Source organism: Ceratotherium simum, chromosome 25, assembly GCF_057802395.1.
Source record: "Ceratotherium simum simum isolate JZ-2026a chromosome 25, ASM5780239v1, whole genome shotgun sequence".
NCBI lineage: Eukaryota > Metazoa > Chordata > Mammalia > Perissodactyla > Rhinocerotidae > Ceratotherium > Ceratotherium simum.
The window spans coordinates 14,304,059-14,447,311 of NC_141924.1; the positions used below are offsets into that span (position 1 = coordinate 14,304,059).

At 47.5% G+C, this 143,253-nt stretch overlaps 2 protein-coding genes and 1 long non-coding RNA gene across 6 annotated transcripts; 1 reads left to right on the forward strand and 2 right to left on the reverse strand.

The window, feature by feature from the left end:
* Positions 1–1,580: 1,580 nt before the first annotated feature.
* On the reverse strand, positions 1,581–41,886 carry TOM1 (target of myb1 membrane trafficking protein). 2 transcript variants are annotated; one of them, XM_014780710.2, is made up of 16 exons: positions 41,727–41,886; positions 25,949–26,033; positions 22,572–22,650; positions 21,149–21,298; positions 20,691–20,825; positions 20,410–20,556; positions 17,749–17,865; positions 15,250–15,383; positions 13,377–13,410; positions 12,891–12,984; positions 12,071–12,191; positions 8,032–8,107; positions 5,282–5,335; positions 3,709–3,768; positions 2,594–2,633; positions 1,581–2,505 (listed from the first exon to the last, which is right to left on the reverse strand). In XM_014780710.2, the coding sequence occupies exons 1-16, from the start codon at positions 41,776–41,778 to the stop codon at positions 2,351–2,353; spliced, it is 1,533 nt and encodes a 510-aa protein (XP_014636196.2). In that variant the 5' UTR covers positions 41,779–41,886; the 3' UTR covers positions 1,581–2,350. The 2 variants fall into 2 exon arrangements, with proteins under 2 accessions (XP_014636196.2, XP_004418139.2); XM_004418082.3 differs by lacking the exon at positions 5,282–5,335 and having other exon boundaries at positions 41,727–41,884.
* A 3,310-nt stretch (positions 41,887–45,196) lies between these two features.
* HMGXB4 (HMG-box containing 4) lies at positions 45,197–76,845 on the reverse strand. Of its 3 annotated transcripts, none has more exons than XM_014780700.2 (11): positions 76,761–76,845; positions 71,349–71,497; positions 71,025–71,103; positions 70,803–70,917; positions 69,287–70,242; positions 55,752–55,833; positions 54,697–54,761; positions 53,349–53,454; positions 52,715–52,884; positions 47,810–47,932; positions 45,197–47,319 (listed from the first exon to the last, which is right to left on the reverse strand). In XM_014780700.2, the coding sequence occupies exons 5-11, from the start codon at positions 70,172–70,174 to the stop codon at positions 47,275–47,277; spliced, it is 1,479 nt and encodes a 492-aa protein (XP_014636186.1). In that variant the 5' UTR covers positions 70,175–70,242; positions 70,803–70,917; positions 71,025–71,103; positions 71,349–71,497; positions 76,761–76,845; the 3' UTR covers positions 45,197–47,274. The 3 variants fall into 3 exon arrangements, with proteins under 3 accessions (XP_014636186.1, XP_004418137.1, XP_014636190.1); XM_004418080.3 differs by lacking the exon at positions 70,803–70,917 and adding an exon at positions 72,131–72,229 and having other exon boundaries at positions 76,761–76,809; XM_014780704.2 differs by lacking the exon at positions 70,803–70,917.
* Positions 76,776–119,270, forward strand: LOC147913737 (uncharacterized). The gene is made up of 3 exons (XR_015556362.1): positions 76,776–77,063; positions 82,328–82,397; positions 119,079–119,270. It is a non-coding gene; the product is annotated as an uncharacterized LOC147913737 (long non-coding RNA).
* The last annotated feature ends 23,983 nt before the right edge of the window (positions 119,271–143,253 follow it).

The following is a 143,253-nucleotide window of genomic DNA, read 5'->3' on the forward strand; positions in this document are numbered from 1 at the left end:
TACCCAGGCGCTTAGGGGTCTTCATCCACACGTGGAATCAAGCACAAAATGCGGCTTGCTGCTCCACACACGGGTGGGCTGGTGTGTTGTTGCCGGCAGCCAGCCACAAGTAGCCCAGGAAGGGGCCTCTGGAGGCAATCTGCTGTCACCAGTGCTACCTGGAGGAGGCAGCGGGGCTGCACAGAGTAGGGCCACAGTCCAGCCCCTGGCCACTTCTGGGTGATCTAAAGCAGGGTAGGATGGAGGGGGTGCTTGCCCTAGTGGACGCAGGGGGCGGACATGGCCAGATGAACGCATGGTACGTGAACTGTGCTTCTTCCCAATTTTGGGTAAGAGCAGCCTCTGGGCAGGGCTGGCAAGGCTCCACCACCTCAGCACAGCAGGCGGGGTCACCTGCCGAGTAACCAGGCAAGGCTGGCTCATGTCTGAGAGAGGCTTGACACCTTGGTAAAGCCAGAGCCTTCCCGTTACCTGGGCTAACACAAAGCTAAGTGATGCAGGACGTACGAGGGAACCTCGTTTGGACAGCTGAGCCTGGTATGACTGGAGGGCGAGGGCCATGGCACCTCCATCTCCCAAGCAGCCGGCTCACCAGGCTGTTGGCCGGCTGCCTGGGAGACAGTGGGATAGCTGCTCCCCAGCGCCCCGCCTCCCCCCCCACAAAATAGAAGAGGTGGTTTAGGTTGGGGAAATGGGTCAGACGGAAGGTTCAGGCGCCACCCTCCTCGGGGCCTGGCCCATCTGTAGCTCCAAAGTTTGGCCTAGACACTCCACTCCCTCCCCTGCTTAGAGGTGTACAAACCCAGGGTCCCAGCTACCTGCCCCCGAGCTGCTTTCCTCACACCACCCACCCCTGGAGGGCTGGCGGGGCCTGGTCTCCTGTGCCCCCAGCTCCAGGCCACACTTCAAACACAGGTGCTGCCCACCTGCTGCGGGGGGCCACACTGCAGCCACCCAGGGCCCCTGGACGCAGGCATTCCGACTGCCTCTCCTCCACGGACTGACCTCACAAGCAGGTCAATCGCTCCAGCCCCACACCAGCCCTTCCCTTCCACCACCGAGGGCTGGGTAGCTCACACGACCCACTGAGTTACGGACTGTCTGTAAAACGAGACGGTAACTTGACTTCACCCAGGGTTGTTGTGACGATGCCATGAGCCCGTGGGAAGTCTAGTACAGCGTCTGCACCTGGGCCTCAGACCGGACGGCCGGTCTCCTCCCAACACGCCGACACCGTCCACACGTGCTCCCTCCTGGTGACGACTGCGCTACTGTTGGAGGGCAGGAGCTGGCCTGAGGGGGACAGCAGTGTGAAGGTGCCCTGAGGATGGAGGGACATCACTCAGATGGAGAGCCATGGGCCTCGTGGCAGGGGAATCGTGGCTGGAGCCTGTGCGGAGGTGTGAGGGCCGCACCTGCCTGTGCCTGGTGACAGGCGTTGCCGGGGCCCAGTCCTGCTGCTCCACCTGTACCATCTGCAGATACCTGTCTCCTGGACGGCCCCCAGCCCAGCCCAAGTAGTCCCTGCCCCTGGTGAGCCAAGAAGTCTCTTCCCACCTGGAGACGGAACAACGCTGCTAGCAGGGTGGTTTTCCACCTTTATTTGGGGATACAAACGGCACCTCTCCCAGCACAAGATCACCAGCAGGTGGGTGGGCTCAGTGCTCGGAGGGAGCCCTGCCTGGGAGGAACAGAGGAAGGACGGAGGTGAAGGCAGTGGAGGAGGTGGTGGGGCCACAGGTGCTCCAGGCATCCCGGGAGCCTCCCCTGGCAGCCTGGGGCTGCTGCGGTCTCGCCCCAACCATGTGCAGCTTCGTACCCGGACAACGTGCAGCTCAGCAGAGGGCCACACACCCTGCCCCCAACAGCTGCCCAAAGCCTGCGAGCCCTGGGAGGCAGCAGCAGCAGAGGAATGGACCAGAGGCTGTGACAGAGCTTTTGCTGCCTCCAGCCAGGCCTCGACTGGCAGCATGGGCTCTGCAGAGGGTTCCTCTGGGGATGGGTCCAGGGAGGGGATCACCCAGGGCAGGGAGAGTCACCTGGGGCAACTAAGCAGCTGGCCTGTCTGTCCTGGGGCCTCTCAGTCTCAGCAAAGTCGTAGTGGTCGGTTGGGGTGGGGAAAGAGGCAGGAGCAGCCAGGATCTCAATGTAGAACTGACCTGTTCCCCCAATGCATCTGGCTGCCTCCCCACTGGCCCAGCTGCAGCTGGGTCGGCCCCATTCTCGAGGAGGAGAGAAGGGGAAACAAGCCACCCTCAAAGCAGCCTGAACACCGAAGGAGGGAGAGGGGCCCCAGCCAAGGGTTGTGGGAGCAGCGGGGGCTTGGGCTGCAGGGTGCCAGACTCCACACTCATAAGGCAAACAGCGTGTCATCATCTTTCTCCTGGGTCTTCTTCCGAGGGGCAGGGCCAGGAGGGGGACCCGGGGGCCCCTCGGCTGAGGGGCTGGAGAGGTCGGGCAACCGATCGGCCACCTTGGCCCGTTCTTCCAGGAACTTGTCAAACTCTAGAGTAAGGAGAGAGAAGTTGGGGGTGGGCTCCAAGCCAGAGCAGCGGGCGTGCGGTGGGGGATGGGCAGGGCCAGGGCCTCCTACCTTCACTGGTGACGCCCTTGGGCTCTTCCACGTCATTCCCCTGAGAAAGCAGGAGGCAGAAGTCAGCTGCAGGAGAATGGCCAGTCCTTCTGGCACAGCGGGGCGGGCAGGGTGGGGGTCAAGCTGCTGAACCTCAGACTCAGGCTCTGAGTGGGCCCAGGACTTGAACCTCGGCCCCTACCCCTTCCTGAGCCCATGCCTTGGGTATCACCTAACTTCTCTGAGCCTCGGTTTTCAGCTCGGTAAACTCACCGGGTTGCGGGGAAGCTATGAGGGAATACCACACGCAGGGCGCTAAGCACAGGGTGTGGTGCCCAGAGGGTCCTCCAAGAACACTAGTGCCTTTCATGGCTAGAGCAGTGGACAGGCCAACACCCAGAGACTGAGGCCGTGCACGCTGAAATTGTGGGCTGGGGAGGGGGTAGGCCTTCTGCCGCCCAACAGAAACAGATAGACCCTCGCCTGACCTGGGGCAGAAACACGGTCTTGGCCACCCGCAGCAGGCAGCCTCTGGGCCTGCAGAGCGCAGGCACTGGGTCTTTGGCACCCAGAGAGGGGGACTGCGGCGCTGGGGAGGGAGCCCTGGATGGGGGGCTGAGGGTGACTCTGCCCTTCCGCTCACTGGGGGGCGCCAGGGCTCTGGAGACCGTCTGGGCCCTGCCTGCCTCCTCCGGGCCCGGCACCCCTCGACACAGCTGCCCGTCAGTCTCCTGATCTGTAAGATGGGGCTGCCGTGGCATTTCCCTCTGAGTGGCGGGAGGTCACCTGAGCCACTGCAGGAGCAGAGCTAGCGCTATCGTGGCTCCTTGGGTACCCTCAGCCCACCCCTTCTTCCCTACAGTGGGCTCACACCCTGGGACCCGACATGCGAGCAAGTTCCAGCAGCTGCGAGGGGTGTGGTCCTTCTCTGAAGGGAAGTGCCCAGAAGGAGGTCGGCGGGTGGCAGGAGGTGGGACACTTCCAGCTGCTGAGGTGTCCCACATTAACGCTCCCCTCCTCACAGCTGTTCACCCTGCCCCATGCCACTTCCTCATGAGAAAAACGGGAGCCCCCTGTCGGGTGGGTGAGGAGGGGGCCTTTGCCTTCGCCTCTGGGCTGGGTGGGCCCCGACTTACCACATCAGTAGACAGCCACTGCTCGATGTCCTCCATGAGGCAGGCCTGGGTGACAGGGATCTGGAAGGAAGGGCAGAGGGTGAGGCAGGGAGGGGCAGTGCACTGGCTGACAAGGTGGAAGGCCCTGCCAGCTCGGGGTCCACCGGCCGGGTGGCCTGGGGCAGTCACCCATCCCTGAGCCTCCTTCCTTATAAAATGGGGCCTGTCAGACCTGCCCTGCCCCCTTTGGCGGGGTGAGATCCTGGCATCCCCTCCAGGATGGCTCCTGCCCAGGGGCCTGGGACCCACAATTCTGCCCACTGTGCCAGGCTTGCCCACCGTGGGCAAGGGGGGTGCAGGGCCAGCAGGCTCAGCAGGGGACAGGGAGGGGGCTCTGAACAGTTGGAGCAGGGTCACGAGGAGAGAATGGACCCCCGGCTCCCACACACCAAGGCGGGGGAGCTCCAGGCTGGAGGGAATTGCTGTGTGCTCAGGCCCAGGTGCTGAGGAGCCCCTGACAGATGAACATGCAAAGCCCAGGCAGGGCCGGCCATCAAGGTCCAGGAGGGGCACCATTGTGGGCCAGGGACCACCGGGTCTCCCGCACCTCCTCAGACCCAGGGTTCACGGTGGAGAGGGCCACAGAAGGGCTGGAGTGGAGGAAGTGCCCAGATGACCAGACAAGGCCAGGCTGGTGGACTCGGACTGTGGCCATGCACGGGGACACTTCACTCTGGGCCACAAAGACATGGGCTCTACCACAAAGGCTCCCGCACAGGGGCTGGGTTCTGGGGCTTCCTTCTCTAACAGCATCTTCAGAGGGAGAATCCAGTGGAGGTAATGGGCACAGACTTTGGTGTCAGAGAAAGTGAATTCTGGCTCGGCCCCCTTAATACAGTGTGACCCTGGGCAGGTTAACTTCTCTGAACCTCACTGGGCTCATCTTTAGGGAGGATAACAATAGTACCTACCGTCCGGATTGCTGTGAGGATTAACTGAGATGATGGCTATAAAGAGCTTAGCACAGTGCCGGGCACAGAGTAGACGCTCAGGAAATGCTAGTTACCACTGAGTTACTTTGGGAAAGAGAGCGAGAGACAGTCTTTTTCCAACCAAGCCAGTTCAGTCCCCAAGCTCTGTCCCCAGCAGCTGAGGAGGCCAGTGGGCAGCAGGAGAGCCCAGAGAAGAGCAGGAGCCGCTTCCCAGCAGCACCAGCAGCACCAGCAACAGCAGCAGCAAGTGCCCTGGGCCGTCCACACCAGCTCCCTCTCCCGCTCGGCTCTCTGCTGGTGCTCGCCCCAGAACCAGGCGAGCCCCGGCCACCTCTCAGCTGCCCGAGGGGCTGTCTGGGCCTTGCTTCCAAGTCAGGAGCCAGAAGTGGGCACCGGGGGGCCGTGGAAGCAAGAGCAGAGGGAGTGGGACCGTGCTGAACGCTGGGCTGGGCCCAGCAGGCCCTCGGCTGCCCGGGCATGCACAGCGCCCCTCCTTCTCCTCTGGGTCTAACGGTCCCCCTCCCTCCGACAGCACCCCCCGGGCGGGACCCCTGCGAGCGGCAGCCCCAGCTCTCCGGGTGGCCGGCCTGGCCCCTCCTCACCATGCCTTGTCTCACCATCCAGTCACTGAGGCTCTTCTCGCTGCTGCCTCCCATCTGGGTGAGAAAGGGTCTCGCTGAGGGTGGCGGGAAGGGCCGGGCCAGAGCCACTGGTGCGCTGGCAGCCTTTTCCGACAGGGACGCTCCTTTTGGGTCAGCAGGCCTGCTACCACCTTAGGAGGCCCAGGTGTGTGTGCGCGCGTGTAGGTATGTGGTGGGTGTGGTGGCAGGTGAGCAGGGACAGGAAGCAGCAGAGGGTGTCTCACTATGGAGTGAACACACCAGCCCTGGGACTCCAGAGTCCTGAATGGGCTGGGCAAGGCTCCTTCTCCCTTTCCAAAAAGATCTCCGAGGGTGGGCCTGAGCCATGGCGGAGCAGGCAGCCCTCAGCCAGGCCACTGGCTCTCATGGGATTCTGATGGGCATCCCAGGAACGTTGGTCCCCTCATGTTTATCGATGGGCAAACAGATTGGTGGAAGAGGGAGACTCGAGTTCTGCCTCCCCCACCCAGGACAGAGCCGGCACGGGGCCTGGTACTCGCTGTTCAGCATCCCCACAGCACAGGACTGTGAACCCCAGGGCACACACCGGCTGCCCACAGAGTTGGCGCTTGATTCCATTCCGTATTTGGCTGCTTGGAATCATGTTCTGATGGTTTCGTGGGAGAGAGCCTTACATCCTGCCAGACTTAAGCACCCTGGAAGCAGGTGTTCACTGACACGGTTTTGAGAAAGTCGTACCCTGATCTGGTGGAGGTCACTTACATCTCTCAAGTTATCAGGGATGAGTGAGCGATAATTTATCAGCTTCTGCTTTCCTGCAGTAGATGTGCATGTGTTTCCTCCCTGCAGCTAACTGCAAGGTGGTGTAGGAGCCAGGAGGCCTGGGTTCTAGTTCTAGTCGTGCCCCTGAGTTGCTGTGTGCCCCTGGGTAAGTGACACCCGTCTCTGGGCTGCAGCTCCCTCAACTGCAACAGGAAGGGTTGGCTGGGCATGCTGCCCGCTGGGCTGTGGAGCCAGCTCTGCCACGTGAGGCCAGGCGGCCCGAGAGGGCAGTGCTTTCAGCAGGCTTCCTGAGCGTCCGCATCATCCGGATCCCTGGAGCCAGAATGATGGCCCTTGGAAAAGGCAGGCCGAGCAGGGAGCGTTCACCTCTGCTCCTTAGCTCTGCAGGCCCTTGGGGTTCTTGTTACAGCACTGGCTTCGGAGCTGGGCAGACCAAGAGCCGTGAGACCTCGGGCAACCCGCCTGCCAGTTCTCAGCCTGGGTGTGCTCCCGTGTCAGTGGGGACGCCCCCATGGCAGTGCTGTGCAGATTCACTACTCCACCAGGCTGTGTCCAGGCCCGCGCTGAGGACGTCACAACTGGGGTCTCCCTCCACCCCTCTCTGGGACTCAGCTTTCTCACTGGTAAGAGGGGACAACAACATGCCATAGGGGCTGTGTGATAACTCGGCAAAGGGGGGACGTGGAGTGCTCAGCACAGGGCCTGGCACACAGCACGGACTCGACAAACGACTGCTTACAAAGAAAAACGACGGGAAGCTCAAGGCACAGTGCGGGAACGTGCTCTGCTCAGTGGCAGGTCACGCCACACATCAAGGAGGTCCTGCCTCCACAGCATTCCTCGTCTTGCCCTGTTGTGACCTGGGGCTGACTCCTGAGATGGGAGTCGCTGGGACTTTCCACCTGGTAGACTGGGCGGCTTCCACAGCTTCCTAACTGCTCTCCCAGCTCCCACTCTGGATCCTTCTAAAACGCAAGTCAGAGAAATGTGCCCCCTGCTCAAGACTGTCCATGGCTTCCACCTCGCACAGGATAAAACCCACAGTCCTCCCAGGGGCCCCTGAGGCCCTTTGGTCCCTGCTGCCCCTCAGGCTTTGTCTCACACCACCCAGTCCCACCCTGGCCTCAGAAGCCCTGTGCTGTCGCCAGCCCTCTCCTCTGCCACCCTCTTCATGGCCCCTCCTGTCCAACTCCCAGGTCCGGCTGTTCCTAACCGCCTCCCGAGGAGCTGCTCTGTCCACCTGCTGGGACAGCGAGTCTCACCGCCCGAAAGGCATCCAGAATCAATTCAAAGGCACGAGAACTGTACTTGGAGTTCTTGCCAAGGGGGAGGGTCACCCACAGTGGGCTCAGTGCCGGGCACGTGGCTGTCACTCAGTACACAGTCAAGCAAGTAAAGGGAACTAAAATGATGCCGTAAGATGCCTCCCTGTGGTTTTAGGGTCTGTTCTCTTGTCCTGCTCTGTCCACACTCCTGCAAATAACGGGTCTCCAGAGAGGCACTGAGGTAGCATATTGACTGAGCTCTACTCTGTGTCAAGCACCCTCTCACGCATCCTACTATAAACCACTGCAGGCACTCCTATAAGCCCCAATGTACAGAGGGAGAGACTGAGGGTCAGAAAAGTAGTAACCTCCCTAAGGACATACAGCTGGTAAGAGTGGGCGGCGGGGGTGGAACCCAGGCTGCTGGACTCCAGCTCCCTGTCCCTGACTCAGGTCTGAGTCCTTGCTCTGACCCTTTCTTGCTGTGTGAACTTGTGCAGATGACTCGACTTCTCTGAGGAAGTTTCCTCAGCTGTGAAATGGGAATAATCACATTAGCTACAAAAGGCCAACTAGAGAACCATGTGAGGAGAGGGCTGTGGATGTGCCAACCACTGCCCGGCACACAGGGGCCGGTGGGCAAGCACTCCCGTGCCCCCTTCCGGATAGGCCCCAGGGTGGCAGCAGGGCCCCTCTGCTCACCGCTCCAGTGTTCTGCTGCCGGGCGTCTAGGGCTCCAGCCAGCCCATCCGTTGCTTGCGGGTCTTCATATTTCACCCTGAAACACAGAGGCCACCATGCCCATTAGATGCTGCCCTTGCTGTACCAAGCATCCAGCTGACACGAGAATGGGGGGGTGGGCGGGGCGAGCGGGACTCACATCCCGTGTGGACGTGGGTCATGCCCGGGCAGGGGTGGCTCAGGCCCCAGGAGGGGCTCCTACCCTGCAGGCCTGCCTGGGAATGGTGGAGAGGGCCTCAGTTCCTGCCTCTGGGAACTGGGATCAGACATGTGACCTGCATGACAGACAGCAGCAACACTGGAGAAGGGAGGGATGGAGTTGCCAGCCAAAGACCAAGACCAGGATCACCAACGGCTATCACCAAACTCCAAGGATGAGAAATAGTGCCAGGGACACCATGCTCATGGAGAATTCATAGCCACAGACTCTTTTTTTTGAGCAGCTCCCATTTCACAGTTTTATAAACCGTGGTTCTATATAAGGTTGCATTTGAACAGTGAATTCTATTCTGCTGCGAAAACAAACGTAAGACTTCTGGGTGAGTCGCCGTCTAGCACTGACTCCCCAGCAGGAGATTTCCCCACCCCTCCCCTGCCAGCAGCATGCAGGAGGATGATTCTAAATGTCCTCTGGGGGACACTAGCCAGCAGGCAGGGTAGGAGGACCAGCAGCTGGGAGGAAATGCAAGCAAGGCCATTGCGCTGGGAGGGGCAGGAGGGGCAGACGAGGACAGGGAAGGCAGTGTTTGCTGTGTTTGGGGTGAAGTCTTGGGAGCAAGAGAATAAACCAGGAGTGGGAGGAAAAACTGCGCTAACGAGGGACTGGGGTGTCTCTCCTGGCTGCTGCAGGGGGCTGTGCAGGGGAGGCATCGGGCACACAGCCCTGATGCTTGGAAAGCTCTGTTATTCTCACTCTGAACTCCCAGCGGAGAGGGTGAGACCTAGCACCAGGTCAGTTCAGCTTTGGGTGAAGAAGTGAGCCACAGAATTCCAGCCTCAAAGGGAAAGCCCTGCACACTTAGGGCTGAGGGCTCTCCCTCCAGGTGTGGCCGGGAGCACCTCATGCTCTGCTGAAGCCAGGGGTGATCCAGCTCGAGACTTCAGGAACTGGGACCATATCACTTTTAACTCTTGCCATGCCAAGGTGCCTTCCTGGGAATGGGGTGGACTGGCACTTAAAGGAGCCTCTTGAATGAGACTCCCAAATTCCCAGGGAGCCATTTTGAAGAGCACTGCCGTCTGCTCCTCCCACAGGATGTGGACTTAGCCAAAAGACTGCAGTCATTAACTAGTTCATCCACAGCAAGTGGCTAGGGACAGTGTGCAAGGCCTTGCTGGAGACAGCCTGAGGCCTGGGTGGGGTGGGCTCACGCCCTTCTGGAGAGCAGCTTAGCGGCCCTGGTTAACCTGGGCAATGGGAGCTGGTGAGGAGGGAGTGACGCCAAGACTGAGCAGCACGTCCTGACCCAGGGAAGGCCTGCTCGCCCAGGTATGGAAGCAGCCACGCTGCTGTCCCGTATCTAAGACATGGCAGGTGCGTGTAGAAAAGGCAGAATAAGGCGTGTCCAGCCTAGGAACATACAGAAACCGATGCTTCCCCTCACTCAGAAGAACTATGTGTTCTTCCCTAATTACTCCCCACCCCCCCTGCTTTTGTCTCTCTCACGCCCACACAGCCCCGAAGGCCCAGCTCAGCGTCCCCTGGGCCCTGCCTGCCGCAGTGGAGGGCGAGCACACCCCGATGGAGGAGGCCCACGCGGCCCACAAGGGGCTGCAGAGCCTGGGTCAGTGTCTGCTGCCCCACGCCCAGCGCAGGAGGGAGGAGGGCCGCTCCTCAGACGGTCCTGGCGAGGCTGGTGGGCAGGGCGGGACCTGGGGCCAGTTGGGGTGACACTTAGTGCTTCTTGGAGAAGACAGTGGAGTATGTCCCTGGGCTGATGATGTGGCAGAAGCCGAGGAAGAGCACCCTCACTTCCAGCCAAGCCTGGCTAAGCCACCCCTGACTCTTGCTGGTCCAGATGCCCCCATCACTCCCCTTGGCGTCCCAAGTGGAAGAGCCGGCTCAGCTGGAGGGACAGTGATTCTCTGAGCTGCGGTCAGGGCTGGGGCAGAAACAGGGGGGCTGACAAGGAGCTGGCTTCCTGGCGAGCAGAGGCAGAGGCGGCGCAGGTCGGAGGGAGGCGTGGGCCAGACACCAGGTGGGCAGAAAAGGCCTCGGAGAATTCAAGAACCCCAGAGGACAGGGCAAGGTGGGCAGTCCAAAGGTCAGCCAGGCGACCAGGGCTAGAAGATCCAGCTGAAGCGTAAAGGAGGGACTGCCAGGCAGGAGAACAAAGGAAAGAGGAACTCCATGCTAGGGGACACTGCCCGCGCTTTCTGCTGGGGTGGAGACCAACACCCCGGGAGGGCCTGCAGGAGAGCCCAGGACCTGAGAAGGTACCTGTTGTCGTTACAGCACATCTGCCCTGTCCCCGACGTCTCAGGCTCTCCCCTGCCTCTGAGCCTCTGCACACGCTGTTCCCATGGCCTGAAATGCCATCTTCACTCCCCCACCCCGGTGCCCAGCCCTGAGCGCTTTCTGCAGAGTTGCACGCTACCTCCTCTGTCGGCAGGGTCTGGTACCCACTCCAGGATAGCACTCAGAGCCACACGGCAGTGGTCCATACGCACGTTCCTCTCCCCGCGAGACCGCAGGCCTGGAGAGCACATGCGGGGGTGCTTTCCTCCGCCCCTCAAGGCCCCACTCCCCAAAGGAGTGACAGTGCAACAGTAAGTCTCAGCTGGGCTGGCGAGGGGGCCAGGTGCTGCCTGCCGGGGCCGATATGGGTGGGGCGCCCTCCTGGCTGCAAGTCCCTTCGGACTCATTAGCCTCTACCGGCACAGCAGCCTCACAGAGCCCCTAACTCTATGGCAACCGTGAGCCAGTGCTCCCAGAGCACCTGGGCTGGGGCGTACACAGCTGCCTAGACTAAAGACGTGGCTCACAGTGGGGCTGGCTATGGCCAAGGGGCAGGGCTCTGAGCAACCCATGGCCCCGGATGGCGGCAGCCTGTCAGATTTGACCTGGATTTACCAGAGTGGAGAGGGTATCCCTGGGCCCTTTGGAGGCCCATGGACATTCCCAAAGACACCAGAATGACCATGAGGAGCCAGGGGGTCTGCTGGGAAGGTCTCTTAATCCAGAGCTTTCCTTGGTTGTACAGCCTGGCTGCCCAGAGCTCAGCCCCGAGATCATAAGCAAGGGGTTGACAACAACCCCAAGCAAACTGCTTCCCTGACAGGCCTGTATGGAGCCAGTCTTGGGACGTCGAGGCAAGAGGCCATCCCTGGCGAACACCTGGCCACGAGCCTCGGCTGCTGAAAGCATCTCCCTGAAAATGGGCAGTCCCCAGGGAAGGACAGAATTCCAGCTCTAGTGCAGAGCGGGGAGACCCAAGTTGGGCAACAAGGACTTCTCTGGAAATTATGGATGGCTATGGAACATCAGAAATGACTGGACAAGCCGCTGAGAATTTATCAGGAACCATCCCCACCTGCCCCGAAGGGCGTGGTACACGGTGGACAGGGCAGTGGGGAGCTAGGCCCTGCTGGAGACACTGTGTTTTGGAACCGGACAGCCCTGGGTTCCCACCCCAGCACTGGCAAACATTAGCTGCCTGAGCAGGGGCAGCAGACCCAGCCTCTCAGTGCCTCAGTTTCCTCATCTGATCAGACTGTAACATTCTGGCACACAGCTGCTCATCAACCGACAGGCATCCCTTCCCCCACCCAGCCTGCCTGTGGGACACACAGTCCGCCACTTGGCCACAGGGCTCTCCAGGCCGTGCGGGACTGACTTAGGGGATAGGAACTCTGCCATCCTGAGAAGGTGCAGGCAGGGGGCTGTGCCTTTCCACACGGTGTGCCCACCAACAAGCGGGGTTCAGGGGCTGGAGAGAGGCTCTCCCCTGATAGGAAGCAGCCCAGCTGCAGGGGAGCAGGGTGCGGCCCAGCCACTCACTCTTTCCGTTGGTCAGCCAGCGAGCTGCCCCGTGTCAGCGCAAACATGTCAAACTCGTCTTCCAGGTGGCCAGAGGCCTCCAGGGACTGCAGGCCAGCCCTCACGCTGCTGGAGCCCAGGTCTGCAGGAACAGAGAGGCCACGTGAAGGGTCCGCCCGGCTGTCCTTGTACACTGAGCTGTAGTCGAGCTGCTCCCTGCCAGGCCCAGGGTGGGCTCTGGAGAAGCGGCATGGAGGGGGGTGGACAGAGTGGGCGTGTGGATGGGGCAGGCCACCTGCTGGCTGAGGGACCGTGGGCATGTCACCTCCTCTCTCTCCATTATTTCCTAAGGCTCGGCATGAAGCAGGCAGTTGACAACGCTAAAACCACTCATACTGATGATAAAATTGCTAACATGTATCAGGAGTGCGCTGGGCCTGGGACTCATCTCAGCCTGTTTCCTGTATGAGCTTCTTCAGTCCTGCCCCTGTTACAAAGGAAAGAGAGGCACAGGACGCACAAGTGACTTGCCCAAGCTCACCCAGCTGATTCAGGCCATGGAGAATTCAGTGTGGAGAGGCAGTCACAGAACAGCGGGATTTCTGAGATCTGAGGGGGCTCAGGAGTTGTGGGGCTGTGAGGGAGAGTCCCATATGTTTGGTCCTGGGTGTTCAATCTTGCAGCAAGATTCAGCTTGGGACCCTGGTGAGGTAGGGTCTGGGCCAACATTCTGCTGTTGGTGCCCCAGCTCCAACTGCACAATAGGAGGGCACCCCAGAACTGCAGGGGTGCGCACAGTAGCACAGCGTACCCTTGGCCAGAGCCCCCACACGGCACTTACTCATTCCCGCCAGCTGGGATGAGAGGCTGCTGGGGGCTGCTGGGTCAGTGCCCATGTCCATCAGGTCAGCTGTCGCCTCGGCCTCACTTGGGGCCTGGGGGAAAGGGAGATGCCACCATCATCCTCCCTGCCTGCAGCCTCACTCCCTTCTGCCCCAAAGCACTGGCACTTGCATTCTTTGCCTGAGGATCTGTCACCAGGGCCCCTAGCAGCTACGATTGGGAGTCATGGAGTTTTTCTTCCTGCCCTGGGCCTCTGCCTCAGCTGCACCCCCTGGGAGGGTGAGAAGACCCTTGGGCATCAGCTGGTGGCAGAGCCTTATTTACTTTAAAGGGACAATGACATAAAAAGTGAGAAGGGGACTTGTCTGTGAGCCTGGATCAGAAGGCATATCCTGTCCAGAATATGTGGGGAAGGAGGTGGCCACAGCCCTCCTTCTTCCCACGCACAAGGGCATGATCTAGTTACCAAGGAGAAGCCTTTTACCTTGGCGGTCTGGCCTGTTCGGAACCGTTCAAACCTACGAGACAGAAAAGACCTGAGTCAGGGAGACGGACTGAGAGCGGCCCCTCAGCACAGCCGGCAGAGCTCTTGCATGGCGGGGCTCCACACCAACGTGGGGGTCACGTTCAGTGACGAGATGTCCTTGTCGGCCCTGCCCGGATCCAGTTCACGTCTGCTGCCTCCAGAGAATGACTAACGGTGCCCCTCTTTCACTTGCAAGAGTGACCCAATTTGATTATAAATTATCTGGCCACGTTAGTCACAACCGGCATGAAGCATACACACAGGAACAGGCTACAACAGAAAAGAAAGTGGGACTGCCCTGCACATAGTCAAGGGAAGTGCCGTTTTATGAAACGTGGGTTATATACTTGCGTATTTGTGTGTGTCAGTGGCTCTCTAAAGCGGCGTAAGGAGGACACACACCTCTCACACTGCTGTATGGAGCCCCTGCGACTACCCCAGACAGCCAAGGGGCTGGTGGGTGGACCAAGAAGACCTTGGTCTGGGATCTGTCCGAGTTCTGGCCCTGACACTTACTGTGTGACCGTGGGTCAATTACATGACTTCTGAACTTCTGTCTCCTGGTCTATTAAAAAGGGAGTGACGGGGAACCTGCCTCTCAGATGTGAGGATCAGCAAAGACACTGAGTATGAGTGACTGGGAACTGGAAAGCACCAGGCAAATGCCAGGCCTGATGAGTGAGGGTGTCAGAGAGGTCCCGGTCACTCCCAGATTGGGCCCTTGGGCCACCTCACAGCCCACGTCCCGGAATGGCAGGGAAGGGACTCTTAATTCCACTGAGCCGACCAGCAGGAGAGGCCGGGCAGACGTGGTCGGCAGCAGCCCCACCCCACTCGCAACTAATTTAGAATCACGCAGCAAGTGGATAAGGACACGAAATTAACGAGGGGCTGGATGAGGCTAGAATAACTGGTATCCTGTACCAGACACCCCAATGGCTAAGTGCTTGACGGGCATTACCGCGTGGACTCTGTTACCTGCAAGAACCACGAGCTTCGTTTTACAGATACAGAGAGAGTGTGCGGACGTGTCACTGCAGGCCCAGCACCCCTACTCCCTTCTTCTGAAACAGATCGAAGTGCTCCTCTGGGAAGTGCTCTTTCCCCATTTCCCATGATCCTGGTGGGACTGCCATCGAGGGACCTCTTCCCACCCCCAACTGGTGGGCGCAACAAAGCTGAGCCGATCAGAGTTCTCTTGGGAGCTGACTCTTGGGTAGACGGATCTGAGGGGGGCAGGCGTTTGAAGTCCACTTATTGATGGCGACACCCTGGGGTCATGGTCCAGGAGTTTCTGCCTCAGGGACCCCTGAGCTGCCTTGGAATCAGTCCTTCCTGCTCTGTCGGGAGGCCTCACTGTTTCACTCTTCTGTGGATTCTGAAAGTTACCCATTTAATGGAGGCTATTCTCCCAATAAATTCTTTTTCTGCTTAAGTTAGCCAGAAATGCTGTGTGTGGCTTGCAATCAAAGAGCCCTAATTAAGCCAATAACTCGTCCAAGGCCCCAGAGCCAGACAGAGGTGCAGTGAGCAAGCACAGAACCAGGACTGTCTGGCTGCAGGCCCGTGCCCTCAGCCACCACTGCTGCTGTCTCCAGGGGGCTGGACGCAGGGACACAGGCGGCAGGGCTAACTCTGGAAGGAGACCAGAGGTGGGTGAAAGGCTGGGCGTTCACACCCATGTGGGGAGAAGACACTGAGGGCACATGCACTGGATGGCAGGCCTGCTGTCTGGGAGGGGAGAAGAGAGGATCAGGTGGTGTGGATGGGGAAGAATGGAAGCTACAAGGTGGGCCGGTGGACAGAGGCTGAGCGGGGGAGGGAGTCCTACCGTTCGTGGCGCAGGAACACATTGTTGAGATTGTCGTTGACGACAAGCAGCTCCTCTGTCAGCTGCTCGTCGGCGATCCGGGGGATGAGCTCCAGGACCCGCTGCTGCATGGCTCGGCACGTCCGGTCAAGCTCCTGCGGAGGAAAGACGTGAGCTGACCGCAGCCCCTGCACCAGCGGTGCGGCCATCTCCAACGGAGGGGCTCCGGCCACTGGGCGTGCCTAGGGGGAGGGAGAGGTTTCCAAACTGGACTTCAAGTTGCACAGAACAGCTTTTGGGGTTCTACAAAGGAGCATCTGAATCGCATGTCTACGTGTTCTACACTAACATGCAGCACACAGGGGACAACACGTCAAACGGTGCTGCTGGTTTCCTGCGGCTCTGTGCAGACTTCAGAATAAAGTTCCTGCGACCACCTTTGCTCAGCAGGAAACCTGAGACTGCAGGGTGGCTGGCTGGACAGGCTGCAGCTTCTCTGGGTGTGCTGGGGTTTTCTGCAACCAAAATAAAGATGCAGTAGGTGACTCCAGCTACCATCCACAAACCCTGACTCTTGAATGTTTGTCTCCTTATTCTCACTGACTCATTTCTTTTTTATTTTGGAATAGCTTTAGATTTGCAGAAAAGTTGCCAAGATAGTACAGAGTTCCCGTAGACCCTTCACCCAGCTTCTCCTGAGTTTGGCATCTGTCAACACTGAGACGTGAACACTGGTAGAGTGCTGCTAACTAAACTGCAGACTTCATTCGGGTTTCACCAGTTTTTCCACTAATTTTTTTTTTCTGTTCCAGGAACCCATCCAGGATCCCACACTGCATTTAGGCACCCTGTTACTGAGGGACTTTTAATCAGTAAGGGTTATATATTTAAACTCGTTTGGGAAAAATAAAAAAATTAAGAGCCACAACACTACAGGCTTTTCATTCGTAAGACTGAGTGTTTCTTTCTTCAGGCACCTCTGCTGGGGGATAGGTGGCTGGGTCCCGGTGCTGAGGTCCGGACGGTCGTCAGGCATTGTCGACCGTGGCCACACGCCAGCATTTTTCTGCTGGAGGCCTCATCAAGACGAGGTACTTCCTCAGTATCGATTTTGGTTCCTTTTCGGACCCTGTTACCCACCCTCTCCCAGGTCACCACTCTTCTCCAGGGATTCCCTCATCCACCTTCAGCGTGGGGCCGGGCAGGCCTGAGGGACTTGCAACACCCAGTGGGCCTCCGTCTCTTCCTCCCCTGACCAAGCATACTGTGGCTTTGTTCCCACTTCCTTGCCTGCCCCTCTCAAGAGCAGTAGGCCCTGCGTTCAGACCCTGGGTCTGCTGCTTACCAGTCTTATGACCCTGGCACACTACATGACCTCTCTTTGCCTCAGCTTGCTGACCTGGAAATGGGGATAATAAGAGTCCTAACCTCCCGGGGAGGGTGAGGATTAAATGAGTGAATGTCTGTCAAGTGTCCACATCAGAGCCTGGCTCATGGGAGGTGCTCGATGCATGTAAAATGCCATCATGTCAACCTTGCCCACCAGCCCCAGCCTTCTCCGTCCCCGAAATCGCTCACACCTGCATGGCCTTGGTTTGCGACATAGGAAATGAACCGCCCTACAGCACACCTGCTGCTGCCCAACTCGCTTGAGCTTCTCTCAGAAGACCTCATTTATTCTTCACGTTTGTGTGTTCGTTCCACTCTGAGACTCTGACTGAACTGTCCGCCACAGGGTAAGGACCCCTGACCAAGTACACTGCATCAGCTCGGTTACGCACGGGGACACTGAGATGAGCACGACACAGACCTGCCTGCAAGGAGTTTGAGGCCCAGTGGGAGACCAATATGAAATGGGACAATTATACCAAACATTCTGTCCCCTCATGAGTTCAGGTGACTCCTGGGCCTTGGGGGTCTCTGGCGTCTCTACGAACTGACCTCCACAGGGAGGGTGCCTTTCCCCAAATATAGTCCCTTCTGCTCCAGTGCCCCCACAGCTGGGGATGGGACCGTGGCAATATCGTGTGACACACAGGAGCAAAACCCCACAGCTCCCACCTGCCTCAGCTCCCAGAGACCAGTGCTCCCTCATCTGAAAGCCGGCTCTGCTCTCTCACGCCTGCCTGCTAAGCTGCATATTCTGAAAGGTGGAAACCTCACCTTCCAGCTTTTTCTCAATACCATTTATTGGGAGCTATTCTGAACCAGGCACATGCAAAACCTTATTTAATTCTCATGTCAAACTTGTACCATAAAGGCTATTATCAGAGCAATTGTACAGATGAGGAAACCGAGGCTAGAGGGGCTATTTTGTTCAAACCAGAAAGTCAGAGAGCCCCGAATTCCAATCTGATGGAGCCCAAGTCCCTGGTTGTAGCATCTCCCACTGTGACCAAGGAGTTCAGAGGAAGCCACAAAACTGTAGTGTGGGCTGGGGAGAAATGTGTGTGGGCAAATGAGCAAGAAGTCACCTGGGGGGCAGGGCACACTGAACCAGGGGGGTGGACGCTTGCTCACCTGTAGCAGCTCCAGGTCTGTGGGCTCTGCCTGGGTGGGCACCAGCTCCGTCAGCATCTCTGACATCACCCTCACGTTCCCACTCACCATCTCAAGCTCGCTGCGCAGCTTCCCAATCTGAAACACACCACGGACCCGGTGAGAGAGGCCAGGGTCCTGAGCTGTTGCTGTTCAGAGAGACAGAGCCGAGCACCACCAGCCGCGGGTGTCGTGCCAGAGGATCCAACTTGCCACCACCTTCTCGAAGCTCCCGGGGCACAGCCCTGCACTAACAGGCGGGCTTGCCCCCGCCCCACACAGGCCCCCCCCGACAGAGGTGCTACCAACCGTTACCATCTCCAAACTGCGGAGCCTGCTGCAGGGAGAAGCCGAAAGGAAAGAAGCTGAGGGTGAACGCACCACAGAGTACAGCTGGAGGGCTCCAGCCCCTCCTGGGCTCAGTGCAGCAGCTAACGAGGCCCTGGAGGGCGGTTCCCCCAAGGGGAGACAGGGAAGCTGAAGGCCCGCCTCCCTCCTAGGACGACAGGATTGCCCCCTGGCTCCTCCTAGGAGGATGGGATTTTGTATTGCTCCTGGTCTGCTTTGGTGTCCCAGGCTCTTCCAAGGATGAGCCCCAGCACCGCCCCCCACCTCGACTATGAAACTCAGATTTAGTACGTGTTAAAGGGATGTTAGCAGGTTTTCAATGATCAAAGGGTTCTAAAGTCTTGGCTTGGGGAATCACTATCAAGTTGCACAGTCTCTTCACACGGGTGAGGTGGTGAAAGGCGACTGGTCAGTGTCTCAGGCCGTGGGCTCTGCGGGGTGTTTAGTCTCCTCATGAACACTGTGTACGCTGTAGATGTCCAGCAAGGGATCAGCACAGAAGTTCCCAAAATTGATCTGGCTGAAGAAACCTCCGATCATGGACTATCTCATGGGTTTAGTATATAGCAGCCTACATCTTGAGAAATGCCGGTACATTATAAAGTGTGTGACCTAGCTGATTTCAGAGTATGAGTGTCACCATGTAAATTCATGATGCCTGTGACAGCAGCTACCATTTGTCGACCACCTACTAAGTGCCAAGCACTTAACATACACTGCTAGTTAACCTTTACCACAGCCTTCTGAGGCAGATATCACTACCCCAGCCTTACAGACAAAGAGGTGGGAGCACAGACACAGGTAGTACGTCGACTCCGGTTCACTGACACCTTCCCAGCCTGTAAAACGTTGGTACCTTTGGCTATTTAATAAACTCTCTTGGTATAAGCGAGTGGAAAAACTACGGGTCATAAACATGGTGTGTCCAGGTCAGATGGGACTTAATTACAGCGGAGTCTGGGAGTTACATCACCGCATGCCTGACAGTCTTAACATGTCCCAGGAGACAAAAGGGGACTCTGAGATGCAACAAAGACCGCTGAGTTTTGTTTAGCAAGAATCTTCTTGCACTAGAAGTAATCAGAATTTTCATCCACAGATGCTAGACTTCAGGCAAATTGGTCACAATCATAACCAGATTAGATAAATTGTGGATCACAGGGAGATTTTACAATTTTTATGCACCTTTAATTATTTGTCCAGTTAGGAAACCTTTTCTAGTAATATTTTTAACTCTGAGGGGTGACTTCATAACTTGCTATAAAATATCCAAGTACAGAAGTTTCCCTTAATAGGTTAGGGTGTGAAAGGCTGTTGCTAAGCTTATGTGTTTATAACTCCAAACTTTACTGTAGAAGACATCAGTGGGTGCACCGTGAAGTCAAGTTTCACTTTTATTTCCATCATTTATCTGTATCTTTCTCACTGGCACTTCTAAACTCAGCTGATGTGATGGGTCTGAAGTTTGTAAACCCCTCAGAAGTGGACGCCCCCACAGTGTGCAGGCCTTGACCCACACCCCAAGAGCCGAGTCTAAAATGACTGAGCGCCCAGGTGACTCCGGTCACAGCTGTGGATGCCCCCCGCAGGGGGAGTAGCTTTGGCATGCCACAAACTGCTCATGGCCAATGGGCAGGTCGCCTCCAGCTTTGGGAGGAAGAAACAGAGGGACAGAGGCTAAGTCTGCGTGCCGCCCAGTCTGAGGAGGGTAATCCTTCAAAGCCACTCACAGGGCCCTGGGAAAACCTGCCCCAGGCCCCGAGTGTTACACTTCACCTAAAGCTTTCTTCCTGGGGCTTTGCAAGAAGCATCGTGGTGCAACACAAGGGTTTTAAAAAAATTTTTGTGTAAACGTTTTAAAACTGTTTTTAGTCAGCACCTCTGTTCAAATGGAATCTTACGTGAGCACACAGGCAAACCGCACAAAGAAAGTGGAGCTGTGGTGGCTGCAGGGCCGCCTGCGGGGTGTTTCCTCTCCCTGGTGCTGGCTGAAAGGCTCTACAGAGAACACAGCTTGGAGAACAAGACAGCCAGCCTGAAGTCAGACAGATTTGAACTTGAATCCCGGCACTGTCTCCGATGAGCTGTGTGGCTCTGGGCCAGTGAATTTATCTCTCTGAGCCTCATCTCCCAACAGGAGGGCTGCTGCGCACCCTGTGGAACTGCTGTGAGGACTGAGCAGAGCTCCACGACAGTCATTTCTGTACTGACAGGGGCCCCTCTCTGACGTGTGTGGAGAGGGGCCAAGCCCACCGTCCTGACCCGTGTGGCCGTGACCCAGGCTGGTCTGTTTACCTGCTCAGGGGTTGGCGTTATGGGTGTGTCGCTGGGGAGCACGGTCGGGGCGGAGAGAGGGGTAGTGTGCTGGCTGGAGTCCCCTCGATGATTGGTATCAGTGCCCACAGAATTCTGTCCTGATGGTGTCTCCGAGCTGAACACAGTCTAGAAGGTAAAAAACAGGATCAGGAGGCCGGAGCCCCAGGAAGTCAGGAGCCGACAGGATGTAGCTGCAGAAACCCTCTCTGGTCACTACTCTGCCTCCCCTCCCACTGCGCCCACGTTGGGGGTCTCCTCACCCTCTGGGGCGTGTGGATGGGCGACAGCATGTCCAGGTCGGTCATCGGGAACTCCAGGCCCTTCCTCCGCAGGTCCTCGTAGACAGTGACCACACCTGTCAAATCGGGCGAGCTGCGGAACGCGTCAGCCCAGGACTGAGAGGGGACAAGGGGACATGGCCGGTAACCACTGCTCACCGTCTCCCCCGTGAGCCCGCCCCCCAGCCCCCTCCGACTCGCGGGTTCTCTGACTACATCACCCAGACAGCCCACTCCACAGCAAGGCCTTCAGTCGACAAGTCTCCCCGCCCCCAGAACGTCCAGTCAGCAAACAAGATGACCCCAAACGAGAAACAGACTGAAGCCAAGAGAAAAAGAGCAGCACTGGGGGGCCCCTTTCTCCCCAGCCCTGGAACCTTCCATGGAGAAGGGAGCTGGCACTGAGCTCTCCTCAGCCCACCCGCCCCGCCCGTGCTCACCTGGATGAGGGTGAGCACCTTGTCGTGCACGATGGTGGGCGGGTTGTTCTTGGGCAGGATGGTCCTCACCAGAACACTCTCCACGAAGTCCTGGCTGGCCACCAGCACGTGGAAGCGGTGCCCGCAGTTCTTGACGCAGGTTTCCAGGACCTGGAGGCCGTGAGGCGCCTGTGAGCACCCGCCAGAGGAGGGGAGCGCCCAGGACCCCCCCACTGAGCACCCGCCAGAGGAGGGGGAGCACCCAGGACCCCCCACTGAGCACCTGCCAGAGGAGCAGGAGACCCAGGACCCCCCACTGAGCACCCGTTAGAAGAGCGGGAGGGCCCAGGACCCCCCCTCCACTGAGCACCTGCTAGAGAACAGGGAGCGCCCAGGACGCCCCCCACTGAGCACCTGCCAGAGGAGCAGGAGCACCCAGGACCCCCCACTGAGCACCCGTCAGAAAAGCGGAAGCGCCCAGGAGCCCCCTCCACTGAGCACCTGCTAGAGAACGGGGAGCGCCCAGGACGCCCCCACACTCCACTGATATCCCAGAGGGGAGGCTGAGCAGAGGATGGGGCTTCCTGAAGTGAGACCCCAGAACGTGGAGAAGCAGGGACAATGCCGCTGGGGGCTGGTTTACTGGGGCTGGGGTGGGGGTGGGCAGAGGGCAGGGTGCTGGTTAGAGGCCCCTCACTGAGAGGCCTCAGTGCCCACAGACTCCCGTCCCGATGCTGTTTCTGAGCTGAACACAGTCTAGATGGGAAGTGGCTCTCCAAGTGGAAACCAGAGAGAACTTGCAATCAAATGGTGACCCTGCGGCCTGGGAAAAGGCCCTACTTAACCTCCCTCCCCACCCCTTGTTCCCGCTGCCACGCAGGAGCTGCCTTTCCTGTGCAGGTTAGTGGACTCCCCTGGATACAAGTGCTGCTGTGAGAAGCCGAGACAGAGTGCCCTCGGTCCTGCTCCCCAGCACACCCACCCCAACAGCCAGGATGCCCACTCGCGCTTGGCCCCTCCTGTTTAGCAAGGATTGCCCTCGGTCACTGGCGTTTGTTTTATGTTCCTTTTTTGGGGTGCCCAAGTGACAATCAGGACCCAACTTGGCCTCCAGGCTCCCTGTCCCCCTGAGACCTGAGTTCGCTGAGTTTCTATGTCACCTGGCAGGTCCCTTGGCCCAGGCTCTCCATGACTGCTTCTGGAGGGATGTGGGCCTTGGTATGTCTGTTCCCCAAGCCAGTAGGTTGGGAGAACATTTCCAAATGTCCTCTCTTGCCACTCGGTGTCTGCCGGCAGTGTAGACAGGGCAGCGCTTTGCCCACGGACCTTTCCTTTCCAGCCCTTAGAAGAGAAACCCAGGGTGGCTAGGAGTCCTGCTGGGCCTGGGGGAGGCCACCCCTGGTGGATGTGGTCCTGCCATGGACGGATGGACAGGTGCACTCACCGTGAGAGCCAGCATCACCTCGTGGAAGTTCTTATTCCCCACGATTCTCTTCTTCACTGCTCGGAAGGCATCTCTGGGACTGGGCAGAAGGACAAAAGGAACGATGAGCTGAGGCATGGAACCTCCTTACCCAGCACAGAGGCTGCCTGCCTACGATCAGGAGGCGCTGGAGAACGGGAATGGCTCTTATCGACCCACCCTCACAGTGCCCTGTCTCTGTTTTCTGTGTATCCAGGTTCTAATCACATCAGCATCTTCCTGTCCCACCACAGTCCTCTCAGGAGATCACGACTGCTTAGCCCGCATTCTCACTGTGTGCTCCCTGAATCTTCTGAACCAGAATCTCTTTGCAGGGAGGTGTGAGTGTTGGTTAAAAATGCAGAATCCCGGGCTCCACCCTAGACCCCTGAACCAGACTCTCGGGGAATCTGCGTGCTTACCATGCCCCAGGGGCTTCTTATGCATACAAAGTCTAAGAACCAATAACCTGCAGGCATGGAGTCCTCATGCCCCATTCTGGCCAGTTCCTCTAGCCATCCAGCCTTCCACTCAGTCTTATTAAGTCCCCACATGTGCCGGCACCACGCTGGGTGCTGGGGATACACCGGTGAACAAGACCATGTGGCCTTGCTTTTAAGGATCACACATTCCAGGGAGACCCACAAAAGTGAGGGAAATAAGCAGACGCTGTGGTAAGAGTGAGTGGGTGTGGGCAGGCGGTCAGGGAGGTCTTCTCGAGGAGGCGGCATCACAGCTGAGTGTGAAGGAAGAGATGGGGCCAGCCGCGGGGAGCGGGGGAAGAGTGGCTTCCGTAGAGGCAACAGCCTGGACCGGGGCCCTGGGGTGAGGAGGAACTGAGAGGAGGCCACGCCAAGTGTGGGGGCAGGTGGAGGGCGGGGCTGAAGAGGCGCAGGGTCACAGCAGGGAGGAGCAGGGAGGGTGGATGCACCTCAGTGCAGGGGAGCCCTGAAGGCCCTGGTGGCAGCCTGCTCTCCTTGTCCCACCTGTTACTCCACTGCCCTCCTCTGTACCTCACCCCTGCATCCTGCCCTCAGCCCTGTGCAGGTGTGAACAGTGTTGCCCCCCCCCCTCTGGCCTAGAAGCCTCTGTGGCCCCGTCTTCCACATCTACCTGGTGAAGGCCCAGCTAAAACCACTTCACCCACAGCACTTGCCCAGCCCTCCATCTCCCCAGGGTACACTGCCACACAGCACTGACTCGAGGTCTGCCAGCCAAGGATGACGCCTCCTAGTGGACAGGGACGTGTCCTATTTGACACTTGGCCTCCCCAGAGCCCAGCACGTCGCAGGAGCCCGTGTAACATTTCCTAGGCTGCGAGTGGCTGCAGGGACCTGTCCTGCTGTCTGGGTGTCTGTCTGCCTGTCAGTGCTGACCCCGTCAAGGGCAAGTCAGGAGAGTTGGGGCCCCTAACACGAGTGAAGGCGGCAGGCAAGGCTTCCTGGGAACAGACCCTGCGTGGGGGTGGAGCCGGGGAGGCCTGTCAGGGCTGCAATGGAGAGGACACGCGGGGCGAGAAACCATGGCCCCTGACGGGGTGGGACAGACGAGCGAGGGCAGTTTTCCACCCAACGCCCTGGGCAGCTCCTCACCCTCGGGCCCTTCTCGGGGGAAGCTGGTTTCTGTTCCTGGTTTAGCTGCCCACCTGCGGCCACTTCAGCTCTCTAAAGGGACTGGTTTCCACTTCTTACAGAGGGGCCCAGAGAATGGCCACAGCACTGGGACTCAGCAGTTCTGGCTTGTGTGCCATTGCGGTGGGCCTACTGCGTGTCTAGTACTCTGCTAGGAGCATCAAATGGATGACAAGGAGGCCACAACCCAACGGAGGAGTAGACGAGACTCAAGTTTAGATAACGAGCTCAGCAAGGCCAAGGGGCACGTCTGCTTCGTCACTGCTGGGTCCCCAGTGCCTCGTCAGTGCCTGGAACCCAGGAGTGCCCACATCAATAGCACGCACATGAATAAGCTGAGCCCCAATTCTTCAGACGTTTACGAGGGAGATGGGGACTTCCTTCTCTAAAGACAGTGCAGTGACTTTCAGCCCCGACATTCACGAAGCCCCCAGGCCTTTTTGGAGGCCCCATGAGGTTTCTGCCTCTTGTCTTTTCTCTTGGCGGCCCTGCATCTGCTCACCACTCTCACCCCCATTCCTCTGCGTCCAGACGCAGGTGCGAGTTTCCCCTCCCAGCTCCTCGCCCACAGAGCACTGCTGGGGACAGCGGGAGGTGCCCGGCAGCCACTGCCCTCTCCTGATTGGCCTTGACTGTGTGATGCAGAAGCCCACAGCCTCCCCTGGGCTCTGAGCTGCCTGCTTCCAGCCTGCCTCTCTACACATGGAGCACGACGTGGCTGAGAGGAAGCCTAGCAGGCCAGCTGGATTATCCCAGTGAAAAACGGAGAGAGAAACGAGAGCCTGCTCCAACTGTTGGTCCTGATTTTCCAGAATAGAGGCCTCGTCTGGCAGCACTTCCTGCTGGCCGTGGTCGCCACACCCCTTGACCCTTCCCTGGTTTTTCCTGAGGAGGAGAGTGACCCCATGCCCTCTCTGCTCCCCTCAGGGACTTGGGCTTATTATAGATGATTGAAAAGAACCTTGTCTTTGAAGACAAAGCCCTAGAGAGGTAAAGCGACTTGCCCAAGGTCACACAGCTGGTCAGTGATGGGGCTTCAGAGGTCAGGAGCCAGGACTGTGACACCTCCCCCACACCACGGATGTCCTTGGCAGGCTCCTTGGCACCGAGCAGGACATGGTGACCTGCGCCCCAGAAATGCTCAGCAAAGGCTGCCCCTGATTAGCCTCTCAGTTCCTCTTCACTTTCACTGCCCTCCCCATGATCCCTGACCCTCCCTGCTGGTTTTCAGTCTCAAGGAAATGAAAGTCTGTTCTTGTTCATTGAGAAAGCTAGGAGTCCCTAATGCCCATCCTAGCCCACAGAGTGCAGAATGGTGCTTGGGGCCGCCTCCTAATTCTCAGAGTTGCCGGCTGGCCTTGTCCTAGGAAGATCCGGTTGGCTGGGCTGCTGCCGAGAGCGGCTGTGTGGGCTGGCAGCGCCCAGAGGCCTGCTGCACACCTGCTGTGACTCTGAACTTTACATCTCTGGGCCTCTCATCCATCTGATGAGAGGGTTGGACTGATCTTGGTTCCAAAATGTTTAAAATGCTGTATTCCTGCTTTGGGTGGGGCTCAGATGACCTCTGCAGCCCCTCCTGGCACTGAGGGCCACAAGTGGGGTCTGCCTTTGCGGCTACAGAAGTGGTGGGCCTGGGGGGCTCTCTGGCAGGAGGCAGGGTGCGGAGTCAACGGTGCACTGTAGTTGGCTGTCCCCACTGCGCCCCCAACCTCTCCTCGAGGTCCTCACCCTTCCTCGGTCTCGTTGATGATGTCGCAGATCTCCATGTTGAGGGCCCAGTCCTCACTCTGCAGGGAGCCATCTGTAGCTTTCTCTGAGAAGAAGAGACCACAAGTCACAAAGGTGTGTGGGGGTCCCAGAGGGACAAACTCAAATAGTGGGGTGGGGGTGTGTGGTGAGCAGGGGCAGGGCGGGAAGAGATGGAGAAGAGGAAGGACGATGGATGCTTTCTGGGCACCCGAGATGGGCCAGGCAGTGTGTACACTGTGTTACCTACATTGTCCCACTTTGTCACTTAATTCTTAGAGTAGCCATGTGAGGAGGGAGTACTACTGTCCTTTGCTGAGGAAGCCATGGCTCAGAGTACCAAATGGGTCAGTGGGGACGGGAAGCCAGCAGGCCTGGCCCCAGAGTGATTGTTTCTGACATGACAACATAAAGACGGTGTTTTGTTTTATTTTTGTAAGTAAAACGTTCCTTCTTGACTTTCTATTATCTTTTGGCTTGGTAATCATTCACGTGGTTCAAAATGCAAAAAAGTTCCAAGGTGGTACGCGATGGAGAGTAAATCCATCTGCCTCCCCTGCCCCCAGCCCCCACTTCCTAGAGGCCCCCACTGTAACCAGTCTCCTCTCAGGTCTCCCAGAGACATTCTCTCCCTATGCAGGAAACGGCATGGTGCAGTTTAATCCAGACTCTGCCACCAACAGGTGGCCTGGCCATCGACTTCCCCTCTGAGCCAGTTTCTGTCTGCGGGTAGGTGGACACCGAGCTACCCTGCAGAACTGCCCCGAGGAGTGGTGATGACACAAACAAGGCGTCCACACAGCACTTGGCCCTAAACAGGTGCTCAGTGAGTGGTGGTGGTTCTTTTTTTTTAAAGTGGGGAGAAGGGCACATAACATAAAATTAACCATTTTCAAGTGTACAATTCAGTAGCAACTAGTACATTCGCAATGCTGTGCAACCATCTTCTCAATCTAGTTCCACCACATTTTCAGGGACAGCTGAGGCTCAGGAAGGCTGAGTGACCCCTCACTCGTCGCACAGCTACTGAAGTGTCAGGCCTGCTGCAGGCACTGGGGATGCAACGGTGGACCAGATGGACATGGTCCCTGCCCTACAGCACCGAAAGAGGCTGAGGCATGCTCTGAGCCCAGGCCTGTCAGGACAGAGGGGGCAGTCTCCGCATGACTGGGTAGGGCCCTCTTCTAGCCAGGCAGGCAGGCCCATCCTGTAGGACAATGCCTGGGCTGGGCTGGCACAGTCAGCTGCAAAAACTGTGGCTTCTGTGACCTTGGTTTTGAAACTGGCCTGGCTTCAGTTCTGCCCTGGGTCCAACCTTGGGTTCTGCGGTCAGAGAGATACCAGGGTGGCCCAGGAGGCCCAAGGCCTCCAGGTAGGGACCCAGCAGCAGGGCAGGTTGCTTTGATCCCTAGATTATGGCTGGGAGTGGGGATGAGGAAGGGCTCCCCTTTTTTTTAAAAAAAAATTTTTTTTTTTTAATTTATTTTTTTCCCCCAAAGCCCCAGTAGATAGTTGTATGTCACAGCTGCACATCCTTCTAGTTGCTGTATGTGGGACGCAGCCTCAGCATGGCCAGAGAAGCGGTGCGTCGGTGCGCGCCCAGGATCTGAACCCGGGCCGCCAGCAGCGGAGCGCGTGAACTCAACTGCTAAGCCACGGGGCCGGCCCAGGGCTCCCCTTATAAGGGCTGAAAGGTGGACTTGTTTATCCTACAATCACATCCTGAGTGTGGCTTCTTTGTGCTACACTCCCCATTCTTGGGGACTCACACACTTACTGAGCCACATGGGAAAAACCAAAGAGAGGTGGACGGGCGCCCCTCTGAGCAGAGGGGACCAGGCCCTACTTTGGAGGGTTTTGGGGGGGCAGCGGCTAATCAAACATGCAGAGCCTGCTCCTCCTCCAAAAACCACATCTCGGTGACTCCAGTCACATGGGCCAGAGGATTAGTCACCCTGACTCCAGGCCTACATCTAATGGCCACAAAGTCCTGCCAGTTCCAGCTCCTGACTCTCTCCACCCTACCTATTCCCTTCCACCTTGCTCTCTGCCACGGCCCCAGCCAGGCCCCCACCCTCTCCCTCGCCGACCACCGCCTCAGCTCCTCCTGCCTCGCGCCATTCTCCGGGCTGCCCCAGAATGAACTTTCTGAATCTTGAAAGTGACTGTCCCTCCCGTGCCCCAAATCCTTTCAAGGCTCCCTGGTGCTCAGCCTGGCCTGCATGCCCTTCCACAATTGTATTTTAACTTCTCAAGTTATATACTACGTAATACCCAGCACTGTTAGCTGTTTCTATAAAGAATGTGAGTTAATCCTCACAGCCCTCAGGTGTACATCATTGCCCTCACCTGACTAATGAGGAGACTGAGGCACAGGAAGGGCACACAGTGGCAAGGGAGGAGTGGCCATTGATGCCACTGCCCCGTCTTTCATCAGGGGTCAGGCAGCTCTGCTTTCCCAGAAGGGTCCTCTGGACCACAAGGGCCATCTGCCCCTCCTCCCGGACCCCTGGCTCCACTGGCAGGTCTCTGGGCAGCTCCTCAATCGGATTCCCTTGTGACCCCCCAGCGACCCCTGATAATGATGGGCACCTCTCTTCTTCTAGGGGAGAGAAGGGATTAAGGTCATTTTGGAAAGGCAAGTGGGCTGTTAAGGGGGTGGCTAGGATATTTTTAAGTCCGAGGAATACCATCCCAGCGAACCGGTGGGTACAGAAGGACCTGGAGCATGCGTCTAATGTCGACCTGAGCACAGCTGGCAAGTTCTTTAGTCCTGAGAGCCAGCAGTGGGCAGAGCCACACAGAGGATGGAGTTTTTTTGGGGAGTGAGGAAACGGGGGGTTTCAGTCAGCCTGAACAGGAATGGGGAGAGGAAGAGGAAGAAGAGGCAGCAGAGAGACAAGACCCAGCTGAGCAATTTCAGCAGAAGAAAGGTGTGCCCAGACCCAGACGGGCCCAGCCCATCCACCACCTGCCAACTCCCCGCAGGTCTGGGAGTAGACTGCAGGACTGGGGAGAATTGTAAGACTTCTCTAATAAAGATTTCCACGGGGTGGGCGTGCTCCATTAAAGGCAGAAATTTAAACCCACAGGAATCTGGGGATATTGGTTTTGTTTTTGTTTTTAACCACAATAGTAACTCAGCTTGCTATTTTAAGAAGAGGGAATAAAAACCAGTGACAATGGTTACCAGTTCCAAGAGAATGACAGCTGACTTCCCGATCTCTGGGCTGTTGGCAGTAGCCTTCAAAACCCCTGGGCAGAGCTCTGCTCTGGTTCCCAGCTCCTGAGGAGGCCAGGCCTGGCAGACCCCCATCTGTTGTTAGCCTGCCTTGCTGTTGCCTAGGGCTGGCAGGCCAGTGGATCTGGATCACTGAGTGCCTGTCTGTCTGCTCAGTAGTCTGTCCTTTCTGTGTTGGACCTGGTGCAGACGCCACCTCCCCAGAGGGCTCCCAAGAGTCTGCCCACATGGCGGCAGGCAGTCAGGCTGGGCAGCGGCACAGCTTTGCAGTGGGATAAATCTGACCCCACCTCTTAACTCGGAGACCACGGGCAAGGATCCAAGTCCTCTGGGTCTCCGTTTCCTCATCTGTAAAACCGAGATAAGACTCCTGCCTCACAGGGCGACGAGACTTTTCAGCCAGACAATGCATGTACCACATCAGGTAAAGAGCAGCAATGAGTAACTGCTGAGTACCATGACTGTGACGGGCCCAGAGCAGGAAAGAGTGGCCAGCAAAGATGCTCCAGCTCCAGACCTGGTCCTGTCTGTTCAGCCCCAATAGCTGGCAAGCCCGCCCTCTCGGCCATAGGGGAAGCCCTGCTCCCGCTGTCACTCTGGAGGAGGCCATTTCTGTGAGTGCTCAGTGGAACCCTGGTCAGCATCACGGATGCGAGCCACAGTGACCACCTCCTGCCCAAGTCAGCCAGGAGGCGAGCAGCCTGGAGCCTTCTCCCCACCGCCCTGCACCTTCAAACAGCTGCCAAGTCCTGTGCATCCCAGCTGCTCGACAAATCTCCGAGTTGCCCCACACTCCATCATCACTGTGACAGCTCTGGTTTAGGCCCTGTCACCTCCCCCAGGCCTGGGCTATCACCTCCACCCTCTTCTCTTCAAACATAAATCCAACCAGTACTTTTCTCTATCTAAAAATTGTCCATGACTCCCCATGGCCTGAGGGTCAAAAATCTGACCTCTTCAGGAGCTGAGAGGGACATTCAGGACGGACCTCAGTCACGATCGGCTGTGTCCTAGTCCCTTCACAGGTCCTGTTCTTTCTCGCTTCTGCCTGGAATGCCTTTCTTCTATTCAGTCAGGCTGATGACGACGACAACGACAACTCCACCACCACCACACTCACCGGGCACTCAGCATGGGACTCGGCACTCCACACCAACTCAGTTACCTCTCACCACAGCCGTTAAGACAGAGGATGAATAAACTGAGGGGCACGGAAAGGTCAGTGACTTGCCCAGGGTCACACAGCTTGTAAGTTGCAGAGCAGAGATTCGAACCCAAAGAGGCCTGGTTCCCAAATCCACTCTCTTAACCACTACGCTATGAGCCTCCCAAACACACTCCACACTTGTCGTCCAGGCCCTGGGGAGACATTGGTGAGCAAAACCGACCAGGTCCCGCCCTCAGGACATTTACAGTCCAGTGGGAGGCTCCAGTGACATTACAAAAGGCAGAAATGCCCTGACGGAAAAGGCCAGGCGCCAAGACAGCACAGGGCTGTGAGGTCTGGAGGTAGAGGAAGAAAGGAGCGGGCTAGGCTGGCTCCTCTTTAGGGCCCCCCCAACGTCAGCCCTCAGCGCTGCCTTCAACTGGGCAAACTGCCACTCCTCATCCAGCACTGGGACAGCAACACCACGAACAACAGTGACAATCTAACTGGCGTGCGCTGTCAGACTGCACACGGTGCTCAGCGTACCTCCTCTCGGGTCACCTCCCCACAGCCCCCACCACGTGGAGTGGTAGCTGATGCCCACGCCCGGACGTGGAGGAGTGGGGATGCACAGCCGGGCCTGTGCAGCTCTAAGCCCGTGTGCTCTCACTCTGCTCCACCTGTCCAGGGTGGACTCTGAGCTCCTGGGATATCTCTATCTCACCGGGGCCTACCCTCCGGTGGGACAGAGAGCAGAGGTTCACTCAGCGTTTGTGGAAGGACTGACTGAGCCTCCGGACTGCCTTGCTGCTCCAGTTCAAGGCTGAGTACCTGTCCCCTCCCCCCCCAGATAATATTCACTGTTTCCCTGACCCTAAGCTCCCCTTTTCCACTCTTGAACTCCTCTGATATTGGGGTGTTTCTTACAAATGACCTGTCAGAGCTCAGTTAGCAGTTTTTTCTTTTTACACTCCATGGTGTCTTAGATTCAAGGAAATTCGGCTTGCAAATAGTAAGGAATTGCCTTAAAGGCCAATGCCAACCATAGCAGACCTAGTCCCACCCTAGACTATGATCAAGTCTAGGGCAGGGCTCCCCTACCCAGGGAATAGGGGTACAAGAGGAATCAGTTGACCATGACAAAGAAAACAGTGACATGAAGCATCAACTCTGGGCGGCTCCCACAGGCCCCTTTTGAGAGCCTCCACCCCGGAAAGTACGCCCACGGTCATTTTCTTTTTAGACCACACTTACTGAATGCCACCTTTCCATCGTAAAAGTCACCCACTCATATCACTCAAAGGAACCACAGCGAACCATGGTCGAGATTTCCTTCTAGTATTTACTGTTTTCAAGCTTTAAAAAACACATCTGTATAATCTTTTTAAAGTGTATAATGGTATTGTAGTTAAGGCTGTTTTTTTTTTTTTTGCTGGGAAAGATTTGCCCTGAGCTAACATCTGTTGCCAATCTTCCTCTCTTTTTTTCCCCCCTCCTCAAAGCCCCAGTACATAGTTGTATATTCTAGTTGTAGGTCCTTCTAGTTCTTCTATGGGAGCTGCCGCCACAGCATGGCTACTGACAGATGAGTGGTGTGGTTCTGCGCCCACCAACCGAACCTAGGCTACCGAAGCGGAGTTGCCGAACTTTAACCACTAACCCATCAGGGCTGGCTCTGGTTTGTTTATTTTCAAGTAAGATTCCTATTCTGTACCTTTTAGAGAAACACTGAAATATTTATGAATGAAACAATATGAAGTTTGGGATTTGCTTTAAGTAATACTCACCCCTCTGTTCACCTCCCCTCTCCCCACCCCCCCCACCATCTGCCTCCATCCTCTGCCTAGTACCGTTTACCCCATGCACCCACCCTTCTAATTGCCTTCTGTGTGCCTTCTTCCCGCCCATCTCTATTGTTTGTCCAGCCCTGGGCCAGGTGCTGGCCAGGGAGAAGAAAGCCTTTTCTCCCCCTTCGCTTTCCTTTCTCTCTTCTGGGAGGCTGGCATGGGAGCACGGTGCTTGGAGCTTGAGCCAAGGAGGTGACAAGCTCAGGACAAAAAGCCAACATGCTAAGGACAGAGAAAGCAAGAGCCTGGGCGTTTAAAGACATTGTTGAGCTTCAAACCAACCTGGAAACCCCCGGCCCTCACGCTTCTTGCTAGGGAAGCAAAGCACGGGGTGGCGGGTTTGGCCTGCGTTGGCTGGGTCTCCTATCACCCGCAGGCAAGGGACCCCTGACCGATACTCCCTGTTGTGTCCCGAGTCCCACCGCGCTGCCTCCCCCCTGGGACTCTGCCCTATGGAACCGGAGCTACACTGGGCATCACTGGAGCGTGGTCAGTAGGATGTTGGGGAGACCCGGCCCAGGCGTTCTCCTCACTTCCTCTTCCCACCAGCCCAGGCCCCCCGGTCCTACTCCCTTAGGCTTCTGTGCTTGTGAGCAGGCCGTCCTCCTTCCAGGAATGTGCTCCTCCCCACCTCCCGACCTTAACTCATGCTCTAACCCAGCTCAAGGTCAGGTCTCTGTGTGGAGCCTGCCCTGACTCCCCAGAGGGCCTGCTCCTTCACTCATGGGGCCAACAACATTTTTGCGCGGACCACAATTATAAGCTCTATTATTAGTAGAGTTGTTAAAATAACTCTATAGAATTGATTTCTTGTTTCTCCCATTAGGCTGTGAGCTCAAGAGTGGAGATTATAGCTCATGAATCACCGAATTCTCTATACCAGACAGCACTGAGCGCAGGATAAACCTGCAGTACACGTTTGATGAATGACTGAATGAAGGATAAGGCCATATTCACCAGGACAATAAACCTTTATAACACTAATTTAAAAGAAATACTCCCACCCTTTGGCCCTCACTGATGCCTTAGTTTCTGTTGTGTAGAAATCCTAATCTTTCTCCCAATTGGCATCCGATGAATATTTTTAAAAAGTACCATGTCCCTCCTTAATCTGTCCTCCACTCTAACATCCTCAGTTCCTGTGGCCACGCCACTCTGGACACTTCTCCAGAGCCTGCACCACTCTGATCGATCCCTTGGGACACAGGCCAGCGGTGCTGTCCTTCCGGAAGTGCAGGGTGGGAACTCACCTGCCCACACTGGGTGTGGTATTCATATGAATGCGCCCTGAGACTACATTAGATGTGTATTAACTCTACAGCACAGAGCTCCTACAGGCTTCGTCGTTCTGAAAGACACTCTTCACCGGCCCATGGCAATTAGCTCTTCTAGTCTCCCTGCAGCCAGAAGTGGCCCTGTGATCCAGGTCCGGCCCCTGAGGCAGAAGTGGAATTCTCCTGGGCGGCTCATGGGGAAGGTTTTGCTTTCCTGATAACAGAGGCAGGGGCAGCTGGTGCCTTCAGGGGTACTTCCTGCCGCGTGAGGACAAGCGTGAGGATGAAACCGATATGCTAAAGGTCGGGGGCGGGGCGTGGATATAGAAAGAAGCATTAGGAACACATTCATTCTAGATGGACCCAGACATTTTCACTCAAAAGGAAACCTGGCAGGTCCCTTTTAGTTCTAAGGGGAAGCAATGAGGGGGAAAAGTTAGGAGCACAGGGTCTGGACACAGACAAATCCCAGTTCAAGTCCTGACTTGAGCACTCACTAGCTGTGTGACCCTGAGTGAATTCCCTAACCTCTCTGTGCCGCAGGTCCTCCTCTGCAGAATGGGTATCACTAAAGCGCCCACCTTCCAGGGCTGCGTGAGGAAGAAATGAGAGAAAGCCTTCCAAGCCCTTTGTATCCTACCTAGCACACAGCAAGCACCACAACAAGCGTTATCAACCACAAAAATATCAACCAGAAAGTTACTGTTTGAAAATCTGAAGCACTCACACAAAATAGATTTTTAAATTGCATACGTGCAGAAGTAATTTTTTTTCAGCCGGCAAACTATCTTGAAGCCTAATTTCCAAATGAACAACTCTCTCCAGACCGAGCATGGAAAGTTCCATCAGTTTCCTAAATTGCTAAGCTGTCCTTCCTCAAAACCCTGGCTGCCTCTCCCCTGCCATTCTGTAACCACAGGCCACAAGAGGAACCCTAAAATACCTTACAGAAGGCACAACTTCTGCAACCCACAATTTCAAAGTTGAGGTAACTAACTATAGTATCTAACTGAAGAAAATTCCAGTTAGACGAAGAAAGGTTTGTAAAAACCATCCAGGTAAGAGGAAGTGACGCTGTGAAAGCAGACGCCTGAAGTGGCTGGCCCAGGTGGACAGGACATTCTTTTTTCCTCCCCCCACGTGTGAATATAAAAAAATGTTACTGACAACTCACACACTCTATCAAGAGAGATTTATTTGAAGGGATTGGCTCATGGGATGGTGGGGACTTGGCAAGTCCAAAACCCGCAGGGTAGGCCAGCAGGCTGGAGATCCAGAGCACAGACGCAGCTCAAGTCCAGAGGTCATCCGCAGGCAGGATTTCCGCCCCTGGGGAGGCCAGTCTTTCTTCTACTCAGGCCTTCAACTGACTGGACAAGGCCTACCCACTTTATGGAGGGTAATCTGCTCTACTCAAAGTCCACTGATTTAAATGTTAATCTCACCTAAAAAATACCTTACAGAAACATCTAGAATAATGTCTGACCAAATATCTGGGTACCATGGCCCAGCCAAGTTGACACATAAAGTTAACCCCCCCGGCGTTTATACTGCATCAGTGCAAACAAGTTCCAGTCGAACAGGGACACCTCTGTCTGTGCTTAAATTCTGCTGGTCTCAGCCTCACATGGTCTGGCTGGCTCCTCTCCCCTCCTGCTTCCCCCCTTTCTCCACCTCCCCCACCAGGAGTGAAGCCCAGGCCCTCCCCGGGTCTTGCACAGCAGCCTGGCTGTCCACGGCACTTTTCGGTGCTCCATGAACTGCTAAGTTTCCCATGTCTGGCATGGCATGGGGGTCACAGCTGAAAAGGGGTGGAGCTGGCACTTGAACCCAGGTCTTCTGATGCAGGGTCCAAGCCCTGTTCCTATTCAGACCACTTACATCCACGTGACCAAAACGTGCTACCCAGGAGCAAGGGAGGTGGGCTCATGGGCCAACTTAAAGACGTTTTTAGACCTGCATATTTCTTTAACGTAGAATAGAAAAACAACCATGAACTAGCTCATCAGTCATGATTTCAGGGATATAATTACACAGGATGAGGTCAAATTAAAAAAGGTGAGCCCATAAAAGGAAAACACTATGAAAATAAAACTAAAGGTGGCGCATGAAGGACGGAAGTCTGGGGACCGTAGCCTAGATCCGCCTCCTTGGTAAGGAGGTAAAGAGTTAACTTGTCCTGAGTCCCCCTGCTTCTCACAGGGTGATGGCCCCAAGCTACTTAGAAGACACTGAGGGTTTTTGTTTTTTTCCAAAACGAGAGGAGTGGAAATCCGGGACTTGACTCTTATTTCTTTGAGCTCAGTGAGGGAACAAAACCTATTCACCAGCTCCATCCGTGGGGTCAGACAAAGGCTTTAATTCCCAAGTGAGAATCAGCTCCCCCGCACAGCCTGAAACCTGACCTGTCTGTGAATGTGACTGCCACCCAGCCAGTGACTGCTCATTCCCAGTGACACCAAGACCAACACAGATGCTGCACTGGAGCCAGAGCCCTGGGTTGGCACCTTTGCTCTGCCACTAACTTAGACTACACCCCAGCAATGATGGCAACGCCTGTGAAAAAATCACAATAGCTAACAATTATGGATGCTTACTGCCTGGCAGGCACAATAAGGCAGACCTTTAAGGTCTTTATGACACGAAAACACAGCAATCCCAACTGATAGGTGCTATTATCGTCCTTATTTTACAGACAGGAAACTGAAGAACAGACGGGTTAAGTAACTTGCCCTGGGAAACAAAGCCAGTGAAGGCCGAACCAGGACTCAGACCATCTGGTCTGACTCAGGAGCTCATCCTGGACGCCTGCGGGTACCGCGCGGCCAGTTGACACAAAGCCCTTCCTGGACATCATTCCCTGTTATCCTGAGGACAGAGACCTGGGCTCTAACCTGGCTCCAGCACTTACAGAGCAGGGGACTGGCGCTCCAAGACGTGAGGGCTCCCCAGGCCATGCTGTGAGAAACGGTAGAGGTCCTGACTCAGTGGCCCCACGGCAGGAGTACCCTCAAGCATCTCTGATGTGGGTGTTCTGGGACTCACCTGGAAGAACACCGCCCTCCATCACTCTGCCTCTGGCCAGTAGCTCTGACCCAGAGGTCAGCAAACTATGAACCCACCTGCCCAACTCAGTCTGTTTTTGTTTATATGGCCCGAGAACTAAGAATGGTCTTCACATTTTTAAATGGTTGGGAAAAAACCCCCAAAGAATCATATTTCATGATGTGAAAATTACATGCAATTCAAATTTCAGTGTTCATAAAGTTTGATTGGAACACAGTCATGCCCATTCATGTCTGCTTTTGTGCTATAATGGCAGAGCTGAGTAGCTGCAACAGAGACCATCAGGCCCACAAAACTGGAAATATTTACTTTCTGGCCCTTTACAGTAGAAAACGTTGGCAGAGCCCGGTCTAGTCCACCCTGACAGCAGGAATCTTCTTTACAGCCTCCCTCCCCTCTGGCCTCTGCCTACACCTCCAGTGGCGGGGAGCTCAGTACCAAACAAGGCAGCCCGGTCCATCTTTGAAAGGTGCTAGGGACAGCTATTTATGCTGGCACTGAGCTCCTTCTCCTGTAACATCACAGTCTGCCCTTGAGCCTCGTGGAATCAGTTCTATTATTCCTCCACAACGGCCATCAGTCTCCTTCTTCCCTCTAGTATCAACCCTTCCCTGTCCTCATCTGTCCCCTCAGTTGTTCCTCATCAATCCTCTGGGAAATAGAGGGAGAACGGAAGCACTTCTACGTTACAGATAAGGGGATGGGCGATGGAGGGAGTGTGACACAGGCAGGAGCAGAACCGGAGCTGGACCCAGGTCTCCTGCCTCCCAGCCCACTGCCTGCTCAACAACATCGCTTGAGTGTCCAAGTCTGGCTTCCAGCTCATCACACCCAAAATGGCACCCAGAGGGCCCAGGGTGTTCTCCCTTACGAGCACCTGTGGTCTCTCATCTCCTATCCCTTCCTGTGCCTCCCCTGCCCTTTATGGGTCCAAGGAGAGCTCTCTCCATCCACTTTCCCCTTTTCCCGTCTACCCCAGAGCTCAGCTGTAGGCTCTGCACTCTTCTCCCCTTAGATCCAACTACTAGGGGCTGGTCCCCAGGGACTGCCCATATTTACAGTGTCTGCTGGTTGCAGCTTGCTTTAAGAAGTCAGCTGGGTCTCTGGCTCAAAGTGCCCAAGCTGACAGCCAGAAATTCAAAATGGGATTCTTGGGGTGCCTTCTGACATCTGTCTACAAAATGTAGCCAGGAAGTTCTGTCCTTGGAGGATACTGGAAAGGGTTTTGAAGTCCTTGGAAGAAGAGGGCTGTGTCAACACCACCTAATTCTAATGATCTGGGATCCTTTCTGCCACAGGCAGCTGCCCTTGGGAAGCTCTCCTACTAAAAGATAAGGGTGAGTGATCTGGAAATGCACACAGACCCACGTGTGCGTCATAACCAGAAAAGCTAGTCTCTGGGTAGAACAGCAACTGTGGACCTCGGAGCGTTGGACTAATGTAAACTCCAAGTAAGAACTGATCAGCCAGAGGCAATGTGTTGAGGGTGCAGGAGGGGACCTGGGCTCCGAGCCAGAGAAACCTGGGTCTGGGTTCTGACCCTGATTAGCTGGGAAACCTTGGGAAGTGATACCTTCCCTCAGACTTACTTTTGGTAAAATGAGAAAAAATAGCAAAACCTTGTGGGGTCACTGTGAAGATTAATACCTAGCATACTAGCACGGTGCCTAGCACATGGTATTTGCCCACAAAATGTTACTTTCCTTTTCTCCTTTCTACCCTATTATGCGCCAGGGGCCATGCTAGGTGCCAAGGGTCCTGATAAATAAGGCACATTCCCTGCTCTCAAGGAGACACACATGCACAACTACGAACAGAATGGGACAGTGCTCCACGCGTGTGAGGCCGGTGGAAATAATAAAAAAGACGATGATGACAGCAAAGCGGATGTTTCCCGCACACTCGAGGCGTGCCAGGCACTCTCCAGGGAGCGTCTCACTTCATTCTCACAACCACCCTCACAGGCGGATGCTGTCACAACCACATTCCACCCAGGAGGAAGTGGAGGCTCCGAGCCCAAAGGCAGACAGTGAGCAAGCCTGAGGAGCTGGCTGAAGAGAGAACACAGAAGCAATGGCTGGACTGGAAGGGGTCAGGGAAGGGGTCAGGGTACCCCTCAGGGAGGAGGTGGAGGAGGTGACGATGCCTGCGACTTTGAAGGAAGCACACAGGACAGCATTCCAGGCAGAGGGTGCAGCAAGCACAAAGGGGTGTGTGTGTGTCCAAGCGTGTGCGCACTTGTGAGTCAAGTGACACCCCTGATGAGCACCAGTAGAACCCACTGTGCTCAGGGATGCCAATTCTACAGGGCTCTCCTCTCAACAAGGGGATGGAGGGGGCAGGCTTGAGAAGAGATTATGTTACTCCTGCAGCTGACAGAAATACAAGTGGCTAACAGTGGGTCATCAGTCATCACAGCCAATCAGCAGTACTTCCGCCTCTTTATCCACAAGAAAAACACAGACTACTGAGGGCATTAACTCAGATGGCAGCTAGTCTTCATTTAATTCTACTTTTAGAGCCTCTTCAGCTTTGGCTCAAGTTTCACTGGTTCTGGGGAGTTCATCTCAGCTTCACTATCAATTCACTGGGGTCTGGGGTGAGTCAGTCTCCACCTTCCCCTCCCTGGGCCTCAGTTTCCTCCTGTGTAAAATGAAGGGAGTGGACCAGAACAGAGGTTTGCAATATGTGGTTTCCAATCCAGGGGCTTTTTTTTTTTTTTTTTTAAAGATTTTATTTATTTATTTTTTTCCCCAAAGCCCCAGTAGATAGTTGTTATGTCGTAGCTGCACATCCTTCTAGTTGCTGTATGTGGGACGCGGCCTCAGCATGGCTGGAGAAGCGGTGCGCACCCGGGATCTGAACCCGGGCCGCCAGCAGCGGAGCGCACGCACTCAACCGCTAAGCCACAGGGCCGGCCCTCCAATCCAGTGGCTTTAGCATCACCTGGGAATTTGCTAGAAATGCAAATTCTAGGGCCCACCCCAGACGTAGAGGGTCAGAAACTCTAGGGGTGGGGGCCAGCCACCTGTGCTTTAACAAGTCTTCCAGGGGACACTTGAGAGCCCCGGGTTCGAAGGTCCCCAGGGGAAGGACCCTTCCGGCAGTAAAAGGCGGTTTGGGCTCTGAGGTGCTATGATTTAGTAGTATTCTCTCTCGACAGAGTACCTCTTGCCCAAGACTGGAAACCCTTCAGGGTAGAAGAGAAGCTGTTTTCTCTGATCAGCTAAAGCCCAGAGTCCACGTGAGCTTTTCTAGAAATCCTCAGGAATATGTGGCTGACTTTTTTTTTTTTTAATTTTATTTATTTATTTTTTTCCCCCAAAGCCCCAGTAGATAGTTGTATGTCATAGTTGCACATCCTTCCAGTTGCTGCATGTGGGACGCGGCCTCAGCATGGCCGGAGAAGCGGTGCGTCGGTGCGCGCCCGGGATCCGAACCCGGGCCGCCAGTAGTGGAGCGTGCGCACCTAACCGCTAAGCCATGGGGCCAGCCCTGTGGCTGACTTTGAAGGCCAGATTTTTTTTTTTATTTTTAAGTAGGAAGTCTCAAACTTGGCATGTGATGAAAGCAGTGCTATCTGCAGCTGGAGGAATAAAGACAAGAGGAGAGCTGCTTTCTGTTTTCAGCTCCAAAACAATGACTCACTGGTGTGTGTATAGTGTCTTGTGGGGGAGGTCCGGGAGGTGTGTGTGTGTGTAGCGTCTTGTGGGGGAGGTCCCGGAACGGTGGTCCTGAGAGGGCAGCTTCCGCTCTCTGGTCCAGGAGCTTCCTGGTGTGTAAATCCTTGACTGCCACCCCCTTCTTGGAGAGAGGTGATTACAAAACCTCAGAAGAGCCACAAACAGTCATGTTGGACATTACACCACAGAGCTGGGTCCGCAGACTTGAGCAAGGTTTGGCTTCCGAGACGGTAAGAATGGAAAAAATATTTTGTCTAAAAGATACAATTTTCCCAGTCTGGACTTAAGGCTAAAAACCATCAAAAAGATGAAGAGAGAATTTCACAGTACTGCCAGTGGTTTCCTCATGGGAGAAGGAGGCACACCCAGACCGTCCCTGGAGAAGTGTTAGCTGTTTGGGCCAGGGCCTGTGTGTCCTCCCCGTGTTGGTGGGCAGGAATGAGCACCCATGAGACCTACCGCCCAGCCATTTCCAGGGATTTCCGACCCTCGCTTGGTGGTATATCAGGAACAACGATAATAAATACTATGACTTTCTTTTATATAGCACTGGCCATGTGCCAGTCACTGTTCTAAGTACTTTACATTTATTAACGAGTTTAATCTTCACAACAACCCCACGGAGGTAGGGACCATTATTATCCCCTAACTACGGATGAGGAAGCCTGAGCTCTACAGTGAGGCAACATCACAAGACTTGTAGGTCTCCCGTCAACAGGGGGCAAGAGAGTCAGGAGACCTGGGCTCCCAGTAAGCCTGTGTCTCCAGCCAGAGCCCCTGGCTGATCATCTACTGGGAAATGAGGGAGGCCGAAGCAGGTGGCTTCTAAGATCACCTCCAGCCCAGAGAGTCTGCGACGCTAGGCGGTGGGTCTCATGCCAGCAGGTGAGGACTGCCAGGGCAAGCACGTCCTGAGACCCTGGTCGAGCGGGCTCCCCAGCGTCTAGCCCGGGCCCGGGGCAGGCAGGGCTGACCGGCCCCTCCCCGCAGGTCGCCGCCCAGACGCCAAGCCCTGGACTCCTGGTCCTGGGAGAATGGACGTTCAGCCCTTCTCAGGTATCCGTGTGCGGAGAGCCTGGCGAGCAGGAAGGAGACGGCAAGAGCCCAGGCGGCGCGACCCGCACTGGAGGCGCGACGCGGAGAACAGTCGAGGGGCTCAAGAACTGCAAAACCGCGCAGACCCTTCAACCCCCCAAACTTTCTCCGTGGAGTCGGGACCACAGTAGCCGCACATTGGCTGAGCCGCGGCCTCCCGAACCCGCCCTCTCTCTTTAGCTATTGGCTGACGTAAGCATCTATCACAAGTCGAGGCTTCCTAATGGACCAGGGAGTTTGTCAATCAAGGTGGGAGACTGGGCGGGGCCGGTTCAGGAGAGACACGCCGGCCTCGTTCCCCTCCCCGCCTCCCTCCGGTGTGTGACCGGGGACCCGGAGGCGCCCCGGGGGGTCGGGGCCGGAAGCAGAGCCCTGCGGCGGGGCTGGGCGGGGCTCCGGAGACTCACCGATGCGCTGTCCCACCGGAGAGCTGAATGGGTTCCCCAGGAGAAACTCCATCGCCTCTGCTGCGCTGCGGCTGCCACCAACCCGGGGAATCAGCTGACAGCAACCGCCGGCGCTGCCGACCCGTCACGTGACGCGCCGGACGGTCCGCGAGGAGGCGCCCGTGGGGGCGGGGCAGAGGGAGTGTGGAGCGCGGCCTCAGGCCCCGCCCCTGACGTGAAGGGTTGGGCGTCCCGAGGGGGAGGGCGATGACGTCACTGCGGCTTACTCGGCGTCGGCGGACGTCACGCACGACGTGGGGCGGTGGCGGACTTGGGGGCGTGGACCTCTCTAAGCCACGCCCTCGACGTTTATTTAAGGTTTAGGGGCGTGCCGTAAGCATCTTACGCATCTGGAAAACTGGGTGTGGGAGCAGGGAAGTGACTTGGGCAAGGTTACGCTTAGACTACAGCTCTCACTCGGCCCTTAGCCCTTCCGACCACACTGTGACTACACACCCGCCGCGGGGGTTGACAGCCTCTCTGGCCTGTTGTCGCCCTGTCCTGATGGGACTTTCCCTATCTGATGTCGAGGTCTCCCTGATGCAACATGTGCCCTGCTTGCTGCCCAGATTCGCTTACCTCAAATCGGAGGCCAGGGCCAGGGGTTTGCGATCTCTTGCCACTGAGAGCCAACTCCATGAATTACAGCTAGGGATGGGCTACCGCCCAGGGTGGCAGAAAGCACGAGTGGGGCCTGGGACCCATCTCTGCTGTTAATTTACTGTGTGATTCAAACAGCGAGTTTCCATTTTCTCTGGATGCTGGAATTAGATCAGGGACTCTTAACCTTCCTCTTTTTAGGTAACAGTCTCCTTTGAGAATTTGAAGAAAGCCATGAGCCCTTCTGAAGAAAAAAGGCAGAGATATAATTTAACTTCAGGGAGGTTCTGGGTCCCTAAAGTACAGCAGTGGACTCCAAAAAGCTCAAAGGCCTTTCCCAGCTTTGTAATTCGAATATCTTCTTCCGCCTTTCTGACTGTGTACCATGTTTTGGATATGTCACCTGCACGTTAGATATCTGATCTATTGGTTATGTTTTTTCCTTCCAATGACATGCATTCCAAAAGATACAATAACCACTGCTTTGGTAGTTTGGGCTACTGCAGGGTGCTTTAGTATTTATTGATCATGATTCTTGTGATTTTTAAATTTGCAAGGCTGGTAAATTGACTCTGCACAAAATTAGGATGGAAAATCTAAATTAGAACTTAAATCACTTCTGTATGTTAACCTGTTCGAGCAGCCATAGGGGCTGACATCCTTACTGTACAATAGAAAAACTTTATGGAAGTCATGTACTCCTGAGCTCTGAAGTGTTTTTTTGTTTTTTTTGGTGAGGAAAGTTAGGCCTGAGCTAACATCTGTTGCTGATTCTCCTCTTTTTGCTGAGGAAGATTGGCCCTGAGCTAACATCCATGTCCATCTTCCTCTATTTTACATGTGGGATGCCTGCCACAGCATGGCTTGATAAGTGGTGCGTAGGTCTATGCCTAGGATCCTAACCCACTGCTGAAGCGGAGCTCGCGAACTTAACCACTACGCCACCAGGCTGGCCCCCTCTGAAGTGTTTTAATAATGCTCATGAGACCTTTTAATAAACGCCTTCCCTCTCTGGATGCTCTGTGAGGGCTGGGATACTGTGTTTTGCTCACCACTGTTGTCTAGCGCAGTGACTAACATGAAAATTTAAATAATTTACCTTTCAGTAATGGTATTTGGACTATAAAGGGGGATGTATATTTAAGATGAACTTCATGTCAGGTACCTTCCATGTTTTTCTTCATTTAAGCATATGGGTTGGTTGTATGGAGTATATTTAGCACGAATTTCTTTTGGATTCTTCCATTAACAATCTTTAACATCCCCACGTTGGGTGGTGATTTACCAGAAGTTCTTGCCTTCTTGGATCACTCTGGTTTAAAGTGATTATGGGCAGAAGATCTTGGCTTTACTGCCAAGAATAAAACAGACATAAATTTTATCCTTCATGGTAAAAAAGCAGGAACAACCCACATATCCCCAAACACAGAGTGCAGTCATATTAACTCCGTGCAAACAGAATATTATATAGCTATTAAATTAGCAAAGGAAGTGTGTGGATTTTGTCAACATGACAGGAATGTAAATGGCAAATATTAAGTGTAGTACAAAACTGATTAAAACTATGTTTTAAAAGTGTTTGCAAACAAGGAACTCATTTAGTAAAAAGTCTGTCTTAATTTTTCCTTTTAAGTGTTTTAGCAATATTAATATCAAATGCCTTCCTGAGGGTAAAAATGTTTAAGTTCCTTAAGATTGACATATTGCATAAATGCAATGTAATCTATTACATCCTTTAAGTACTTTTGGACAAAAATCAAGATACTTTGCCTCCAAAGTTTAAAGACAATAGTATGACAAGAAAAGTGAGGCCTGTATAGTGAAAGCCAGCTAGGACAAAAAAACAGTGGAACAATGAAAAGGTCTCAGATAGTTTCCCTACAATCACATTTGCTCAGGACTATAGATAACAGAGAAGGATTCTGATGAATTACACACACAATTTAAGTGTGAAAGTGGCTTGGGGTAGGAGAGGGCCTAGGCTTTGGGGTCAGCTGTACCAGTGTGCTTATCTGGCTTTGCCATTTACTAGCTGTCTAAACTTAGGAAAAGTGCTTCTCTACATCTGTCTCCTTATTTGTAAAGGGGGATAATACTCATAAGGCTTTTCGGAGGATTAAGTGAGATAAAATATGCACATCACTCTATAATAGTCATTCAGTAATATGGTGGTCTCTTCCTTGTTGCCTCTCCATAAGAAGTTATCCTTTTAATCAATCATAATGTCTCACTATTTATAACTATTAACATATTGTGTTTGCATTGAAATTTTTACCTCGAAAGGTCAAATCTCTATATATTAAATGTTCACAATACTATTAAATATTCATGTCAGACTGGCTGGCTGCAGGCTTGGATCAGGAAAGTGACATTAACACTATTTTACAGATGGGACTTTGGATGCCTATAAAGATTAAGTGACTTAACCAACATCACTCACTAAGTCAGGACAGTACTGAAACAGTATGAAATATATTCAAGCACGTGATTCAGATGCAACCCTTACATAAGACTGATAGACATTTTCTTGAGTTAGGCCAACACTGCAATGTACATACAATTTCATTTGCCAGCGAATAGAGCTGCACTTATCAGAGCTACCGGGTTTACAATTTGTAAAAGAGAGAACACGAGAGACTCCACAATGTAACAGTTAATAGAAACAGAGCAAGATGTGTGCTAGGAAAATGGCTAAGATCAGAAACTTGACCTCTATTCCAGATGGATTTTTCTTTTTAAGAAAATTATTGTAGGATATCGTGTGAAAAACAGGTTTTATAATTTTGTAGCTTTTTTGGTTAGCAGCAGGGAAAAGATAGCTGAGACTGGACTACAAATAATAAAAATGTGATTTTTAATAATATAAGTACAAAATTTTATTTCTTTATACAACTGTAATGGGATTTGGATCAAACTGCTAGAATTTATTTAAAAAACAAAATAAAACAATGATATAAAAACTGCAAGAAGGTCTGAATCCAAAGTTTTTCCTCTAATAGTACCAAATACCACAAGATACAGATTATTATACAAATGTGTACAAATTTTAAATACAAATACAACAGGGTTGGATTTTAAAGGAAAACAAACAAAAAGCAGGTCCTCACCAGGATTCCATTAATGTGTGCAAATGACAATGGTAGGACTGACTTCTTTCTGTACTAATCCATGCCTTCAAGGCTCCCCTTGATCCCCGTGTCAAACAGGAAACTTCCATGGGTACAAGGAGGGGTGGTACAGGTTCTCACACACGAAATCAAACCAAGATTTCTGCTCTTCTTGATTTTGGTTCCCAAACGTTCCTGTTTCTTTCTGTTTCTCCAATTAAATCTCAAAACTGCTCTGAGCTGAGAAAGGCATTCAGCAGCCAGAATACCTTTAAGAAACACAGCCCGGTGACCACACTGGTGGGGAAAGGGAAGGAATTAAATAGGATGCAGGTTGGCCGCACTGTCCTCAAAGATCTACTCTGATGCTGCAGTGGCTGGTCTAGACCAGGGGAAGAAAGCACGGTTACCTCCGAGCTTGGTTTTGGCAGGGAATCTCACACCTAATTTAAAAACAACCCTGAAGTCTTCTTTGAAACTGGGAAGCAAAAGTCTGGTTCTTTGGAAATAAGGGCAGCTGGGAATGGTAAGTTTCCTTTTTATTTTACTTTCTTGACATTATTGAATTATAAAGAATTAGAATCCTGACATAATGATTCCTTTTTGAGGCACGATACCTTCAAATGTAGATGATTTGGAGTTTTCAGAGGAGACCAGAGGAAGGAAGGAAGGAAGAAATGACAAACCTGTATCTTCCACATGCTGTTGCTGGTGGAGGCTTTTGTTATTAAATTATATATACAGAAATTTACAGGATAAATTAAAATCTAAGAGATTTTAAACAGTTAAATACACATAATTAAAACACACATTCACACGCGCACATAAATAAATCTACATGAGAATCGAGTACTTTTTTGCAATTCACTTATGTGTGGAATGCAGAACACTGTGTATTTGCCCACCAGAGGAGCCAACAAGATGAACCCAAGAATCATGCTGGGTAAAGTTCCTCTTCCACAACCACCAAGCAACTAAGCAGCAGAACCTCTGAGGACTCGGTGGCTAAGCTAATGCTGCCAATGGACGATACCAGCTCTTAGTTCTGCAGATCAAATATTCTGGGTCAGCTCACTATATATGCAGTTCAACTGGCGGCACTGACAGCTTTACCTCTCCGAGGTGTTTTATGCCGCCAGGGCTCACATAACTCTTTGGCCCTTACCAAGGCCACCAACAGTACCAATGATTACAATAAATTTTGAGACACGGACACCTGTATAGCAGGAATTGGAATGAACCCCCTACTAAGTTCACCGAAGCCATTGCACTAACTGTAAGATGGGAACAATTTTATCACCTCCCACCTAGGTCACTTCAAGTTGAAAGGCTTTGTACTTTCAGTCAACTGGCATCTTCCCATAATCCTTCCTACTACGTTTCAGACTGTAAGACAGGTAAGGCAAATGGTCAGTGATGGGTCTGGAGGTACAACTGAGTTTGGAAAAAAATTACATTTTAGCTGTCCATAAAGAGATGCACTTGGCACCCAGAACAAGCCTCCAGTCCCCAAGTTACATTGATTTTTAAGGCAGATTTATCCACCACAGGAGAAAAAAGAATCCCAAGCCCACATTCATGCCAAGGTTTCCTCTTGGCTAAACCTCTGCCATTTCATAAAATTATTAAAAGCAAAGTAGTTACAGTCCTATGTAAATATTGTACATTTTATATATATATATATGTATATATATAAAAATTTAAAACCTACACCCAGAGGCCAGTGAGGGGATCTGGAACAGTCATATACACACAAACCAGCAATGGGGTCGGTAAGGTTTCTGTCCCAGGATTCTCTGCTGTCACAGTCCAGGCATGATGTAAGCAATGTTGTCTAATGTGTTTGACTGCAAAACAAGGGAAAAAGGTTCAACTGAAGAGTACTTTACCTTAGTTCCCCGAGGCATATTTCTTTGTTCAAGGCAGAGAGATGAGAAAGAAAAACCAGAGTTAGAGACAACAGGGGAGAATGAAGATGGCATCCTGTTGTCCGTCATGCCAGGAGCTTTTCTACTGACTGCTCCCATTAATCATGGTAGAAAGGAGGCAGAAGACTCCTGTACTTTCTCTGCGTGAGGAAGAGCAAACAGGAAACACAGGAGTTGCAGCCCTCTAGGGCAGGCATGCTTCTCTTCAAAGGACTATTTTAGGACATGGCATGTTTTCCCGTTTCACCAAAGCAATGGCACACATTCAACAATACAGTATCATGTTCCATGGGCTGATATACAAAGGAAGGCCAGGAAGCCTTATGAGCTTGTGCCTGATAGAGCTCATTCAGGCAGTGCCTCTCTGCCTCCCAAGGAGTTTAGCCCAAAAAATCCAAGGAAAACTCACCAAGACCTGTTTGGGACAGCCATTCAATTCAGGTAGTTGTGTGGTCAGACACGCCAAGGGGCCAAGCGCACAGATGATGGAATCCAGAAGCACGGACAAACTGCCAGACACGGCCACCATGCCCTGAAAGGGAGAGCATTAAAGGGGAGGAACTTGTAACTCGAATCACACTCCGGGTGCTCTCCATGTTCTGGTTGATTTCCTCACAGGGTTCTTTAAGTCTTAGGCAGTTCTATGAAACTTGCAGCAAAAATGGAAGGTATCTGCTTTGATAACTCTGTAAGTTGTTTAAAAAGAAAACTTTTTACAATACACTCCCAGGTTTCCTTTCTATATTCCTAATCCATCTTACCCTCTATGCAACCTTGGCTTAGTCACTTAGGAATAGTAAAAAAAATGCCTATACTTAGAAATAGTGAAAAATGTCTTACCTCCTCCAGAGAGCTGCCGGGAAGATTTGTGGAGATCATGTATGCAAAAGTATTTTTCTTATGAACTCCACAAATATAGCTCAAATATGATAACTACAAGAATCCTACAGCCCTATACATTAACATTTAATATAAACACACACATACTTCTCCACATATCTCCATATATGTGGCTTTTGATAGCTGATGATATCACTGTTCTGGGTTACTGACCCTCAAAAAGAAGTGAATTTGGTTAATTTTAACATCTTGTACAATTCATACTGTCTACATCTCTGTGATTCAAAGAGATAAGAAATAAGATGGCTTGCTGCAAATACTGCTGCCCGGCTCTTGTGTAATCTGCTTCAACTAGATGTACCGTGAGAATACATCATCTAGGAAGGCAGCACAGCAAGTCGTTCTGAGAATGAGCTCTGGGCTCAGGACTGCTGGGTCCAGAATCTGACTATCCCACTCACTGTTTTTGTACTGGGGAAGCCGCTAACTATGCTGTGCCTGTAAAATAGAGTACTAATAGCATCTGTAGCACGGAGGGGATTAAGTGAGATAATAGATATAAGGTAGAGTCACGCGTCGCTTAACGACAGGGATATGTTCTGAGAAATTCAGCATTAGGCCATTTCGGCATTGTGCGAACATCAGAGTATAATTACACAAACACAGATGGTATAGCCTACTACACACCTAGGCTAGATGGTACAAGCTTATTGAACCACCGTCGTATATGTGGTCTGTTGTGGACCAAAATGTCACCATGCAGTGCACGACTGTACTTGGGATGGTGCCTGGTACATGGTAAGTGCTCAAAAACTATCAGTAATTATTACTCTCATTACCAACATCTTCATCTCCAAGACTGCATTTCTGGGTGCCTGCTAGGTCTCTCATTCTGGATACTTCTCAATCTCAACATGCTGTATTGAGAAACACCCTCCCCCTCCTCCTAGCATTCCTCTCTCTGCTGAAGTCACCACTATTCCCACAACCGCCCAGTATCAAGGCCTTGCCATCGTTGACAATTCCTTCCCTTCAACCTCCTTGTCCAATGTCTCCCCTCTCTCCCTTTCAAGGGGAGCAGTACAGCAAGGGGTTAAGAGAGCAGACCTTGAGCTCACACCACCAAATTCAAGCCTCTGTTTCAGCACTTAGGGGCTGAACTCCAGGTTAACCTCTCTCAAGTCTCTGTTTTTTCTTCTGTATAATAGAGGGAACAAAAATTCTGCCTCAAAAAAGCTACAATGTGAATTAAATGAAAGGATCCATATAAAGCACACTGAACTGAAGCTGGCTGAGTAAGCATTCAATGAAAGTTAGCAATTAGTAATGTTATTTCATTACTTTTGCCCTACAGTTAATTATAGCTAATATTTTATGTCTGACTCTCCTAATGGATTATAAGCAACTTGAGGGCAGGAACCATGTTCTATTCATTTTTATATCCTCCCAATAACTACTGGTGTTCCACATATAGTAAGCTCTCAATAAAAATTTGTTGAATTAATTCAAATCTTTGTCACATCCAGACTAGATTATTGTTATAACGTCTCCCCACTTCTAGTCTCTTCTCACTCCCAATCTAAAAGAGAAGATATTCTCAGAGAAAACCAAATGAGAGCTCTGATCACATCGCTCCCTACTCAAAAAATCCCTGCAGTTCCTAAGCAGCAAAGCACAGTATAGACACTTCAGAAGGTCCATGAAGACCCTCTGTAATCTGGGCTATAGCCTTAACATTCAGCCTTCCTCCACCTTATGCATTGCATGTTCCAGTTTTGCATCGTTTTAGCAGTAAAACCCCTTTTCAAATAAAACCTTATGTGGAACCCCAATATATAAAACAGCTAACAGATCTGGTGAAAGTGGGAGTGGGGGTCTAGGGCTCCACTGGGTCTCCTTTCACCCATCTCTGCAAAAGACCCCAAGGTGGAGAAACAGAGGTGTACACTGTTTCCTTCGTTTGGAACATCTCTCTCCAAAATCTCCATAAGACACAATCCTCCTTATCCTTTCTGGTCCAGCTGGAATACTACCTCCCTTTCACAAAGCCTCTCCCAACTCCCCCTGACTCTCTCTCTTCTCTCATACCACTCTACCTGCCTCAGTTCACACGGGACAAGAGAATGAGAAAAGGGCTAGAAGTGAGGCAAGCTGGGCTCTGTCACAAACAGTTGTGTAAACTTGCAATTGTCACTTAATTTCATCAGGCTTCAGGTATTCAATCTTTAAAGATTTTATTTATTTATTTATTTTCCCCCCAAAGCCCCAGCAGATAGTTGTATGTCATAGCTGCACATCCTTCTAGTTGCTGTATGTGGGACGCAGCCTCAGCACGGCCGGAGAAGCGGTGCGTCGGTGCGCGCCCGGGATCCGAACCCAGCCACCAGCAGCGGAGCGCGCGCACTTAACCGCGTATAGTATGTGATTTCAGGTGGCATATAGGTAAACATTAATTATTTTGATATATATCCATTTTGATGTATATTAGGAAAAAGTTAGAATATCACACTCTTGATATTGAGGATATCATTGCGAAAGCATGGATAGATTTATTGAAATAAAAATATTGGGGCCGGCCCCGTGGCTTCCCGGTTAGGTGCACATGCTCCGCTACTGGCGGCCCGGGTTCAGATCCTGGGCGCACACCGATGCACCGCTTCTCTGGCTGTGCTGAGGCTGCGTCCCACATACAGCAACTAGAAGGATGTGCAACTATGACACACAACTATCTACTGGGGCTTTGGGGAATAAAAGGAGGAGGATTGGTAATAGATGTTAGCTCACAGCCGGTCTTTCTCAGCAAAAAGAGGAGGGTTAGCATGGATGTTAGCTCAGGGCTGATCTTCCTCACCAAAAAAAAAAAAAAAATTAAGTAAATAATAGTATAAGTGGTATGTGGAAATTGCAAAATTGTGAGAATACATGCAAATGATTAAGGTCTGGGAAAAAGTGGAGTAGAGGGGGAATGAGGAATGACTGCTAATGGGTATGGGGTTTCTTTCGGGGGTAATGAAGATGTTCTGGAATTAGATAGTAGTAATGGGTCCACAAGTCTATGAATATACTAAAACCCACTAAATTCTACATTTTAAAAGGGTGAACTTTATGGTATGTGTATTATATCTCAATAAGATTGTTATATAAAAAAATGTACTAGAGATTCTGCAAAATTCTTTCCCTTTTCTAGTCACTACATATATGTAACTCTCTCATAGCAACTGCTCACAGAAGCTAGCTTGTTTTAATTTGCTAATTATGTATCTAATCTATCTTTCCAATTAGACTGTAAGTTTCCTGGTGATTTCCTATCATCAGGAAATGATGAAAAGGTCTTCAGATTTTCTACTCGCCCAAGTTTCCTGAATAATGCCTAAGTACTCAACAAATATTTGGTAAAGAAAATGGAAATATCAGGTAAAATCTGGAAAATGGAAGGTACACAAAACAAATTTTTAATTCTAACTTTTTAGGAAATATAAGAATGTCTAAATATGAAAAATAAATAAGGATTCCAGAATATTTTATTCTGGAACTATCTATATCCATCCAAGTATCTGAGCCTACATGAAAGTACTCTAATTGTTTTGACACCTGCTAAATTTTTAGAAACTAGTCAAAGAACTCAGATACAGCTTTATCTCTTGTGGCCTTTGGCATCTTATTTGTTGAATAATAATTCAACTTCCACATAGAGGTGAGTGAATAGTTTTATATTCCTATACTGATTTCTCAGCTTAAAAATGGCTTTAGTAGCTTAGACTGATTTCTTTGCTGAAATGTCCTATTAGGAGCTAGGGGAAACTTAAATACTATACTACTGAGTTAGCCAAGGGGATAATATGATTAGAAACTGAATATGGTAATAGAAATGGAACATGACAGCCTTGCAGGTTAAGTGATTCTGAAATTGAAGCCTAAAAGGACAAAGATCTCCCTAGGGCACACAGCACTGTGTGTAATTCAAGTACAGAGTAAGGAAGAGCTTGAGAACCTCAATTTCCCTTTTTTGCTACCTATTTTCAAAAAAGTAGGCGGACTCTTAATCCTTCACACAATCTAATCTGTCTACTCAAAACCTTGCTGAAAATGCACAAAAAAAATTCAAACTCTTAGAAGTGATCAAAACTTGCATGGGATTTGTACTCATTTTTTCCATTGCATTTAAAAAATACATAAGCTACAGAGTTATATGTCAATTATATCTCAATAAAACTGGGGGAAAAAATTACAGGGTATTCTAACTTCTTTCTGTGCTGTTGTTTCAACAGGATGGTATTAGTGTAAACTTTGAGAGCCAGGAGGTAGAGTTCAAATTCTAGACGTTTCTATTACCTACATGTGTTCTTTATCACTGTATCCTGAACCCCCGGCATAATCTAGCATGAAGCAGTTGCCCAGTGAGTGTACGTGGAATGAGTGAGCAGATTTGGATGATGTCAGAAGCTGGAGCCCTGGTGCTGACAGTTGCGCTCACCTCAGTTTCCTGCAGCCGGTGTCCAATGAGGCTGAGGGACTCTCCCAGCAGCTGGAGATGAGCAGCAACATCAATGGGCTCCGTCTCAGGGGCTTTGGCTGGCGAGGCTGGTAACAGCATGGTGGTGGGCGGGGACTTCTTTTGGGGTGACAGTACTCCTGCAGAGGAAGCTGAGAACAGAGACAAAATAGAGCCATAAAGCTTGTCTGTGGCCTTGAACACCACAAAACTGTCCTTCCTGATTTTCCCTTTATGAGCTATTCCAGGCATCAGCAAAACTACGGACTGTGGGCCAAATCTGGCCCACGACCTGTTTTATATGGCCTGCAGGCTAAGAAAAGTTTTACATTTTTAAATGGTTGTAGAAAAAACAAGGAAGACTACATGAGGGAAAATGCACATGGCCTGCAAGGCCTAGGATATTTACTCTCTGACCCTTCACAGAAAACGTCTGCTAACTTCTGATTTATGTTTTCTAGATTTTTTTCTGCAACCTATAATATTCAGTAATAATACCTGGGTATCAAGATCTGCTCCTCACATAGGCTGCTCTCCCAGTTTCTTAGTAAGGAAGCAAAAATAGACAGTGCTCCAGGGAAAAGAACTAAAAGCAAGAGAGGAATGTAGTCATCACCTTTTACTTTCACGGACCCTTCTGAGCTGCAGGCTTTTCTCTTCACAGTGGTAGCTTCCGCTTTGTTCTGTTTGTGTTGCAGATACTGAGCTTTCTGCTTCCAAATCTGCAATCAGATCAGGGAAAAATAAAATAAATTAAAAAGGACACAAAAGTAAAAGGGAAAGCAGTCATGGAAGAGAAGAATGAAGAAAGGGAACAGGGGAGGGGCAGACAGAGGGTTAACGCTAACTTTCATGCTGAGGGTCACTGAACAGGCCTCAGATGGGGATTACGGTCACATCTCAGGAGAGGCCCACAAACATTCCTCAGGGCTAATGGTCAGATCTCAGCGCTGATGTTTAGATCGCTCTAAGGTCGAAAGGTAAAATCATGGGGTAAACATCTGGCTCAGCATAATGTCCATGTGGTTTTTTTTTTTTTAAAGATTTTTATTTATTTGTTTTTTCCCCCCAAAGCCCCAGTAGATAGTTGTGTGTCATAGCTGCACATCCTTCTAGTTGCTGTATGTGGGACGCGGCCTCAGCATGGCCGGAGAAGCAGCGCGTCGGTGCGAGCCCGGGATCCGAACCCGGGTCGCCAGCAGTGGAGCGCGCTCACTCAACCACCAAGCCACGGGGCCGGCCCCATGTCCATGTGGTTTTAATATTTCTTCTAACCTGCTGGTTGGCAATACCAATAGCAGAATAATGTTGACACAAACCAGAAACTAAAGATAATCTACCTGGGTGGAAAATATTTTAGTTGTTTCACCCAGATGAGCTGTGCCTTAAAGCAAGATGGTAATTCTAATTTCTAGACCCTTCATATCATCCAATTGGAAAGTGAGTATGAGTGATTCAGATATGACTATTTATCATTGTCTTATTAGCTTCTTGACAGTAGGGTACATTATTTGGTAGTGGTTGATGAGGATGATGACCTGGAACCTGGTTACCTAGTAAACATAGTCTCATGTTTTTATTATTTGCAGTGACTACTAAGTGGATGACTTTCCTCAGTTCTCAGACCATGGCTGACGAGGAGGGGTTTGTAGCAAAGGGCTCTGACTTTAGATTCTCCTTTAACACCTTAATCACTGCCTAAGTTAGGTCATCTTTTGGCTCAAATGTAAGGTTGTTGCAAAAAAACTAGATGAGGTTAGAAAAAGACAGCCTCCTGCAGCTAACACCTCACCTAGAGTAAACCAGCACCAACCAGTGTTAACGTCCCCTGCTAAACCACTCTCCGTTGATTTGTAATTTCTTTCACGGTTTTCAGTGTTGTTTGCCTGGGTGGTCAGAGGAGAACTGCACGTTTGGGAAGGCATAAGCAATGAAAAAACGTGTCTGTAAGAAAGTGTACTTACCAGTTTGTCCTTTTCTGGCAATTGCTTCCACACCTCAGCCAGTTTTTTACTAAGTTCCCCAAAATCTGGCATAAAAGAGTAAAAAATCCAATGCAGTAAAGGTTTAACTATCAAAAAAACTCAGAAGATTGACGAGAGCAAAAACTGGAAAAAGGGTTTTGAAAATCAGATTTAAACAGCACAAGATTCCTTCAGAAAACCAAACCCCATCGCTCTTCTGGATTCTTTTCTAGAGGGAAGGGGCTGTTTTGGTGGCCATGAGCAGGCTCAAATTCTCACACATCTACTCTCTAGGGATTTCTTTCTTAAGCATCTTTCTGGTGTCTTTGAATTTGGTACCACAATATAGGGCTTACCAACTTAGATTAAAGACGACACGTTACGTAGAATTTGATAAAAGATGTTAGATTTTTACTGAATTTCTGAGAGCTCAGAACCAAAGAATTTCCCTAGTGCAACTCAGAAGCAACCCTCCCGAGGTGTAACGCTGCCCTTCCACTTGCAAAGCAAGGTCGTCCTTCATAAGCTCCCTCACATCTCTCATGGTATTTCAGGTGTGCCTCACAACCACCTGGATGAGAAGTTCGGGAAGCTATTTTACACCATAGGCAAAGGAGATATGCAGAGGCTAAGTGCTTGCCCAAGGTCTGCGGTGTGGTGTTTTTCTCACCTCACTAAGTTCTAATAGAGAGACAAATATGAACGATATCAGTCATCTCACTATAACTCCATACCCAAGGGCAGTTTAAGGAAAAGGTCAGCTGTAGAATCTTGAAAATACACAACCACGTATTTATGTACTGTGCTTTGTACCATTTAATTTTACTCAGTTTCCACTTTATCAGTTTCAGAGGTATAAATAAAAAGCTCATCTTTTTTATGGATGGGGTGAACTAAGACAAAATCTAAACTGACTCGCAGAACTGAGGAAAGAAATGAGGTTTGTGTTCTTTAATACCATGGGAAGAAGTTGCCCGCTGACTGACTGAATTAACTGCACTGCTTCAGAGATACAAATGGCAAGTAAAAAAACTCAAGATCAGAAACGTTCTTACCTATACCTGGATGGTCAGCCACAATGGTCACACGATACTCTTTACAAAACACCTGGTAGGCCGACATGTTCTTCTTTTTTGGCTAGTACCACATAAAAATAGAACAGGGTAAGACTTAATTAGAACACAAGTTGAGTGACCCTGAATCCATCGTAACAAAATAGAAAAGAAAAAGATAAAGAGTTCTAAACTACTAACCAGCTTTCCTAAACAGGATAATTAATTGTTAATCCATTGTACTTATCACTCAGAGATGAATATCAGTTTTACTCTTAGAAGGTAAAAACCACATGCTGCTAAATTATTTTTAGATGTTTCAGGTTATTGCAGCTACATGATAATTATTTGAAAAGCCCTTCATTCTTCCTATATACAATCCCATGTTAAATATTATTTCAGAACTAAGTGCTAAGGAAATCTTTACCTCTCCTGGGATGTCATTTTTCTCATCTTTGACAATAAGAACCACATAATTTCCCTTTAAGCATTGGGGCCAGAAAACCAAGAGCCAAATCTATGTTCTTTTTGTTCCTCTGGTTTTGATTTCTAATCTTATAATCTCCCTGATCCTCCTTCTACTGTCACTTGTAGCTTATCATTATTGTATTATTTACATTCTTGTGGTCCAAGGTGAGAAGTAAATAAATAACTGAAAACAATTCTTTGGTAGTCAGTGTAAGATGAACCACTTCCACTTCAACAAACTGCTTTCTACTATTTGAAGCATGTTATTCTTCACTGTATTATGACAATTCTAAAAGCAATGCATGATTTTTGAGAAGCAAAAATCAAATATGCTTTTAAAGGCAATTCAGTGAGGGATATATAAAACAAGATTATTACTTTGCATTCCATTTTACAACTATCCACAGACTAAGGAAAAAAAGTTAAGTTTTCCTACCAGAAAAGATGCATTAGATAGCATCTGTCCAGACCTCTCATTTTGAGGATGAGAAAAAGGAAACTCAGAAAAATAGTGACTTGCCTGGGTCTTACAACTAAGCTAGTTATAACACCAGAATGACTATAACCCAGGTAGCCTGACCTCCAGGACTATGCATTACGGGCGAAAGAAAGAAAATATGTTCCTTCCTTACAGAAAAGGTTACTATTTAAAAAGAAAAGATCACTCCTTTATAACCTTTATCCAGTAAACTGAGGTGTTTTCAGTATGGTTTTCATTTAAAACCTCATTGGTAAATATCTGATGATCAGTCCATCTCCTCCCAAGACAGTCCTTTCTGTGCTGCAGTAATTATAATGACACAAACGTTTGGTGCTCCAAAAGCTACTGAGAACTTCTGTTTGCTTTAAGAGTCAGATTTTATGACCAAAACCAAACCAACAAACAACACAGTTGTCTCTCATGACGTCAGAGCTGCATCTTGTTTTAAACTAAGCCTGATCACACACTTGGTTCACCTGACTTAGTTCTTAATGTTGTTTTCATAAAATAACTACCCTCAAAGGCCAAAGACTGGCCAAGACTGATAACAACAAAAAAACTTGTATGATGGCTCTGACTTTAATTGCAAAAGGAATTCTGAAACCCTTTTGAGGAATGGAAACATTCCTGGAACACCTTCCGAAGTAACTGCTTTGAATGAGATGGCACTTCTTTGGATATAAAAATTGTGGTATGTTTGTTACAAATTTAGCTCCAAAATTTTAAACTAATCTTTTAAAATAGCTTATCCATAGGCCTGACATTTACTAGAGTACATGATGAAAGAATAATGCATGGAAGTCTATACATAGCCAAATCTTTCTCAACTGAAGAATCAATCTCACTGCTAAATACTGAGAAGATTAGAAAGAGTATGTGCTTGAGGGATTTCACAGCTCATTTGGCCATATTATAAAACTTGCAAGGAGTTTTAACAATGTTTTCTCAAACATGAGATAATACTGTAAAAGGTTAATGCTCCCTATTCCACAAGCCTATCTACAGCTGTCACATCAAATCAAAACTATCTTTCCGAAATTAATCACAACTCTTGGCCAATATATGAGATCCAAAGAAAGGGGTTCCTCTTATAAAGGACTTTATTCAATTCCGTAGAAAATAAACCGGCATTTAGGGAGTACCTGTACTGGGTATTGTGAGTAGTTAAGAGGATGAGCTCAAGCCCCAGATCTTATTCTAAGGCAGTTATGCAGCACAAAATAGTGGAAAGCACATGAAATTTAAAGTTTAAACGCCCACCATCTTTTCCCAGCTTCAACTTATACTAATTATTTGATCCTGAATAAAACACATGAGAAATGGATAGCTCTTCTGATATGTGATATTAAAAGTACTTCCAGGGCCGGCTCCGTGGCTTAGCGGTTAAGTGCGCGCGCTCTGATGCTGGCGGCCCGGGTTCGGATCCCGGGCGCGCCCCAAGGCACCACTTCTCCGTCCAGCGCGAGGCCGAGTCCCACGTGCAGCAACTGGAAGGATGTGAACCTATGACATACAACTGTCTGCTGGGGCTTTGGGGGGAAAAAAATGAATAAATAAAATCTTTAAAAAAAAAAAAAAAAAAAAAAAAGTACTTCCATGGCAAGGGAGAAGCAGAGAATAAAAAGGAAAGGTTTCAAAGGTAACAGAAAAAAGAAACCTATCAAAGTACTCTGCCATTCATTTATTAATAAATATTTATTAGAGTATCCACTTTGTGCCAGACATTGGGAATATAGCCAAGAATCAGATACATAATTTACCAGATAAGACAGATAAATATGTCATCATAATAAAATGCAAGCTATTCTAGGGAAAGTACTTGATGCTATAGGAACATGTAATGGGAGCACCCCACCTAATTAGGGAGTCAGAGAAAAGCTCTGGAGGAAGTGACATTTAATCCAGACCTGAAAGCTGGGCAGAATTAGCCAGATGAAGAGTGGTCAAGAGTGTTCTGGGCAGAGGGAACGTGTGTTAACACTCACCAAAGAGAGAGGTGCGAGATGATGCTGGAGAAGCAGGCAGGGCCCACAGATGGAGGTCTTGTAACCTGTATTAACAAGTATGGACTCTACCCGAAAGAAGTGATCCAAGAATTTTAAGCAGGAGTTACATGGTCAGGTTGCACTTCAGGACCGTGGAGAACGGCCTGGAGAAGAACAAGAGCAAAGGCAGGAACACCAAGCAGGGGCTGCAGTGCGGGGAAGAGGAGGATGGCCGACTGCCAAGACGGTGGGGTTGGAGAAAAGCAGATAAATTGGAAATGAGGGGAAGTGACAGGCTTTATCAGAGAAAGTGTGGCAAAATGGAAAGAGCCTGGGCTCTGGAGGCCAACAGATCTGGGTTAGAATCCTGACCATACTGTTTACTAGTTGCACAAATTACTTCATTTCCCCAAAAGTAACACTTGGATAATACCATTTTATTCAAAGGTGGGAATTAATCCAACAGTGTTTGGCACTTGAGTAGGTACTCAACAATAATATTTCTGTGGTAGGCAGAATTCTAAGATGGCTCCCAAGACTTCCGCCTCTGGTTTCCATGCCCTGCCTAATGTCCTCCCCTTGAGTGTGAATATGATGGGATATCACTCCCACGAGGACGTTACATTACATGGCAAAAGGGATTCTGCAGATGTAATTAAGGTCCCCAGCAAGCTGAATCTGAGTTAATCAAAAAGGAGATTACCCTGAGTGGGCCTGGCCTTATCAGGTGAGCCCTTAAAAGAGACAAGACGCAACAGCAGACACTCTCCTACTGGCCTTGAACTTGAAGAAAACAAATTGCCGTGAGTTCTACAAGGAACTGAATGCTACCACCAACCTGAATGAGCTGCCACTAACCTGGAAGGGGACCTCTAGCCTCAGTTGAACCTGGAAGAGGACCTCTGGCGACACCCTGAGTCAGCCCTCTGAGAGCCTGAGCAGAAACCGGGTTGAGCCCTACGTGGACTTCTGATCTACAGAACTGTGAGACATCAAATGGGTGTTGTTTTAAACCGCTAAGTTAGTGATAATTTGTTATGCTACAATAGAAAACTACTATGAGTTCTTTTCTATTCCCTCTGTTTTGTTCAAAATAGAAGTTGTGATATCCAAAAAGCCAATGCAAGCTTTTTTAAAAATAGAAATTTTTGTGAAGGAGGATAGGGTGAAATTATTTGACCTAAAACAGGCAAAGAAAATAGCAGCATGGCCTGTACTTTAACATTTCATTTAAATAGGAAAGGTCTAATTTTTACTATTCTTTGGGTGACACGAGTCCTGTTTAGAGATGTTACAGAAGGGAGCTCTGGGTGCTGTATCTCCTTTATTAATTTAGTAGCAGCTTCATATCCCAAAATGTTTTAAGTGTTCTCACCAAGGCTTCCTCCTTTCAAATCCCCCTTTATTTGGACCAATAATACAATGGAGTGGCACTACACACACTTCACATATACACAAGTTTACTTAAGTTTTATATTTGGCCATTAGAGAGAGAGAGAGGGAAAGAGGGAGAGAGAGAGAATATGAGTGCATACGCGAAAGCGAGCACACACTATGGATTGATTATTCCAGGTGATTCCACTCTAAGAATCTATTCCTTGGAGCAAGTGTGACAGCATAAATCTGCTTTCTCCAGATAGTTCCTATATATCTCAGTGTGTGCGACTCACCACCCAAGTGTGATTCCGATGTTTGTTGCTAACATAATTTAAAAATAATAGAATCACGGCTCTTGAACATATTCCAATGACTGCATCTGGTGCTGAAGACAGAAAAATCCAGCTGCACTGGGCTAACATTCTGCTGGACTCAGAATCTGTCAGCCTTCATCGTGGAGCCTTTCTAAGGAATTTTCAAGGGAAACTCTGACTACATACAATTTTCACCTTATGTGCTAACCTTAGAACCTAACCATTGTGCAAGATGCAACTCCCCTCTTGTGGACCTAAAGTTTGAAATCCAAACTTAAGGGTTAAAATTTTCCAGGGCACAGACATATTTCTAAATTAGTAGCTAGAAATACACAAATAATGGGTGATCTCTATATAGTCATGAATCTCTTAACAACAGGGATACATTCTGAGACATATGTTATTAGGCAATTTTGTTGTGCAAACATCATAGAGCATACTACACAAACCTAAATGGTATAGCCTCCTACACACCTAGGCTATACGGCACTAGTTTTATGGGCCCACCATCGTACATGCAGTCCATTCTTGACTGAAACGTTGTTATGTGGTGCATGACTGTACATACAAAACATTTCCACATGATTCTAAATGCAAGGTCAGTATTCCCACTCTAGACTTTCTCATGCAAGAAAACATACAGTATTGCAAGTGAATAACAGTGGTTACATCTGGAATACCGTGGACTTCCCTTTAATAAAATGTTAATATTTTAACTTGGATACTTTATTATTAGTAGCAAATGATTTGCAACAAGTCCACTTACTAAGTATAACTCACAACATTGTAATTTTACAGCAGAACCTCCTTTTAAATGTTCCATGACATATGTTACAGTATCAAGACCTTTCAAAGAGCAACTTCTAGATGCTCTTTATAGAGCAGTCACGCTTAACTCTTTTCGGTCATACAACTCTCAGAATCTGGTGAAAATCCCTCTTCAAGTCCATTCATGACTTTAGTTTAAGAATGTATTTTAAAAGATAAAACATCTGGGGGTTAAGGCAAAATAACTTAGGAATCTTAAAAATAAAACTTGGCTTTCTTCTGCTGATGACAGGAACCTAATCCCCTCATTGATATTAATACTACGTAGGAGACACTTATAAAAGCTATACCTGCAGAAACTCACCTAAACCTCATAACAACCCTATGAGGTAAGTTCCACCCTCACTGCCATTTTAAAGATGAGGAAACTGAGATCGAGCCATATAACTAGGGAGTGGCAGGGCCAGCACCTGAACTCAGTCTGGCTTCAGAGCCCATACTCAGAAGTACTATACCATCTGACACTCTTCTGAGCTCACCTGCCTGAGATCCCGAAATCTGCTGGCTAAAGGAAAGGGTGCCAGAGAAGGAAGGTTTTTATACCAAAGCTTTTATTTTAACCATTCTGAATGGAAATCTTTGTAAAATGCACTCTATAGTTCCGCTATCTCTCATAATACACCACTGAATGTAATTTATTTACTTATTTTTTTTGTGAGGAAGATCAGCCCTGAGCTAATATCCGTGCTAATCCTCCTCTTTTTGCTGAGGAAGACCGGCTCTGAACTAACATCTATTGCCAATCCTCCTCCTTTTTTTCCCCCAAAACCCCAGTAGATAGTTGTATGTCACAATTGCACATCCTTCTAGTTGCTGTATGTGGGATGCTGCCTCAGCATGGCCAGACAAGCAGTGTGTCGGTGTGCACCCAGGATCCGAACCCAGGCCGCCAGTAGCAGAGCGTGCGCACTTAACCGCTAAGCCACGGGGTCGGCCCTGAATGTAATTTAAACACTCTTTCTGTATAGTGGAAAGAGCATGGATCCTGCAATCAGAAAAACCTGGGTTCAAATTCCTGTTTTGCCACTAACCAGGTGTTATGTCCTGGGGCAGGTGACTTCACTTCTTTGAGCTTATTTCTGTGAAATGGTGATGATAACACCTACATATCATTGGGTTCCTGTAAAAATTTACTGATATACTATAAATAAAAAACTCAGTGCAGTGCTTGGAACTTATTAAAAACTCTATGAATACAGCTATTATTATTGTAATTTACTAATTCTTACTCAGCTCTACTGCCCCCTCCCCGGAAGGCAGGTCTAGCAGCAATTCTTCCTGCCTTCTCTATGGTGACTTTTAACCTCCTGCTGGCTTCACATCAGTCACATGGACTCCTTGAGGTTTCTGAACATCCCAGACCCTCTCGGACCTGTGCCTTCACATGCAGTCTTCATTCCCTGACTGAAATGCCTACCTCTCATTTCCACCTGATAATTCCTATTTGGCCTTAAGATTTGGTTCAGATGATACCTCCTCCAGGGAAACCATCTCTGACACCCCAGGCTTTCCTTGTACTCCCTCAGCACTCTGTGCACGCCTCTGTTGAGGTTCAACACACTGAATACTTGCCAACCTCTCTTACTACACCCAAAGCTCTTTGAGAGCCAACACTATCGTATTCATCCTTGTATCCATAGCACCTGGCAATGTAAATGCAGAATAAATATGTAGTGAATGAATGATGTCTCAGAACTGTGTGTGAAAAGGGCAGAGAGTGTATCCATTTGCCTCAACTCATCTGATTTTCACAACACCCTTGTAGAGGTAGGCTGGATACTAGTTCACTATTCTAGGAAGAACAGGGTCACAGAGGTCACGTGAGTCATCTCCAGCCAATGCTCCTTCCCCCAGCGCCCATGAGTGCCCCAATGAGCTGTAGGAAACTTGCTTTATAACATCTGCTTTTGCTCCCTAGAGACCCTGTTTTCTTTCTGGTTCTTAACTGTTTCCCAAATAAGTGAGATAACTGTGAAGTTTGCTTCCTAAAAGGCGGTGGTTGTATTAAAAAGCAAAAACAAACAAAAACAAAACCACAAAAGCCTAGTCTCCTTGCTTAGTCTAATATGTGAAATGAGTGGTTGAAAACCCAGTTTTAAAAAGATGTTTTCAAGTACATTTATCCTTTTGAAGAACTTAAGATGAAAGTGACAGTAATTGTAACAGCAGCTGTTTACTCAGCCACACCCTGTGCTAAGCGTGTTACATGTAGCACCTAATTTAGTCTAAATAACCCCACTTCACAAATGAGCAGAGAAGCGAGGAAGCAGTCTCAAGAGAACAAAGCTGGTAAGCAGCAGACTGGAACAAGAAACCAAGCCTGCTGAACTCGAGCCCAAGCTTTCAGCCACTTCACTATACTCTGCCTCTTGCATTTAAAAACAACATCTCTACAGCTCAATAGGACAAACCTCAGACACCAGCTCACTCTATCGGTTTCCTTTAACCTAGAACCTACTTTTAGCTTTGCCAAGGGTGTATTATGGCACTAGGTAACCATCTCTCCAAGTTTTAGAAAGGCATGTGGTATAGGCTAGGGGTTAAAGAAACCTGTATTAAAATTTTGGCTTCATGTCTTTTCTTCTCAGCTTCTTCCTCCATCAAAAGGGGCTCAAGATACCTATCAGTCAAGACGGCTACGTTATATAAAATGCTTAGGAGAGCCTGGCAGGTAGCCAGCACTCAATGGATGGTTGTTACTCAATTTCAGTTATACCAGAGAATTTATGTAATCCCATCACACGTCTAGCTATATCTCAGAATTTAGTTTATTAGTAGATCAACGACAACGCCTCAGTGTGCCAGGCACCAGGCTACCCGGCCCAGCCCTAGGTTGCTTAGAAGAATGTGAATATTCGGGAAACATAGAGATAACTGAAGGCATGCCTCTGAAGTGGCAACATCACAGATATTATTTTGAGTGGTAGTGAATGGGCTTTTACTGATTTAGTAAAACCAAAAGTACGGTATGTTACCGTATCCTGCTCCTCCAATATAAACAGAGAACTTCCACTCCCATGGGATGATCTTTAGGGGAAATCATCAAGATATTACTGTACGATTCTCTACTCCTCCTTAGGAAGCAGGATTCACAACAAACAAGCAAGCAAAGAAATAAAAAAACCAAAAACCACTCCCCAAACAAAACCCAACACTGAAAATGTTACGTCTCAGTCAAAATTCTCCAATGAGTTCCACCCTGCTGCCTTTGCTTCTCATTCTTCCACGAACTCTGCCCATCTGGCTTCCATGCTTCCCCATCACACTTGAACCCCTTGGCCTCTCTACCATGAGACTAGTCTATTCCTGAAACTGTCTGTCCCCTCATTTCTGTGACACTGACCCTGTCTGGTTTCTCCTCCAACACAATTGCCCCCTCTTCCTTTTTCAGTGCCCTAATGTCAGTCAAGATTCTCCTCTGGGCTCATTCCCTCTTATCCACTCACATATCTCATGTCTTGCACATGAACACCCAATTTTCAACCCTAGTTTCAACTATTCTACTGAATTCTAGCTCTTGCAATTCCACTGCTCTCTGGAAATTCTCCCGAGATGATGATTAAAAACTAACATTTACTGAATGCTCACTAATGTGCTGAGCATTGTGCAAAGCCAAGACTCCCAAACTTTCTTGGTTCACGGTGCCAAAGTGGGTTTCATATGGTACTTGCTTTTTATCACAGCAATCACAGAAAACTTAGCTGCAAAAAGATACAGCATTATTGAAAGGAACGTAACATGATTAAGATGTTGAAACTGTGAATTACTTTGAGCTAGCAGTTCATAAGCTATCTGACAGATGTCAAGTACTGCTGTTTCTTTTGAAAATGTAATATATTTAAAACATCCAGTGGTGCCCGTGAGTTTGCTGTGGCACCCAGAAGGCCTTGGTACATGGAGGCCCTAAACACTTTTATGTTTATTACCTCATTTAATCCTTAACAACCCTATTAAACAGGTCTATTAATATCCCTAACTTACAGATGGAGAAGTTATGCAACCTGTCCAACATCACATAGCTTATAAGTGGTAGAACCAGGATTCGAACCCAAGCGGTCTGGCTCCAGAGCCCCCTCTCTTAACCACTTAGCTATGCTGGATCTCCTGATGCTTACTTACACTCTAAAATCTGAACTTTTCTTCTTCTCCCACACCAGCTGTTCTTCTTGCTTCTCTATTTTTATTACCATCCTGGTCATAGAATCTAAGGCAGAAAGTGCGCACAGGGGCCATCAGCATTTCTCACAGCTGGCTCTCCAGTCTCTGCTCACTGCAGGAGGAGGGAACACTATTCCTGAAGCATTCCTTTCTATCTCTAGGTAGACGTTTAGATAGCTCTTTTTCATACTGAAACAAAATCCAGGAAAGGTTATTTCTTACAGCTCCATAGCAAATTTTTATGCACAGGTGAGGTTTAAAAAACAAGGTATATGTTCCATAAATATTTGCTGGATAAATAAATGATTAAATTCAGAGTATGACTATTTCAAGTTTTTTGGACAACCAGAATCACATACTGATACATAATAAGGTTTTTGCCATAAACTAAAATTCACTTCTCACTATCAATTGCTAGCCACATGGGGGAATTATAAATAAGTCCCTACCCTTGAGGAGATTATAATTTTATTTTCCAAGGCACCCGGATTCAAAACGTTAAGGGACATCTTTATACTCATTTATGTTTCTGGCTCCCCAGATCCAAGCCCTGTTGCCAGCTCTTGTCAGTTTTTCCTTCCGAGTCTCCTGAATCCGTCTCTTCCACTCTATTTCTCTCAGGCATTACTGACCCTGGACTATAATAACCTCCTGGGTCACAAGGCTCTCCTCAGTCTCATCCACCTGGTACAGCTCCATCATTGTTTCCTTAAATTATCATTTAGAGCACATCTAAACTCTGCTCATAACTCCAAAGTGCCCATTGCCAAATCCTTTATTTTGGCACTGAAAATTCTCTACAATTTGCTCCCAACCTACCTTTTCAATACCATGTTTTCATCCATATATTCATTCATTTGACATACATCACGAAATGCTTACCAAGGACACTGAGGAGCTGAAGGTAATATTAAGGTGACTAAAACAGTCCCTAAGGAGCTAAAACACCCAGAAGGAGCTTATAATCTTTACTAGGGGAAATGGAATATGTACAAAGAGAACTCCAACATAAGGAAGAAAACGAGTGCAATGTGAGAGCGAGCAGGTGCTGGGGGAGCTCAGAAGTGAATTCTGTCTGACTGGAGTGTCAGGATGTTAGAAGAGGTGGCATTTGTCTAGGTCCTGAAGGGCAGGCGGAGCTTCCATACATGAGAAAGGGAAGAAGGTCGCTGCAAAGAATGAGCAGAGGACTGGAGGTGAGGATGTGTGGGAAACAAGTTTAGCTTCCACACAGTGTATGTAGATCTTTACCTCTTTAAGAAGAGGTAAAGCTGCCAAGGGAGGTTTAGGGCTAAATCGCAGACAATTACGAATGCTTCGCCCAGAGTTTGGACTTTTGATACTTACTCATTCAACAAGTATTTACTGACCACCTACAACAGGGCAGAGTGCAGGTTAGGTACTAGGGATAGAGTGGAGAGCAAGACAGACACGATCCTGGGCCTCCAGGGGCTTACAGTCTAACACAGAGGCAGTGAGGACCCACTGAAGACGTTGAACAGAGGACTGTCATCATCGATGTGGTACTTAAGAGCATTCTGGCATCAACGTGTAAGATTAATTGTGTGGGAGAAGAAACAGAAAGGAGGCCATTTATTACATTACAGGGAGGGATGAGGCCCAAGATAGCGGCAGTGGTAATGGAGGACATAAAGGCGTGGAAGTTATTGAGGAGGAAGACTATCAGCCTAACATTTGAGTGGAAATAGTCAGAGGGGAGCAGGGAAGAGGGAAATGTAAAAGTGAACCCTAATGGGGCCGGCCCCGTGGTGTAGTGGTTGAGTTTGGCGTGCTCCGCTTTGGCGGTCTGGGTTTGCAGGTTCAGATTCCAGGCGCGAACCTACATGACTTGTCAGCCACACTGTGGTGGTGACCCACATAAAAAATGGAGGAAGACTGGCACAAATATTAGCCCAGGGTGAATCTTCCTCAGCAGAAAAACAAAACAAAACAAACCAAAAGTGAACCATAAAGTTGGAAAAAAATCACAACAGTGGTTGGCTCTAGGGGTGGGCCTGGGAAGAGGTGTGAGAGCTCTGTGGGATGATGGTAATGTCTCTATCTTGATAGATATTTGGTCACACAGGTGTGTGCATTTATTAACACTCATCAAACAGTATGCTTAACATTTGTGCATTTTATCATATGTAAATTTACCTAAAAAAACCCTGAAAACAAATATTGAGCTTAAGTTAATGATGTGCAAGCTGGAGTGTATAGGGATGAAGTGTATAATATCTACAACTTACTTTGAAATACATTAAAAAAGATAAGATGGATGGATGGATAGATGTAATGATAAAGCAAATAGGAAAATATTAACTGTAGAATCTCAGTGGGTTGCATGTGGTGTTCACTGTACAATTCTTTCAATGCTTTTTGTTTGAAAAATTTCATAATAAACTGTTGAGAAAAACGATATGCATACAGTCCTGAGTTGAGGTTGACTGGTCGGACAGGGGGAATATAGAAGGAGATGGAGGAGGAGATGTAGGTTTGGGGGGTCTGGACAATGAGCTCAATTAGTGACACCTGGGTCTGAGGTACCCAACGCATACAAGTAGAAATATGCACCAGGCAGTTAGAAACACAGGACTGGAGTTCCTAAACATCTCTCCGCCTCCCTTCATGCATTCCCTCCCACTGAAATCCTTTTTCTTTTTCAAGCTTTCTCTGACCACTCTGCCCTCCCACATTCAGCACTGTGAGATTAGTTTATGGCACTGTCATATATCACTGAAAATTCTTAGGATGAACAGAATCTTACAAAGAATATATACTATTTCACAAAGCAATTTTCAAATAAACGAACAAATAAAACCTGACCTGGTATTTGACTATCCAGTTCTTTATTCTCACATTGATTCTGGCTCAGAAGGTAGTTTTATTTTTTCTTTCTGAAACGCACATACTTTCTTAAAAGGCACTCTTTGCACTGGAGAAAACAACTTGCAACTCAATTACAGATTGAAATAAAACTGCCATTCCCAAATTCTTAATATATTTGATTTTCTCTTTCTTAGTAGCTTTTCTTTCAGATTTTATCTGACATTTCACTTTGTAGAACTATAAACAAAGGAAGAAAATGGCTGTCCTTAAGTGGCAACCTGTGACTGCTTTTTTCTTCTTACTATTTTGAATTTCTATATTTCTACAAAAATAATATATTACTTTGATAACAGGGGAAAAAATGTTTATTTTTTAAAGGAAACCTTTAATGACACAGTCATCAGCCCCTAAAGCACAACTGCTAGAAAATTTCTTGAGTTGTGAGAAACAAATCAAACCCAAGTGGCTGATTTCTCATTCCTATCTCGACAGTGAGCTCCCTAAGGTCCAGAACTATGTCCTGCTCATCTTTGCACCTCTTGACGTTTTACAGCATTGGGCTCAGCAAACAGTAAGCTCTCAAATGTGAAAGAATACACATTTGACACTAAAAAGAATACCAGAAAGTAGCCAACACCAGTTAGTGGAAAGCCATTAGCACATTGTTAACTTTGTTATTATTCTCTAATCTCCTAATTTTGAAAATCTATTTTTCAAAATGAACTCATAGAATACCTTTTCATATCTCTCAACTGTCCCAGGCAGACAGTGCTGCCAAGTGAAAGAAGCTGGGGTGGGCTCCTTCTATGAATTCTAAGTACCAGTCAGAATAAGCCACGGTATTCCCACACCTGTGCTTGGCACAATGGAAGAACAACTGTATTAAGAAAACCCATGAACACTTACGATTGCTCCTATTTGTACCAGACAGACTGGGCCACTGGTAGTGCTTCATACTTGATGTCACTCCAACCATCCCCTTACCTTGCTACACTCCCAGTGGTTCACCTCAGTGGCTTAATTCCAAGTCCACTTACTATTATCAAGGAAAAACCTGCTTCCTCCCTGATCCCCCACCACACTTAAGAAATGTTTTACCTTTTCTCCTCTCTCTCTCTCCTTGTCCTTCTCCTCCTTTTTCTTTTTTTTCTCACTGTGCCCATCTGCGTGGAGGCCCGGAAGTGGGGGGGGAGGGGCAGCTGCGCCAGTGTACGGGATGCTGGGAGGGGGGCCAGGGGTCACTGCGCCCTCTCCCACTGCCGCAGCACCAAGTCCTGAACTTCTCTTGGACTTGGAGTGCCGCTTCTCTTTATGCTTCTCCTTGTCCTTCTTCTTTTTGCTCTTCTTGGACTTCTTTTTCTTCTTGACTTCCCGGTAAGAATCATCTATCACTAACTCCCCGGCCTCTAGCTCCCCACCAGAGGATGAGTCTGACTCTACTAGAATAGGTTCAAGCCCTGAAAGATCCAGGTTAGCACTGTGGGATTCTGGGAACTGGGAGGCGTCAGACCCACAGCCTTCAGGGCCAGGAGACGAGTGTGGGTCTGAGGATGACTTGTGCTTCTTCCGGGCTGTTTTCAGAAAGCTCTGTAACTCGTGTCCTAGGAGTAAAGCACCTTGCTCATCCCGAGCTGATTTCTTAGAGGATTTTTTCACAGCCGCCTGTTGAGAGGGGTACTGAAAAGACTCCTCATCAACCGAGCCGCTGCCCTTCTCCTTTGGCGAGAGAATGAGTTTCATCTTCAAGCCATCAGGCTCACGAAGCCTCAGTGTCTCTGTGCTCACGTAGAGCGGTTTCATTTTTTTGGATTTGTGGGAACTACCATCCTCCAGGGTGAGTTCCCCACTGCTCCCACTCCCTTTCTTCCTGTGGTGTTCCTTTTTACTCTCTGAATGGCTTGAAGAACTAGCAGATTTTTCCCCTGTCTTTTTGGAGGGCTTGGAGCCTGTTGCCAGTGGAGAAGTGATAGCTTTCAACAGGTCCATAGCTGTATCAGCAGGCTGCGGGCTGGACTTTTTCTTTTTCTTCTGTGACGATTCCAAAGACGAAATATCTAGAAATAATCAAGAGAAGTAATGTCCATATGACAAAGCGACTTCCAACAAGTTTCCTCTCTCACCAAAACACCCAACTAACATGAGGAAAAGACTAACAGGAATGATTTGAGGGGAGGCCCTTCAGCTGACTCCTAACGCTCAGACATGATGCTCAGGTGCTTCTTGGCTTGGTGGATTCTGCCTCTGACCCTGGAGACAGTTCTTCCCACTGAAGTCGTTTTCTTCACTGAGTCTTCACAAGCAACCAAAGAGACCATACCCAGAAGAATGGACTGTAACTGTGGGATTACGAGTAGTTACAATTTAGATTACGCTGCAGACAGAGTATCATTTGTTTCTGTGTTCAGGACAAACCCATTCTAGTAAAGAGTTAGTCTCATCAGCTATGTGCATAATATAGCTAAGAAAAACTGGTCTTGTGAGTGGATATGCACTGGATTGAGAAATAACCCACAGGTGCAGGCCAGAAGGCCCAGGACGACATATGGCAAAAGGGATGCTAGATAACAATGGGCACAAGATAAGTGGATGATTGGGGGGAGAAGGAACCTGGTACCTGGTGTATCACAAATGAAGACTGTTCTTCTATGCTGAATCCTCCAAAATACCAGCCCTCCACCTCTCTCCTCCTTCACACTGGTTTATCGGCACTCAGAACAAGAACCACTGTCCTGTTAAATAGGCCACTGAGTCAGCAACATCTGGATCCCTTTCCCCTACCCCGACTCCAAGAACCAGTGATGTGTTTATCCCACCTGTTGCCCTTTCCCATCCTTACCTCCATAGTAGTAATCATCAGAGGAGTGCTTCCTTTTCTTCTTGTGCGTGTCCGTCCCCAAGAAGTAATATTCACTATCCTGGAATTAAAGAGGAAGAAGAATTGATCAATGAATAAGACGATGAGGCAAAAGCAGTTTGGAACCAATCTTGTTTTTTGATGATTTCTGACTTCAGAAAACAAAGAAAAACATAGGAAATAATACAAATAGATGTGAATGATGTTTATTTTTTTTGAAAAGTTTTTAAAAGAAACTTCTTTCTTTAAATATTAGGAAATATGAAATAGTTTAAAACTTTCCTAATTCAAATGTTTAGAATTTACCTTTAACTTCTTCTTGGAAGAATTCCTGACCTGTGCAGCGATTTCTTCCTCTTCCCTTAAAAAATCTTTGTAAGAACGTTTCTTTTCTCGTTGGCTTCGGCCAGCTGCTAGTCCTATGTCTTCAAAGCCGTGATCACCATCAAAGCAATCTGAGAGGCACAGGTTCATTTGGGAGAGGAAATGAGAAAGTCAAGTAAGTTAACAACCAAATCACCACATATGTAATGCAACAGTCCCTCCATTTCCAAATTAAAATAATGTTTCAGTAAGTCCACTGGAATACAGGACTAGATCCAAGGGGACAAGAATATTCCTTGATGATTTGGCTGCAAATACAAGAATCAAACCTGAAGAAACAATGCTTCCACGCTACGCAAAGGCCCAATGTGCATCCTCAGACATGGTTTCTTAGTTGTGATTTGGCAGGTGGACACAGACTTGCAGAGGTAAGGCTGAAAAGAGTAAGGATTCACGTGTTGTGCTGCTCTGGGAGTCCAATACGTGATTCCTAGCCCCAGACTCCTGCACACTGGAGCTGGCGAGGACCACGAGTGCTGCAGGGAATCACCCTGAGAGACTACAAAGACTTATATTTGAGACTCTTGTGTTGGAACCCTGTCCTGGTTTTCGTTTCCACAGGCCCAGGCTGGGGATGATGAGGAGGCTTAACAGTGCTCTGGGAGTCCAGGCTGTGATGGCCAGTCCTGGTCTCTATGTCCATGGGCTGCAGGGATTGAAGAGGACACCCCCTTTGGAATGCTTCTCAGATTAAGGGGTCATACCTTCTTTCTTCACGGAGTCATCATAAGCCATGGTGGTCCTGCAGGGCCTTTGAGAATGTGCCACTGTGTCCAGGCTCCTTCCCGTCTACAGGACCAGGTCTGAGAAACAAAGAAGGAAAACCCTCCTGTAATGTGAAATCACTGTGGAGAAGCAACCTTCTGGGTGGAAATGCGTAGTGATCCAAGGGCAGACTGGAAGGGCAGCAAGAAATAGAGGAGTGTCTCGTCACCTCCTCATCCTGTTTGTAAACATACTGGGGTTGAAACTGCAGGAAGTGCGCTAGGCTTAATCTGATTTGATTCACGAATTTAAGTTGTCGTTTGGGGAAGTATTTAAAATAGCTCCCATATAAAAATATACTTCAAAATTAATGAGAATTTCTGAAATGCCAACAGGACTGACAACACTGAGACAGGGTAAAAACCGACATCAAGTCAGAGGGATAGGTTCAGCCATGGTTACAAAATGCACAGATCAAGTAGGATGCAGAGGAAGAGAGATTACACCACACATTCGGACCACAAAATCCTACCATTTGGATTGGTGATAGCTAAAATCTATTGTATTGCAATTTAAACAGAAATGATGATAACACTACAGGGACATTAAAGATCTTCAGAGCATAATTGTTTTGTATGCATTTTGTTGGGCTATATGAATTTGCTCAAAATCACAGCAGTGTAAAAGCAGGTACACATATTAGCTGGCCATATGACAGCTTTCAGCGCTATCAAGCCTTTCTTAAAGGCTAGGTGAAAACAAGGAAGAGTGACCATTTGTCCACTAGTGATGAAGTTTTTGATTAAGATTTTCACTAATTTAAAGAATTACTATAACTTAAATGCCTAAATATTGTCTTGAATTTGCTAAAATTATTTTTTTGGCATTCAAGTTTACATGTCCATTTTTACTTTGAAGATGACAAGCCATAAACTGCAGTCTAAGGTAAAGTTCTTCAAATACTTTAAGGACAGGCAACGTCACAATTCCTGCAGGAAATTTAAATACTAAATGTATCGAAAATGTTTTCATCCAGTTAGCGAAGTGTTTAAAAGTTGATCTGATTGGTCATTTATTTAAATTTTATTTTGCCTTCATTACTATAACGGGATTTAGAAATGCTGAAGGACATTTCAAGGAGACATTGCCAATCCCTTCAGGTAGGTATGAGTAATACCGAAGTACATAACTTTTGTGAAAGAAAAGATGAATTTGAGTAACAAGGGAAACTCATAAGAGTTACATTTAAAATAAACGAAATAAGACTTAATTGCACAAGTCAGATAAAATACAATGCACAGATATGCCTAAATTGAAAACAGAAAAAGAAGTATTACCAAGAATGATTTATAAATAAGATTAAGAAAAGAAACATAAAACAGCATTTCTCTGCTTCCTGAAGAAGTAGAATGAAGAATGGATTTGGTCAAGAGAAGAGAGCCACAATGAAGTAAAGAAATAAAATGAACTGGATTATTTTAAAGATAAATTGGAGAACTGCTTGCTCAAAGGGCTTTCCATAGGAAATGAAGGGGCTGTAAGGTCAGGTCTCATGTAGAAATAAGAGTAGGCCAGATATGTAATGTAGCCAGTTTTTCATGTTCCAGCATTAAGTATTAAACTTTCTCAAACAGAAATTATTGTCCTCCCCTTTCCACCCAAGTGGTGCTAACCCCAAAAGGGGTGAGGAGAGGGAGAATGTCATAGGGAATCATATCCATTCATTTGAAAATAGTATATCCTCTCATTGGCACTAAAACATTGAGTTTATTAGAAAAATATATAGATACCATTAGTTTTCACAGGCTGATAATGCCAAGAAACACCACAACTTGACACCTCAAGTTAAATGTTTTCCATGCCAAATGAATTTTGGCAAAGAATGTTTAAGAAATAATGGGGAAAAATCTTAAAAATTCATCATCAAGATGGCCACCAATCTACTGTCAACATCAACAACAAAATGCACTTCTAAATGAAGCAAAGGCAGGTCCTGAGACTGATAACCAGGCCTTCCCTTTGGTAACATCAAAACTAACATAAAATAGAGTTGAACAACTAACAGTCAGGATAGGAATAAGTACCTCTGAAGACAGTATGAGAAAGAAAACAATGCCACTTGCTGGACTATGAAAAAGCACCCAGGGTCTCATAACTGACTGCTTTGAAAAACCACCAGTGGATTTAACAAGCTGTGAAAAGGAACAGAAAATTAGGTGCTGATCCTCAGAGGCACAGGCCAACACAGTAAACATGTGCTGGTGTTAGCATTATGTATTAGAATTAGGCCTGCCACTATTTAAATTTTCATAAAAACACTGAAGAGCATTTTATAAATTACAGGATTAAATAACCTATAGGAAAAAATGAATGGGGCCTGAAGGCAAGGCCAACTCTAAAGAACTGGGACAGCCAAGAGCTTAAAAAACTAAAATTCAACGCAATGGACTATGTCACTCACAGCTTGGGCAACTGATGGACCCTGAATTTCCAGGTGCTTTAAATCAGGATATTGTTGCAGATCAGGGGTTAGTTTTGGTTGCTGAGTCATAGAAGAAAGATGAAACCAGATAAAGAAGTCTCACGCAACAGTGTGGAAGAAAGGCAGAGTTAGGGCAACATTTATATAAGATCATATGACTCCCCTGATAATTATTCCAGGTCATGAATACTATCCACGATAAATTCAGAGTTCAGGGTTAGGCAGCAGATTGTGAGGATTAACGAAAATGAAAATATTAGGTTTGAATTTCACATCAGAAAAACACAGGCCATAATTACATTAAATGTTGGCAAATGTAAAACAGGTGTTAAAACCCATTCTCCTGAATTCCATAATTTTGGAGTTTATAGAATTCAATGTTGTCAACTTCAAGAGGCAGGGTGATTTTATAAATATGTTCCTCTCCGTATGCTAAGAAATGACAACATAAGTAAAAGCTCATTACTTAATGCTGTTTATGGAAGTAAGCCATCATAAAAAATGTGTACTTCTGAAATGTGCAAATTGTTAAATGGGTCTTTTGGGATTTTTCTTCAGGATATGAAAAAGGAGAAGCAGAGCTGATCTTCCACTTGTAGATAAGTATACGCGTACGTCCAGGAACAGCTTTCAGGATTACCAAAGTAATTAGGGAAAAACTGAAAATCATCAGATACAGTACTTTTTGTTCTTTTTAAAGTCCAAATTATAAATACTGGAAAAAGAGTTTCAGAAGGTGATTTTTTGAGGTAATCTGAGTCCCAGCAATCACCAAGCTTCTCCATCCCTGAATGTAAAAGAGTATTGAAAAAGAGGGACCAAAGTAAGCCCCGGAAACTGGGCAGTAAGCGAAATCCTGAAATCCAGGGCTGGTCCAGGGTGAGAGCCTTCTTGAGGATTCCGTGTTCTCTTCTTGCAGCACGTCTTTCAGGAACTCAGATTGCCAGTCAGTGCAGCAAAAGGAGGATGCGCATCCAGCTGTTGCGTTTCTGAATTGCTGTTGTCTTTACTTCGGGGATACCAGTAGTTGATGTCTTCTCATTTTCGCCGAGATTTCCTCCAATCTCAGAAGGCAGCGACTCCGATTTCTGGCCACTCCCTTCTCCAAGAACCTACCTATGCAGCACTCACAGCCCCTGCCAGCTCTGGAAACTGCAGAGATCCTGACAGCCCGGGATGGGGATCGAATCCTCCCATTGCAGTGCAATTAAGCGGAACCACGACCACCGCACAGATCGGCTGACAACACACATTTCTCAAAAAACCAGCAACACAAATTTTGACAAGCCTCGTCCAGTCAACAGGCTTTCCTTTGGATAGTGTTTTATTTATTCTGCTCCGAGGGAATAGAATCAGCCGCTTAGCCACCCAAAAGAAGGGAGACGGATGTTTCTCCTCTTCTGCGTAATAAAAAAAGAAAGTGGATCTACAAGTAATAGTTGCGGGGGAAATGGGCCTGTATGGGGACGATCCCGCTACGAAGGCACCTTCAAACTGGGTCGCACGCCAAGAGTACGCACAACATCAAGTTATTTATACAAAGAGCCCTCAGGACCCCCATTTTTGCGGTCCCCACACCACACCAGTGGGATTCCCCCGGCAGTTCTGCAGCAACAGCTAGTTGCACAAAGCTCTGGGAACAGGAAAAGAAGAGGGCTCCTCGCATCCTCTCCTGCCAGCCGAGCACGCAGCCCTCCCTCCGCCCCGGCTCCGGGCCCTCGCCCCTTGACAGCCCCAGGGACCCCGCATCCCGGGCGCCGCGCCGCCCGGCGGCCCCGACCCGGCTTCCCGCGGCCTCCCTGCGCCCCCGAGGGCGGAGACGGCCCGGGCAGGGGGAGGGGCGGCCCCGGCCCGCAGGTCCCCCGGGCGGCCGCACGCCCCCTCCCGGCCCCGGAGCTTTCCCGCCTTCCCCATTTGAACAGCTCCCGCCCTCCTTCCTCCTCCGGCCCGCTCCAGCCTCTGCCCGCGGGCGGACTGCGGCCGCTACTCCAGTCCCCGGCTCGGCCCCCGGGCTAGGCCGCGACGGGCCTGGGGCGCCCCCGGGGCGGTGTCGCGGGCCCCCGGCGGCGGGTGGTGGCGGGGCGGGGCCGCTGCCGCCTCGGGGAGGGGGCCCAGGCCGGCCTCGTGGGGGCTCCGCTCGCCGCTACCTTCACTCGGCTCGTCCGGATCCCGCCTCAGCGCCGCCGACCGCCGCCATCTTGGAGGAGAGAAAAGCGCGAGCGGCCAGGCAGCCTCAGTCGAGCCCAGAGCGCAGACTCCGGCTCGCGGAGGGGACTCCCGCCCGCGAGGAGCGCCGAGCGCATCGAATGAAACCGGGACCTGGCTAAGCTCGGGAACCAGTGTTCATTGAGAGGTTGCTCTGTGCCAGGCTTGGGCTAGAAGCTTTACGAACGTTATATCATTTAATCCTCGCTGCATCCCTGTGACTCAGGTTTTGTCACAGTTTACAGGTGAGAAACAGGCTCAGAGAGGTGAAGTTACTTGCCCAGCCTTACACAGGTAGTTAGAGTGGGAGGCGGGATACCATACCAAATCTTCTAATTCTTAATGCAGTGCTCTTTCCAACAGACTATGCTCTTTCCTTCAAGATATTTTTATACAATAATTCCTGTCTTTGCAAAACCTAGATCATGCAGATTAATAGCGGTGGTGCTTATTTGGAATTTAGCATTTACATTTGGGTGTTTGGCATATTTCGGATGTGGAAGAACATATGTTTATAACAAGGCACTGTAAAATAATTCGCATGACGAATCATCAGCGTTTCTCCCAATAAACTACTTGACTTAAAAGTTAGAAACAGTCTTCAGAGAAATGAAGAGATGCCACACACAGGAGAGAGAGAGGTTTTTCCGATTTGCTCTGGAGAACTAGGATCAATGGGTAGAAATTACAGTGTGCAGATCTTGGTTCAATATGAAGACGAACTTACTTTTCTAGAGCAATGCAATGGTATTTGGCTACCTTGTAAGGTAGTGAGCTCCCTGTCACCAGAGGAATCCAAGCAGAAACTAGTATCCTCATTACTGTAGAGGGAAGAGGTTAGAGATATAGATTGGCTTCTAGATTTGTAAACCCCACGAAACTCTAGGAAAAATTGTGTGTTTGTGCACATGTGTATTTTTCTAGGGTTTAGATCCCAACGAAGATTAGGAACTCCTGTCCTAGCAGGCTTTCCATTCCAGAATTGGACAGGTGCTTGAAGGTGATGTAGTTCATGTAGTCAACTTGATGGACTTAGAAATTGAGTCCACGAGAAGCAAGATGGTTTGCCTCAGACCACACTGCCAATTAGTGATCAGATAGGGATTAGAAGCCAGATTATTGGACTCTTGGTTCAGTGCTCTTTACACCATATCATACCCTCTCTCCTGCACTGTGTAGAATATCAGATTCTGTTTGATCACTGCTTTTACAACTGTGAGATGCTGAGATGTTAAAACACCTGAGACGAAGTTGTTGAATTTATTTCCAAAATGTAAATGCAATAATAAATAAAACTAGGATCATTGCCTCCTTCTTCTCAACCCCCATCCTCCTTACCAAAAAGATGGCAATGAGTTTCATCAAAAAGTGTGGGATTGCACTTCTGGACACCTTGCCTGTGAGGTATTTAAGAGCCTTAAGAATGCATTTCCCTCTTGTTCTTCAGTATTGCTGAGGATGTTTTCATTTGTAAGTGACAGAAACCCAATTCAAAATAGTTCATCGGAAAAGGAAAATTTATTGGTTGACATTATTGACGTGTCCAGCACCTTCAGGTGTGGCTGGATCCCGCGGGGTGGGGTGGGGGGAACTGAGTTTCTTGACATCTCTCTATGGTGCTTTACTCTGAGTTGGCTTTATTCTCAGGCTCCAGGTGGTAACTCCAGTCTTTATCATCTTTACTGCTAGCGGTGTCCCTGGAGAGGAAGTTATTTTTTTCTTTCGGCAGATTTTTATTGCCTGAGTTGGATCTGCATCCAAACAGAAAGCAATCAGTATGAGCAAAGGTGTGGGGTATGCTGATTGGCTAAATCAGGTCACATGCTCACCCCCGAAAGTAGGGCAAACTCAAAGAAAATCAGGGTTTTTTGTCAGATGGGTACACGGTTGCTAGGTAGGCAAAAACAGTGGCTGTCCACTTAGCTGTACCACTAGCCTGGACCTGAATGCCTTGTGAGTCTCATTTGTCCCATTCCTTCTTGTATCCCACCTGAGCATGAGCATGTCAAGTTATTGCTCACCTTAACCTCCTGTAGACCCAGAATTGGCTCGCTCCTCAGTCTGCTGTCTCTATTAACTTGCTCCCAGTCTTGTGTCACTGCTCATGCATTCATTCATTCATTTAACAAATATTCACTGAAAACACACCATGCGTCAGGTACCGTCCTAGATGTTGGGCACAGAAAAGTGAACAAAATTGAGAGTCTTTGAGTCCCTGGAGCTTGCATTGTAAAGTTGGGTTGGGGGCAGAAAATAAATAAATAGATCCCCTATTGGGTTATGATCAAAGGAAGAGAAGAATGCTAGGTAGGATAAGAGATACCAGAGGTAGGGGGCGCGAAAGACTGTTATTTAAAGGAGTGATCAGGGGAGACTTCTCTGATGAGATGTATACTGGAGGCTCGCTCAGCCAGAAGTGAGTTGGTGGTGGAAGCCAGGAGGTCGTATTTCCTAGAATGGATGCAAGGCCTTCCTCTGAGCCTCGATGGAAGAATATTCTCTAATGAATATACTATCGTGGTTCTTTTGTTTCTGAAACTTGGAAAGAGGGAAAGGGGGACCCACTTGGCAGCCTGAGACGGAGAGGGACTTGGTCACAGTGGGCTCTGTGGGTAAGAATGCCTTGTCCCGTGATGAGTTGAGGATGGCGTCTGAGATATGTGAAGACTGGGTGCTCTCTGGGGCTGGGACTGTTCTCTGGTCCACCTGACCCAAGTAAAACTGCCCCGAGCATGGCAGTGGCAGGTGGTGGCCCATTAAGTTGTGCTTGATTTGGACGTTTTCTTCTTCAGATCATTTTCCCGTGCTTTGCCGTTTCCAGCTGTGTTTTGAGCAGCTCCTTTGATCTAGGACTGATGGGCGAAGCAGTCAGGGATACACACATTAGTCAGGACCCTTTGGAGTGGGAGCGATGGGACCTAATTAAAACTACCATAAGAGACAAGAAGAAATTTATGGCTCATGTAAAAAAACACTAAAAGCCAGAGAGAAGCTGGCCCTCTAGACAACTGGGTCCAGGGATTCAAATCCCTCCCTCTTAGCTCTATTCTTCCAGGCTGGCAGTCCCCAGGGCCCTGGAATCACGGCCACAGGTAGCCCAGGCTTACATCCTTACAGTCTCCTGACCAGAGAGGAAAGAGAGCTTTCCCACACCAGCTCCGTGGGAAAAAAAATCCCAGGGAAAAACTCTGATTGGTTGGCTTGAGGTCATGTGATCATTTAATATTATGATGAACCATTTCTGGCAGAACCATAAAGTTGGAAAGGGGCAGGAGTCATTCCACAAGTGAACAGAGGACTCTATTCTGGGAAGACAAAAAATAAACCCTCTATAGTGAGGCAGTGATAATCTACTTCTGCTTTTGAAGAGCTTACTATCTTGTGTGTGTGTGTGTGTGTGTGTATGTGTGTGTTTTGTGGGAAATGTAAAACAAGTCCATAAATAACCATAATACAATTTAAAAAAAAAGATGTCCCACAGTAGATGACCTCATCTCTTATTGGACTATTAGAACAGCTTCCTAACTGATTCTTGTCCTCCAGGGCCCCCCCTCCACTTCCGAGTCCCTCACCCCCATAGCTATCAGGATAAAGCACAGCTAAGATGAGGTTATGCTCCAGCTAATGAAATTTTAACAGCTCCATGTTGCCTACACCATAAAGAGCAAACTCGTTACTGGGGAAGTCGAGAACTCTCTTAATCTGCTTCAAATTCCTCTCCAGCCTTGATTCTTACCATCCCTTGATTCCGGCCCCAGCCACACTGACCTTCCCACCGTTCCCTAGGCATGCAGTGCCCCATCATGCATCCATGCAATTGTGCACACATTTCCTTGTCTGTAGTGCGTCCCCCGTACTCCACCACTTTTGCCAACTCTGCATCCAGAAAGCTCCTATTTATTCTCCAAGATGTAGCTTGAATGCCCCCTCTCCAAGTCATCCTCTCGTGTTCTCACACACTTGATAACATGCTTCTATTACTGCACTTCTCACATTATGTTGCAATAATTCTTTTACATACCTTGTTTCCCTATTCCTCAAAGATAGGATCTAAGTCATCTTTGTCCTTCTGGGCACATGGTAGGTATTCAATGAATCCTTTTGATTAGATGGTGTTGAATGAAGAGTGGGACAAGCCATTTTTCTCGGGACTCAAGGAAACAGAGATTTAAACTGCTGGGGAGAATTTTAGAAGGTGTAGTGGGGATGGGTCTGGTTTCCCCAGTCCACCTCTCATCTTCTGTAGCAGACACTGCTGCCCAGACTTCAGGAGTGGGCATGTAACTCCAGCCATGGTAACCATAATACCTCTGTTTGAGCTTTCCTGGGGCTGATTTAAAACTTCACATGGAGGCAAGAGGACCTTTGTCTCTTTCATCCAAGCTGCGAGGGTATGAACCTCGGGCTGCCCACAGCCATGTCTCCTGCCCTGGGGAGGAGCTTGTCTGAGAAAACAGGCGAGACAACGAGAGAGGCTCGAAGATGCTCAGTGCCTGGATCGAGCTGTCCCCTGCCCCTTTCACGCTTTATCACGTGAGCCAAGCATCTCCCCTTCTCCTTCTGTGTAATCTGGCTGGTTGCTCCTCTCCTGTTTGGAATCCAGAGGAGGTATCTGGTCCCCAGGCTACAGAAAAGGGGAAGCCTTCGAGCTGGTCCTTGATGTGGGGTGGGGTGTGGTGGGATAGGGTGAGAGGGCATCCTGGTGGAAGAAACTAGGTAAAAGGAGGCAAGGAGGCTCAGGGCTCCTATATCCTCGGAATGACTAGCAGTGGCATGTCCTGGCCTGTGGAGTCAGTTCCTGGGAGTGCTGGGGGAGGTAGGGGCCATACGGGGTGTTTGTACTTAGTCTGGAAGGGCGAGGGCCAGTACCTGCCTCTCTCCCACTGTGCATTTCTAGCCCATGGCGGTGACTCTATTTCTTCTTTCTTTTTTTTTCAAGGGAAAATATTTAAAAATTATAAGATATTTCAAAGTACAAATATCCATGTACCCACCTCCCAGACTAAACAAATGTTAACATTATTCTACTTATGGCTTCAGTTTTAAAATTCTATTTTATTTCTAATTTCTTTTTTTTAGGAAAGAAAACATAAGAACAAAGTTTAAGCCCCATCCCTATCCCCAATGACCCAATAGGTCATTCCCTTCCCTCTCTTTTCAGAGGGATTGAAACTGGCGTGTGTCCTTCTTGTCTGTGCTCTGATCACATACAGTCATGCCCCGCATAACAACTTTTTGGTGAATGACGGACTGCGTATATGACAGTGGTCCCATTAGCACCGTAGAGCGTTAGGTATGTAGCAGGCTATACCACCTAGGTTTGTGTAAGTACACTCTATGATGTTCGCACAATGATGTAATCGCCTAATGACGCATTTATCAGAATGTATCCCTGTTGTTAAGCCATGCACAACTGTATATGCATGAGAGGCAGAGTAGCCTAATGGTTAAGGGCATTAACTCAGGAGCCGGACTTCCTAGGTTAAAGTCTAACTCTGTTACTTTCCAGCTGTGTGACCTTGAGCAAGTTACTAGACGTCTCTGGGCCCTAATGCCTCTCTTCTCAAAATGGAAATAAGGTAAGCAAAGCGCTTATTAGACACAGCAGTGGCAAATACCTGGAAGGTGCTATATATGTTAACTATTATTGTCCGTGAATAACATATGCTGTTATGTTGTATTACTCTGTACTGGCACTGTTTTACAGAGCTACGTAAGCGGTATAGAACTGTATGCATCCTTTGGTAACAACTTGGTTTTTCAATCAAAATTACATTTTTGGGAGACTTTGGTTCTGGCCAAGTTGGAATAACAGGGACCGATTTCTCTTGCTGCCAGAAACAAAATCCAGACAAAATATATGAAACAAGGATTTTCAGACTGTGGACATCAGGCAGCACAGGGCAGTGGTCTCTGAGATAGGGGCGGCAGACAAGGTGAGCCCCACGATTGCCTCGGTTTACTCCCTGGAGTGTGGGGAAGGGTAACTCAGGTGGAGCCCGGTGGTCTCCCTGAGCTGAGGAGCTGGAGCTGGGAGTGTGGGGAGGTCAAGAGGCTGGAATTCTCAGGCAGTGTATGGAAGAGGAGAGTGCTGCCCAGAGGGAGCCCCGGAGCTCTACGGAGAGGCCCCCTGGAGTCTTCAGCTGAGGACTGATAGGCGCGTGTCTGCAAAGAAACTACCTAAAGCTGGGGAAAGAACTGCTCAAAAGGATCAGAGAGAACAATTCCTGTAGCAGGGCTGCGAATAGTCAGGTTTCTGTCAGCCAGAATGGAAAAACTTCGTAATTCTTGCGATATCTGGTAGAGCACTCAGTAGAGGGGGACATTAGCCCCAGAATAAAGGCTGCTCTGATCCCACCTAACAAAGCTTAAACACAAGTCTTGAAAGGATCAGACTATTTCCAAGGAACTTAATTGTATCACAGAGCAAAGTGCAAGACTATCTATAGGAATACAAAATATCCAGTGCCTTCCACTGTAAAATTCACAGTATCTGGCATTCACAGTATCTTCACATACCTTCACCAGGCATGCAAAGAAGCAAGAAAATATGACCCATAATGAGGAGAAAAATCAACCAATATAAACAGTTCCAGAAAAGACCCAGGTGATAGAATTAGTAGACAAGGACATTAAATACAGTAATTATAACTATATTCCATATGTACAAGAAGGTAGAGGAAAGATTAAGCATGCTAAGCAGAGGCATGAAAGATGTAAAAGGGACTCAAGAAGTCATCTGGTTCTGGGAAGATGGAGTAGATAGACTTTTCCCTATTCCTCCCACTAAGTACAACTAAAAACTCTGGATATTACATAAAAAAGAAATGTAAGAAGACATTGAAGGGTGGAGAGAAGGCAGACCTCAGGACCCAAAGAATGTATCCTTCCCTTCTATTACACCATTCATAAAAATCAATTCAAAATGGACTAAAGACTTGAATGTAAGACTTGAAACCATAAAACTTCTAGAAGAAAACATAGGTGGTAAGCTCTTTGACATTGGTCTTGGCAATGACATTTTTGGATATGACAGCGAAGGCACAGGCAACAAAGGCAAAAATAAACAAGTGGACTACATTAAACCAAAAAGCTTCTGTACAGCAAAGGAAACTGTCAACAAAATGAAAAGGCAACCTACAGAATGGAAGAAAATATTTGCAAACTATATATCTGATAAGAGGTTAATATCCAAAATATATTGAGAAGTCATACAACTCAACAGCAAAAAAACCAAATAACCTGATTAAAAAATGGGCAAAGGACCTCAATAGACATTTTTCCAAAAAGACATGCAAATGGCCAACAAGTACTTGAAAAGATGCTCAACATCACTAATCATCAGGGAAATGCAAATCAAAACTACAGTGAAATATCACCTTCACACCTGTTAGAATGGCTATTATAAAAAAAGTCAAAAGATAACAAGTGTTGATGAGGATGTGGAGGAAAGGGAACTCTTGTGTACTGTTAGTGGGAATGGAAATTGGGCAGCCGTTATGGAAAACAGTATGGAGGTTCCTCAGAAAATTAAAAATAGAACTATTATGTGATCCAGCAATCCCACTTCTGGGTATATATCCAAGGGAAATAAAAGCACTATCTTGGAGCGGTATCTGCATTTCCATGTTATTTTCAGCATTATTCGTAATAGCCAAGATATGGAAACAACCTAAGTGTCTGTTGACAGATGAATGGGTAAAGAAAATATGGTATATATACAATGGACTATCACTGAACCATAAAAAAGAAGGAAATCCTGCCATTTGTGACAACATGGATGAACCTAGAGGTCATTATGCTAAGTGAAATAAGCCAGACACAGAAAGACAAATATTGCACAATCTCACTTATATGTAGAATCTAAAAAAAAAAGCCCACAAAAACAAACAAAAAACTCGAACTTATGGTAACAGAGAGTAGAATGGTTACCAGAGGCTGGGGGGTAAGGAGAAAGGGAAGATATTGCTCAAAGGGTACAAACTTTCAGTTATAAGATGAATAGGTTCTGGAGACCTAATGTACAACATGGTGACTATGGTTAATAATAATGTATATTTGAAATTTGCCCAGAGATGGTAGGTCTCAAGTATACTCACAACACACACACACATAACTATGGGAGGTGATGGATATGTTAATTAGTTTGATCATTTTACAATGTATATATATATCAAAACATCATGTTGTACACCTGAAATATATATAATTTTTTATGTGTCAAAAAAAGGAGTCATAAACCTAAAGTTGTGTATAGAGTTGTTAATAGTATTCCTGTATTATTATTTTGGTGTCTGTAGTGATATCCCCTGTTCTATTCCTGATAATGGTGATTTGTGTTCTGTCTCTGTCAGTTTATTGATCTTTGTTTCATTGATTTTCTCTATTGTTTTCCTGTTTTCAATTTCACTGATTTCTGCTCTTTATTATTTTCTTCTTTCTGCTTGCTTTGGTTTTAATTTTCTCTTCTTTTCTAGGATCTTAAGGTGGAAGCCTCAGTTACTGATTTGAGACATTTCTCTTTTTTAATGTATGCGTCTAGTACTATAAATTCCCCTCTTAACCCTGCTTTCACTGTGTCCCAGGAATTTTGATATGTTGTATTTTCGTTAAGTTCAGGATATTTGTTTATTTCTTCGAAACTTCCTCTTTTAATCAAGGATTATTTAGAAGTGTGTTGCTTAGTTTTCAAGTGTGTGGAGATTTTTCTATCTTTCTGTTATTGATTTCTAATTTGATTCCATGTGGTCTGTGAGCACACTATGTATTATTTCATTATCTCGATTGTGGTGATTGTTTCATTGGTGTTTACATATGTCAAAACTCCATCAACTATCATACTTTAAATATGTTCAGTTTAATATGTGTCAATTATACTTCGATAAAGTTGTCAAAAATAGAGACTCAAATCAAATTTCTGGAGATGAAATCTACAATGTCTGAGATGAAAAATGTACTAGATGGGATTAATGGCCAATTAGACACTGAAGAAGAAAAGATCAATGAACTTCGAGATGTATCAATAGAAACTATCCAAAATGAAAAGAAGAGAAAAAAGACACTACCCCACTCCCCGCCCCATGAAGAGTATCAGTAAACTGTGGGAAAACTGTAAGCTTAATATAAGTGTAATTTGAGTCTCTGAAAGAGGAGAGAGTGTGGATACAAAAAAAATTTTGAAGAAATGATACAAAAATTTCCAAATTTTCCAAACTCACAAACGTAAAGAAAACTACACCAAGGCACATCCTAATCTAATTCCTTAAAATCAGTAATAGGAAGTCTTAAAAGCATCCATAGATGAAGAAGACATATGTGCAAGAAAGACTTAATGTTGCAGACCTAAGACTACCATCCTTAGAAAAGGTTGTGCAAGTTTGGCCTTTGGCTGGTGCCTGGGAAATTGGATTTTGGGGAGATTCCGTCCCTTCCCTAGCTGATAAGAGTGGCTCACGGCGCCTGCTCTGTTTGTGCAAACAATGTGGTTTATGCTGAGCAACTGCTTTGCTTTCAGAAGTCTGAAATTTTAGTACATGCTAGGCAGAGTTGGCATGACCAACCTCCAATAAAAACTTTGGATATCCAATGGGCTTCCCTGGGCAGGAGCTTCACAGATGTGTTGCTTCATTTTTATTGCAGAGGGAGTGTGTACTCTGTGTGACTACTCATGGGAGAGAGAGAGCATAAGGAAGTCTGCACATGGGTTCCTCCAGATTCCTCCTGTGTTTTTTCCCTTTATATATTCTTACTATGTATCCTTACTGTGTATCTTTACTATATTGTATCCTCACTGTGTATCTTTACTATATTGTATCCTTACTGTGTATCTTTACTATGTTGCTACAATAAATCTTAGCCATGAGAACAGCTATATGGTGAATGCTATGAGTCCTTCTAATGAATCTCTGAATGTGTGGGTGATCTTGGGGACCCCAATACACACATTACACAAAAAGGAGCATAGATATGAATGACATCAGACTTCTTGTTGGAAACAATGCAAACCAGAAGACAGTGGAGCAACATCTTTAATGTACTGAAAAAAAAGTCAACCTGCGATTCTGTACCCAGTAATAATATCTTTCAAATAAAGATATAACTGATGTAAAGAAGTAAAAATGAAATAAAGACTTTCTCAGACCTACAGAAGCTAAAAGATTTCATGACCAGCAGACCTGCGCAAGAATGTTGAAGAAACTCCTTGATCTGGAAGGAATATGATCCCAGATGGAAATCTGGATCCACATAAAGGAGTGAATAGCGTTGTAAGTGGTAACCATGTGTGTAAATATGAGAGCCTTTTTTCTTTTAAATATCTTTAAATGATAACTGACTTTTTAAAGCAAAAATAGATACAATGAATTGTGTGGTTTTTTGGAACATATGTAGAATAAAATGTATGACAACAATATCACAAAGACCAGGAGAGGTAAAAAAAAAGGAAGTATAATGTTGAAAGGTCCTTAAATTATACATGAAATGGTATAATATCACTTGAAGATAGACTGGGATAAGTTAAAGATGTATAGTACAAATCCTGAAGCAATCATGGAAACAACTCAACAAAGAGTTATAGCTAATAAGCCAAAAAAAGAGATAAAAGGAAACCATAAAAATTTTAGTTAATCTAAAAGAAGGCAGAGTAGAGGGAAAGAGGAAGAAAGTAAAGATGACAGAAACAAAACAAGTGGCAAGATGGCAGATTGAAACCAACCATATCAATAAGTACATTAAATGGAAAAGGCCTAAACACCACAAATAAAAGACAGAAATTATCGGATTGGGAAAAAACTCCCAACTGTATGCTGCCTACAAGAACCCCACCCTAAATATAAAGGACAAATAAGCTAAAAGAGTAAATAAATCAATGGAGGAGAAGAGACAGCTATGCATTGAGAAGAATCCCAAATAGTATATGCAGACACGAGCTTAATTTCCACCTCTCCATTTGAAGAGGGGCTAGAGTTAGCAATTCACTTCCACAGAATATAGTATGGAAAGAGAAGAGGGTAGTTTTAGAGTGTAGAATCCTGAGCAACCATGTGACGTCACGTGGACGTCAGCCACATGTGACATTATAGGACAGGAAGGACACCTGTGTGGTGTTCTTCCCCCAGACCCAACCCCCCAGCAGAATCATGAGAAAATGCATCAACACACCCAAACGGAGGGACATTCTACAAAATGCCTGAGCATGACTCTTTGAGCTGTCCAGGTCATTGTCACAGACCAGAAGAGACTAACATGACTAAGTGCACAGTGGCATTCTGAAGTGGGTCCCAGACCAGAAAAAAGATGTTAATAGAAAAGGTAGTGAAATCCAAAGTCTAGAGTTTAGTGAATAGGAATGTTCCAATGTTGGTTTCTGTGGTTTCTGAGATTTGACAAATATACAATGGTAATGTGAGATGAAAAACATGAGGGGGAACTGAAGCTGTGTGAGTGTATATGAGAACTTTCTGTACCATCTTTGTAAATCTAAAATTATTCAAATAAAAGGTTTAGTTTAAAAATGTCATTCTTGGAGAGGATCAATAAAATTGATAAATCTCTAGTCGGACTGATCAGGAAGAAAGGAGAAGCCATTAAATACCAACATCAGAAATCAGGCTATAAAGTACACACACACTCACACACAATTTTGGCTTTGCCATCTGTCTATGTTGACATATGTACATCCAGGTAATTTATTTTCACAGCTACATAGTATTCCATTGTGGCAAAGCACCAAATTTTATTTATTCATTTTAATCACTATGGGCATTTAAATTGTATCCATTTTTAAAATTGTTATAAGCAGTAGCACACAATCTTCTTCAAGTCCTCTGAGCAGTTGTGTGAGAATTTCCTGGAGAAGACTCCTAGGAGTGGAAACGCTGTATCCTAGGGCATATCTTGACCTTTACTGGATATTGCCAAGTTGCTTTCCAAAGCGGTTGAATGGACTTCTGTATTTTTTCTACCCTTGGCTTCCTAAGTTCTGTTCTGTCTCTGATTTGGGGGCTTCCATCTTTCTCCCTCCTCTCCATACCTCCTACCTATGAGATGACTAATTAAAGTTGATCCTAGGTGATGAAAACAATGCTGCCTCTTTCACCCAGACCTCCTGAAATAACAATAACCTCTTGAATTTTACTCTTTCAAAATATTCTCAAAGCTGCAATCTCCTTTTAAAGTTCAGCATAAGAGAAATCAACGTGGTGTACATATTTGGCAATTTTCCATACTACCCAGCAAACTAAAGTACACGTTCATGGATAGCAATTCATTGGCTTAGTAGTTTCAGGTACACATTTTATTCTCAAAAGATCTTTTGGTACCTGGCTGGTCTTGTCCTATCAGTTTTTCAGACGAGGAGAGTGACATTCAGAAAGGTTAAGTGATATATCCAAGGTCACACAGTAGTAAATTGATGGCACTATAAATTTTGGGTTTTCTTACCAAAGATGCATAATGTGAATCTAATTATGGGGAAACATCAGAGAAACCCAAAATGAAGGACGTTCTACAATATGACTGGCCTGTACTTTTAAAAAATGTCAATGCCAGGGGATATATGGGAAATGTCTATATTTCCCTCTCAATTTTGTTATGAACCTAAAACTTCTGTAAAAGTCTTAAAAAAATGTCATGAGGCATGCACGTACATGCATGCATGTGTACACACACACACACACACAGAAGACTGAGGAACTGTTGGCATATTAACAGAGACTAAAAAGACAATAGTTGAATGAAATGCATGATCCTGGATTTTGTTTTGTAGAGACGACATTATTGGGACAATTGGTGAAATCTAAATGAGGTTCATGAGGGAGATAATAGTATTGTATTTATTTTAATTGCCTGATTTTGATAATTGGACTGTGGTGATGTAAGAGAATGTCCTTGATTTTAGGAAATGTGCAATGAAGAGTTGGGGGCAAAGGAGGGTCACATCTGTGGCTTATTCCAGATGGTTCAGAAGACAAGGCACACACACTCCTATACATCCAGTGAGAATAGAGAGGACAACGCACATGTGGTACATGTTCCTGTGTGGGGAATTTGAGTGAAGGGCACGCGAGAATTCTTTACACTAATCTTGCAACTTTTTTTCTAAATCTGAAACTATTTTAAAATATAGTTAGAAGAAAAAAAGCAAGAAAATGCTCATTTAGATCCATCCATCTCACATCTGTGTAGGGACCCTCTCCGGTCATTCATGCAGTGACTTTTTCTAAAGCCTGTGATGGCCCATGAGACAGGGAAATGCTGGGGGACTCTGGAGAGGAGTAAACTCCCACCTCACGCTTCTGGGGTTTGCAGAGTGGTGCACTAGGCAGAGACACACCCCTCTCCGCCCTGCACAGTGCGGCCTTTTTGAGTGCATAGTATGGGTGATTTCTTTGGAAGAGTTGATGCAGAAGCAGAAAAATGTGTCAACGTCAATACGTTTTCCTTAAAAAATAACTTACATATCAAACTGCCCTTTGTATAAAGCACTTACACATGAGTCATCTTATTTACTCCATAGAACTACCCTCTGAAGCAGACACTTATTTAATCTTATTAAGATACAATGTATTTATAGGAAACCAAACTGAAGCTCAGAAGGGTAAAGTAACTTGCCTCAAATCACTCTATAGGTAACGGTGCATCTAGATGCTGATTTCTGAGCCTCTAATAGTGATTATACAGTGATATATAGGAGGGTGGGGCTACAGGCTGGTGAGAAATTTCTAGGAAGCGGATGGCCAAATTGAACCCCCGGCTTTATGATGTGCAGCTGAGTGTGTCAGAGAGGTTCTGGGCTCTTTGAGGCTTTCCCTCACATATCCACTAGAGGGTGCTGCTGCCCCAGTTTAGAAGTACTTTCCCCTGAACATGACGCAGTCTGTACAGAAGTTGAAATATGATGATGTACACCTGAAATTTATACAATGTTATAAACCAATGTAACCTCAATAAAAAAAGAAGTACTTTCCCCTCCAACTTAAGTGTGATCAGAGGAAGGATTGCTATAAAAGCCAAAAAAGCTTAAGCTTCAAGGTCGCTCACCTGCACAGACCCCTTCTACTTTTGTATCCAATTTTGCATTCATAATTTTGTACTGTTTTTCCATAAGAGGGCTCTCATCAGGTCCCTAAAATCTGTATTCACCCCAGTTCATGCAAATACTGTAATAACTCAGGGTTGGGAGCCTGGGACACTTGATGCTCTTGAGCAGCACAGAAAGGAGATTCGCATGGTCTCAGTTTCTCAGTTTGAAGGTAGAGGGATGTTGGACTAGAATTCATCTCGAAGGCTCCTTCCAGCTGGATATTTACTCTAGATTCTCTTCCTGTCCTCTCTCCCCTTTTCCACTCTGCCACCTCTCATCTGATTTCTTTTTCTCTCTTTCTGTGCCCCCTCCAGCCCCTGCCTTAACGTGGCCACAGCCTCCTGGGTTCTGCTAGCACCCTGAGGGGGAGGCCTTGAGTCCTCAGGCGGGTGTGGTTTTGTGGGTTTTGAGGTCTGAGGAACCACGGATAATGCTGGGTGAATACAATGGGCAGGGGAGAGGGGAGGGTCAGCCGACCTCTTCTCCCCCTCAAGAACCGGGAGGGACTTGCTCCCTTCCCGCCTGACCCTCCTCTGCTGCCTCCATTAGCTCACTCCTCCTCCCACTCTGCAGCCCTGGTTTCCAGGGCCACCTCAACCAGGGAAGAGTCAAGGACTTACAGACTAGCCCTCTGGTCGCTTCGCGGACACCGTTTCTGATTTTCCTTCCACTGCTGATGGTTCTTTTGTAGTCTCCTTCCTGAGCTTGCCCCGTGCATTTTGGGGTTCTTTAGGGTTGCACCGTTCCTTTTCGCCCTCCTTGCTCTGCACAATCTCCATAGGTAACCTCATCCACTCTCTCGGTGTCAATCCTGGATATCGTGATGACTCGCAAATCGCTCTGCAGCCCATGGACTTCCTCTGAGCTCCAGACCCCTCTCTACCATTATATTCCACTGGTACCTCAAACTCAAGGCATCCAACATTTTTATCAGCTTTATCGAGATATAATTTATATACCATGTGACTGGCCATTTTGAGTGGGCAAGTCTAAGTTTTGACAAGTGCGTACAGTAGTGTAACCACAACCACGATCACTATATAGAGCATTTCTATCACGCCCCAAAATTTCCTTGTGCCTTCTTGCTTTCCAGATCTCTGGCCCCTGCAACCACTGATCTGCTTTCTGTCACTGTATTTTGCTTTTTCTAAAATTTCATATAAAAAGAATCCTACAGAAGGTAGTCTTTTGTGTCTGGCTCCTTCCACTTAGAATAATGTTTTCGACATTCACCCATGTTCTGTCATGCATCAGGAGTTCGTTCCTTGTTATTACTGAGTAGCATTATATTGTATGGATATACCACAATTTGTTTATCCACCTACCAGTCGATGAACAAGGTATCCAAAATTAATCTAAAAGTCGACAGACCTGCCTGGGTTTGAATTTAGACTCTGCTGCGTGTTGCCTGTGTGGTCCAGAGTGAACTGTGGAACTTCTCTAAGCCTCGCGGTTCTCAGCTGTACAATAGGGTCAGTAATACTTCCTTGTAAGGTTGTGGAGAGGATTAAATGAGCTCACCTATGGGAAGCACCTGGCTCTGTCTCTGGTACTCAGTAGCTGGTTGTCACATGGATGTGTTGGACCTTCTCAAGCAGGTGGGGGTGCAGTGTGTTACCTTGTCCCTCTAACAGCATGGCAGGCAAGTCCTGTAGCTCTTTGGTTATTTGCAGCTAAGAACCTCAATTCCATGTTCCACTTGGTGCTCTTCTCCTGTTCTCCAGTTCAGGCTTGACCTGTGGTCCCAGGGACCTGCACTGGGAGGGGGATGGAGAAGGTTGAGAGCAAAGGGGCCCCTGTGTGGGTTCCTCAGAGGGCCCTGCAGAGAGCTACCCACCATCCTGCCCTCTGACCTGGGACACAGCTCCAGTGGAAGCCCTCTGACCAGTCCTTGGCCCCAGGGCTGAGTGGAGCTCACAGCTTCTTGCTCCTCTGTGCTCTCTCTTCAGTTCTTTTCTTCCCTGTTCAATCAGACTTGCTGGGAAGGCTGGAAAGTCTGCCGCGTTAACACAGACTCAGTTTCCTTGTCTTTCAGGCAGCCTGGAGCAGATGCTGGGGTGCCCTGTCCACCTCCCTGGCCTTACTAAAGTGCTCACTGGCTGATTTCTGAGGCAGCCTTTGCATCCCTTTGCCCGAGAGCTTTCTCTGGTGGCCAAGGCCCCTTGGGTGGGAGTGGCAGCTGGAAGTGCAGAGATCACCACCCCAGCAGCAGCCCCCAACCGATGACTGAAGAGTGCTGGTGTGTAAATACCTGGTTCTCTTGCCCCTCCAGTGGGATGGCTCTGGGATTCCTGTTCTTCCCTGGCTCCCAGCATTCCCCAGCAGGAACCTCCCACTGCTCACAGCGTCACTTGCCCCATAGCCGTACCCTCCTCACTGCCTTCCCCTCTCCAGCTCTCTCTCAGTCCCCTCCTGGTGTGTCCTGGATCACCTCTCAAGTAAACCACTTGCCCTTGAGTCCTTGTCTCAAGTCTCCTTCTGGGGAACCCAAACTGAGACAGAGCCCTAAACTTTGTAAGTGGTTTTATTGCAGTTGACTGGGGTGGGGGACTGTGTAGCAGGAGAGGAAAAGTCACAGCCCTCTCCCCCTAATTCAAAGACCCCCCTTCTCTAATGAGTCCTTTGAATTCCTCTAGCTCTTCTGCTAATGGAGGCTGGAGGGGCTGGGTGGGATGGGTGATGACTGGGGGGCAGAGGGGCTTCTGTCGTCTCTTAGCTCATCCTCCAGGGCTATGTCTCAGCTCTCTTTAGAATATGAGAGCATTTGGTGCCCATATTTGGTGCCCTCAGTTTGGGGTTTATGCACAATTTGGGGACAATAGGAGAAAAAACCCATTCATTAGCACAATACACAGCACTTACGTATTAGTCTGCTTCGGCTGCTGTAACACGATACCGTAGACTGGGTAGCTTAAAAACAGATATTTATAGGGGCCAGCCTGGTGGCATAGCGGTTAAGTGTGCGCGCTCTGCTTTGGCAGCCCAGGGTTCACCAGTTCGGATCCTGGACCCAGACCTACACACCACTCATCAAGCCATGCTGAGGTGGCATCCCACATAGAGCAGCTAGAAGGATGTACAACTATGACATACAACTATCTACTGGGGCTTTGGGGAGAAAAAAGGAAAAAAGGAGGAAGATTGGCAACAGATGTTAGCTCAGGCCAATCTTCCTCAAAAAAAAAAAAAAAAACCTGGCATTTGGAAAGGCTGGAATTCCAAGATCAAGATGCCGCTGATTTGGTTCCTGGTGAGTGCTCTCTCCCTGGCTTGCCAATGGCTGCCTTCTTGCTGTGTCCTCACATGGCGGAGAGAGCTGTGGTGTCTCTTCCTTTTCTTATAAGATCACTAATCCCATCACGAGGGCCCCACCCTCATGACCTCATCTAAACCTAATTATCTCCCAAAGGCCTCACCTCCAAATACCATCACATTGGGGTTCAACATGTGAATTTTGGGGGCACACGATTCAGTCCATAGCAACTTATTAAAATGATGATTATTTACTTCTGTCCACTAAATCTGTTTCTTCTCTATTCCTTATCTTGGGAAAGACACTCACCCTTTTCATTCCTGATTCCCTCCTTCTCTCATGTCCAGTCAGGCTTCAAGTCTTATCAATTCTGTCTCCTAAGTATCACCAGCATTCTCCCCTCTGTCCCTCCACAACTTCTCTAGGTCTGGCCCTCATCATTCATATCAGCTAGAATCGAGTATCAGAAAACTCTGCTACCTTGGCTTAAAAAGGCAAAGGGTGTATTTTTCATGTCCAAAAAGAAGTTTGAGACAAGCAGTCCAGAATTGGAACAGAAGCCCATAGATGTCCTCAGGGGCCCTGGCTCCTCTAATTTTTCTGTTCCACCATCCTTAGTGTTGGTGTTGGTTCTCATGGTCACAAGATAGCTGCTGCTTCTCCAAGCATCACTTCCACATGCCAGGCCATATCTCCTCTAACTGAGAGCCTTTGTTTTTTCATTTGGGAAGAAAATCCCTCTGTAGCGTCTTTCATCCACATCTCTTTGTCCAGAACCATGTCACACGACTCCCACTGGCTGCAGGGAGTCTGAGTAGATGAATATTTCACCTTCCAGGCTCTATAGTAGAGGGAGGCGGGGAAAAGGGAATGCATATGGCTTTGGGTAGCAAATCTTGGTGTCGGCTACATCATCTCTTACCACAGCAGCCTCCTGACTGATGTTTCTGTCTCCATTCTCCCCAGAGCATTCGTGTCTTAGGGGCATAAGAAACCATTACATCTAGCGAATCAATGATAATATAGTGGTAACAATAATACCAATGAAACCGAGCAAGAAGAGGTTAAAAAATCTTCCCTGGGCTAGAAGAAGAGAGCAAAACCTTTGAGATAAGCTTTGCTAACTGCAGCTGTGCATATTCAACATAATCAACTGTTGCTTAAAACTGCCCAGGTTTTTCTGTCCCTCCTGAGTATACGAGTGAGCTGCCTCTCCCAGGAAATCAAGGTCCAGACATGAAGCTTCAGCCTCATAAGGCCAAATACAGGCTGAGGATGAAAACTAACCAGAAAAGTCCAGACAGTCAGGGAAGGAAGTTCATTCTTGAAGGCCCAACACAGGCTGGTGAGAAGGTGCCAACCAGCACGTCCCTCCCCTTACCTAAAACCCCAGCACGCGCTCTCCCTCGCAACCTGTAAAACCCCTTGCCTCCCATCTTTCGGGGAGATGGGACAAATTTGAGAGCTCTTGTCTCCTGGCTGACATCACCCGAAATAAAAACTCTTTCCTTACCGTAAGCCTGGCGTTCTACTTTTATTTGGCCCCTCTTGTGTGGCGGGTCAATGACCCGGGTATGTATCCGGTAACACCAATGGCAGATGTTTGCTAGATGTGCAGCTTGTATGTTGAACATTCAGGACTTGTGAGGTATAATCCTGAAAGCCACTTTATCATTGTCACCCCTGCCCCTCTAATCTTGGCTTGAGAAGAGCTGTCCCTTCCCTGGTCCTGGATAAAAATGCAGGTTGTACCCATGGCTCCGCTGGTCACCTGAGGCAAGAGGAAGCTCTATGGCCACTGCAGAAGAACCTTGGTTCTGAAATTGGAATGTATTAGTCGGCACTAAAGTGTCCTTCCAAGGTAAGATGCCTCCCTCCCCTCCAGCTGGGGCCAACTGCAGACGGGGCGCCAGCTTTGGGAAGGGGGACAGTCCTTCTCTCTTTTCTGTTGAAAGCTGCTATTTCTGACTCCTTGGGGTTGTGGAGCATTGGGTGGAGGGATGGGGAAGGAAGGAAGAAAAGGGGTCCGGAAAGTTCTTATCTGCCTAGTAGGTCATCGCATGGCTTCCTGATCTTTGGCCCAGCAGATGGGAGCTGACGTTCTCTGCCGGGCACTGGGTGGATTTTCTGCAGATCCCACTGCTGTCATCCCACTCCCATTCTGTCCCTGGACACTGCTGCCCCGTCAGCTCCTGGATTACCCACAATCCACTTCCACAGACCCTCTCAGTTGGTAGAGGTCTCCTGACTGCAAACCCTGTGTCCTTTCCTTGACCCTGAGACAAACATTTGTGTCCAAGTGGTTTATTAAGGAGGTGCTCCCAGGAGAAACCTGTAAACAAATTGGGAAAGGAAGACAGGGAAGGGAAACAAGCCAAGCAGATGTGCGAAATTAGGTGCAGAAGGCCCAGCATCAGTCTGATTACGTGTGAAGATCTGGGGTATGTGTATTACACCTCAGAGCTCGTCCCCACTCCCAGAAAGCTCGCTGGGCTTCCACGCTCTCACACCAGACAGTCATTGGCCACGAGCTGCCCCAGGGGACTGCAAAGGTCAAAGCCACTCCAGTAGCCCAAGAGCAGGCTTCCAAAGAGAGTTTGCAGGTGCAGCCTTTAGATGCAAAGCATCAAAGCACAGGACAGGTTGGAGCCATCTAGGGGAATATGGGTGGGGCACCGACAGTGTCCCCAATACACTCCTTACTGGGCTGGTTTATTTGTTTCCCAAGCTGGTTTTCCAGCCATCAGCCCCCTTGTTTATCCTCATAGCTTTAATCTTCCCAGCGTTCCACGTCTAAAACTCCCTTCTGAGAGGCTGAACCCAGTTGCAGTGGGAGGAAAAGCATGCATCGAGTGTCTCTCTGCTGGAGGCCACCACCATCACTCCCCCATTCTCCCAACATCCATCACAACTCATCACCATTCTCATAAACTTGGACACACATTCTGTGTATTTCCATAATGTTGTCAGCTGCCCCTATAGCAGCGAGAATATATTTCCCCATTTTAGAGTGCTGGTAACTCAATTTATAGCAATTTATTCCACAAAAGCAGACAGTAACTCAACTGGCGAGAGGAAAAAAAAATCCTACCAACCCACCACTGTCTTTCCGTGCTAGAAATCAAAATGGTAATGCATGGAATAGATTTCTGCAAGTAATAGGCTTGGTCGGCAGACGTGTGAGCTGAGTTAAATGCCTTTTAAGTAAATCTCAGTGTGAGTTATCTGTTCATTCAGACGTGCATGCACGGAGACAGAGGGAGGCTGTGTGGACAGATGGCGCACGCTGTAACTTTCATTATCCCACACTGGGATTCTTTGTTAATAACCACAGTCAAAGGGACTGCAGACTTTCTGATCGCTGGGATGGGTGGCCACCAGAGTGAGGTTGAGGCATTCATTCATTCATTAATTCGTTCCCCAAGACTTTGTGAGGCCCAAGATGCACCAGGCTTTGTGCTCGGCATTGGAGGCACAGAGATGCTGAGACGGATCAGACAAGGTCCCAGCCCTGCAGAGCTCACAGTCTGATGAGGGAGACAGAGCGACAAATAGGTCAGGTGATGAAGTGTTAATGAGCTAGGAGGGTAGGCAAGTTCACAGGCTCTGCAGTCAGACCAGCAAGAGCAAGATGCTTAACCTCAGTTTCCTTATCTCTAAAGTAGGGGTAGAAAGAGTGCCTACCTCAGAGTGGATGGGAGGATTAAGTGACAAATGCATAGCAGAGTGTCTGACTATAGTAAGTGCTCAATAAATGTTATTGTTGCTGTCTATCATTATTATGATGTCTGTCCGGGGCCAACGTGAGGAGGGTCAGGAATGTTTTGATGGAAGAGGTGACGCTCGTTGGGAGATTTCAGTGGTGCTGGTGAGCCTAAGCCAGGAAAGAGACCTACATGCAGAGGAAGCAGGATGAGCAAAGGTTCAGAGCGAGGGGAAGGCAGTGGGGCACATTAGGAAGGGCCCTGGAGTTTGTTTTCGTCTGCACGGCTGCTGGAGCAAAGTACCACAGACTGGTGGCTTAAGCAACAGGTATTTATTTTAACACAGTTCTAGAAGCTAGGAGTCCATGATCAGGCTTCCAGCTGATTCAGTTTCTGGTGAAAGCTCTCTTCCTGGCTTACAGACAACCACCTTCTTACTGCATCGACATTAAAAGGCATAGCAAAATGTGGCCTTTTTTTGTGCAGGTGCAGAGAGAGAGAGAGAGAAAGAGATCTGGTGTCTCTTCCTCTTCTAATAAGGACACCAGTCCTGTGGGATTAGAGCCCTACCCTTATAACCTCATTTAGCCTTAATTACCTCCCTAAAGGCCCCATCTCCAAATACAGTCACATTAGGGGTTAGAGGTTCAACATATGAATTTTGGAGAACAGAAACATTTGGTCGGTAACAGAGTTGTTGGAAAACTGGATCTAAGGCTCATGTTTCTCTACTTACTAGCTGTGTGACCTTGGGAACTATAAAATTAGGTCAATTATGGCTAACTCTTGGGACTTTTGTATGAATTAATTCAGGTAATATTTTGTATGGGAATGACAGACAATGTGGAAGGCTGTGGTTACTTAGTGAAATGATGGAGCAGGATATGGCTTCCAGCAGCAGGAGCAGAACAATGCAAGGGCGAGAGCATTTTCGGTGCCCATCAGTGGAGAGGTCGTCCAACCCAGTGGCCCACTGACCCTCTGGAGAAGTAAGTGCCCCAGTGTGTGCAGCAATTCTAACTTCTGTTGCAGATCTGATACTGCCATTCCGGCTGCTTTGGACAACCCACACTGCAAGAGCTATCAGGGCCTTTTGCATTGCAGGGTGCTGTACATGTCACCAGCCAGTCAAAACTATACAACATCTTCTCATTGGTCCTTTCTCAAGTCAGTACGTCCTGCCCCCTTCCTTAGCAATGGCATGCATGAAACACAAATAGAAAATTTGGACAAGCTAACCAGACCAGACAACAAGCTGATTGTAGATCAAGGAACCTCAGGAATGACCTTTAGGTTTGCGATATGGCAAGTTAATTCTACGGAATAATCATCTTGCGTAAGACCGGTTGGTGTCTCGAAGATAGCATTGCCAATTGTTGGCATGTTATGTCTCCCACAATGTTAAAAAAAATCATAACCCATATAAGTTGTAGGCCACCTTGTGTCCATTCTCAACATGAATCTCATGCAAAGAATTATCAGTACAGAATCCAAAAGAAATTGAAAAGTTAATTTATTTATTTATTTATTTTTGGCGAGAAGATTGGCCCTGAGCTGACATCTGTGCCCATCTTCCTCTATTTTGTATGTGGGACGCTGCCACAGCATGGCTTGGTGAGTGGTGTGTAGGTCCGTGCCCGGGACCTGAACCCGCCAACCCGGGGGCCACTGAAGTGGAGCATGTGAGCTTAACCACTATGCCACCAGGCCAGCACCAAAATTTAATTTTTTATTGCAATCCTCTTGAGAACATGACAAAGGGAGTCCACATTAAAAGGCATAGCAACACTTCTTAAAACTCTTTTGTCCTTATTTCTGGTACTCTTCATCTCTCTCATATTCACAGTGCTCTTTTCACCCCCATCCTCCCAGCTGTAATGACTCTCTTGTTTTTGTCCCGTCCCATCCACTTCCATCACTCATTTATTTATTCTCATTTGCATTGAGTCTCTTTTACATGCCAAGCTCTCTGAATATAATGGCAGACGGATATAATGGAGACACACAGTTCTAGCTTCCTCAAGTTTACATTATTATTTTTTTCCAATTTTGTTGAGATATAAATAAGTTTACATTCTTTGATAACTAATATTTAGTATCTTCTCCACCCTTCCTAGAAGGTCCCTAGATACTGCTAATCCTACATGAAGTTGATAACTGGGAAAGGATCATCAGGACAAGAAAAACAGAACTTCTCTTTGGAAGGAACATTCGAGGTCATCTGGTCTGATGTCTGGGGGTCTAGACTGAGAGGCCCTCTCTGCAATATTCTTGGAGTTACCCAGACTTGGCTTATCCAGCATGTCATCTCCCATGGGTAGTTGCCCTTCTATATTGTTGCCTGTAGTAACCCAACGCCTGGACCCGTAGGTGCTTGGTAAATCATTGTTGACTTTTGGATGAACAGGGAACTCCTGATTCTATGAGGCAGCCTGTTCCATTATTGGACAACTTTAACTTTTAAAGAAAATGCTTCTTGATATTGAGCCAAAATCTGCCTTCCCATCACTTAGCCTTATTCTGAGCTCTATCTACACAGAATGGCAGCTGCCAACAAAGCTTTCCTTTCTAAGACCAAATTTTAAGACAACTTCTGCAGCTCCTCTTGAGGCATTGTTTTTGGGCTTATTTCTGAGCTACACAAGGGAATTGCTCTTGGTGCTTTGTCTTGATTTCAGTGTCTTGGAGTCTTTTCTGTAGTGGGATTTGCAACGATCCCCTGTTTAGATCAAGGGAGACTCAATGACTGGGGAGGGCTTGGCTGGGTTGCAGAAAGCACTTAGTAAGCTGAAGCTCTTCCGGGACTCATCACTATCCAATCAATAGATTGAAATTGTGTGTATAGATATTGTTGCTAGGTGCTAAATTTTTCATTCATTTATTTATTCATTCAACCATTCATTTATTTATTCAACAAACATTTATTTAGCACTTACCACGTACCAAGCCGTGTGTTAATCACTGTGGGTACGGAGATGAATGAGAAACCTTTTTTTCTTAAGAAGCTCTTAGCCTAGTGAGGGAAACACACATGAAGATAAATAATTGAATATATTGTGATACATACTATAATAACCATCTGCATAAGGCACAATGGGAGCTCCAGAGAGGTAGGGCCATTCTACTTAGCAGATGGGGTCAGGGAAGTCCTCAGTGAAGATTTGATACTCGAGCTGAATTTGGAGGTAGACCAGATAGATATGTGGCATTGAGGAAGGTGTTGGAAGAAATCTCCAGGTAAAGGTGCAGAAAATGCAAAAGCTTGGGGGAGGCATGGAGGAGCATGGTCTGTTTGGGGAACTAGGTGTGTTTTTGGGTGGCAGGGTTAGAGCATGCGTGTAGGAGAGCAGCAGGATGGAGAGTGAGGCAGGGCCAGACTTTCGAGGGCAACCCCGTCATCAGCTCAGAGCCACTCTTGTGTTCTCAACACACTTTCACTCAATTCCCTATGTTTAATGTGCAGTTCTTGGCTTTATGAAGGTCAAAAAGGGACAGCCAGATTTAAAAAATCACAAAAAATTTGAACACACTCAAACGTTGAGATATAGTACAATGAATTCTCGTATATTCATCGCTTGGATTCAACAATGGTTTTTCCACATTCGCTCTATCCACTCTTTTTTTCCTTTTTCCCAGCTGAAACACTTGAAAGCAAACCTCAGACATTATGGCATTTCATCCCAACATACTTTATTATGTATTTCTAAAAAAATGGTCATTTTCTTATATAATCACAATGCTACAAGTACACCTAACAAAATAACACTATTTTCTTCATATCGTCTAATATACAGTTTATATTCAAAATTTCCCAAGTGCCTCAAAAGTATTTTTTAGGGGTTGGGGTGTTTGACTCAGGATCCAGGGAAGGTGAGTGGGAAAGGGTTTAATCTGAACTTGATCCATAGATGTATCAATAAGGACGTTGCAGTGGGCTGTAGGATGGCTCCAATAATGCCCAACTCCTGGTACTCATGCCCAAGTCTAATTCCTTCCATGTGAGTAGGCGAGAGCTGTGACTTGCTTTTAACCAATGGAATATGCAAGGGTGAAGGGATGTCACTTCTGTGAATAGATTATGGAACATTCTGATTTCCGTGTGCTCATGGACTCGTCCTCTCTTGCTGGCTTCGATGAAGCCAGCTGCTGTGTTGTGAGCTGCCCTGTGCAGAAGTCCGCATGGCTGGGAACTGAGGGCGGCTTCCAGCCAACAGCCAGCAAGGAACCAAATCCTGTCACAACCAGAGTCCTTTCAGATGAGGCCCCAGGCTTGGCAGATGCCTTGACTGCAGCCTCTAGAGAAATTCTGAAGCATAACACCCAGCCGTGTTGTGCCCAGATTCCTGGCTTCTGGAAACTGGGAGATGATAATGCGTGTTGTTTTAAATGGCTAAGTTCGTGGTAATTTTATGCAGCAATAGGTAACTCATATAGATGTGTTTGGCTGCTAGTAATAGAAAACCCAACCAGTGGCTTAAAGTATAAGGTAGGATGTTAACCAATAGTTTGCGTACCAAGAAATTAGGTAGTTACAGGGCTGTTTCAACAACTTAGTGATGTCATCACGGGCCCAGATCTTTCTTTCTGCTCTGTCATTCTCAGTGTGTTGGGTATATGTCTCCTCTCATGACTGAAATATGGTTGCCCCAACTTTGGGCATCAAGTCCTCCCCACAACGGCTAAGTGGTAAGGGAGAGAGTGTGTCTCTTATTGGGAGAAATAGCTTTCCCAGAAGCACATGGCAGACCTCTCTGAGCATCTTATTTTCTAGAACTGGGTCGATTGCCCATATAGAACCTCGTACCTGGCACAGGGAAATAATTGCATGACTAGTTTGGACCAATCAATCATGGCTTATCTCCTAAGGCTCGGCACTTTGCCACCTGAATACAATTGATGTTTTGTTAACAGGGGAGAAGGGAGAAATGGCACCTCGACAGGCCACCCTCGGAATCTGTCAGAGCAACACTGCACGCCAACAGGGGGTTACGGATGACCTTTCCACACATTAAACCTGCACATCAGGCCTCTTCCCTCAGCCTGGCAGGAGCTAGAAGGAACTTGCTCTCCCTCTGGCTGACAGCTGCAGCCACCACGGAGCTCCACTATGGTATCGTAATGGATCTGATGATAACAGCCATCCAACAAGGAGGGCAGGGACAGTTTTGAACATGTTGTGTTTTCTCCTAACTTGAAAAAAATGCACATGCATTATAAGAGGACTGTGTATCACAATGTAATGAGTCAGTAGGCGTCAAATCTGGTTCTGTGAATATCTGTGATGTCCAATGGGGAAAATAACCTCCGTGAGCTTTAGTTTCCTTATCTGTGAAACGGGGGTAATAACATCTATCTCCTAGGGTTATTGGGAGGAGTCAATAACGAGACACAGGCTAAGCACGTAGCACAGTGCCTGTTGTGTAGTGAGTACTTCCTACATCACTTACTTCCTGTATCAGTCAGGTGTCTGCTGAAGTCATGCTGAGGAACAAAGAGCCCCAAGCTCACTGGCAGGCAGCAACTAGCACTGGCTTCTCCCGCATGGTCCTGTGGGTCAGCTGTGGTTCTGCTGGGCTCTTCTGGGCTTGGCTCCAGGTTCAGGTCTGCTCCACACGTCTCTGGTCTGGGACCGGCATCTACCCAGGGCATGCTCTTCTCAGGGCAATGAGGGAACACAAGAAGCCAAGCCCAGCCGTGCAAGCACATTTAAAGTCTCTGCCCACTTCATGTCCACTCACAGTCCACTGGCCAAGGCAAGGCATGTGATCAAATTCAACACCAGTGGAGTGGGGAATTATGCTCTGCTGGGGGCACTGGAGACTCACATGGCAAAGGGCAGACACTTCTGTTACCAAGAGGCAGTGGAGAATTGGGAACCACGATCCAGCCCACCTCGGCGGAACGATACCATTACACCGTGTGTGCAAAATATAAGTGCTTGTTTTAAGACCCCAAGTTTTGGAGTGAATTATGCAGCTTTATTGCTGCAGAAACACAACTAATCCAAGCCCTTTCCTCCTTCCTGTAGTATCAAGGCAGGAAACCTCACGCTCTGTAGTTTCTTTCCTCTGAGGTGCTGTACCTTGGGTCCAGCTGGGGGAGTCCGGTGCACAGCAGCCCTGCGCAGACACGCTTTGCCTCAGCGTTTCCCCACCATAGCCAGTTGCATGTGACAGACACCAAATTAAAACTAGTTTGAGCAAAAAGGGGGTGTTTTGGCTCAAATGACCTTGGGGATGGGAGGGTCACAGCTGTGCTTCAGGGACAATAGGAATAGGGTCTTGAATGCTGCAAGGACTCTCTCTCCAGCCCATCTTTGCTTAGTTGTGTGTTGGCTTCATTCTTGCAGGCTGGCTGTGTCCCAGGCTGGGAAACGTGGTTGTAACATGCCTTTCCTCACATAGCTCAACTTCACCACCAGAGAGGGACTGAGATTCGTTTCTCTGTCCACATACCTCTGATGGGCCAGGGACAGTCAGAAGCCCAGCTCTAGGTCATTCCCCTGAGGCCAGGGTGCTGGGATCCTGCACTGGCCCAAATGGAGTAGAGCTTCTTCCTGTGGCTGGGAGCACAGAGGCTGAGAAAGGTGGCAGCCCCTATGGTTGGCGGCGTGGAAACATCCTCCCGAAGGTAGTTATGATTCCAGAGTAAGGGGGAAAGGAGGTCTCAAGATAAAATAATATATACTCACCTACTACCTCTTGAAGCCCCCAAGTTCAAGAGCGTGTCGAGAAGTGGCAGGACTATTTATTTATTAGAGCAGTTTTAGGTTCACAGCAAATTGAGGGGGAGGTACAGAGATTTCCCACATTCCCTCTGTACCGCACATGCACAGCCTCATCATTATCAACATCCCCCACCACAGTGGTAGATTTGTGACAACTGAGGAACCTACAGTGACACAGCATAATCACACAAACTCTATGCTTGATATTGGGGTTCATTATTTTTTTTTGCTTTATTGATGTCTTAATAGTTTATAATGCCATGAAATTTTGGTTTTACGTTATTGTTTGTCAGTCACCATATAAATGCCTCCCTTCACCCCTTGTGCCCACTCCCCACCCCGTTGCCCCTGGTAACCACCAAACAGTTCTCTCTGTCCATGTGTTGGTTTATCTTCTACTTATGAGTGAAATCATGCAGTGTTTGTCTTTCTCTCTCTGGCTTATTTCATTTAACATAATACCCTCCAGGTCCATCCATGTTGTTGCAAATGGGATGATTTTGTCTTGCTTTATGGCTGAGTAGTATTCCATTGTATATATATACCACATCTTTATCCAATCATCAGTTGAGGGACACTTAGGTTGCTTCCATGTCTTGGCTATAGTGAATAATGCTGCAATGAACATAGGGGTGCATAAGCCTCTTTGGATTATTGATTTCAGGTTTGTTGGATAAATACCCAGTAGTGGGATAGCTGGATCATATAGTATTTCTATTTTTAACTCTTTGAGGAATCTCCATACTGTTTTCTATAGAGTCTGCACTAGTTTTCATTCCCACCAGCAGTGAATGAGGGTTCCCGTTTCTCCACATCCTCTCCAACATTTGTTGTTTTTTGTCTTCGTGGTTATAGCCATTCTGATGGGCGTGAGGTGGTATTTTAGTGTGGTTTTGATTTGCATTTCCCTGATGATTAGTGATGTTGAACATCTTTTCATGTGCCTATTGGCCATCTGTATATCTTCCTTGGAGAAGTGTCTGTTCATTTCCTCTGCCCATTTTTTGATGGGGTTGTTTGTTTTTTTGTTGTTCAGTTGCGTGAGTTCTTTATATATTATGGAGATTAACATATTGGGGTTCATTCTTGATGTTGGACATTCTATGTATAATGACATGGCCTGACTGTTTTTATTTGCCAGCGGTGCCCATTTGATTTTTTTTTTTTTTTTTAACATTTCTCCTTCTAAAGCTGGGGTTTGAGGTTTTCTACAGGACTATGTAAGGGTTTTAACCAGGGGACTCCTGGGGACTGTAATGGGAGCCCTTTGCCAGGGGCCTTTACCCTGCATTAAGAAACGGAGGCCTAAAAACCCACTTCCTGTTGCCAGTAACTCTCTTTCTTTTCGTTCCTTCCAGGAAGGACAATTAGCATTTTTTTCGGGAGCACACCTGGTGTGTGGCTTTGTGCCATGGCTCAGTCCAGACAATGTTGACTCTCTCAGAGGGATGGGGGTCAGGATGGACTTTTTAGCAAATTCAATCTGGATGAGGGTTAGCTGAGAAGGGATGGGAATGTCCATTTATTTATTGCAAATGAGCCTGTGAAACCTTACCTATCCATATGAGCAGAAACGCCTCCAAAATGCCGTCCTGGGGAAGGGCACAGCTCAGGACCCAGCCGGGCTGTCTTGTTTAACTGGAGCAGCTGATAAAGCAGATGCCTGAGAGCAGAGCCTCGCCAGAGTGAAGGACGCCCCGGACGTAAGGACTGGCAAAGCTGCAGGGGCCGGGAGGATGTCCAGGAGGCCAGGGATTCCCAAAGGCACAGTGGAATCATTTGGAAAGTTTATAAAAATCTGGATGCCCAGGCGGAACCCCATACCAGCTATATTAGAATCTCTAGGGATAGGATCAGTAGCTTTTAAAACTGCACAGGTGATTCTAACGTACAGCCAAGTTTGAGAGCCCGTGATTATTCTAGACCAGGCGTCTGTAAACTTTTTTGTTAAAGGGCCAGATAGTAAATATTTTCGGCTTTGCAAGCTGTGTGGCCTATTGCAACCACTCAACTCTGCTGTTGTGGGAAAAACAGCCACAGACAATGTGTGAATAAATGAGTGAGGGTGGGTTCTAATAAAAATTTATTGACAAAAACAGGCGGTGGGCTGGATTTGGCCCGCAGGCCCTAGTTTGCTGATCCTTCCTCTAGACCCTGCCACACAGTTTGGGTGACAAGCCTCACCTGGGGTCTTACTGGAAATGTAGACTTTTGGGCCCTATTCCAGACCTGCTGGACCAGCACCTATATTTTAGCACGATTCTCCAAGTGATTCATATGGTACTTTTTAGACCAGTGGTTCTCAAAGCCTGGTCCCCGGACCAGCGTCCTCAGCATTCCCTGGGAACTTGTTAGAAATGCAAACCCTCAGGGCCCACACCAGCTCTGCTGAATCAGAAACTCTGGGGATGATTCTGATGTGTCTTAAAGGTTGAGAACCACTGGTGTAGACAAGTGGTTCTCAAACATGAGCTCATCCCAGGGGATTTAAATAATCCCCAGGGTCAAGCCTCACTCTGGACCAATTAATATCAGAATCTCTGGAATGGGGACCAGGCAACCAGTATTTGGAAAAAAAAATTCTGCAAGCAATTCCAAGGTGCAGGTGAGTTTGAGAACCAGTGCGATAGGCAGGATGGGGATATTCAGAGTGTGGCCTGAGCCCTGGGTGGTGCTTTTGTGTAGGAGGCCGTGTTGGGAAGGCCACCCTGGCAAGCAGGTGTGTGGCAGACACTGTTGATTGGTGAACCAACAGCTTCCCCTACCTTATTTCCCTGCTCAGAGAAACTATGTGCTTCATTTGATGCTGGGTCCTTTCTCAGCCCCATGAAGGAGACCATTATTGACCAGACTGGTGAATAGTTCGGGCATGGGTGTATGATCCAATTTTGGCCCAGGGAACCAAGAGGAAATCTATTGTCTGTTGTTCCAGAAACCTAAAAAACAAACAAACAAACAAACAAAAATACATGATAGGAAACTCCTTCTTTTTCCCTGGATGTGATGTGTGATGGCTGGCAGTGCTGCAGCCTTTTTGGGCCCATAAGGCATGCCGAAGATCACAGAGCAGAAAGCAGGCAAGCACCTGGGTCCTTGAAGGTGGTGTTGAGCCACTGAATTTGCCAACCCTGGACTTATTTGGACTTCTTGTTGTGTGAGATAATAAATTCCTTAGCCACTTTTAGTCAGATCTTCTGTTACTGGCAGCCCAGAGCAACCTAGCAGATTTGGAGGAGTAATCACTGATTTACAAATTCAGGACCATGGAGGTCTGTTTGCAGGTTTGTCACAGTCATCTATGGGAGGGGCAGGGAAGCAGAACTAACATTTACTGAACACCTACCTGGGGCCAATGGCTTTTTGTTCTGTTATCCAGGAAATATTCATAAAAATCCTGCAACAGAGGGTTATTGCCTTCATTTTACAGGTAGGACTTGGAGGGTTTGCAATTTACATCAAGCAAAATAGTGGATTCAGGATTCACACTCAGGTCTTTTTAATTCTCAAGGCTATCCATGATCTACAGACAGAGGAACAGGCTTTCTCTCCTGATAAGACTGCAAGATGTTAGACTGGGGCTCCCAGCCCCAGAGAGTCTGGGCTGCTAGGCAGGGGGCCCCCAAAAGCACGTAGTTACAGGGAACAATGCAGGGATATAGTTATCATAAGTGGAACGTAGGTAGGAATCTCTCTTGGAAACAAGGCGAAACTACTTGCAGAAGTGAGGGGCAGGGAAGGTCAAGCCAGTGGCATGGGTGACCGTGAGCTGTATCCTGAATGAAGGTTGGAGGTTGCTGTCAGCCCTGCGAGTCCCCTGGGCATCTTGTTAAAATGCGGGTTCTGATCCTGTTGGTCTAGAATGGGGCTTGGGATTCTGCAGCTCTAACAAGTTCCCAGGTGTTGCTGATGCTGCTGGTCTGGGGACCACACTTTGAGTGCCCAGTGCTTAAATTCATCGTGTTGAGGCTCAGTCCTCGCCCTGTGTCTGACGTGAGTGGGGCTGGACCCACAGAGGGCCAAGGTTGCTAAATGGCCTTTGTTGTGGGGAGAGGGGCAATCTAGGGATTGGGGCCCAGGTGCCCCCTGATTGTGGGGCTACAGGGTGAATCTAGTGCCACTGTCAAAATAGTTTCTGGAATTCTTGCCAGGGAATCACCTTCAATCCAGTCCTGCCATCTCAGCCAGGGGAGCAGTGACATAGAAGGCAATTCAGAGAAGCGATCTTTGGGGTAGTTCTCAGAAGCAGCATTTGTCTTGGGGAGAGTGTGATGTGGTGAAACATGCATGGGTTTGGGAGTCCTTCATCCACCCATCCGCCCATCCACCCATTCACGCGTGCATCCATGCAGCTATTATGCAATAGCTCTGTGCCAGAATTGTTCTAGGTCTCCTTCTGGCTCTTTCCTTGGGCCAACCACTCTATTTCTCTGGTTCTTACTTTCCTCTTCTGTAAAATGGGGATGAGCATAACGGTCACTCACAGGCTTGTTGTGAGGATTAGATAAGACGGTCTAAAAGGAACTGCTCTTTAGACCATGAAAAGGCACCACGGGTGGGGGGGGACATCTGGATGTTTTCTCATTTACCATGTCCTTCCTCACCAGGTGTTCCTAGAGGCAGCACTGGTGCGAGAAGCTCCTTGAACTTCTAACTTGTGACTGGGACAAAAAATAAATATCACCATGTGACATGGCACAGCCTCCCTCCCTCCCCAGGCTGCCAGGGGGATTCTGTCTCTGTCAGGGCGATTCCTGGGCCCTTGTGCAGGGCTGAAGTAGTGGGTTGGGGCAGAAAGAGAATCACTCAGGCTGGCCGGGCTGATGTATGCTGGGACGAGAAAGAATTGCAGAGAAATACATCTCCAAGCCAAAATGACACATCTGAAGGCTGAGAGAAAATGGAAGAAAGACAAGAGTCAAAATGGACCAAGACTGGGCAAGAGTTTGGGGAAGTTTGGAGAAAGGGAGAGGAGGAACTTTTTTTAGGTGGTGGGGTGCGGGTTCATGGAGATATTGAGAGAATTGGGGAAGAGGAGTTGTGGGATGTTTGTTGTGAGTTACAAATAGAATTTCCTTCTTCAGAAGTTTTGTGAGAGACTACAAGTAAGGATTGCAGTTGCTTTTCAAAAGAAAAAAGACAGTGTAGAGACTATTAGTTTAGAATACAAAACTGTGTCAAATGAAAGACTGTGTCGAGGCAGGCCCCCAAGGCAGGTCGGTTTTATAGGGGTTACATGGAATGAGAGTAATGATATGGAAAAGAACTAAGATTTATATATATATATATGGAGAGAGAGAGAAGAGATTTCAGGTTCTCCCGAGGAAAGGAGCTCTTTACATAAAGGAGCCCTTGACTAGGACACCATGGATGGAGTCTTGACTTGGGTGTGGGACACGTGGCACTCGGTTCCGGGTCTGCCACCACCCGGTGATGTCAGCTCCTTTAGTTCTCAGTTTCCTGCCCTGTGACTTGGCAGCACTATCCGCCACGCCTTCCTCAAGAGGGCTTTGTGAGGGACACAGCAGAATAAGAGGCGGTAAAGTATTGGGGAACAATTAAGTGCGCTGCCCACGCGCCAAGCACAATTAAAGAGGAGACTGCATTTAAGATTAAAGCATCCGCAGCAGATACTGCGCACAGCCTCCCCCATAATCATTTCCCCAAAGCATCCAGGTTTTGTTCAGGTAACGGGGGCCCAGGTTGAGCCCCTCCCCAGCTTGGGGGGGGCGCTGAATGCTGATTGGTGTAGCTGAACCAGGTAATCCCATTCTTCTGGCCAATGGCAGGTTGAGGCACAGTCATGTGATACAAATTGCCCAAAGAGGCTGCTGGGGGCCTCTGGGAAAGTTTTCCTCGTCCTTAAAAAGGGGCAGAGGGCGGAGCCTCGCTCCTTCCTGTCTTTGGACATCTTTGCAGGAAGGTGTGATGCTTTGGGCTGGGACAGCCATCTTGCAGGCTCGATGGGAAAGCCAGGAGAACCACAGAGAAACCAGCTGGATTCCGCACGTCGTGGAGCTGCCGATTTATCCAACCTGGAAGCAGTTTGCCTCTGCGCTTCTTGTGATATAAATAAGCACATTTCTGTGAGCCGCTTTCAGTGAGGCATCCATTACTGCACTCGTTCCTCGTTCATTCATTAGATCATTTGTTCCACAACTATCTGTTGAAGTCCCGCCATGTATCAGGACCCTTCAAGATACTGGGATAAGGCGTTGATATCCCTGCCCTCATGGAGCTTACTCATGGAGAAAATGGACAAATCAATAAGTAAAACAGAGAATTTCAGAGAGGGATGAGGGCCGAGGAGCAAAATAAAGCAGGAAAGGGTGCTCCTGGGGTAGGGGTGACCTCTCCACGGGCAGAACCGAATCAGGATGAGTCCAGAGGATGAGGGTGCCCCAGGGTTCCTGGGCTGCTCCTGGGGACTGATGCAAATGAGGATAAAGTGCATGATGGGAATATCCCTGGGGGTCTCCAGGCAGTTGGCAGTTGCGAGGTGGTGAGTATTGGGCCTGGGGAGAGGGAGGAAGGAGCCCACCTTGTTCCGGGCCCCTCTTTCCTCGCCCGAGGGGATGTGTAGACTGAAGGAGGTGGGCGTGCTGACGTGGAGCACGCGGATCTCCCGAGCGTCCTCTAGACTCTGCAAGGCATCCCAAGAACGGAGCGTGGCCGGACGTGGGACTGCCGTGGAGTGTAAGGGGAGGCTCGCAGGGCCAGCACGTTTGGCGGGGGAGTCTGCACACTGCATAGCCGTAAATGGTGGCCCCAAAGGGTCAGGCTTCCAGAATTCCTCAGACCAGTGTGCTGGGTTTTATCTTCCGGGAAGCCATCGCTATCATCCGGTTTGCCTTCTGCTCCTGTTCCAACTGAGAGTCCCAGAGGGGGCGGTGGCGCTCCAAGTCTCCCTTCCCGCACCCCATCACCGCCCGCCCCAAGCCCCAGAACAGCCGGCTGAGGTGCAGGTTGATCTGTGGTGTCAGTCAGTCTCCAGTCATGACGCGCCTGTTCCAGCACCCCCGCCCCTCACAGGCACCCCCGAGGGAGCAAAGCCCTCTCAGGATGCGCCTCCCCAGGCTGTTACTCACCATGCAAATTCCAGAGTTAGCAGGAAAGGCCAAGAGTCTGCGTTGATTAGCTTTCTAGAACCTGCCTTGCTGGCAGTGCTTACACAGGGTGAGGAGCTTTCCCCAGGCCCTTGCCCTGCACAACCTTTGCACAGCGTTACATCGTGGCAAGAGCCAGCCTCAGAGCGAGGGCTCCATTCCAATTCAGCCTCCAGCACTTACTTACCAGCTGGTTGCTTTAGGTCAATCGTGTAATGTCTTGGAGACTTGCTTTTCTTATCTGTAAAAGATGAGGACAATGCTCACCCCATAGGGTTGCTTGCTGTGGGAATAGGGATAAGCGGGATAAGGGATGGGTAGAGGAAAAATGTTATGTTGTGTTAAGAACCTGCGGCCTTGGTAAGACTCCCCGGGTTTGAATCCCAGCTCCTCCACTTCCTCGCTGTGTGAAGTTGGGCAAGGGCAGGACTTGGGGCCTCAGTTTACTCATCTGTTGAATGGGCATATTAATGACACCTGCATTACGGGGTTGTTAGGACTGGATAAGATAACGCAGGTGAAGCTCTTGGCATAGTGTCTGCTGCACAGTGAAGTTTCACTCAATGTTTGACATTATTATTATTGCTAGAACTCTTATTTCAGATTACGTGATTTTTGGTTGGAAGACTCTCTCCTGGACACACCCAAACCCTTGGGGAGTTAGTGGTATGAACAAGGAAAGGGAACCCAGGAGTCTTGACCCTCTAGTCCTCCCAAGTCCAGCTAGGTGTGTAAATGTGATCCTATTTTACCCAATGAGATTTAAGTACAAGTCAGCTGGAGCGTGGGTGGGCCTTCTGAGAAAGCTTTTGCCTTACTGGTAAAAGGGATAGGTAGAGTTATCTTTACTCTCCTTTGCCTTTCATCCTGCATGGAATGTGGGCATGATGCCTGGAGCTGTAGCAGCCATTTTATAACCATGAGGTAAAGGACCATAGAATAGCAGGGACACTGCCCTGACATCACTGAGCTACTAAATCAATTCTGGCAGCCCCTTGATTCTTTGTGTTAGTCTGATGTTCTGTTACCGGCGGTGGAAAGCATCCCTAACTGATAGAGCCCCTGTGCCTTCCCCTTGTTGAGCTCCATCTTACAGGTGAAGGCACTGAGACCTTCAGACAGGAAGGAGGGCCTGTACAGGAGGGTGGGGGCCGAGGAAATGCTGGCTGCTCAGACAGAGCACTAACCCTTTGATCTAGCCATTTTTAGAAGCTGCTTTCAGTTCTCACTAGCCTCAGGGGCCTCATTCCAGCCTGTGACTTAGGGCTGAAATCTCAGTTACCAGTTAATAATACAGGCTGCCGCAAGGTAAGGTTGCAGGGGCTCCTTGCTGCACCGTGCTCCGTGAATACATAGCGTTATTGTTATTAACCCTCCCCTGTCCCCTGAGCCTCTAGGAGCCAATGAGAGTGAACCATTTCACTCGTCCGAGAGACAGCGAGAGCAATGTAATTTTGATATAATTCTCGGCCCCTCCGAAATGTGCCTGTGCACTGCTCAGAGGTGGGAGGAGGGGAGAGTGTGCAGCCAGAACATTCCTCGCGGGTGGGAGGAGAGATGTGGCCGCTCCAAGGAGCGTCAGGCTCCATTTAAAGGCCCATTTTCCATGTGACACTTTATAAATTATTTCAAATATAATCTTGAGTATAATCAACAGTCCCCCTCTGCCTCCCTCCCTGCACTCCCGCCTCTTCCCCCGCCAACCTTCGGAGGAAAGATCTCAGGTAAGGTTGTTCTTCCATTGATGCCCCCAGCACTGCAGGAGGCTGAAATTACCGCTTAAATGACCTCTTAGCTCAAATGAGGGTAAATTCATGCTGACTGACCACGGAGCGGAGACAGAGTAAGTTGCGCTTCTGTGGCCCAAATGCGATGAATTCATACTGTGATTAATGAATGAATTAGGCAGTTGTGGGCGGGGCACTTACTCTAGTTCATGTATCTGATCCACTTGCTGGAAGCAGGGTCTCTGCCTGACTTATCTCCACAAGGCAGAGGCTGTTTAGTTACTGAGTAAGTGATGGATGCTGGTGCCAGACTTCCTGGGTTCCAATCCTGGCTCTGCCACTTAGCTGTGTGACCTTGGGCAGGTTAATTTACCTCTCTGTGCCTCAGTTTCTTATCTGCAAATGGGGGATAATAATAATACCTACCTCCTGGGGTTGTTGTGAAGCTTAAGTGAAGTAATGTGTGTAAAGCTCTTAGCGATAGCTCTGAATGTGTTAGCTGTATCACTGTGCCTGACACAGTGCTGGGTGTGGTTAACACTCAGGAAGGGTAATTACAGTAGAAAGAGCAGCTAACAATTACTGAGGCCTTACGCTTACCAAGGTGCTTTGTTAAGCTTGTTGCGTTCATTATCCCATCTAATTCCCGAGCCAACACTATTCATTCATTCATTCACTCCCTCACTCATTCGCCCTGGTTACCGGATGCTGCACTGGGGTAGGCATCGTGCACACAGTGGAGAACCCAAGAAACAAGGTCCCTTGTTACATTAGTAACAAGTGAGTTGTTAGTTTACATTCTTGTGGGGAGACAGACAGTAAGCTAACAAAAGTGTAATCTACAGTGAAACGTTATAAAGTGACAGAATAGATGCTCTGGGAAGGAGAGCATCCTGGCAAGCGCTGTATTAGACAGGGCGGTCTCTCCATGGAGGTCACCGGTGTGGAGACCCCAGTGATGGGAGGGAGTGGCCATGCTCCTCTCAGGATTGAGAGGGTTTAGACAGACATTCTGCTCTCATGGGCCTTCTGTTTTGGTTGAAATTCAGATGTGATGTTGGACCTATGTCTTGACATGAGTACAGCCATGTTTGGCCGCTCCATTGACCTATAGCCACCAGCACAAAAAGAAATATAAAAGCTGCTTTCTGCGTGGTGGAAACTGGCCCTTCTCCCGTGGAGATAGTTGCAATGTGTGAAAATTTCAAGGCCCTTCGGGCACTGCAGCCTGGGGCAGACTGGCCATCTGTGCCAGGCTGTGACGATAACCAGGGTAAACAATGCACGTACACAACTACTGGGCTGGGACGTTAGCCAGGGGGCTCAGTGCACGTACGCCACTGATAACCATTTGTGCATGAAAACACTAAATGCTTGCTCTGCAAACTCTGTAATTGCTTACTCTGAAAATTACTGATGGTACCAAAACTGCTGGAAACTGAGCCCTAGTGCGAGTTCCACCTGTGGAAGGGACGCCTTGCCCAGGACGTGTGATTCCCGCTCAGCCGTGTCAATTGACAGGACTCTCCCAGCAGTGGGGCGTGGATGTTGTGAGTAATTGACTTATTGTGAAGTAGTTGATCTGGTGTGTTCTCTTTTCCGTCAACCTCGTGTTTCTCTTTCCAGTTGATTTATGTCATTTCCCTTCAGTTGATCTGGTGTTTCCCTTTCCAATCGAGCTGATGTTTTTCCCTCTTATTATATGACCTATTCGAATTTGCTATCTCAGCCGATGTGGATGTTTTCCCTTTCCAGTCGAGCTGGTGTTTTTTCCCTCTTATTATTTGACCTATTCGGATCTGTTTGCGGACTATCGCCTTTACTGTCCTCTATATAATAAAATATACCTTCAGTCCATTTGTTTGGAGTGGAAAGTTTCTTTTACGTCTCCGATCAAATCCCCCAAACCTCTCATAACCTACCAGCAAGAGTGACAAAAGCAGGGCACTCTGAGGACACAGAGCAGGAAGGCCAGACTGATTGGGTGTCTCTCCTCTGCAAGTGACAGAAACCCCACTCAACTGGATTAATGAAAAGGGAGACTTACTGGCTCAGGTAAGTGACAAGTTGGAGGTAGGCTGGCTTCAGGCATGGCTGAATCCTGGTGTTCAAATGGTGGCTTTTGGATGATGTCTCTGCTTCATCTCTCAGCTCAGATTGCCTCTCTGTGGGTTTTGTTCTCCACAGGCTCTCAGATTGTGCCTACAATCTCCACACTGACTACATGGTCAGGAGGTTGGTCAGAGTGCTCCAATTGGCCAGGCTGACTCCTGTGCCCACCCCGCCCACCCCCTGAGAATCGACAGTAGATTTCCAGAAGGAAACTCAGGCTGGTGTTCCAGGAGAAGGGCTGCCCAGCAGATGAAACCAACAGGTGTCCCTGCAAGGACCAGACTGCCTGGGGGCACAGGGCAGGGCTCCTGGTAGAAGTGATGTTCAAGCAAGTCCCGCGGCTGAAGAGGGTGGAGAGAGGCGACAGGGTAGGGAAGAGAATCAGAGTCTCAGGGTTGAAGGGGGACTTAAGGGTCCACATAATTTATCGTCCACTCTGGAACAGCTCTGGGAAGGGAAAGAGCACTATTAACAATTATGCTGGGACAACCATCACAGCAGGGATCGCTGTGGGCAAACTGCAACCTAGGGCCACCTGACTTAAAGAGATCCTTTCTGAACCTCCTCTGATGCTCAGCTCCCGTCCACATCCATCCCAAGAGCTCACCCAGCCTTGGCTTGCATGCCTTCAGGGCTGGGACTCTCCCTACTTTCTGCATAAGCCTGTTTTCTTTTGGTTCAGCTCTGCTTATTTCTTTCTCTGTCTGTTGCACCCAAATTTGTTTCTCTGAAGCTTCTATCCATTGGTCCAGGTTCCAGACTCAACACTTTGGAGTGCCACAAATTTTATTCCTCTTCTCTGAGCAGCCAATTAAATGTTTGAAGATGAAGACAAGGATTGTATGCCCTGGAAATGTCTCTTCTTCAGCCTAAACCTGTTAAGTTTCTTCCTCAATAAACCCTAGATGGTGACAATGACTGATTCATTGACTCAGCCAGATCAGAGACCATGTTGATGGCAGAAGCCTCTCTTTGCTTTGCTTGCTGCCTCTGCAAACCCTGGCTGTCCTTCACAGTCTGAGTGACAGCTTGCTTTCACCAGGAAGTGTTGTTGGACTTGATTCGTGCAAGCAGAGCCCTCGTCTCACACGGCTCCCTCCCCTTCCCCTGCTCCAGCCATACTGACCTGTCTCTGACTTGGACACGCTAATTCATTCCAGCCTCAAGGTCTTTGCACTTCCCTGTCCCCTGCCTGCGATGCTGTCCCCCAGGGCTCTGCTTGGTCCCTTCCTTTCCACACACGGAGTACAGGCTAGGAGGCCTTCTCTGCCCGTCCTCTCTATGGCTGCACTCACCCACCCACCCCCTACTCTTCCCTACGTGGCTCTGTTTTATTTTCTACACAGCACTTGTCACTCTCTGGGAGCATCCTGTTAATTTATTTACTTGCTGTGGTTGTCATCCCCGCCAGAATATAAACTGCCAGAGGGCAGGACCTGGTTTTCCTGGTTCACTTCTTTATCTCCATTGTCTAGCTCAGTACCTGCCACCTAGTAATTCTTCAATAAATATTGCCTGGATGAATGGTGGATGAGTTCCTATTGTGGGGGATCAGAATTGGCCACCCCAAAATGTGTCTCTTTGGCTTGATTATTTTTAAGGACAGAATTCTCTGAAAGAAACTTTGACCTTCCCTCTAACTACCTAAAAGAATTTAAGATAGAAGGCCTGTTCCGGGAAGGAGCTAATACCATAACATAACTGTAGTATAACATAAAGCAGATGAGATAGACAGAAAGGCACCAGCAAGCCCATTTTTTAAAAATAATTTTATTTATTTATTTATTTTTTCCCCCAAAGCCCCAGTAGATCGTTGTATGTCATAGCTGCACATCCTTCTAGTTGCCGTATGTGGGACAGGGCCTCAGCATGGCCAGAGAAGCGGTGTGTTGGTGTGCACCTGGGATCCAAATCCGGGCCGCCAGCAGTGGAGCGCGTGCACTTAACCACTAAGCCACGGGGCCGGCCCAGCAAGCCCATTTTTATCAAAGTTCTGTCTCTCGGGTCACATTGTCTATAGGTGGCCCAGCAAACACTTGTTTATCAAACATTTGCTTTTCTGTCTCCATGTGAATTGCCTTCCTCCCCCTTGAACCCCCAACATCCTCCTTTGTCTTTGGCTGAAGATGGTATTTAAGGGGGCGGCTTCCATCATTTTGGCGAGTTACTCAGCTTTCCTGGGTTTCTCCTGTGTATACATGTTATTAAACTTTGTTTTAGTTTCTCCTGTTATTCTATGTCATGTCAATTTAGTTCTTAGACCAGCCAGAAGGACCTAGAGGGTAGAGGAATTGTCATCCTCCCCTACACTATCCTTGCACAATTCTGAATTTTATGATACTCCCTGTGTATTTTGGATTTCCTCCACATGTGCCCTTCAGCATGAAGAGTTGAGTAACATTGAATGATACACATAAGCATCATATTTGGATGCGGATGCGTGGGTCCAAGTCTTGTCTTCGCCTTTTACTGACTGAGGACTTGGGGAATTCACTGACTCTGTCATTAGTGTCCTCATCTATAAAATGGGGACAAGAAAAATGCCTGAAGCACAGCGAGTGTGTGAGGGTCCCACGAGCTCATGGATGTGAAAGCACTCTGCGAGCTGAACACGCTGTGTGCCTGCTGGAAAATGGTATTGCTGTGGGACAAACTTGCCTTGTTAATAATGAGGTTGTACCGTGTGGAATTGCTGATACTCAGCCATTGTGACCTGCTAAAATGGCAATTTCATATGGTTCAACCTAACATTTCCCACCCTCAACCAAAACAGTAGTTTTTCCTGTATCACTAGCATGCTCTGGTACGTTCTTTGAGGGCAGTCCCGATATTCCCCACAAAGCTTAGCAGAGTGCTCTGCATACAGTCGGTTCTTTCACCTGAACATTTGGGTAATTACGTCTGCCCCTAGAGCAGTGAGGGGTCAAATTAAGAGGAAGTGCTTATCTCTGCTCAGAGATCTCAAGGCTGCCTTCCTAGACGCCAGATTGGAGCTGAATCTGGAAGGGTGAGCAGAAGATCAGCAGGTGGACAACAGGGCAGGAGCATTCCAACAGGAGCCACGTGTGCAAAAGTGTGACAGTGAGAAGGCATGGTGCATTCTGGGAACTTCAAGTCTCGTCTCTGGGCAGCATGAAACCTTTCCAGATGAAACCAAGATGTTAGGGTCTCTCCCTCCCCAGCACCCCTGTCCCACTCACTATCTCTACTATTCATTTAGCCCTTTGCACCTCTGTTGTGGTTACTGTTATTTTTTTTTATTTTTTAATTTTTGGTGAGGAAGATTCGCCCTAAGCTAATACCTGTTGCCAATCTCCCTCTTTTTTGTTGAGGAAGATTGGCCCTGAGCTAACATCTGTGCCTGTCTTTCTCTATTTTGTATGTGGGTTGCTGCCACAGCGTGGCTTGATGAGCAGTGTAGGTCCACGCCTGGGATCTGAACCTGTGAACCCGGGCCGCCGAAGTGGAGTGTGCCGAACTTAACCACTATACCATGGGACCGGCCCCTGGTTACTACTGTTTTTGATCTCCATCCATGTTCTTTCTCCTAGGAGCGGGTGAGCATCTGAAGACAAGGAGCCTGGTCCTTCTGTAATCTACGCAGAGCGTCATCACCCATCTCACCAAGCTTATTGTCGTCAAACAAATGGGGGTCGATTGGAGCACTGGTCTTGTCCCTGTGAGATTTCCAATCTTAAATTAGACCAGCTCATGTTAGGGAATCAAAGTCCTCTCCAACTTGATCACAGTCTGGCAAAGTCTCTGGCTGTGGCAACAGGGAGAGAAGGGCACTTGCTTTCCTTGAGTGTTAGTGATAGGCAATGTATGAAGCAATTCACTTGTTCATTTTTTTTGCAAATTTCAATTATACAGTACAATGTTATGAACTATAGTCACCACGTTATACATCAGATCCTCAGACCTTGTTCATTTTACAGTTGAAAGTTGATACCCTTTTACCAAGCTCTCCCTATTTCCCCCACCCCCAGCCCCTGGCAAGCACTTTCTACACTCTGTTTCTATGAGTTTGACTTTTCTTTAGATTCCGCGTATAAGTGACACCATGTAATATGTGTCTCTCTCATTTCACGTAGTATAATGCCCTCAAGGTCCATCCATGTTGTTAAAACGGCAGGATTTCCTTCTTTCTCATGGCTGAATAGTATTCCATTGTATATAAATACCACAGCTTCTTTATCCATTCATCCATTGATAGACACCTAGATTGTTTCCATGTCTTGGCTATTGTGAATAATGCTGCAATGAACAGATATCTTTTGACATCCTCTTTTCATTTCTTCTGGAAGTATGCCCAGAAATAGAATGCTGGATTATATGGTAGTTCTATCTTCAATTTTTTGAGGAACCTCCACACTGTTTTCTGTAGTGGCTGCACCAATTTACATTCCCACCAGCCGTGCACTAGGGTTCCCTTTTCTCCACATCCTTGCCAGCACTTGTTATCTCGTCTTTTTGATGATAGCCATTCTAACATGTGTAAGGTGATATCTCATTCATTCATTACTTCATTACTTCATTTTTGGAGCACCTAATATGTGCCAGGCACTGCCCTAGCAGGGGGTATATAACAGGACCATGTTCAGAGTCCTCTACCATGATTAGGTACCAAAAGAAGCACCTGCCCACATAGGGGTTACACCCCATTGAGGAAGACAAGCAATGAACATTGAAACAAAAAGATACATAATATAATATAATGCAACATGATGTAAGCTAATGTAATGTAACATATGATAATATAATTTATAATATAATATGTAGGAATTTATTTGAGCCTCACAACACCCTGTTAATATTGGTATGATTTTTTTCATTTTAAAGATGAGGAAGCCAGGGCCGAGAGAAGCTAGTAAGCTAGCTTGTCTAAGATGAGCTAAGACTAAGACAGCATAACTGTGAGTGACAGGGCCAGTGTTTGAACTTGCTGTCTGACCCCACTATACACAACCTCCTAGGATTTTCATCAGAAGAGGTGGATTTGCATCCCAGCTTTGCACACGCTGTGCGCTTGGGCACATCGTTTCACCTCTCCGAGCCTCAGTCCCCTCACCTGTAAAATGGATTAATAGATACAACCTCCAGGAGGAATGCTGTGAGCATGATGGGTGAAGAGGCTGTTTGCAAATTTCTATAGAAGTCTTCAATTTCCACATCTGCTTTCATGATGTGCCTCAAATGGCTGGGACAGTTGAGAAATTTGTGCCAGTGCCAAGCCTCAATGTTCTTGAATTGACCCTGTGCACAATTGATTGGTTTGTTCCTGTTGCTCTGAAGAGAGAAGGCAGCTCTAGAGGGGACTGACCCACATGAGGGTGTGAGGTGGGTCTGGGTGTGTGTTAGAAGTGAAGTGTTTCCCAAAAGTCCTCTCTTAACAACCTGCACCCAGACTAGCCATTTCTCTGACTATAAATAAAGGTGGCCCCACCGGCTCTGTGGTCGGAAGGAAATATCAATAACACGACTAATTATGGAAATTGCATAATGCATCATTAGTTAGTAATTATGACTTTGTCAAGTGCCTGTTAATTTTTATGTAAGAATCACTCAGTGTGTGACATGGAAATATTAGCTTGTCTTCTGGCTTTCCTTTCTGGTGGGGGAGGATGATCTTGAAAGTTTAGGCTAATGATGTGTCAGGGTGAAGGAAGAGGAGGAGAGGGAGGAGGAGCAGGAGGAGGGGAAGGATCAGGGGAGGGAGAGGAGGAGGAGGAGGAGGAGGGAGAGGAGTGTGTAGTGGGACAGGAGATGGCACAAATGGAGAGACGCAGGTGGGAGGACCCAGGAGCTGGCCTCAGAAGGTGATTCATGTCAAATAGGCCTCCTCCTATTCCAGAACCAAAGAGTTTGCATGGGATGTTGACACATTCCTTAATAAGACGGCATTATTATTTAACAGCCTCCCCGGAGGTTCTTGGCATGTCTCATTTTGCTTGAATAAATTATTAATTTGGTCTAATTAGGCTCATCCAGCAGCTGGGAGGAAGGTTGAGCTAATTCGGGATCCTGTGTGGTTCTGCATGCCAGCATGGCTCTGTGGAGATGGGTTGGGATGGAAAGCCCTCAGAGGGGCTTGAGACAAGACAGAGGCCTAGGGAAGGGGGAGGTGAGGTTTTATGCAACTCCATCCACCTGTGACCACTTCCTCATGGGCACCTGCCAACTGAGTTGCGAGTGCTAGGAACCCATGTCTTTCTTTGGACACCTGGATCCTTAATTTCGGCGGCAGAGTTGCCTAGGCCAGGAGAGGACATGGTTCAAAAGAGTGGATGGTGTCAAGTTGTCCCTCAGCCTGGCGTTCAAGGAGCTTCACAAGCAGGCGTGCATTTACCGAGCTTACTTCCTCGGAGTTCCAGACTCCCCAAGACGGTTTCAGCTGCACAGGTTTTAAATAAAGCAAGAGGGTTCTGGATTCAGAACGTAACTCCACCCCACACAACCTTTCGAACTTCAGGAAGTTATGTCAACTCTATGGCCTCGGTCACAGTGAAATAATAAAGACCTGCCCTTGCCCCGCCACTGTGAAGATGAATCAAATGATAAAGACACGTAAACTTGCTAGTACGTGTCTGGCACATGGTAGGTTTTCAATAAATGGGAGCTGTGAAGTTCATGGGAGAAGCAGGGCGGAAACGGTTACAGCTATCGCATGCACGGGGAAACTGAAATCCATGGAGGTGTTATGACTTGCTCAGGACAGCGAGACTAAGTCCCTATCCAGTGTGCTTCCTGCTCCACCAGGCCACCTCTCAAGGTTGACATTGGCATTTTGCTATTTATTTCTTTTTATCAAAAGTTTGTGTTTTTATAGGTGATGGAAAAAAAAAACCAATGTGCGTAAGAGCCCTGATTATATTTTAATGGCATTCAAATCCCTCTGACATTTCTCTCCATGTAATAAGGTTTCAAGATTTAACTTGTTTTTGAGAGAACAAAATCATCTTCATGGGTTTTTGTGTTTTCCAGCGATCCACAACCTGTTTCTAAGCGGCAACACTGGAATCCATCGTGCCCTCCTCTGAGCCCACAGAGCCCGTGCGGGAGCGCAGGTAGCCGGCCCATGGCGGGTCCTCACTGGTTCTTTATGTGTCTGTCTCCCAGCCGAGGCTTGGAGCATCTGGAGGAGATGCTTCTCTCCCCAAGTCAGGGCCTGCAGACTGGGCGCTCCTACCAGGCTAGGAGTGTGTCTCTATCTTAGGGTCCCAAGCTCCGTGTATGGCACCTAGTAGCCTTCCTAAAACCTCTTGACGAGCCAAGAAAAGACACCCAACAACAAAGCTGTAGTGACTGTAATTTAATCTTTCCTCAGTGTTCAGAAGGCTCTGTAGCACCTCAAGGCCATCGATTTAAATCAATCAACACACGTAATAAATATCACCCACTATGGCACTGCCGCTGTGCCCACGTGCTAGCTCACATCATCCGAGGATCAGAGACTGTCCGACTCCCTTGTGTTACAATGGGGAGATCGAGGACAGAAGAAGAAAGCAACTTGTACAAGGTCAGCCAGACTTAACTCTTCCCTCTCCACGGCCCCTTTTATCAAATTGCTCTGACATCGTTGGCTCTTCCGTTACTATATATGTATTTTTAATCCTTTCTCCACTACTTCGTGCCTACAACCCCTCCCCATTGATCTTCCTGCTTGTCTCTTCCATCTCAGGTTGCTTAGCTTCACAAACATAGAGACAGGTTCTCCTGAAACAGGGTGACTTTGTCTTATTGCACATCTTAAAAGAACCTACGGTGGGTCTTGAATGCCTACTCCTCGTCTATGGAAAGAAAGTCTACACAAGCTTGCTCAAGAAAACTATGCGTGTGCGTAGGGGAGGGGTTTACAAAATTTGTCCAAATGCTTAAAAAAGTGCCTGAAACGTGGTACTATATAAGCATTTGTTGCTGCTGCTATTATTATTATTGCTTATCGCTGTTGTTGTTGTGATTCAGCTCTGATGGGATCCAAGGGCAATAAACCAGTGCAGCAGGACCTCATGGGCACTGGAATCAAGACTCAGCAAATGTGTTACTTCTTTCAGGAAATGTTCCTGACACCCCTATGCCTTAATTGGGTTCTCAGAGTGGCCCATACCCCAAACAGTCAAGAGCCATTTCCCAGTTCTTATCAATTTTGTCCTTGGATCAAGCCAGATGTTGGAGAGCTGTGTATCTGGACTTTACTGCCCTTGGAGAATTGCTTTCATATTGGCTTTCACTGAAGGACGTTATAAGAAACTAGGTTAAAAAAGTAGGTCCTTGGATTTGTTACAGAGATGTATCAAAAGTGTTATCCATTACCTTGCATATTTCCCCCTTTACTGGGGACTAATTTCTCTTAGGTCTCTGCACCAGGGAAAGCTGTCATTCTCCTGACTGGTTTGTATCTAACGCTTTGGAAATTGGGAATGTTATAATAATGTCCATGTTTTCCTCTTTGCTTTTGCTGCTAGGAATCTGAGTCAACTCTCCAGCCGACCTCCAGTAAGGCTTTACGGATGCATTTTAAGTGCTAGTCTGTTGTTGCCTTATAAACCCTCTTTTCCTTTTGCTTTGATTTCATCATTAAAAAATTCTGTTTTACTCTATGCATCTCTGTAAGGCACATTGGTTCCTTTATTGGATATCAAGTTGGATATCAATGAACAAATATTTATCCATCTCCTCATGCCTCCGCATCCTGACCCAGCGACCGCATCAGAAGAGAAAACCCCTATAGGCTGCCAGGCAGAACCCATTTCCCAATTGCATATAATTGGATTTTTAATCCAGTGTTACAGTCTTGGTCTTTTAACTGGAGATTTAGCCCATTTACATTGATTGTGATTTGTCCATTTAGTTTCATTTCTCCCATCTAATTTTGACTTTTTATGCATCCCACTTTTTCTAATTTTTCCCATTTTCTATTTTCTTTTCCTCATTTATCCTTATTTTATTTTATACCTCTGCTTGTTTAGAAGCTATACTAAACTTATGTTTCTATTTTTTTTTCTTTTGGTGAGGAAGATTTGCTCTGAGCTAACATCTGTGCCAGTCTTCCTCTATTTTGTATGTGGGTTGCCACCACAGCATAGCTTGATAGTGCTGTAGGTCCATGCCTGGGATCCGAAGCCACGAACCCGGACCACTAAGTGGAGCACACCGGACTTAACCACTATGCCATGGGACCAGCCCCTTATGTTTCTATTTTTTGTGGTTTCCCTAGAAATATACATATAAAATATATAATATTACATTATATTATAATCATATAAAATATAAAAAATATAATAGGTAGAATTATATATTATAAGAATATAACATATAATAATACAAATATAATATATTATACATATTTTACATTTAGATATGATAACATTCTAAAGCTAATTTACATCTTTACCTTCCTCCCAAACAAAGCAAAGATCTGAGAATACTTTAGCTATTATTGCCTGTCTCCAGACTTATTTGTCATCATTCAGTATTTTAATTCTCAATTTTTTAACCTCATATATTGGACATTATTGTGAATGTTTTATAAAATCAATTTTTGTTTAGATTTCCCTATATATTTACCATTTATTTGTTTCTGTTCCTTCTTACATCTGAAATCTTCTTCTAGGACCTTTTCCCTCCTTGTGAAACACATCCTTTAAAAGTTCCCTTTGTGAAATTTTGTTAATTAATAGTCTCTTTTCTCCCTCTCTCTTCCTCCCTCTACGAATACCTGTATTTCACATTTATATTGAAATACAGTTTTTTTTCTTAGTACAGAATTCTAGGTTGACAATTACTTTTAGCACTTTGAAGATATTGGTCCACTTTCTTGTGGCTTCCATTGTTACTACAAAGTCAGTTGTCAATCTACTTGTTCCTTAGTAAGTAATAGATCCCTTTTATCTGACTTCTTTTAAGATTTCTTATTTAATTCATTCATTGCACAAGTATTTATTGATGGTTATGTGCTTGGTGCTCTTTCCGTCATGGAGCCTACATTCTAGCATCTTTGGCATTCTGAAAGTAGCCTTTGATGTATCATGGTATGGATTTCTTTTAAAATTATTGTGCTTGGTGCTTTCGTAGGTTCCTTGAATTTTTAGTTTTATGTATTTCATTAGTTCTGGTAAAATCTTAGCCATTTTCTTTTTATCTCTTCATCATTCTCTCATTTTGAATTCTAATTAGAATTATGTTCAAACTTTTCACTCTATTCTCTGTTACTCTTCACTTTTCTGTTTTATTTTCTACCTCCATTTCTTTCTCATGGGCATTTTGGATAATTTCTTCAAATCTGTTTTCCACTTTGCTGATCATCTCTTTAGCTGGTTCTAATTTAAGCTACCCACTGAGTTTTAATTATTATATTTTTACTTCTGTAATTATATTTTTAAAATATACCTTGTAATCTTAATTGTCTCTCATTTCTCTGTCATACTTTAAGTTCCCTCTATCCTTGCCTTACACAAGACTGGGATACCACACTGTCTTGATTACTGTAGCTTTATTGTAAACCTTGGAATCACGTAGTGAAAGTCCTTTAACTTTGTTCTTTTTTGAAACTTTTTTGGTCATCTTAGGTCTTTTGCATGTCCATATACTTTAGAATCAGCTTATCAATTTCTTCAAAAGGGCCTACTGGGATTTTAATTAAGAATGCATTGAAAAATGAATAAATTTGAAGAGAATGGACATGATATCTTCCCATTTATTTAGATCTTTAATTTTTAATAGAGAAGGCTTGCACATCTTTTGTTAGATTTATTCTATGGTAATTAATTTTTGATGCTATGTTTAATTACGTTGTTTTTAAAAAGTTTAATCTTCCAATTGTTCCTTTGTAGTACATAGAAATACAACTAATTTTTATTTACTAGTCTTGTATCCTGTGAACTTGCTAAATTCACCTATTAGTTTTATTGTAGACTCCTTAGAGTTTTATATACAAATAGTCATTTCATTTGTGACTAAAGATATCTTTATGTCTTCCTTTCCAATCATTGTGCTTTTTATTTCACTTTCTTACTTTATTGCACTGGATAGGTCTTCCATTACAATGCTAAATAGTGCTAGTAAGAGCAGACATCCTTGACTTGTTCCTGACCTTAGGGAGAAAGCATTCAACGTTTCACTATTAATTAGGATCTTAGCTGTAAATGTTTCATAGATGATTTTTATCAGATTGAAGAAGCTCCTTTCTATTTCTAGTTTCCTGAGAATTTAAAAAAGTCATGAATGGGCACTGAGTTTTGTCAAATGTCTTTTCTGCATCTTTTGAGATGATCATGTGATTTTTATCCTTTATTCTTATAGTGTGGTGAATTGTGTTGCTTTCTTTTTTATATTAAACCAACCTCAAATTCCTGGAATAAACACCAGTTGGTCATGATTTATTATCCTTTTATTATATTGCAGATTCAATTTGCTCATATTTTGTTAAGGAATTTTGCATATTTGTTCAAGAGGAGTATTGGCTTTGAATTTTCTTTTCTTGTCATATCTTTTTCAATTTTTTGTTATTGACTTTTTGCTGGCCTCATAAAATGAGTTGCAGTGTTTTTTCCTTCTCTACTTTCTGAAAGAGTTTGTAATAGATCCTGTGGTACCCCCATCCACTTCAGATACCCATTTCAGGAATGAAGGACACATCCAGCTTCTGGGAATGGTGCCTGCTGATGCCTGCTCCCCAGGATCTGCCCTTGGAGGATGGAGCTGTCTTGCCTAGTCTGTACCCAATGACTAGGTTGATGTAGGACTATAAAGATCTAGACTTCTTGCCTCTGTTTGGGACAACTTTAAAGAGGCTGAAACTTCGGTTGCCACAACATCACTGTTCAACTTCTGCTCAATCTTTCTTCCTTTGCTCCATTATAGGTATTGTTCCCAAGAGCATCCCCCTCCAATAGACCACTTCACTAAAACTCCATCTCAAAGTCTATTTCTTGGGGAACTCAACCTATGACAGAGTTTATGTAAAATTGGCTTTATCCATTTCTTAAATGTTACAATTTATTAGTTAAACCATCTTGACCTGCAATTTTCCTTGTGGGAAGATTTTTGATTAAGAATTCAATTTCTTTAATAGAGATAGGGCTATTCAGACGGTCCATGTCTTGTGTTGGTTTTGGTAAGTTGTGTTTTTCAAGGAATCTGTCCACTTTATCCTTTGTCCACTTTGCCTAATATTAGTATAGGCACACCAGCTTTCTCACGCTTAGTGTTTACGTGGTGTATCTTTTTTCTTTTTACACTTTTACTTTTAATCTGTCAGTTTAGAGTGTTTTTGTTACAAATAGCATGTAGTTAGGTCTTGTTGTTTTTAATTTACTCTGACAATCTCTGGTTTTGAAAGGGAATGCTATGTTCATTTACAGTTAATAAAAGTATCAATCTTATATCTTGGTATATGTTTTTTATTGCTCTCATCTATTCTTTATTCCTGTATTCTTCCTTTCTTGATGTTTTTGGGTGAGTTGAGTAATTTTTAGTATTCAACTTAATCTCCTTTATTATTTTTAGCTGTACTTCTTTGCGTGTATTTTTTAGTTATTGTTATAGCGGTTACAACATGTATCTTTAACTCATCGCTGTACCTTCAAATAGTATTACGCTATTTCACAAACAATGTAAGAATCTTAAAACAGTGTTGTTCCTTTTACCCCCTTCTTGCCTTTTGTACTCTTGTTGTTACATATTTTCCTTCTATAAATGTTTTAAACCTCACAATAAATTATTACTTTTTCTTTAAACAGTCTTTTAAAATAGATAATATATAAAACAAAGATAATTTAAATGACATATAAATAATTACCTTCATATTTGTCATTCTTATTTCTCTATTTCTTCCCACAGGTCCAGGCTTCCATCTGATTTCATTCTCCTTCAGCCTGAAGAACTTGTTTTAGCACTTTTTACGGTTAAGTCTGCAGCAGACTTAAGTCTGCTGGAGACAAATTCTCTTAGCTTTTTTGTCTGTCTGAAAATGTTTCTTTCATTTTCTTTGAAGGATATTTTCATTTGATATGGACATGTTGGCTGACAGATTTTTTTCTTCCAGCACTGCAAAGATGCTGTTCCACTCTTTCTGACCACTTTTGTTTCTGCTGAGACATCATCTGTCATTCCTATTGTTGTCCCTTCCATATGTGATGTGGCATTTTTCTCTTGATATTTTTAAGATCTTCTATCTTTTCAGCAGTTTGGCTATGGTGTGCTTAGGTGTGGATTTATTTGTATTTATCCTGCTTGGAGTTCACTCTTCTTATTGGATCTGTGTGTCTAAAATAAATTTTTGAATTTCATATAAAGTTTAAAAAAAATCTAAGCTTTGGTTAACTCACTCATAAAGTCTCTACTCTTCTCAATACGTTGGCAAGAATGTATTATGATTTAAAAATTTTTCCACCACAGAGAAGATCCAAATCTTCTAGAATTGAGAAAGAAATAAAGAATAGTCAGTGAAGTTTGGAGCTTTGATGGTTTGTCCCTAGAAAGATCTTTTGCCTGTCCTTTCTTTCCAGAGAAGAATAAAGGTAGTGGGGGAAAGGACAGAATTTCCTAATTAACTTTGGTGCCTGATAGCAGAGGAAACATGTGCCCCTTTTCCTGCATAAGCCATGGGAAAATGACAAGACCTCATGATTCTGTGGTGCTCATTTGGCGTGAGGAGATGAGTAGAAATGGTTCTAGGTGTCTGTTGGGCAGAGATTACAGGATGAATCTCATAAGCAGAAGAATGAATTTCTTCTCTATCTTCTGGACCTCAACTGTATCCCAGAGTCAAGAAAAGCCTTAGTTGTCCCTAGAGAGTTTTCTGAAGGCCCTGAGTGGAATTTAGCTGGGAGAGAGCCTGGAGCTTGGCTGTTGGGGCAAGGACATACATGAGTGCAGACTCTCTGAAGATGCCAAATGGTTAGACAACAATATCTGAGGTTCAGATTTTGCTCTTTAAACCTGGGCTTTGACATTATTTAAACTCTTGAGAATATGGGGACTACCCAGTAGGAAAGGAGAACAGAAACTGAGTGAGGTTTAGTTTCTGTCACCAAACAAAAGGAAGCTTAAGAGAGAAATTAAATTCAGTGGGGGCAAAATAAGAAGTTTTGTTTCTTGCATCCCTGAGGTTTTGGACTGTGACTCCATCTGCAATGGTGACTATTATTATTACTGGGATATTATGTACTTCACCTCAGACCTCCCCATCCCTCCTTGCCCATCTGATTGTTAAACAAGTGTCACAAGTTTATTTACTGTATTGTGTTGTGTTTTACTCATTACTTAGTAGATGTCCCGTAATGACTGACCCACATGGTTGAATCCTTTGGCGTATTGGGCCAACCTGAGTTGTGCTGGTTTGCCTCCTGGGATGCCTCATCCACCTTCTGTTTCAGTGCTTGGTTGGTGCTTTTAGCCCACTATTTAGGCAGAGCCAGTTGGGAAAACTCAAAGGGGAAGGGAAGCTCAGTGGGGAATATCCTAGATCTTTACCTAGTGCCACCCCACTACCTGGAGCACTTTCTTTACCCTCTTCCTTAATTAAACCTCAGAGCATTCTGTGTTCTGTTTCAGCAGCTGGGTCACTCCCATAGTACGGCCAGAGTGAATGCGTATGCAGGAACAGTGAGAGATGAGGCCAGAACAGCAATCTGGAATGAGATCATGGAAGACATCAATGCCAAGCTGATGTGCTTAGAGAGGATCCTGCAGGCAGGTGGGATAGGGAGGCATTGAGGGTGTCAAGCCTAGGAGAGACATGATAAATATGGTGTTTTAAGAAGACTAGCCTTGGGCCAGCCTGGTGGCATAGCGATTAAGTTCACACACTCCACTTCAGCGGCCCAGGGTTCGCCGGTTCAGATCCTTGGCATGGACCTACCCACCGCTCATCAAGCCATGCTGAGGTGGTGTCCCACATAGAGCAACTAGAAGGATGTACAACCACGACATACGACTATCTACTGGGGCTTTGGGGAGAGAAAAGGAAAAAAGGAGGAAGATTGGCAACAGATGTTAGCTGAGGGCCAATCTTCCTCAAAAAACAAAGAAATTAATGAACTAAATCTTAAAAAAAAAAGATGACAACTAGCCTTGTTTTTCTGGTATTGAGACAACTAGGGAGCTAAAAAAAAAAGTCTAGATTTTTTTTCTTTTCTTTTTAGTAAAAAGTGACCAATTATCTTATATAAAGTGATATGGGTCAGGTGGGCATAGAGGAGTTAACAGTAATAAAAATCCAACTTCCAGACATGACATAGAGTATGTCTAGTTTCTACAACTTTCTACATCCTGATATCCACAGGGTTTCCAAAAGGGGTGCTGAGACTCTGCCGGAAAGGAAATATCTAAATCCAATGCATCTTAGTGTCCCAGCTCTACTGTCTCCTCCCCCAGGAAGCCTTCCAGGACCCTTCTAGATCCCAAAATCCCCTTGTATTTTTTATCTGTTCCAATTTTAAGACTGTTCTCACGTTTTTACCTTGACCGAGAGTTAATGGCCTTGCCTCATCTGTCCTTCTGGGCGGTGAGCTTTCTGAAGGTTGTGAAACACTTTATCTCCAACATGCCATGGATACTTGAAGTATGTCAGTTAAATGATCTCATACATGTGAACCACTGGCACTTATGAATCCTCAAAGGAAAAAAGAAGATTAGCACCTGTTCATGGCAATTTTAGTTGAAAGTGTACTTAATTTTTCGCATCCTTTGAAGAGAGGTAATTCAGGTAGGCTGAGGGGTGGGGAATTTTTAATTCTAGTGACAGTCTGGGATCCACAGGGAGAAAATAATTCATCAAGGGTCACCTATAAAAGCAATACAGAAAATTTGACAAGGAATTACAGAATAAAGTGTAGAATGTCCATGCCTTTTGCATTCCAAATTAGGAGCAGGAACCATATGCACTCCCCTCCGATGGAGGCAAGAATTGGGCTTTGGGATCAGACATTCCTGGGCTTGTATCGTGGCCCTACAAATTCTCAGCTGTGTGACTTAGACAAGTCACTCAACCTCTTTGAGTCTCAGTGGCACAAGCTTTGAATCCAGACTACCTGAATTTGAATTCTGACTCTGCAAAGTACAAAGTGGTGTGACTTTGGGGAAGTTACTTGTGCCTCGATCTTTTTCATCTGTAAAATACGGATAATAACAGTACCTGGCTTTAGGATTATTGTGAGGATTGAATGTGTTTTAACACTTGTGAAAGTGCTTTGAGAAGCATCTGGCACATAGTAAGTATAAAGCATATTAATATTATTATTATTATTATTATTATTTTATTTTGACTCTCCGGGGATGTTATGTAGATTATATAAGAACATATCCATAGTATTATCTAATGATTTTAGTTCAAGACTTGATATTAACAGTCACAGAATAGAGGATAGCTAGCAAATGTTAGGGCATTTGCTGATCAATTTAGAAGAAAGGGGTTGAAGAGAGAAAGAGCGTGGCAACGAAGAAAGAGAAACAGCAAAAGGAAGAGGGATTGATGAGGCAGAAAAGAGAGGTAGACGAGGAGGAAAGAAAAAGAAAGAAAAACACCCAGGGAGAGAGCAGAAGAGGAGAGAAAGAGACAGGGAGACAGACAGGCAGACCCATTAAGGTCTTGATGAGAAGTCAGGAGTCATGCTCTTTCTGATGCATTAAAGGTGGAGACTTTGATACTTCTCCTGCTATTATGAAATCTTTACAAACCAATTAACCACTGATTCCTGGCTAACTGTGGTAACTGTTGGCCTCCAGCTGGGAGATGGTCCTTTGGACAGTGGCAGCGTCAGGGTGGTCCCTGGCCGGCTGGGAGGTGCAGAGCCAGGACTGTGGCTGGGCTTTGCTTGTGGCAATTGCCTATTAAGAAGACCAGGAAGTTAACCCCAACCATTTGGAATCAACTGGAGGGTCCCCTACTGTTCCTAGCCCCCCTGCCAGCCATTCACTGTGCAGTCCCACACACTTGGACACGCTTGGACGGATGCGCCCGCCCAGAGAATCCACAGAGAACAGTGGCCGTGTCTCCCCGGCATTCCTTGCATGCTTCTGCGATGTTCAGTGCTTTCCAATTTCCCTTTTAGATCAAGGCTGCCCCTGGCTCTGGCAGACAGGCCTGGCTGGGCCTGGCTCCTCTAATTTTTGGGAGACACAGCAGTGGAAGGGGCTTGCTTCAGAGAAGACAGGAAGCAGAGATCGGGGACTCGAGCATTTTAATCTTCCACTCTGTCACTTCATTAACATTTGGCAAGAGGTCCCTGACTTTGTGCGGCTGTGCAGACGGCCCAGTTCCCGGGGCTGCCAGCTTCTCGAAGATTCCCCTTGGCCGCCAAGGGCATGGCCACATTCCCCTGCCCATCAGTGCCTGTCTGGGGCGCTGCTTGTTGGCACCTTAATCGAGGTCTCAGGGATGGGAGCTCTGAGAATGGACGCCAGCTGTCAAAAGGCGGGCCTGGCAAAGGGCAGCGGAGTCACACCAGTCAGCCCCAGGTCTGTGGGGTATAAGCAGAGAGCATGGTCAGAGCGGGCAGTGGTCTGGGCCAGGAAGACAGATGAGAAGCAGCCGAGCCCCTCAGGGATCAGGAGGGCGGTATAGTGGAATTGCACATATGCTGAGCCTCTCCTGTGTGCGAGGCTTGTATCTCTGTCCATATTTGTTTCCTTCCTGTTACAATTGATGAGCTGTCCCATCCAAGGCCACCCCTCCACCTGTGCACCAGATACACTCTATCTTCCTGAGGACATCACTGCATCAACCCTCTCCTGCAGCATCCGTTTTTCCTTCTAAACTCTGGATCATTCCCATCAGCATACAAACACGCTGTAATATTTTCCATCTTAAGTGAAACCCTTCTTTGACTCCAAATTCCCTTCCTGCTGACCCTCTCCTCCTTTATCTTACTTCCCTTTAGAGTAAAACTTCTTTTTTTTCTTTTAAATTTTATTTATTTATCCTTATTGAGGTATAATTGACATGTAACTTTATATGTGTAAACTTGTCACTTTACATAGTGACAAGTCACTATGCTGTACATTACATTTCCATGACTCATTTATTTTATAACTGGAAGTTTGTACCTTTTGACCCCCTTCATCCGTTTCGCCTATTCCCCCACCTTGTGCCTCTGGCAACCACCAATCTGTTCTCTGTATCTATGAATTCATTTTTTTGTTTGTTTTGATTCCACATATAAGTGAGGTCATATGATATTTGTCTTTCTTTGTCTGATTTATTTCACTTAGCATAATGCCCTCAAGGTCCATCCATGTTGTCACAAATGGCATGATTTTCTTCCTTTTTATGGCTGAATAATATTCCATTATCTGTCTGTCTGTCTGTCTGTATATCTATCTATCTATCTATCTATCTATCTATCTATCTATCTATCTATCTATCATCTACCTACCTACCTAGCTATCCATCCATCCACCTATCTATCCGTCCATCTATCTATCTATCTAATCTATCTATCTATCTATCATCTATCAATCTATCTATCCATCCATCTCACATTTTTTTATCCATTCATCCATCAATAGATATTTTTGTTGTTTCCATGTCTTAGCTAATGTAAATAATGCTGCAACAATCATGGGCATGCATTTTGTCTTTTATAGCAGAACTCTTTGAAAGAGTTTATCCTACACCCTGTCACCAATTCCTCTCTTCTCATTCCTCCTGAATCTAATCAAGCATTTGCTCCTACCTCTCCCTCAAACAAAACCCCAAATGGATGCACCTACTGGATATTTGTGTTCTTGTCTTAACTGACCTCTTGGCAGCTTTCCATCCTGGTGGAAGCTTTCCTTCCTTCTTTCTAGAAACACTCTCCTCTCTTGGCTTCATGAAACCATACTTTCCCTCTGTAATGTATATCTTCAGCCCATGTGTATTTGAACTTTGGATGTGTATGTCCAGCTGTCTACTTGACAGTTGTCTATTTCTACTTGTATATTTCACAAACATTTCAAACTTACAACTTCAAAACATAACTCCTAATTCTACTTGTTCTCACTCCTGCACCCAATCTGCCCTCCTCCTGGTTTTCCCATCTCAGTAAATGGTTTCACATCCACCCATATGTTCAAATGAGAGATTCAGAAATCATCCTTAATTCTCCCTTCTCCTTCACCACTTCCCATCCAACCCAACTGTATCTCAATGATGTCCCCTATGTCCACTGTTCTCACTGTCATCTCTCAACTGGATGACACAAGTGGTGTTAATTGCTGTCCCTCTTCTACCCTTGCTCCTTGGACCTGCTGCTCAGACTGCTTGTCTGGGTTCTTGTCCCCAAGGTTATCCCTTCCTCTCTCCCTCTGCCTTCCTTCCTTCCCCTCCCTTCATTTTCCCTCCCTCTCTTCCTCCCTCTCTGCCTCTATCCCTCTCCCCTGCCCCTTTCCCTTCCTCCTCCCATCAGTGTTGCTGCATGCCTCGTCTATGCCAGGCACTGGGTGGCTGCTGGGGACCCAGAGGTGATGGCACTGTGGTCTCTGCCCTTAAGGGGTTCCTAGACAGTTCTCCTCTTTGCTTTCTCTGTGTACTAACTTCTAACTCACTGACTAGTTTTCCGCTTTGGTGTCTGTGTCCTCTTGTTTTGGGGCTGACATGAGCTCCTAGAAACACCAACCCAGGTGCTCAAACCAAGACCTGCTTTCCGGAGTCAAGAGTTGCATCTGTGGGGTAGGGTGTCATCTGGGCAGCCAAGACTGGGAGGGAACAAATGATAAATGTGAAACTAGGCCCTGGCCCTCAGAAGCACAGAAGGTCAAAATCAGGAAATGCGATTGGGTCATCAAGTCTAGAAATGGGGTGAGCCCAGAAACAGGACACTCATACACTGTGTTCAGTTGTGCACAAGGGGATGCCTGCCATGGAGGGCAAGTAGGGACTGAAATCCAGCCTGTGCTCTTCTCAGGTGAGCGCTTGCTCAGGGCTGTGTCTGCCTGGAGAGGAGGGTCTTTGTTCTGATTCACACAAAGGCACCACGTGGACTAGCTGGAATCCAGACTGCCAGCCCTGCTTTTTCGCCCTTGGGCTTGAACACCAGTTCCTTGGAGAGGCTCCCCACAACCCCTGTGGAGTAGGTCTCCCCTGCTATTCTGGTCCTCACTTCCCTCTTTGTTCTTCATAGCTCTTGTCAAATTTGTAATTGTGCATTTGTGTGCTGACTCATTTATTCCTGCACTCCCCAGCAGACTGCAAGCCCCCGAGGGCAGGAGCCCTCTCTGTCTGGCTCTCCGTGTATCCAGCACTCGGTACATTGTGGGCATCACTTCATATCTGTTGGAAGACTGACCAAGGACGGAAGAAGAACAGGGGATGGGGAGGAAGAGAGAGGATGAGATAAAAGTGGAGGGGGTGGCGAGGGCATGCGAGTAGGTTAGACCCACACTTGGGTTTCCTGATTGGCTGTGCCCTGTTGGTTCCTAAGATCTCACCAGGATATGCCTGGGCGTCTACTGATGCCCCGGCTTCCTGCTCGACCTGCCCTTGGCCCATCCAGGCCCTTGTATTGACCAACTACTGTGCGCCAGACACTGTGCTGGGTGTGGGTGATAGAGGCGGCTTGGATCCAGTCCCACCCTAAAGGAACTCACAGTCTCACAGTGAAACAAGGCTTGTGGAGAAAGAGAAGCAGACACAGACCCAATGGATGAGTGCAGAGAAGCCGCAGGGGAATGACGTCTTATTGGAGAATCAGAGCTTTCCGGGAAGAGGGGCACTTGGGCCAAGACTTGGAAGAGGATGTAATGGCAGAGGGTGGGGAAGTGGGGAGAAGGGCATTCTGGCATGAGGGAATGGCAGCTGGAGGGCTGAATGGCAAGTAGTGTTTTTTGTGCCTGCAGTATAGGGTGTGTCTCAGGTACTGCGCTGTTTAATATTTCAACCACTCTGCAAAGTAATTATTATTATTTCCATTTTACAGACGAGGAAACTGAGGCTCAGACAGGCTAACTGGTATGGCTGAGGTCACATAGTGAGAACGTAGAGAAGACTATGGAAGTTTTAGGAAAGGATGTGAATGTGGAAGGGAGACCCTTTGTGTTAGTTTGTTAGGGCTGCCACTGCGAAGGACCACAGGCTGGGGGCTTAAACAGCAGTTTATGTTCTCACAGTCCCGGAGGCTAGAAGTCCCAGTTGGTTTCTCCTGAGGCCTCTCTCCTGGCTTGTAGTTGGCCACCTTCTCCCCGTGTCTTCACCTGGTCTTCCCTCTGTGTGTGTCTCTGTCCTAATCTCCTCCTTTTATAAGGACACCAGTCATGTTGGATTAGGGCCCACCCTAATGACCTCAGTTTACCTTAATTACCTCTGTAAAGACCCTGTCTCCAAATATGGTCACATTCTGAGGTCCTGGGGGTTAGGGCTCCAACATATGAATTTGAGGGGGACACAATTCAGCCCATTATAATCCCTCTGGAGGGGTATGTGGAAGCTGGATCAGAGTGTAGGGAGGGGCAAGGAGACCCATGAGGAGCCGCAGCACAGCGTGGTGAGGGGTGAGAGGAGGCTCCGGGGTAGGAGGGTCCCAGCTCCTGTCCTATACCCATATGCCTGTAGCCTCTCATCTTAGGGGTGAATCGGGAGGCGACTCTCAGGGAGAAAGGCTGTGATCTCCAGTTGGCCCGGCACAGATGCTCTCCAGAAGCATCCTCTCTCCCCATCCTGTTCCCATGCTGAATCTGGGACATCCTTTTTTCAAAGGAGACTAATTGATAATCCAGGGTGATAAAATGTTATCACTGTCACCGCATTGCAATGCAACAGCAATGCCGGGTGCTATAAATCACCCAGAGCTTAAAGAGGAGAGTGAAATGAGCATTGCGTTATAAACCACAAAGCCCATTAATCACATGGCTACAAACCATAAATATGACAAGTACATCCATCAGTCCTGCACCTTTTTTTCTGGTCTGCAAAAGCACGCATTAGCAACTTAATGGATTTAAAAGGCATTTTCTCCTATAGACTCGGAAGCAGAGAGCATTTTATGATTAGCCTCACGGGCCCAAAAGGAAGGAAAAAGAAGTCACCTTTTGCCAGAGTGCTCAGGGGCGTTCCAGGGAGTGTCCAGGCAGTGGCTACAGCCACCGATTCCTGCACTCTGCAGACGCAGGGATCCGGAGCCTGGCCCCTAGCGGAAGGAGACATCCCCTGCCTGCTCCCTGTCTGCCACCGTCCTCCCCCACAGCTGCAGCTCTCTGACTCGAAGGTTCAGGCCTGCCCTCAGCTTCTGGGCCAATCTCCCCCTAGGGGTGGAGGCCTTTAGGTAGCACAAGTTTATAATACTGGAACCACGTCCTCATTCCATTTCTGCTATTACAGGGTTTCTGTCTTCTTTCTGAAACTATGTTTCCACCTTATGCCTGAGTTCTGTTCATTTACTCATTGTCATTCATTTGTTCTATAAACACTTTCCAGCACTCCTGTGCATGAGGCTCCCTGTCTGTGCCTGGCTCTGGGGAAACTGAGGTAAATAGACACATCCCCTGCCCTTGGGGCTCACGGTCGAGGGGTAGAGACACCCCGAGTGTGGAAATGCACAGATATGGCTAGATATATCTGTGAGATACGGTCCAGAGATGGTGAGAGCCCTGGCTCTCCACCCGGTCATGCGAGTCCTTACTCGTCACTCACAACCTGACCTCATGACGTGGTCTTGCTGGCTTACAGATTTCAGCATTCTGCCAGGCCATCTGCCTGCTGACCTTCCAGAGGGTTGGGACTGGGTGGCCTCTTTCTGATGACGAGAGGCATTGTCGCTGATGAACAAGACCAGGTCTGAATTTGAATCCCAGCTGTGTGACCCTTGGCATGTCACTTCACTTCACTTCGGTGTCTTTTCCCGTGTCCGGGGTGGTCTCTGTCTCTCAGAGTTGTTAATACCAGTAACTGACATGTGTTAAGTGCCAATTCTGCACTAAGCGCGCTACCCGATTAAGCTCATTTTATCCGCACAACTGCTGTGAGGGGCTCAGGGGAGCCGAGCTTGGCTGGGGCAGGGGCTGTACCTGAGGAGGCCCAAACCTCTAGAGGCCCAAACATCTATCAGTGGCTCTCAAGTGGGGGAGATTTTGCTGCCGAGGGGACATTTGGCGATGTCTGGAGACATTTTTGGTATCACGAATGGGGACATTTAGTGGATAAACCAGGGATGCTAGTAAACTTCCTACAATGTACAGGACAGCCCATCCTCTGATGAAGAATTATTTATCTAAAATGTCAGTGGTGCTGCTGTTGAGAAACCTGCTCTGGGAGAAGCAGGGCTGGCGGCGCAGCCAGGGGATCACAGCTTCCATCTCAGCTGTAGGACAGAACGCTGGTCTAACCAGGTTACGACCCCAGGGCCCTTCCTGCAAATGGGATGTCTCTCTGGAGGTAGGCCCAGGGATGCCTTTTTTCCATCGTTGGGGTGGGCCTCCTTCCCTGTGGTTCCACCCTCCCCCCTCCTCTTTCTACCCCATCCCTCTCCAGACTGAGCACCACTCATCCAGAGGGATAAGACCTCGGCCCTATCTTCTAGGAGCACAGAGTCTAGAGAGGCTGAGTGCACAGAATCAGATGTAAGGAGGAGAGCAAAGGAGTGTCAGCAGCTGGCTCGGGGGCTCCTCTAAGGGAGGGAGGGTCCTTATTTGGGAAAGTGCCTTGTTGGCCAGTGGAACAGGAGTTGGGGGTGAGTCCTCCCCTTGCCTCTGAGCTTCAGGACCAAGAGCACAGGGCCGAGCCCCCACATCCTGAACTGGAGGTGCTGCTGGGGGTTTCCCTGCTGGGCTGCACATTATAATAATCCGATGAGGTGGGCCCCGCCCCACACCAAGTAAGCCCGAATCTCTGGGACATCTGCATTTTTTGAAAGCTCCCTGCGGAGTTCTAATGGGCAGCCAGCTGAGAAACACAAGGCCTTGCCTGGCCAGTCCCTGTGACAGCCCCCTGTTGCCCTCTGTGTCCCACAGGAAAGTGTCACTCAGTAGATGGAGAGGTCCTGTCTCCTTGAGGTGAGCCTGAGAGTTGGCAGGTGCCAGATATCAGATGAGGGGCAGCCACCCCTCATGAAATGAGAGGAGGGTTGACTGATTTTCCTGCTGAATAGGAGTCAAAGGGAGAGAATGGCAGATGGAGAAAAGAGGAGCCAGAAAAATGGAGGGAAGCTGGACCAGGTGGAGACCAGGGCCAGTGGGTTTCCCTTGGAGTGGGGCCTGCTGCCCCACGGGGGGCTGTTTGCCTTGCTGCAGTGGGGACCCCGTCAACCTCCAGTAACATGTTTCCGCGAGTGGAACTTCACATCTGTGTGTGTGTGTGTGTGTGTATAAATTGAGGAAGGGGAAAAATCTCATATCCTGGTCAGTGCAGGGCAGAGCAGGGCACCCACAAAGAAGCAGGAACTCAGGGGGCAGAGGAGGCCTTGAGAACATTAGCTCAGAAACAAGACATCTGAGGTGGGGTCCTTGGACTTCCATGTGGCTGTCTTGCCTGGATTTCAATCACTATACACTCCCCCAGGCCTCAGGAATGAACACAATAAAAATCGATTTCTCGTTCACGTGTAGTCCTCTGTGGAAGTCCCTACTCAGGCAGTTGTCCTTCTGGTGGTGACTCAGGCTCTGGTTCCTTCCATCTGGAGCCCCACACACAGCCTCCGAGGAGGAGCGGGGAGAGGAAGAGCCTGGGGAGACACTCTCGCCCTTAACTGACTGGTCCTGGACGGGACACCTCACTTCTGCTCACAATCCGTTGGTGAGAACAGGGCACATGGCTGTACCTAGACGCCAAGGGGCTGGGAAATGGGGTTGGGATGTAAACTCAGGAAAAGGATATTTTTGGTGAGTGTCTGACCAGCCTCTGACACAGACCCCAGGTGTCCTCTGTGTTCTGCAGATAAGTGTCATTCAGTAGGAGAGGTGTGCACAGGTATGGTGGGCGTCCATGGGAGGTAAGGGTTAGTCCTGCCTGGGCAGGTCTGGGAGGGCTTCCTGGAGGAGGTGCTGCTCAACCTGGTCTGCAGAGGAAGCTGGAGATAAAGACTAGGAGGACCAAGTACCATGGTTGATGTGCTCTAGCTTTCCTTGCCTTCAGATGATGCCCTTCATGTATCTCTCCCAACCTATGTTTTCAAGGGAGAGGCTGGAGTACACAGTGGTGACCTTGAGTGGGATGGGAAGGCACAGCAAAGGGGAGTTTAGAGTATGTGTAGGGAGGCATAAACTTCTTCCTCCTGATGGTGCTGAGGCTGGCCTGGAGGCTAGGGCAGAAGAAGGAGGCTGCTACAGCTTAATCGGCTTCAATCCCTGGCTGCTGCTTTTCGGGAATGCCCCACGGAGAGGGAGTGCATACCTGGAGGCAGGTGTGAGCAGAGCTGTTGTCAGCTGGGCCAGCCAGTCCCAAGCTGGCCTCCCCAGTGGCTCAGCCTGCCAGCCTCCAAGCTCAGCATGATCTGAATGGCTTCCACCTCCCCAGACCTGTAAATCCTGTGTACCTCCAGAAAATACCAGTGCATCAGGGATATAGCAGAGAAATACTCTCATTCTTTGCCAAGAATCAGATGCCCCCTCCTCTTCCTTACAGGGTGGAGTTCAAACTCCTCCTAACCTGACACTCAAGGCTCTTCATGAGCTGGTCGTTCCTGCCCAGCTTGAGTTCCCAACACTGTAGCTCTGCCCAAGCTCTGGTTACCCTGGATGACTCCCTGAATATGCTAAAATATATTCAGTGTTTTTGCTCATGCTGTTCCTCAACCTGGAAGGCCCTTCTCCTGGCTATTCACTCTTCCAGACCCAACCCAACGGTCCCCTTCTCAATGGAGCCAAGACCCAGCCCCCAGGCACACTGGTCTCGCCCTCCCTCGAGCCTCCCAGAGCCCTTGGTCACTTTTCCATCACTGGTCTGTGTCTTCTACTGTCCATGAGCTCCGAGAGGGTGGACACTGGGTCTTGCACAGAGCAGAAGGGAGGAACCAATGTTTGACAGGTGATCAATAAATATCACAGAGTGCGCCCCTGAGCTCACTGTGGTTCCTTCCATATGCATTTCAGTCGGGGATCGCCAAGCCTCTGCACAATGTGTCAGTTTCCTGCTGCTGCTGTAACAAATTACCACAAACGTGGTGGCTTAAAACAACATAAATTTGTTACGTTTCTGTAGGTTAGAAGTCTGAAACATGTCTCACTGAGCCAAAATCAATGGCAGCACTGCTTTCCCTTCTGGAGGCTCCAGGGATAATCCATGTCCTTATCTTTGCCAGCTTTTGGAGGCTGTCACAGTCCTTGGCCCACTTCCTCCATTTTCAAAGCCAACCATGTTCCTTCTCTCTGCTGATTCTCGTGTAGTCACATCTCCCTCTGACCACAGCCAGGAAAGACTCTCCAATTTTAAGGACCCATGTAACTAGATTGGACCCACCTGGATAATCTAGGCTAATCTCTCCATCTCGAGGTCCTTAACCTTTGTCACATCTGCAAAGTTCCTTTTGCCTTGTAAGGCAACATATTCACAGGTTCCAGGGACTAGGACATGGATGTCTTTGGGGGGCCATTATTCTGCCTGCCACACACATGCAGTTCCCTCTACCTGTAATTTCCTGCCTTCTCTTTGTCTACCTGGCTAACTTCTACAGACCTTTCAAGACTCATTCAAATATCCTTCCTCCCTTACCTCCAAGAAACTTCCCCTGCACTTCTTGGCTGCTAGAAGTTAGTTACTCTCTCCTTATATTTCTCTTGGGCCACCTGTATTCTACCGTAATTATCAGTGTATATCCGCACCGCCCCCACCCAGGTCTTTAGGATTGGGGTCTCTGACTTAGTTGTCTCTATATCCTTAAAACCTATTACTGTATAATATTGGACATAAAAGTGCTCTGTAAATGTTTTTGGAATGAATGACTAACATTTTTTCTTTTTAGGCAGTTTTATTCAGAGAGACTGAAATTCAAGGCTTATATTATACAATTTAAAAGGAAATCTGATTTCAGCTTAATCATTCCTGTAGGATCCCAAGTTTTATCTGAAGGCTTTTTATATCTTAAACGTTTTTTTCTTGATAAACTCTCACTGTTAACATTTTGATGTATCTCCTTCCATGTTCTTTTCTATGCCCGTATTATGTATTCCAAAATTACATATTTTTACCTCTGGGTATTATTACATATTCAGCTTTGTGTCTTGTATTTTCATTTAACATTACATTGTGAGCAATTCTTCATGCCATTAAATGTTTTTGGAAGACAGGACTTCTCATGCATGCTTGTATTTTACTATATGAATGTACCATTGTGTTTGTTTTATGTACATTATGTGAATGTTAACCATTTCCTTGTTGTTCGATGTCTGGGTAGTTTCTGAGACTTCTCTATTATAATTAATCCCCGGATGACTATCCCTGTTTATGAATCTTTGTTCATATCTTTATTTCTTTGAGTTAAATTTTTAGGGATAGAAATTTTTTAATGGCTATTGTTAAGAATTTCAAAGAAGATTGGACAAATTTATACCTATTAAGGAATATATCATTTCAACTTTTGACATGTTCTGATGAACGTTTTTTTAAAAAAATTTTTTAAATATATACATATATTTTTTGTGAGGAAGATTGTCATTGAGCTAACATCTGTGCCAATCCTCCTCTATTTTTTGTGTGTGGGATGCCACCACAGCATGGCTTGACAAGTGGTGCATAGGTCTGTGCCCGGGATCCAAACCTGCGAAACCTGGGCTGCTGAAGTGGAGTGCATGAACTTTACTACTATGCCACTGGGCCAG

Bases quoted from the DNA above. Each gene is read 5' to 3' on its own strand.
- TOM1 (XM_014780710.2), bottom strand. From the start codon at position 41,778: ATGGAGTTTCTCCTGGGGAACCCATTCAGCTCTCCGGTGGGACAGCGC. The intron at 17,866-20,409 runs GTAAACAGACCA...GGTGTGTTTCAG, and splicing joins TAACGCCAACCCCTGAGCAG to ATTGGGAAGCTGCGCAGCGA. The intron at 13,411-15,249 runs GTAGGACTCCCT...TCTGTCTCGTAG, and splicing joins GTGTTCCTGCGCCACGAACG to GTTTGAACGGTTCCGAACAG.
- HMGXB4 (XM_004418080.3), bottom strand. From the start codon at position 72,161: ATGGCTTATGATGACTCCGTGAAGAAAGAAG. The intron at 71,104-71,348 runs GTAAATTCTAAA...CTTTAATTCCAG, and splicing joins CTTCCAAGAAGAAGTTAAAG to GATAGTGAATATTACTTCTT. The intron at 55,834-69,286 runs GTAAAACATTTC...ATGTGGTACTAG, and splicing joins AGAGAGAGAGAGGAGAAAAG to CCAAAAAAGAAGAACATGTC.